General features: G+C 43.9%; 8 protein-coding genes and 1 pseudogene across 11 annotated transcripts; 4 read left to right on the forward strand and 5 right to left on the reverse strand.

Annotated features, from left to right (window-relative positions):
* The first annotated feature begins 597 nt into the window (after nucleotides 1-597).
* Nucleotides 598-24,119, forward strand: igf2bp3 (insulin-like growth factor 2 mRNA binding protein 3). Of its 3 annotated transcripts, XM_071529301.1 has the most exons (16): nucleotides 598-1,124; nucleotides 2,126-2,186; nucleotides 8,341-8,389; nucleotides 12,936-12,987; nucleotides 13,330-13,393; nucleotides 14,236-14,514; nucleotides 14,653-14,787; nucleotides 15,416-15,538; nucleotides 16,344-16,479; nucleotides 18,325-18,456; nucleotides 18,691-18,759; nucleotides 20,050-20,169; nucleotides 20,316-20,390; nucleotides 20,631-20,762; nucleotides 20,971-21,084; nucleotides 23,539-24,119. In XM_071529301.1, exons 1-16 carry the CDS (start codon nucleotides 950-952, stop codon nucleotides 23,638-23,640), a joined length of 1,818 nt encoding a protein of 605 aa, XP_071385402.1. In that variant the 5' UTR covers nucleotides 598-949; the 3' UTR covers nucleotides 23,641-24,119. The 3 variants fall into 3 exon arrangements, with proteins under 3 accessions (XP_071385402.1, XP_071385403.1, XP_071385404.1); XM_071529302.1 differs by lacking the exon at nucleotides 18,691-18,759 and having other exon boundaries at nucleotides 20,047-20,169; XM_071529303.1 differs by lacking the exon at nucleotides 18,691-18,759.
* A 3,474-nt stretch (nucleotides 24,120-27,593) lies between these two features.
* gpnmb (glycoprotein (transmembrane) nmb) lies at nucleotides 27,594-35,012 on the reverse strand. Its single transcript, XM_071529304.1, has 12 exons — nucleotides 34,943-35,012; nucleotides 33,388-33,543; nucleotides 33,163-33,306; nucleotides 32,510-32,683; nucleotides 32,256-32,417; nucleotides 31,871-32,172; nucleotides 30,799-30,874; nucleotides 30,464-30,658; nucleotides 30,027-30,132; nucleotides 29,046-29,266; nucleotides 28,781-28,871; nucleotides 27,594-28,456 (listed from the first exon to the last, which is right to left on the reverse strand). The coding sequence occupies exons 1-12, from the start codon at nucleotides 35,010-35,012 to the stop codon at nucleotides 28,303-28,305; spliced, it is 1,851 nt and encodes a 616-aa protein (XP_071385405.1). The 3' UTR covers nucleotides 27,594-28,302.
* A 5,127-nt stretch (nucleotides 35,013-40,139) lies between these two features.
* LOC139652306 (polypeptide N-acetylgalactosaminyltransferase 15-like) lies at nucleotides 40,140-46,824 on the forward strand. The gene is made up of 10 exons (XM_071529325.1): nucleotides 40,140-40,860; nucleotides 41,053-41,219; nucleotides 41,317-41,521; nucleotides 42,741-42,908; nucleotides 43,471-43,588; nucleotides 44,333-44,527; nucleotides 44,706-44,837; nucleotides 45,006-45,107; nucleotides 46,174-46,317; nucleotides 46,436-46,824. The coding sequence occupies exons 1-10, from the start codon at nucleotides 40,334-40,336 to the stop codon at nucleotides 46,634-46,636; spliced, it is 1,959 nt and encodes a 652-aa protein (XP_071385426.1). The 5' UTR covers nucleotides 40,140-40,333; the 3' UTR covers nucleotides 46,637-46,824.
* A 265-nt stretch (nucleotides 46,825-47,089) lies between these two features.
* Nucleotides 47,090-55,653, forward strand: oxnad1 (oxidoreductase NAD-binding domain containing 1). Of its 2 annotated transcripts, none has more exons than XM_071529320.1 (8): nucleotides 47,090-47,180; nucleotides 47,867-48,006; nucleotides 48,325-48,391; nucleotides 48,594-48,697; nucleotides 50,610-50,751; nucleotides 52,760-53,005; nucleotides 53,705-53,813; nucleotides 54,054-55,653. In XM_071529320.1, exons 2-8 carry the CDS (start codon nucleotides 47,900-47,902, stop codon nucleotides 54,209-54,211), a joined length of 933 nt encoding a protein of 310 aa, XP_071385421.1. In that variant the 5' UTR covers nucleotides 47,090-47,180; nucleotides 47,867-47,899; the 3' UTR covers nucleotides 54,212-55,653. The 2 variants fall into 2 exon arrangements, with proteins under 2 accessions (XP_071385421.1, XP_071385422.1); XM_071529321.1 differs by having other exon boundaries at nucleotides 48,328-48,391.
* A 701-nt stretch (nucleotides 55,654-56,354) lies between these two features.
* Nucleotides 56,355-71,905, reverse strand: rftn1a (raftlin, lipid raft linker 1a). The gene is made up of 9 exons (XM_071529334.1): nucleotides 71,758-71,905; nucleotides 64,185-64,368; nucleotides 62,143-62,251; nucleotides 59,230-60,064; nucleotides 58,921-59,124; nucleotides 58,052-58,161; nucleotides 57,689-57,792; nucleotides 57,116-57,191; nucleotides 56,355-56,801 (listed from the first exon to the last, which is right to left on the reverse strand). Exons 1-9 carry the CDS (start codon nucleotides 71,903-71,905, stop codon nucleotides 56,355-56,357), a joined length of 2,217 nt encoding a protein of 738 aa, XP_071385435.1.
* Nucleotides 71,906-81,029: 9,124 nt separating this feature from the next.
* On the reverse strand, nucleotides 81,030-85,514 carry dazl (deleted in azoospermia-like). Its single transcript, XM_071529324.1, has 9 exons — nucleotides 85,500-85,514; nucleotides 84,576-84,698; nucleotides 84,350-84,441; nucleotides 83,157-83,208; nucleotides 82,995-83,061; nucleotides 82,712-82,851; nucleotides 82,062-82,142; nucleotides 81,775-81,825; nucleotides 81,030-81,074 (listed from the first exon to the last, which is right to left on the reverse strand). Exons 1-9 carry the CDS (start codon nucleotides 85,512-85,514, stop codon nucleotides 81,030-81,032), a joined length of 666 nt encoding a protein of 221 aa, XP_071385425.1.
* A 5,750-nt stretch (nucleotides 85,515-91,264) lies between these two features.
* LOC139652308 (nuclear RNA export factor 1-like) lies at nucleotides 91,265-92,474 on the reverse strand. The gene is given in 4 exon segments (XM_071529328.1): nucleotides 91,265-91,384; nucleotides 91,387-91,803; nucleotides 91,805-92,093; nucleotides 92,095-92,474. Coding segments are annotated over 4 exon segments (1,206 nt in total).
* Nucleotides 92,475-92,771: 297 nt separating this feature from the next.
* LOC139652292 (AN1-type zinc finger protein 1-like) lies at nucleotides 92,772-95,197 on the reverse strand (annotated as a pseudogene).
* A 657-nt stretch (nucleotides 95,198-95,854) lies between these two features.
* Nucleotides 95,855-121,062, forward strand: dnah3 (dynein axonemal heavy chain 3). The gene is made up of 61 exons (XM_071529295.1): nucleotides 95,855-95,872; nucleotides 96,298-96,399; nucleotides 96,523-96,764; nucleotides 97,162-97,261; nucleotides 97,382-97,574; nucleotides 97,976-98,171; nucleotides 98,712-98,837; nucleotides 99,638-99,833; nucleotides 100,062-100,241; nucleotides 100,385-100,515; nucleotides 100,610-100,715; nucleotides 100,856-101,034; nucleotides 101,213-101,397; nucleotides 101,678-101,801; nucleotides 102,032-102,185; nucleotides 102,405-102,549; nucleotides 102,727-102,938; nucleotides 103,232-103,323; nucleotides 103,457-103,571; nucleotides 103,772-103,888; nucleotides 104,566-104,745; nucleotides 104,888-105,024; nucleotides 105,393-105,594; nucleotides 105,811-105,903; nucleotides 106,022-106,132; nucleotides 106,291-106,405; nucleotides 106,523-106,721; nucleotides 107,137-107,245; nucleotides 107,354-107,467; nucleotides 107,672-107,848; nucleotides 108,046-108,137; nucleotides 108,259-108,478; nucleotides 108,593-108,727; nucleotides 108,846-108,957; nucleotides 109,145-109,386; nucleotides 109,583-109,683; nucleotides 109,810-109,915; nucleotides 110,103-110,232; nucleotides 110,320-110,556; nucleotides 110,667-110,770; nucleotides 110,860-111,154; nucleotides 111,295-111,474; nucleotides 111,568-111,691; nucleotides 111,785-111,941; nucleotides 112,037-112,180; nucleotides 112,678-113,344; nucleotides 113,519-113,684; nucleotides 113,861-114,077; nucleotides 114,314-114,496; nucleotides 114,718-114,916; nucleotides 115,040-115,553; nucleotides 115,767-117,394; nucleotides 117,636-117,861; nucleotides 118,019-118,263; nucleotides 118,489-118,605; nucleotides 118,888-119,045; nucleotides 119,215-119,382; nucleotides 119,509-119,651; nucleotides 120,111-120,315; nucleotides 120,474-120,611; nucleotides 120,709-121,062. The coding sequence occupies exons 1-61, from the start codon at nucleotides 95,855-95,857 to the stop codon at nucleotides 121,060-121,062; spliced, it is 12,057 nt and encodes a 4,018-aa protein (XP_071385396.1).
* Nucleotides 121,063-127,816: the final 6,754 nt, after the last annotated feature.

Below are 127,816 nucleotides of genomic sequence, written 5' to 3' on the forward strand. Positions count from 1 at the left end.
ATATTGACTGAGGGCCCAAGAAGCGACGCAGGGCCCTCCCTATTCTAGAGTCCTCAAATTGAATGTGTCCATATGTATGCAATTTAACAATATAGTGCAATATCATTTATGAATGGCCCCACCCCCTTTCCTCCTACTGTGTCATCCGTACAGCGCACTTACCAGCACAGCCGTGCGCACAAGCCCCCGCAATATCAGCGTCCCCCTGCTATGGGCGTGCGTGAGCGCACTGCCGTTTTACTATTTCCCTGCCGACCAATGAGAATCGAGGGTTTGCAGAGAAAGGCACACGAATGTGATTCTAGTAAAAGATACACTGGGTTCTCACGGAATCCCTTTACGCGCACAGCTCGCCAGGTTTTTTCCCAACACCAATCCACTCTTCCCCTCCTTTTTTCTCCACTCCCCTCTGCTGTCCCCACCCCAGATTCCCGTGCAATTTTCCCCAATCCCAAAACACTTAATTGAGCAATTGGGATTCCTCACGTGTGGGGTTGATTTGTAGTTTGAACACGTGGCTCATTCAAAAAAGCCGGAATAGGCGAGGATTTTTTTCTCCCCCTTCTTCTTCTTCTTCTTCTTCTAGGTTCTACTCAGAGGCGGGCGCCAGCCTTACCGTGTGTGACATTCTCTGTCTCTTTGCCAAGGGGTTTTGGAGGAAGACACAAAGTAGTTTCTCCTCCTTTTCACCCAGCCCGCCATCGTTTGGAGACACGAGATTAATAATTGAGAATTTATTTTTTGCGCGATAGAGATAGAGGGGCAAGGGAGCGCAAACGCACTGTGAGGTTGCCAGTTTAAATCTATCTGTGGCTTGAACGACCGGGAAGCACGCCACGGCCACTCCGTAGTAGTAAAGGCGATTTAGGCTACTCCAAACACTGCACATCCGAGAGAGCAAATAACTATCTCTCCCCCAGCGTAAAGATTGTCCTTTTCGGCGCAGAACATGAATAAGCTATACATTGGCAACGTGAGCGAAGAGGCGAGCGCGGAGGACTTGGAAACTATCTTTGAGCAGTGGAAGATTCCGCACAGTGGTCCATTTCTTGTCAAAACTGGCTATGCGTTCGTGGATTGCCCGGACGAGAAGGTTGCAATGAAGGCCATTGATGTTCTTTCAGGTGAGAATTTATTTTTTGGGGGGGAAGTGTTATTTGAACGCCCGAACTGCTGCAATTGTGTGGAGATTGCTTTACTTCAGGGCCCCTATGAGAAATGCATGTAGTCTTGTAGGGTGGGGGGGTGTATCCAAGCAATTCTTTCTCTCCCACAACCTTTACTTGGCCTTTTGACACCGTGGACGCAGATACACGGCTGCCCAGGTTTCCACTGAAACCCTGCGCTCGTAATTTCATTGGGTCTAGCTTGATAAAATGGTCGAGTAAACACAATCATGGGGATGGGAATACCAAGGCTTCCCTATTGTAGGTTACGCCGTTCAGACACTGAGCAGCGGGGCGCATAGGCTGCGGGCTGTGGACGCCGTGAAGTGAACCTTATTGTGGGCTCTATCACACAGCCCACTTTGACACGATTAGGAGTGGAGGCTGTAGTGTGTTGCTGCTTTCATCAGCCTCCTTTTGAACTTGCACTCTCGCCCAGGTTTCGAAGTCCAGGCCCTCTCCAGTGGCCCTAACTTGTTACATTGTAGCACATAGTGGAGCCAGTCCGCCCATGCTGACACACCAGGTGGTTTAATTGTGTTGGTCAAATGCAGGCCAACGAAATGAGCCACACAACCATTTGCCTTTGTATATTATTTATTTTGTGTCATGGCTTGTTATTAAGCTAAAGTTACGCCTGTTAAAATAGGCCACGTAACAATTGGGTTAAACTCGTATAATTTTACGAATTGGGCTCATGTCTAGCCCATTTGCTGTGTCCTTGTGCTACTCTACTATCCCCCCACATTTTCAGTAATTTGTCCTTAAAATATCGCATTAACCTGAAAATATCCAGCTCTCTGTCATCTGTCCATATGTCTGTGTTTATATTTTACTGCACTCCATAAAATGAGTTGTAAACATTAGGACTATAGGCATTTTCTCAAAGCAAAGAGACGAGGCCTGCTGGGAGACAAAACTATTAGTGAAATTAAAAAATGTTTTATTTGCTTTCCTAGGTAAAGTTGAACTTCATGGAAAAGTTCTCGAAGTGGAGCACTCGGTCCCTAAACGTCAAAGGTACGTCCAGTTTTATTAAATAGTGCTTGGATCAACTCGTGGGGGCTCCAGGTTTTTTTTTTTCCTCCTCCAGCCATTTTCTATAACTATCGTTTTCTTTTTTAAAAAGTGAGATTTGCTGGACTTGTGTGTTTACGTCGTCGGTGGACGCTGCTGAATTAATGGGTCTAAGTATTTTTATTTTGGCAAAATGAGATGCCATTTTTCTGAATGCGTTGGGGTCAAATGAAAGGGGCGTATGGTGGTACGCTCCCTCCCCTCGCCATGGCTGTGTGCTGCTCCTAAAACCATTGTGCATATGGTTTTAACCAGCATAGGCCTGTATTTCTTCACTGCCCCATCCACTGCTAATTTTTACTGAAGCCCAGTGCGTGGTACGACGTGAGCTACTACCAACAGGGCGATCTGTGAAGGCTCAGATGTGCTGAATGAAATGTGTGTAGAGTGAGTGCAGGCTGGATTTGAGGCGTACAGGCCTGGTGGAGTCGTCCATTTGAGAAGGATCTGCCCGTCATTCTCCCTGCCTGCCCTGCGCTTCCGCCCTCCTCTCCACACATTGTGCTGTTGCATGAGATGGACTCCCAAACGCGAGTGGAATGGGAGGTTTGGGGCCCTAGTCACGGAAAACCTCAGTTTGAGAGTAGACCCCTGTAGCCACTGGCCTGTCGTGTTTCAGTGATGAATGATTTCCATAAATCTGCCACGATTATTATTTCGTGGGGCCTATCTAATCTGTGCTGGAGATGTAAAAGATTGGGGGTTATTTGGCTTTGTGTGCGTACATTTTTTAGTAGTGGCGCATTTCGGTCATAATTAATCCTTTCTTGGATTAAATTAAAATGGCTCTTGCTTGGTAATTGCTCTAATGATTTCTGAGAGGCATTACTCCTTCTATACGTCGTTGTGTATCTCAGTGTGAATTTTAATTGAATGTTCTGGTGTTAAACGCAAAGGAATAAGCCACGTTTGAAATCAGCAAACCGAGGTGGAACACGTAGGTTATGAAACTATATACTGAAATTGATAAAATGATGGATTAAATTATTTTTAGAATGCGTTCACGTGATACTGGACTGGATGGCGAATTTATTTTATTTGACAATTTGAATGTATTTTTCCAACTCTGAGCACCATACAAGCTTTCCTGGCAGCTGGTAGGCTGGTGGCCTAAAGCGTAGCAGGCTAGTGACTAGGTTTTGCTTGGATAAAAACCAGGTGAGCTAAATGTGAATTTTGGGTCAAATTTTCTGACCTTCCTGCACGAATTATTGACCATGAAAACGTATGACGTTGCTTTGTATTAGTATAGTCTGTTTTGCTGGTCATGGCAGCAATAGAGTCAAGTTTCAGCCATACTTCAAAAAAAGTAAAATGTGCCCTCCCTTTACAACAGGAACGATATCCGTAGTCAATGGGAACAGTATTCTGAGTATAGGCTAGACACACACACACACACACACACACACACACACACACACACACACACACACACACAGTCATACACTGGGGCCCCTTTTTGCATTCCAGCCTGCTGAGTATCAGCTGGGGGCTTGGCCAATCACCGTGGCTTAACCTTTGAACCCATCAGGAAGGGGAAGTGCTGTAGCAGGCAGGCAGAGCCTCAGAGCCGTTAGTAGGGAGCAGGGTGGGATGGCCGCAGCTTGGGGTACATGCAAAGACAAGGGTGCATGGGGTTGGATGCTGAGGAGCGTGCTGTTTGATGTTGGGGGGGAAAACACATATTTAATCAAGGTTTCTGATGGTACATTTCTCTGAACTTAGTCATGGCTGTGGCCAAAAAGCCCACACTGTCTCCTGCTTGGCTGCACTACATTATCATTCCTACTGCAGCGTTGGCTAGCGACTTATGAAAATGTATGCAGCAACAACATACAAAACGTAATTCATCCAAAAAAATCTTGTCCACAGCTGTATTGTATTCTCTTCTATGGCTGTTAAACTTTTCAGCCATTTTATTCTCATTATATTATAGACATTTCACTCTATTGAACTTCAAAAAAAAAAAGTATGTGTGCTGTGGAATTTGCTATGTGAAAATGGATATCTATTTTTTTTTTAAACATGGCATTTAAAGATGACGCCCACTCTCCACTGTCTGACAATGTGCCTCTAAAGTTTTTAATTCTTAAAGTGTGGCAATTGTACAATAAGAGCTTCCAGCACTGATCAGAATCTTACAGGTGTATCTATTTCCATTAAAATGGCCATTATTTTTCCACTATTGACCTAGCTTTTTATAAAAGTGTGGTGGATTGCATGTTGGTCTATGATCACAACTGTCCCACATAAAATTGTAGCTATACATGTAATTTGGCCAGCAATTATTAGTTCACTAAATGTTTGGTTTGTTTACTCACTCATAAATATTTAATTTTGACCTTAATTATAAGCCAAACTGTTGAGTTGTAGCAGTGTCCTTTTTATTTTATTTTTTTTAAATTGTATACTCTCTTGGACCTACCTTCCTTGGTCATTATGTTTCTCTTGTTGAGGAAATTTAAAAAAAATCTAAACCTAGCTAGTCCATCCACGCACACACACACCCTGTTAGTCACAAGTACAGGAAGAAAGAAAATGGCATGGTTTTAGGAGAGGTGGCCCCAAATGTGACTGTGTGTGCGAGAGAGAATGAGAGACAGATGTCATAGAGGGCATATGGTCATAGGTGTACATTTGACAAAGCAGGATTTTTTTATTTTTTAAAAACACAAATGGGCCTTAACAATTGAGTTCTCAGTAAGTGGTGTAAAGTTTCAACCCTTTTGCTAATGCACTGCTACCCCCTTTTTTTTTTTTTTCCCCCCCAACAGCCTTTTTTTTTTTCTTTTTTTTTTTTTAAACCCAGCAGTAAAAACTAAGATCTATAAATTGCGAGACAACAACAGTGTAGATCGTAGCAGGGCTATTGTGGTTGGAGAAATAGCTCCTGGCTCTTATTAGAAGAATTCTGGGTCACGGGGTCACTGTGGGGCCCCACCTGCGAAACAGGGATTTGGGACTGAGACTTGGGGTGCAAAGAATTGTGAATGTGGCCCCTTGTTTCAACCAGCCTGCAGGCAAAGGTTCCTCAACTCTCCCTCCTCCTAAGCTCATATCAAAGTGACATTGTAGCCTTGTTTTTGTCTATTTAAATTTTTTTTTTTTTTTTTTTTTTTGGGGGGGGGAGGGGGGGCAAAAGTAATGCTCTTTACAGAAGTTGAGGCATTTCTAACTGTTGATACTTAATTATTATGGTAATCACAATTTATCACATTTCTGCAATCATTCTAGCCAAATGGAAGTGTTGAATGTAGCTTATTGGGTGCAGACTGTGCATGTATGGCCTGTGAGAGGGCAGCGGAAAGGAAACCAGGCTGTGTGGAGTTCAGTCATTCAGAACCTCTGCATACTGAATAGTCAATGGCTGGGGATGGGCGTTGAGCACAGATCTTGTCCGTCTCTCACCATCCCTGTTGGTATTGACGTATAGTGCTACAGTATGGCTGGATGGCAGAGAAATGGAGACGAACACGGGTGTGGCGCAGTCTCACGGTGCTCCGCTTGGGATTCCTCCTGTGGTTTTTACAGATGCATGTGCACGCTTGCATACGTGTGTGCATACACACACATACTTGTGCGCACAAACTCCACAGTGCAGGCCCATAGATCTCAGCTGGGCTGCGGGGGAGGTGGGGGGTGAATGTGTAGAATGTTGGTTGAATTTAAAAGTAAATAAGGAGCCCGGCCTCCTCCTGGCCATCACATGACGAGCCAACCCCAGTCACTCCTGGCCCTCCCCTCCTTCCCTCCCTCCCACTTTTAACCCCGCTCGACATGTTCCTGTCAGTGGACTTGTCCGTGTCCATGGCAACGGGGCCCCACCCCCACAGGGCAGAGAGGGCCCTTGTTACCCTTCCCTGGAACAGGGCTAGTACCTCCCCCCCCCACCCCCCTTCCCAAATCAAAGGCTGGGGCTAGGGAATGTACACCCCCCCCACCCCCCCACACACACACCCTGGCTGACTTCCTCCGTGTGTGGAGCTATAGGTTAATCCGACTGGAAGTGGTTGGTGCATTTGCACATTTCGCATGGCGTTCCCACCGCAATGCAGAGCATACAGAATGGTGGGGGGTGGGAAGGGGGCCGGATCAGCCAGGAATGGCACAGTGGGCCGGAAAGGGCTGGAATTCCTCTTGGAAGCTATTTGGGAATTTTCTTTACGATTTGCCCATTTAGAATTAAGTAGTTTCCTAATGTCTCAAATTGAATATGTTGTATACACTTGAACTACAGCTAGCTTGATTGTGGTGGTGGTGACTTGCTGAGGAATCTCCATTGCGGCCTATGTTGCACACGTGTGCTCTCTCCTAGTGTGTGGATGTGCTTGAATGTGTGGTGGGTGTGTGTTGAATTGAATTTTTTTTTTTTTTCTAACCTGTGCTCGATGCTCTTCTGTCTCGTATAAACTATGTTGGCTAAATGTGAGCTGAGTGGATGGATGCTGCGTGTTTTAAGGCATTATTTTCCCAAACAGCAGATTACAATACAACCATTAGCTATTGAACAGTTTGCAGAAGTAGATGAGCTGCATTTGAATGTTACATTTAACAGTGTGGCGAAGCTTGAGAAAAGAATACGAAATGTATGTATAAAATAGCTTTTTACCATAAAAGTCTTTACCATATAAATAGTCAACACACCATATAACTTGTATTGGTTGATTATTGTATGCAGGGTATGTTCCAGGTGTGTGGGGTGTCCGTGTGTAAAAGGTTTGAGGTCAGAGTTTGTGCGTCCACATTGTGTGTGTGTGTGTTACTGTTCATGCCTCAGCTTCCAGCTGTATGTACATTGTGTTCCTTTAGGTTTGTGTGTGTCAACAGGCGGTGGACTTTGGAATGGCCTGCACTTTTCTCACATTTTTATATAACATCTACGTCCGAGCGAACACTTGTGAAACTGTGTGTGACTCATATTGATCCACAAGTTCCATTGTCTGCATGACCTCCAAACATACCCGGTACATTCACACTCTTGTACACTTTTGTCTTCAATTCCAGTGCCACACAAGCATATCTAAATTGGGAATCTCTGTGCCAAAAGGAACTAGATGAATTGGGATTTTTGTCATGCTGGACGCAGGCTGCTTGTTCCTCGTGATAGCGCGCAGCAGCACCATTGTTGTAATTGGTTGTCTCCACTTGCCTCTGCTGTATATGTGCACACTCCTGTAGCTGATATGAACAAGCACTCCATTCTGAATCTTCCCATCATCTACTGTGACGCGGCTAGCGGAGATTCCCCTCGGTTTCCGTTTGGCACCCCCCACCCCACCCCTCTTTTTCTTTTTGATGCAACTCCTGGCTAAGTGTCTGTATTGGCTGCAAAGGGTGAGAAAAGTGTGGGGTTGAGCCTTGCCATGGTATTGAAACCTCTTGGTGTAATGCTATGAGCACATGCTTGACTAAAAGTGAGCAGACAAGACATTCACGGTGTTGATCTCCCCCCCGTCTCCATCCTTTTTAATTTTCCCTCTGTTCTGTCCTTGATGCCTCTGTTGCTCCTCCCTTCCCTTCCTTCACTGTCCTGCTCTTCTTCCCCATCTTCCTCTTCTCGTTGTCAGTGCTGATGGGTGTTTTGGGGGGTGGGAGGGAAGCACATTTAGCTTGATTTTTAATTTGGAGCACAGCCCCCCCCTCCCCTCAATTTAGGCCACCCAGCAGTGATTCTAAACTCCTAAATCGCCCCTTCACCCTCTGTGCCTCTATCCCTTCGTCCCATGTCTGACCCGGGGTGTGCGGTGCACCTGCTGGGCTGGGAATGGTATTAAAGCAGGAGTCGTATCCACAGCTTCTCCACCTCGGCCTGTGTCTCTCCAGTCAGAAGAGAGAACAGGAAGGTTTTACAGAATGCCTTCGTCTTGTCATTTATCTCATTGTACCCCCGGTGCTGCTGACTACCCTATGACTAACTGCGCAATTTTTTTTTTTTTTTTCTTGTCTCCCCTCTTCCTCTGTCACTCTCCCCCATCTCTCGTCTCTCTTCCCATCCACCTTGCTCTCAATTTCTTCCTTTCTCTCCCTCCTCCTCTGTCCATCCCCCCTGCCCCACCACCACACACACACACCCTCTCCTCCCTTGTTCTCTCTCCAGGAGCTGTAAGCTGCAGATCAGGAACATCCCGCCTCACATGCAGTGGGAGGTGAGTGCTAACAGGCTGCTAACTGCTTCCAGGGCGGGGCAGCCCAAACTGGGCTCTCATTTAGCGGCCTCCGGAGCCACCGTGCCTCCCCTCGGGTTTGAGCTGAGCACCCTCTCCGTTCATTTTGAACGGGGTTGCAGCTCAGGCCAGCATAACATTCCGACCACTGGGTTAGAGCTGTACAACAGAAATGATTACTAATGCCATTTGGAACCGGATAATGTAGATGTGTCATTTTCAGAGATTGAGCAGAGTCTTCCCTTTTTTTGTTTTTTTACACTTTATGCACACAGCAACTTGGGTAGGGACAGGACAGGCTGGACAGGCGGTCAGGTTTAGTTGGACAAAGGCATTGGAAGCTTTCAAAAGGATTCACTCCTTCACGCGAGGAGGATCTGCACATGCATTGGCTGTCCCACACTCATCTTTGAGGCTTTAACTAATTACACGATCCTTGTAACATACTCTCACCCTTGCTGGCTACCTACCTACCAGGTGTGATTTTAATGCAATCCAAAATGCTCTGCGTTTTTGTGTCTGAATGTGTCCTCTGGTCATAGGATATCTGATGCGCTCAAATGAGAAATGTAATGACTGTTGAATTGTGCTGTCATGGCTTATTTCAATAGTGATCACATGAGTTGGTCTATGAGTGAAGGCTGTGCACCATGCTTTTTCTTGCGAAAAACTCACATGGAAATGAAATTAAAACGAACCCGGGTGTATTGTCTGAGTGGTTGTGAAACATTCATGCAGTGGGGGTGGTGGCGGGGGGGGGGGGCTTTGATTTGGCCTGGCACAAGTTTGTGCAAAAGTCCACAAGTTTGAATGCTACTGTATGGGGCATTTTCTAAAAAAAATTTTTTTTTTTGTCAAACATTCAACCATTTTATTTTTTATTTAGTTTTGCATTGCACATTCCATTGTGTCCTTTACATTCATTTAGCGGTTGTTTGCCCCCACCACACACACACACACACACACACACACACACACACACACACACACACACACACACACACACAGCTGGAAGATTGTCCCCACATTTAGAAAAACTTAATCTGGCTTATTGCTGAGATCGCCCCAAAAAAATAACAAATATAATTGCAAATACAGCACAGTTGTACATATATGATATAACTATCCAAACAGAGCCGTTCTTAAACTGCAACACTTACTTGACCTGATCTGGGAATAAGTCTAGTTATCAGAATCAAAAACGCCCCCAGTAATCATCTGCTAAAAAAATTCTACAGAAAACACTGTTTGAATTGAAATCATGCAAAACTGTTCTCAGTTGTATGATATTGTGCTAGTGGAACTCGGATGATTTATTTATTGGATCATCCTAGAAAGAGCAGGTGACTACAGCAAATTATTCAGATTGCGACACAAGCACTAAAACTGGGAGTCAAGATTCCTCTCAAATGCCGTCCACTTTGCTGGCTTTCTATAAAGGGTTAACAGGTCAACAGCTATCTGTCTCATCATGTAAAAATCAATTACAGCGGTATCAATAGAAATGGTGAGCAATGTGGTCAAATTCCTTGAGTTAGACACACTGCAGAGCGCGTCATACTTCGAAAGCCACGCCCACCGTGGGGAAAACAATATCGCTAACGAAGTGGCGATCAGGAGGAAATCTTAACAGATATGGACAGCCTGACAAGGTTTTTCCTGTTTTCGAGTAGACAAGTCTGTCAAAGAATTATTTCAGCACACTGCCTCCAACAGAGAGGAGAAGGTACACTGAAAAAATGAACTTAATTGGCCTCCATCAATGTCCTTTTTCAATAAAGCTGGATAAATGATCCCACACAGTGGCCTGAAGTGAAATATTTCGACATTTACCACTACTTAATTTAATGACCAGGTAAGATAATACGTTGGCTTTGAATAATTTCACGTCATATTTAAAAATTGGAAATGCAGCTATGCTTTACAGACTATATGCGCGACGCTGACGTGACATTGGTTATTTAAGTGGATTGTTGCTAAGTTAACTCTTATGTTGGCTAACAAGTCAGTGAGATTTCGCATTACTTTTGCACCCTGGACTGGCAGTCAATACAGAGCAAAATATCCTGAGACCCACACATGAATACAACTCATCTGTTTTATAGAGAAGAATTGGCTCAGTAATGTTAGCTTAGTAGCAGCCTAATGTTAGGACAGCATGCAGCTTTTAAACCCATTTTAACATTCAGGTTATCTTACAAGAATATAACTAGATAATTACTGGTAAGTTACTGACCAGTGATAAAATGCTGGCCACATTATAAGTGTACCTAGTCTCAGGGTCCCAAAGTTTCCCCCACTTCTACCATGTACCACTCAGCGCCTCTCTCCTTATGGCCTAACGTAGATCCCCATTTTCTTCTAAACGGCTCCCTTTTTTAACTCGGGAGCCCAAAAAACTGTAATTCACGGTTTTTAAATTTGTTGGCTGTGAAGCCCACCACACAACAACTTTTAGGCATGTTTAATTTGGGGAATAATGACAATGATGTACATTCAGTCACACAAGGTGAATGGAAAGCGGTGTAGCGGTTTCCCCCACGATGGGCGTGGCCTATTTTATGCACTGTCCATTAGGTTGTTTTTTTTAGGTTGTTTTTTTTTTTTTTAGAATATTGAGCAACAGTCGATTGAGCGTGTGTTCACGCATCGTATGTCTTGTTTCTTCCCTGCATGTGATGAGCAGATCTTTTTATTTAGACTCTTTTCTATTTAATATCAGCTACACATTCTGCTCCCATTAATTACACACTAATGTGCTTTGAAAATAAATTTATCAGAAATCTTTATAAATGCTTAGACAGTTTGCACTGAACCTGTTTTTCAGATAAAGCATAAACTCAAGATTCCACTGTTTATATATTTATATTTGGAATCTTACGTGCCAGTAACACAACAATACATGACATTTCTTTTTTTTCTCCTCAGTTCAAAGGTTTCCTGTGGAGGTTTTGCTGTGGTGGCACGTGCATTGTGTGTTTTGTGGTTGAATTTAATTTTCTGCTCTATATTAAGACATGGAGCATAATGGAGAATTTCACATGGAATTGTAAAATGCTACAATATGTGCTCTTTTTAAATATTAAGGTTGTAAGATGTTGGACGTATACATGGCTTTAGATTTCAGCCTCATTCACTCCCCTTGATCAAATGGCTACGGACAGGCTCTGTGCTTTGTAATGGTGGGCTTGCTTTGCCTACGCATGTCCCTCAACTGCAGCTCCAGATCCACCCATGTTCCTAGCATGTAGCGAGCGAGCTGTCTGCTTTCTCAAAAGGTGACATGGAGGGTTTTTTTCCCTCCGAGGGGGGGAAGGGACTGGGAGAATGGAGGCGCGGAATAGACTGGGATCTTTTTCATGTAAAGGCCTCGCATGCATCTTATCAGGTAGATAAGACGATGTGTCACGGTGCGTACGGCCCTACAGCCACAGAATGGTGGTGAGAGTAGTGGCGTGTTCACGAGCTGTAGTGGGTGGGTGGGCCTGCACTTTTTCCCCCTTCCCCTCCATGTGCCGCCGACTCACAGAATGTGTAGCATGAACTCGCACCCCTCCCCCAGCCACTGCTTCCTGCTGGAATGTACCCCACCCTTTCCTGAATGGCCTGGATTCCTATTGGCCGAGCCCCGCAGACGGACAGGCGCAGCAGCCAGTCGGGAGCTAGCAGCTCTTGGCTTTAGGGAACTCTCATATCAGTGCTGGAGCAGCCAATGATGGGGATTAGAGATGGCAGAGAGGCGGGAGGTTGCGTGGTTGGTGGGTTGGTGGAGTGGGGGGGCAGGGACACAGTCTGGTTGGCTAGAAAGGGGGGTTGAGCTGTTGGGGGTGTGGCCTTGGATTTGACTGAGCATGGTTGGAGGTCTTGGGCATGTAGGCTTAGCTTAGAACCCTCGCTCTCCCTCTCGCCCACATTTGATCACATCTATGAATTCAAATCCCGTGGTTGGCAGATTTGGGCTGGTGGCTGGGTTGATTTGGCCGTGCCGTTGGATTTGTTTTCTAATAAAAGGCAAATTTTCTCTGCTTGCTGCTTTATGGATGTATGAGTCAAACAGGCTAGGAAATGTGTAGTAGATTTAAATATTTTACCAGCAAATCCTTTAAGTCAATCAAGTAAATGCAAAGCAAAATACTTTCTGCCATCAAGTTTTGCTGAATTGGTCACCTATGCTGTTGTATTGCTGTTGGATGACTTACTTTAGGTTTTCAGAAATGGTTATGTCCAATGAACACCTGTGCCCTTTTGAAATTAGGTATTTGTTTAATGGTTTCATAGGGTTATGAAACTCACTCAGCACCACGTAAACTCAAGTGAGGAAAAAAGGGGAGAAAATGCCAAAATTTGAGGGACATGGTTAGCACAATACTGCAGCAAACCCAGATACTCCACGTTGAACTCCGGGGTTCAAAGTTAACGGGCTGTGTCCTTTCAGTGAGCTGGGCTGGTTCTTCTGCTCACTGACTGGATCTGGGCAAGACCTGCCGGGTCTCTGAGTGATCGGGCCTTTTCTCTCCCCTCCCCTCAGGTTTTGGACGGTATGCTAGCTCAGTACGGTGGAGTGGAGAACTGTGAACAAGGTAAATACCGACACGCTTCTTGTCTCCGCTTTGTTTCATTAGTCTGCTTTGGATGGAACTCAACCACCCCCTCCCCAAACACACCACATCAAATTGGATTTGGAATTTGTCATTTGTGCCATGTGTTTTTTTGTTGTTGTTTTTTTTCCTTTTTTTTCCATCATGCAGATCTGCCCAGTTTGAGTTCTATAGTTTCAGTTTACCTATTTAGAACAAATAAACTACATCACTGAAGAACCTTCAGAATAGTTATTTTCTATTGACACTCAGTGTGGTAAATTGGTGTCTCACTGTCATTGTATGGGTTTGTGTATTGACTCTACTCCCCGTTTTCTCACACAGTGAACACCGACACAGAGACTGCAGTAGTCAACGTTCGATACGCAGCCAAGGACCAGGCCAGGCTGTGAGTCCACACACACACACACACACACTCTGCACAACCATTAACATCCAACTTATCTGTCTTGATGCATTTGACATGGATCTGCTGACGTTTTTCCACTTTCCCCATCATTCTGTATTGGAAATTACATCCACTTCCTCTGTCTAGTTTTCCTTGTAGTGCACCTGATTTCCTCTTTTCCAACAAGCAGTCCCGTTTAATTTGACATGCAATGATGGGGGAGAAATATTAGCCATCTGGTGCCCCCTGGTGTACAGGAATCACACTGCAGCGCTGCTCTCTGCACGAGTGGGTGTAGGAGGCTCGAGGCCTAATTGGTTGCTTCATTGGCAACCTTTATCCTGCAGGGTGAGGAGGCAGGCTTGTATTAAGCGTGAATGCCATCTTGAGATTAAAGTGTGAATTCCCTCCAGCCATGAGCAGTGGTGTTTGGCCACTGCCCCTCAGTTAGCTGGGCTTGTAGTTGCGAACTCTCGGCCCTCGCGGTCTCTTGTGGCCATCACTCGAGACTTGAATCGTATCATTTAGGCCTGAAGTCTCATTTGTTTTCCTTCATCTCCCCGCTCCTTGGATTCTCCTGTTGACTAGAGACAAGGAGATGGGAGGTCAAGTAATCAAACTAAAACCTTTTTTGTTGATTGCCTGAATTGAATGTTGTGCTTTGGGCCTACACTGATGGCAGTGATTGTATTTACAAAAGTGAAGCCAGTCAGACAGCTTTTCACCCCACAACTCGCTCCTAAAAGCCTTCCTGTGTTGTTGAATCGAACCCAACCAGTGGCAGCCAAAGAGCTTTACCCTGCTTTTTTTTTTTTTGACTGACGTCTCTTCACGCTCCCCAGGGCGATGGAGAAGCTGAATGGATTCATGATGGAGAACTACGCGCTGAAGGTGTCCTATATCCCAGATGAGACGGCCGCACCAGAGGCCTCTCCGATGGGGGGCAGGAGAGGCTTCCCTCCCCGCGGCCCCCCTCGCTCCGGCTCCCCGGGTCTGGGCGCCCGACCCAAACTGCAGTCAGACGTCCCCCTGCGCATGCTGGTCCCCACACAGTTCGTAGGGGCAATTATCGGCAAGGAGGGCGCCACGATCCGCAACATCACCAAACAGACCCACTCAAAGTACGTACGTTCAGACATGTCAGAAGTTATTTTGAGCTTTGCCACAGCGACTAGAAATGTTAATCTGAAGTCCTTTCCTCTTTTGTGCCGTTTGACAACCAGTGAGGTTGACTCTCTACTTCTCTCTTCTCTCCCCAGGATTGACATCCACAGAAAAGAGAACGCGGGTGCAGCAGAGAAGCCCATCACAGTCCACTCCACACCTGAAGGCTGCTCCAACGCGTGCAGAACCATCATGGAGATCATGCAAAAAGAGGCCCTCGACACAAAGTTGTGAGTTTATGTGCGCAAAGCAAATTTCAGAAAAGGGCCACCTTGCACTAAAAGCACATATTCATCCCCAGTCGTTCGGTAAGCGCATAGGTGCTCGATAAGGAGCAGTTTTGCTCCGAGAGTCAGAATTATGACCATTGTGCTGAACACAGCCTAGTCCTAATCGGATTCTTTGTTTTTCCATGTTAAAGACTATCTCCAGTGCAGTAATTGCCCTATTAAAATTTCTAAGCGTTTCTGAAAACACCCCATCTTGTGAGTGATTTATCTCCACCAGTTGCAATCAAAATGAGTTTGAGGTATGCAGGTCGTGGATGCACAGCTGCGTCTGTTGTAATTGGCAGAAGTCAGTTGTTGGTGATGAATAATAATGATTTACTTGCCAGACTTGTTTTTTTTTTTTTTTAGATGGATGGATTGATACTTTATTGTCCAAGAGGAAATTTGTTTTCACAGCCTGTACATGGAACATTATAGAACAGTAATGCCAAGACATCAACTGTTCACAGCATGCAGATCTAGACACATTAGCGTGAGAAAAATACAAAATTTCATCTGAATTTTGTTGGTTCACTAGAGAGGAGCTTTTGACGAAACATCCTGTCATCCTGTTTTTTTTTTTTTGTAGTACGGAGGAGATCCCACTGAAGATCCTTGCACACAACAACTTTGTAGGCCGATTGATCGGGAAGGAAGGCCGCAACCTAAAGAAGATCGAACAAGACACAGAGACCAAGATCACCATCTCACCGTAAGATGATCCGACACACTGCAGACCACTCGTAGGCACGCTAGCACACATGGTCTAACCTCACTGTCACTTGAATCAAATCGAGAAATTAAACATGCCATTTCATGTGGTCTTTATAAAAATGTGATGCATGTCCTGTTGAAACGGGATGTTGGGGCGGGACATAATGCAGCGAGGGATCATTCAAAAGTCTAAACCAATGGAATATGAGTCAGGGAGAGAAAGGCGATTTTATTTGATGGGAGGGGTGGGATTGTTCAAAAATCTGGTGGGTTTTATTGGTTAGTAATTTATATTTACGCCTACTAGTGCAGCATGAGGTCACCATGAAAGATACTGTCATGGGAATGCATTTCATGGGGACTTTAATGTAATTTTTAATTATTTTATTTAAGTTTTATTTGTCCAGGTTAGCCTCCATTGAGTTTAAAAATCCCTTTGTCAAGACGGACCTGGCCAAGAAAAGCAGCACAAAGTTACAGACGCCACAACAAACATCTCATCACATTACAGCATTATACATGATAAAAATTCACCGTTTCATATAAAAGCAATTTAAACTATGGGAAAAAACGATTACAGTTTTCACCATCCTCCCTACATTTAACCATTGTTTTAAAATCATTCAATGAGACCAGCTCCTGTAATTTCAGGTCCTGCTGGAGCTCATTCCACACCACAGGGGCTGAGAAATGAAACGCCTTTTTACCAAACTCTTTTTGTCATATCATCACCTGTCATGTTGTCACAATCTGTTCCTCTAGTGTAATTATTCTCATGTTTTTCCCCCCATCTCTCTGCCCAGTCTGCAGGACCTGACCCTGTACAACCCGGAGCGGACCATCACAGTGAAAGGCTCCATCGAGGCGTGTGCGCGGGCCGAGGAGGAGGTGATGAAGAAGATCAGGGAATCGTACGAGAACGACGTGGCCGCCATGAACGTGAGTGCTCCTTCCGCTCGCTCGACGGGGGATGAAGTTAATTCTCCGGAAAAAACGATGTGTGAATTCGTTCACTTCTTAATGGTTTAATTTGTCTAAAGTGTTGGGAAGGGAGCATGGCACTACAAGTTTCCTCTGACTAATTAGGTTTCAAAATAACTGACTACACTCATTTTGAAAATTTGGTGGAGATAGAGAGCCTCAGGGAGAAAACTAAGACCACGGTCCTTTCTGTACTTACTAGTATTACCAGGGGAGCATGTGTCAAACTTTATCCGTATCTCAATTGGTGATATATTTTTTTTCTCTCTTCAGTTTTCACAGTTAAAATTATAGGTAAATATTATAATAATAATAAAAAAAAATAATAATACATTTTATTTGTATAGCGCTTTTCTAAATACTCAAAGACTCTTTACATGGTAAACGAGATACACAAATCACATAACAGACAACATCGATGAATAAGACAGAGAATAAAACATTTCAAATGGAGAGAAAGACAAGAAAGTTAAAATTAAAAGGCCAGAAGAGAATTGGAGATTAAAAGCAGTTTTAAAAAGGTGTGTTTTTAAGGGTTTTTTGGTTTTTTTATTTGGAGAGTGAGGAAGAGTCTCTGATGTCCTTTATTTATTTTTTTTATTTACCTACCGTTTCTAGTAGTGTTTTTTTCTGTCCCAATCTGGAGTGACTTCTCAGCAATTTGAGGCACATTGCAATGATGAGGCCACAAGCACTTAGAAATCTCCATTTTGTTAACTATTGTTTGCATGGTTATAGTCACACAGTATGAATTGGCACACTTCAGATTTTACCTAGATTTCTCACAGTACATGTTTCAATTTGCAAATGCTTATGTACATGTGAATTTAAATTTTGTTTTTCTCCCAGAAGGAATTTCTTTTTTTTTTTGGGGAAACTAGATAATGGGTTTACCTCGCTTTGATGGTGAATGTTTAAAATAAAGCCACATAATGCACAGCTCCTGAGAGTCATGTGCATCACCCAAGAACTAGGCTTGTGCCATATGAACATTTCATAGTACGATTGTCTTGGCCAAAATGATCTCTATATACAAAATTATCCTGATAATTATTAATGATGAAAACCATTAGCCTACAGTAATATGCTTCAATTACTTAAACTAATTTATCATATCAATCACAAGACATTTGACTTTCTTAAAACCTATTTTAATGTAAGACTGTAGAATATATGTAACATATGTATGTAAAATATTTGACTTTTTTTTCCTACAATTTACAATAATTCAATGTTTAGTTAGTTTTAAATGACACATAAAAATCCAAATAACAGCATCTAAAAGAAGTAAAAATTTGTCTCAAAGTGCCACTGACCTGCATCCACTTTACTCAGTCAGCAACATGAATATAACAATTTATTAGAGGAGGATAAAACGTCAAATGACAGACGAAAGAGTCCTGGGCTGTGCTGTGTTTTTAGTTTATTCCCAACAACTCGGCGGTTATCATAGTGGTCGCGGTAATAAAAAAATTAGAGGCGGTGTCATAACTGTTAGTTTTTTACTGTGAAATATAGTAATACTGGTTATTGTCCCATCCCCACTGAGAACCTCTGGTAAAACAAACTGTTTGGATCGACCTCTAAAACAGCAGGCTTTGAGTTACACTTGGTCTCCTCACTGTAGTCTTTTTAAAATGAGTGGAGATGAATTGGGACTAAAACCCTGCAGTAAGCATCCACTGAGCTCCTTATTCTGGATGTGAATGTCACGGTGGTAAATCCTATTTGGTTATGTGCGTCCATATAACTTGATATGTATAGTTATGGAGCGTTGAAAGATATGTTTTCCTCTATCTGCAGCTCCAGTCGAACCTGATTCCAGGCTTGAACCTGAACGCTCTGGGTTTGTTCCCCGGTGGAGCTCCAGGCATGGGTCCCTCCATGGTCAACGCCCCGCCTCCGGGAGCCCACGCTGGATACTCCTCATTCGGAGTAAGTATCTGGCTCTTCTTTCGACAAGCCCCCTGGTGATCTTGTGACATACAGTGGCTTGCCCCATACACATTATAAACCCAGGATTGGCTGTGTTTGTCCATTTTAAACTCCTCAGTATGCTGCCACTCTTGGGCCAGACCAATGAAAACTGTCTAACATTCATTTAACCATAAGAGCAGCCATTTCGGGGTCCATGGCGACTCAGTTTCATGTGATTTTCTTTTCCTATAGAGCGGCCCCTTTGGGGGTGAAGGGCCATTTTGGGCTTCTATGCTGTCGGCGAGCAGCCAGCCCCTCGCTGTAAGTCACCCGTCCCACAGAGCTTTGCACGGCTTGTGGCTGCTCGCTGCGGGATTAGAGGGCAGGGCGTGCCACATCTAAGCTCCTACTCCCACTGCCCAGTAATCTTTGACCTTTAGACAGGCCCTAACTCCTCTGTGTGTGCAGCCTTCAACCTGGTGGATGGGGAGTCAGAAGTCCTGGAGGGCAACAGTCGCTTGGCTACTGGTTTCTGTACTTGTGCTCAATTTCACCTCTTTTTTGACTTCTGTCATACATGAGGCATTCGCAGGGTTGTTGAGGAAGGTGCATGGTTTTTCAAATGGGCAAGTAAAACATCCTGGGCACTGAAAGCCCTTGCCAAAGCAAGTTGTTAGTGTGCCCTCAACTGACATATCGACTGGAACATTGGGCCTCATCCAAAACCAACAGTGCTACTTGTTGTTCCTGTTGGACGATGCAACCACCACCGCTTCGAGAGCTCAAGTCTGTCACACACCCTGCTAATACAAGCGATGTGCTGTAGCAGTTTGCAGCAAGGCATCTATAAATGCAATCATCTCTAATAGGGTTTGACTCCACTGTGGAGTGAACTGGACAAAACATAAGCTCCATGCCCATATGCCTCTGTCCACCTCTTTTTCAGGTAGCAACACCAAGCAAATGCAAGTGGGGAAGCTCAGGTTGTGGCTACTCATAATAGTATGAGACTACCGAGAACCCATTTCAAGTGACACTATTTGGCTAAAAGTTTAAATATCAAAGTGCTAACACTCTGTGCTCTTGGCAGTGAAAAATATGCTAAACCCTCAGTGCTGTTGGGGACATACAACAGTGTCTCCTCTGCATCAGAAATGAGTAAGCAGCCCGTGCTGTAAAGACGTTCCCATTGGGGGACAGATCAGGCCAAAATGGAATAGAGCGTCCATAGTTTGAGGATTGGATAGGATCTATGCACTTTCTGTTGGAATGGAGATGTCTAAAGTATGTTGTGATGGTTTGCAGAGGAAAGAGAGAGACTTCTGTAACTAGAGAATGCTTCCTTATCACAGCAAGTACTCAAAGCAGATCATCAGTTTAAGGATCGTCCAAATTCAGCCAATGACCAGTAGACCCAATACTGAAAGACGAGAGATTTTTTTCGAGCGGGTGCGAGGTCAAATGTAGCTTAAAGATTTCGGCAGCTATGCTTGTAGAACCTTTCTGCATTCGCGCATTGGTGGCTGGAGTTGAGCAAGTGGCCTGTTTTGTATGTTTTCCTTGTGGTCACAGCGGTGCCAAGCGCTAACTGTATGCGTTTGTACCCAGCAGGGACAACCAGAGTCTGAGACGGTTCACCTGTTCATCCCGGCGCTAGCAGTGGGAGCCATCATCGGCAAACAGGGTCAACACATCAAACAGCTGTCACGCTTTGCTGGAGCCTCCATCAAGGTGAGTGATGGACAGGCGGCGAAGTTCTGAATCTCAATGATCCCTCTTGATGCCGTCTGTCTTAGTGTTGTCAGTGTTGACTGATATGAATTGGAAGCATAAGTGAAGGTTGCCTTTTCTAATGCTGGCTGTCTGCCCTCTGTCAGATTGCCCCTGCAGAAGGAATGGACGCCAAACAGAGGATGGTCATCATCGCTGGACCACCAGAGGCTCAGTTTAAGGTATTGGAAAGCTGTTTTTTTTTTTTGTTTGTTTTTTTAGAGAATGGATAGAATTAAGCCGTGTGGTTCAGTTTGATTTCAAGGTTCAAGTTGGCCCATCTACTAGCCTACTGTCACTTTGCAAGCCTGTATAGAAATAATCTTAACTGCTGAGCTTTTTTGGGCTACACTCAAGGTTTTTGAATGTCATAGTTTCTAATTAATAGCACGTAATCAATACGCTTACCTTTCTGGCTGCAGGCTCAGGGTCGCATCTTTGGCAAGCTGAAGGAAGAGAACTTCTTCGGGCCCAAGGAGGAGGTGAAGCTGGAGGCGCACATCAAAGTGCCCTCCTTTGCTGCTGGACGAGTCATTGGAAAGGGCGGCAAAACGGTAAGCAGGGAGCAGACATCGGTTCACTAATCACTGCCCTAGTTTTCTGTGAAACCCGAAGCCAAGCAAATGTGGCACAAAGATCAAATTTGTACCATTGAATGTCAGTGGGACAAAGATATTGCTACAATGCTTTTGGGAAAGCAAGCCAAAGTTGTGGTGGTTACATCTAATTACTCATTCCTTTTTTTTTTTTTTGTGGCCGCAGGTGAACGAGCTGCAGAACCTGACCAGTGCAGAGGTGGTGGTGCCCAGGGAGCAGACGCCTGACGAGAATGACCAGGTCATAGTCAAAATCAGCGGACACTTCTATGCAAGCCAGGTGGGTCTCTAAAAGGGAACGGGGATCTACTTCAGGACACAAACACCCCGGGTCTGGTTTCCCATTGGCTTGGTTAAATAATGGGGTTATCTTTGTCCATCTGTGTATAATGGAACAAGGATCCTAGCAGTGCGATATGTTTGGAGAAAACCCAGAGCTGGTCACTTTCTTTACAGAAGAACCAACTGGGGTCAGTCAGGCTGAGTGCTTGTATTGCATATATAAGCCCTAACTTTTATAACCAAACCCCCACTGACTAATCTTGTCTATTGGTTGCACAATTCGGGGTAGCACAATTTGAGGGTCCAAGTCCAGGAAGCTTCTTCAAGCACCAGCTATAGAGATGTACAGAAGAGGATTAGGGCCACATGCGAAAAATTTGAGTTCTGATTTGAGTTTAAAGTCAGAATTCTAAGAATTAAGTCAGAATCGTTATTATATAATGTGTACATTGTATATATTATTTATGACTCTTCTCAGAACTCTGACTTTAATCTTGGAATTCTGACTTTATTCTCAGGCTTCTGAGATTAATCTCAGAACTCAAATACACACATTTTCACATGGCCCTAATTCTCTTCCGTAGATATTGGCCATCTGATATCTTGGCTCAATAATTTGTACTTCCTCCTCTGTACTTTCTTCTTGATTAGTAATTCAAGGTCGTCTCAGGGGTGGAGCCTCAGTTCTTATCCAGTACATGGAAGGCATAGGCTGAGGACAATAAGGAATCACTGAAGGACCTCATGGGTCCTTGATCCTCTTGATTTGGTTACTTTCTGGGTTCTGATCCGAGCTTCAAATCCTCATGAAATGAACTCCGTTACTTGTACTTCCTGGAAATCAGAGTATTTTTAATGGTGACCTCATGCTGCACTAGTAGGCGTAAATAGAAATTCCAACCAATAAAACCATCACAGATTTTTGAACAATCCCGCCCCTCCCATCAAATACAATTGCCTTTCTCTCGCTCTCCCTGACATCAAACATCGCCCCAACATCCTGTTTCAACCGGACATACATCAAACCAAGGAAGTAAAGATGCCGTTTCATGGCGTCTTTGGCTGCGGTCAAATAGTCAAAAAAATACGTCCTAACTCCTATTCCTAACCACTTTTCCTTGACCTCGTTGAAAAACGTCATGAGGTCAAGGAAAGATGTGAAGGAGAATTCATAAGGGCTTAGGAAAAGACAACCGCGGTGCTAAGAGAATTCCACTGCACTTACACTAGGCTACGTCATTATGCGACGGCGGATGTTAATGAGGTGGGTCTGCCGTGTGAAACTACAATGCTCCGAAGATGGACTACTAAAAGCGCATCTTAGATACTTCGCCCCGTGCGTTCTTACCGTGTTGTTTCATGCAGGCTATATAAACGTGGACAACCCGGTGAAAAATATTACTTCATCACCAAGGTTGGAATTGAAATAAAGGAATATAGGCTACCAGTCACAAAAGTGAAACGAAATGGTTGTCACATTGAGAATGGTTGCTCACCCTCCTGTCCACTCATATTTATCGACATGAATCCCAATTAGTATGATTGTATGAAAATAATTGTTTAATTCATGCAAGATGGGCATAACATGTCAGGCCTACAAATCTACTACTGTACATATCATAATTCTTAAGTTTCAAACATGTTGAATTAAAAACATCATCTGGCTAAAAACGTCTCATATCCCTTTTTCTTGAAAGACAGACTTCTGGTGTTATGGTTAATATGCTGATTATGATCTGATTATAAGCCTATGCATATAATAGCTTAAGAACCACCACACAACTCAGTAAACACCTTGAAATGTTGACTTGATTGTGCTTTGAAGTTGTTATGGCTGATACAGGCCTTTATTACAGTAAGGCAAGGGTTTCAGCATGTAAAATTAATTAATGATATTCCTAAAGGCTGGCAATACAACAATGCTCAGAATGAAGAAATAACTAATGCAAACTGAGCATAGGTTACTCTACAACGTTAACTTCACATTGATCATCACAACAGCAGTGTAACGTTCATAGTTCGCCTATGGGTTTAACATATTGTTGAAAGTTCAAAACATAAGTATATTAGCAAGTTATGGCATAAGATGGAAAATGCTTAATAAGCAACGGTAACTTGCATGATGATCTGCATCTCTTGTCGGTCATGATCGTTTGTTTTCATGAACGGTCGAATGGTGCGTTGCTTTAAATATTGCTGCCGCAAGGAATTGTGGGACGGCATTATCTCCTTTCCTTTCGTGAAGGATGGTCCAGTGTATCCTATGCTAAAGGAGCTAAGTAAGGAAGCATTGAAGCACCTTTCCTTAGCATTTAGGGAATTCAAACCGCTCTAATCATGGCTGCCACTTAGATACTTCCGGGTCGTTTCACTCAGTTAGGAACCTTCCTAAACAAAAAAGACAATTCGACCGCAGCCTTTAACCTCTGCCCTTTTCTCCCCATGCATCTAGCTGGCCCAGAGGAAGATTCAGGAGATCCTGTCCCAGGTGAGGAGGCAGCAGCAGCCCAAGCCCACGTCTGGGGCCCAACCTCCACTGCCCCGCAGGAAGTAAAAAAAAAAATAAAAAAAACAGCGGTCCTGGAGGAACGGTGACTGAATTTGCCCGAAGACAGACAGATGGACAGATGCAGCAGAGTCCAGGGGGGAGAAGACAAGGGGTCGCCATGCTCATCTCGGGTCAAAGGTCATTGGAACCCAACCAAACATCCACCCCTCCTTGTCCCGCTTGATGGACTTCAAGTGTGTCCGAGAGACCCTACACCCCTCCTCCTCCACCCTTCTCCCCCCACCCACCTCACCTCTCTGCATCTCTGTGAGAATGTACTTCTGAGGGCTCCCAATGTCACCTGCCCTCACACGTACACACCCCTCGCCCGCTCTCCCTCTCCCCCCACGGGTGTGTTCTGATAGATATATATTTTTTGTTTTTTTTGTTTTTTGACACTAGAAAACACAAAGAAGAAATAAGGACCCCCCTCCCATCACCTCCTTTGGTGTGGTACTCAAAACCTCACACATTGACAAGATGTTCTGTTCAACTTCAATTTTAGTTGACTTTTTTTTTGTTTTTTATTTCATTTTTTTTTCTTTTGTCCTGGAATGGAGTGTTTAATTGGTTGATGAAGCTTTCTCTCCTGAGTTTTCTGTGGAAAGGAAAAGGCATTGCTATCAGCGTCCTGGTAGGACCAAGAGAAAGGTTTATTTGGGGGGGAGGGTTGGCTCAGACCGGTTGGGCCACGTTTAGGGGTAAGATTCTTGTTTCGGGACAGGACCCCGAAAGGGTGGATTATATGGGTGTCCTGCCCCTGTATCGATAGTGGCATTTTATAAATTCGGATGCATTTTATAGATAGACCTATATACATAGATAAATATATATATATATATATATATACATATATATTTAGAGAGGTGAGGGCAGCGCCACGATCGACACTTAGGGGAACGGTGCCGAACTGCTGCTGCCCAGGAAAACCAATTTAATATGCATTTTACTGAACTACCTCAGGATCTAGTACCTCAGAAGAGAAAAGAAAATGATTATATATGTATATATATATATATATATATACATTAAATATATATGTATATATACATATATATATATATGAGAAAAAATGTTCCTTTCTTTTTTATTTTGCTTTTGTGGTATTTTGTATACTTTATAAAGCTGATAGTTCTTGAACATTTTTATTTTTTTAAGAAAATTTAAAATTTGGTCAGCTGCCAACTGACCTTGCCTTCAACTCTAGCGCTTTAGGCGGCATTGTACATGTGTATGTGTGACTAAGATGACCTTGTACATAAAGTCTATCTGTACATAGCAGCCCCGGAGCAAGAGTTGGCGCCCCCTCAGCTGGCGGCTGACAGGAGTATCGAGAGAAAATCACCTCAGTTTTTCCCCTGAGGGTCCACCATCTTCTGAAAAATGTACAAAACAACTTATAGACATACCGAATAATGCCAACCGTACATAATTGCAGCAATGCCGTTTAGTTTTGGGATTGACATTCTTATTGTTAACGGTACTTTCATTTTCAAATTTTTTTTTTCCCCCTTTTTGCCTTCCTAGAAGGGCCGAGGCCGTGCAGGACGGCCTTGCGGCGGCCCTCTCTGTAGCCGCTCTAGAGATAGATAGCAGAGCGTCTGTTTTCTTTCTGTTCTGTTTCCAGGCCGTCTGCTTAAGGCTTCTGAACCACCTCCTTGACTATAGCAGTGTCTTAGCAAGGTCCAAGCCCGACTAGGTTTGTTTTTCATAGAGCGAGCTTTGTCAGTTTGAAGTGGCCCTCGTAGCCAGGCCACCAAGTCAATGTTAGCGTCGTTCACTGCATGGTGAGGGTAGGGGGAGTCACACTGATTGATGCTTTGTTTTTGTTTTTTTTGTTGTTTTTTGCTATAGGAATACAATCTAAACAAAAGACTTTCTGTGTAAACCCGCAAATGTAACTTGAAGTGACGTTTCAATTTGTTCATACAGGGAAAAACAAGCCAGAAAGGCACAAAAAAAAATTTAACTGAATGAACCTTGATTGGGGTAAGAAAAGCGGAAGAAAAAAAAATCCAACAACTTAAATATACCAAGTTTCTTTCTCTTTTTTTTGTTTGTTTTTTCATGCCGAATGTAAATATGTTGATTGTGGTAAAAGTGCTCCAGTGTATCCATGCTTCCACAGTAGAACGCCGTCTACCTCAGCTGAGGGGGTGGGGGGGGTGTTGTGGCAGTATAGGCGCCCCGCCCTGCCCCCACCGAGCGCCAGCGCGCACTGATACCTCAGTCCCCCGGAACACTTCTTTCTGCATGGGTGCGCCATCCTAACACCGCGCTTTACCTGAGGGGCACAAGTGATACTTAAAATTATCCCCAACACCCCTCCCCCCCACCCCCACCCCTTTACCCCCCTGCTTCCCTCCTGCCCCCCCCTCCTCCGCAGTTTGTTTTGATCTACCTCTTTAGACATGTATTTGAATTAGAGGCATTCTTCTATTTGTTAGATTTTTAGGGTCCCCCCCTTCCCGCCCACTCCCTTTGCTCCTCCCCCACGCTTCCCCCAGATGATTCGAAAACGTAAAAATCATGTACTCTTTAGAAATGAAAGAATAATCGAAAGTGATCAAAAATGTTTTCTTTGCCAGCGTTTATATATACTCTTCTAGCTTAATTGATTGAAATCCTCAAACATGATGCTTATTTCTTTCTGCTTTCTATTTTTTGGTGGTGTGGCTTCCATGTATTTGAACTTTTGCTTGGGTTTTTTTGTGAAAAAGGTCAAAAATCACCTGTTTGATTTTGCATTCAATAGATGAAAGGAGAAAATACAGTTTTAAAAAAAGGGCCTGCCTTTTTTTTGTTTCTGGTTTGTAAGGCTATAAAAGAGATACAAAGTCCAGTCCTTTTTTTTTTTTTCTTTTTATGTCTTTCACGGATGCTACACTCACTCGCTGATTTGGTAGCTATTTGTTCTGTTAGCATTTCTTGGCTGTGTAACGTGGAACATCTGTTGGTATGGGACAGATATGAGGGACTGGGTCTGGGAGTTTTTGGAAAGTGATCTAACTTCAGCATGATATCCCCTCCTCCCCCTCTCTGCGACCATGCTTGTGCCCCTTCACCTCCCCCCTCACACAGCTCCACTTGTCAAATGCCTCTGAATAAAAAAAAAAAAAAAAAAAAAAAAAAAAAAAAATGAAATTGGCTCCTATGTGTTCAGCCTTTTTTGTTGTTGTGTTTTTTAAGGTCATTTTGGCATCACATGTCCATATAGGCAGTTGAGATGAGACAACCAGATGCGTTCCTGATTGCAAGTCTTTAAACGGACTACTGTGACTCAAAAGGTTATTACAGTTCAAATCATTTTCGTGGACCAAATGCCTGAACCTGACACTGGCATTGTATAATTTTAACACCAATAAATCATTGCAACATTTTTCTTTTTTTAGATTGCTTTATGGCACAATCCATGAAGAGGGCCACTGTCCTTCCAGTGCAAATGGTGTTAAAGCTTGTGTCTGGCAATGGTAGATGGTGGAATGAGTTAAAGACCAATTGGGGAAATCACTTCAACAGGTTTGTCCTCTTTAGAATAACCAGAGGAAAACGTGTGCGGCCGGGGTGGGGGGAGTAGCAGCATCCTCTTTTGAGGTGAAGGGGCAAGGTTTATGGAAAATGTTAATTTTGAGTAACATTAGCACTAACAATACAACTGGTGTAATATAGTCTACTAATTGTCTCAACCATGCCCTCATTTGCTCGCAGTAATTGTACAAATGTATCAATTAATTTGACTGATATATTGATGTTTAAAAATGTGAAATGGCACCTTAATCTGCTGAGAATTTGTGTTGGTGTTGAAGGATGGCAACATCTTGGGTTTGCAATGCTTTTCAGCACATTTAATGTATTATAGGAATGATCACATGTGCACACTTGGTGGCAGCAGGTTATCACCAAATCCTGCTTTTTGAAATGTCCCCAGATCACTTGGACTAGTTTAGAAATGTGGACTGTCAAAGGAGAAATACATAGACAACACTGCATGCCTCCAACAGACCGAGACACCAGTGGTTAGTTCACAACTTTTATTAGAATCCTCATGTAAATTTTCCAGTAACTTGTTTCAAATACATTGTCTATTTCAGTGTAGGTAGAACTTTGCCTTTCCTTTCCATTCACTCAACTGAGTTAGAGTATGCACAAGACATGTCAGAGGTTTTTAAAATATCACTTCAGCACATTTTATATAGGAATATATTGATATCAATTTCACACTTTTGTGTGGATCATGATTGCAAGGCACAGACATTTAGACATGGTACAAAAGTGATGCTTTCCATGTTAAGCGGACAAAGCAGTCATGGCCTTGACCCATTTCATTCCTTAACTACTTCAGCCAAGGATTTGAAGCAACGAGGAAATCAAACGGAGTAGGGCCTCACTCTTACACGTAGCAGCTTCTTTAATACAGCAACTTACCAATCACACACTGCCCAAGCAATAGCCATTTGCTGTAGCCTACATTTCTCTAAACCAACTGAACTACAAAACAAAAGTCATTAGTATTATTTCTCTACAGACATGAAATGTTGTTCCTGTTATCTTAACTCTTAAATGTGAAGACCTTTGCTTGATTATTTGCACAGCCATCATGTTTCTCTCTTGCATAGGCCTCAATGTTTTTGCCATGCACCTGGTTTGACTGTAGGTGCCACAGAAAGCCTACAGGGGGCGTCTCTCAGTCAGGAGGTGACGACTCTCCTCGCTGGTGGGGAAGAGTGTGTCCCTCAGCCGGCCCATGTGACCCCCGACCCCAACGTGGCTGCTGGCATCTTCCACCAGCGACCTGCGTACGGGCCGGTACACCTTGTAGCGCCTTGGAGAGAGGAGAGGTGGAAAGAAGGCCAGATGAGGGATGGGCAGATGGATGTTTGGAGGGGTAGAATAAGGTCAGATGTAAAGGAAGAGCAGAAATAGGAGATGTTGGGAATAGAGGTGGTGGGAGATGGTGATTGTCATCAAAATAGTTAAAATCATCTGTGGATGCTGGCTAACCTGTACATTACTGGAAATAATGCTTTCGTGTGTGTGTAATTTAACTTCCACATGTGAGCATAAACATCAAGACTACATAATTGTACATTATTAGGAGTGTGTGTCTGTGTGTGCACATGTGTCCCTGCATGAGAAGAGGACTCACTTGTAGACCAGGAAGGCCATGAAGGCAAAGATGGCCACCAGCACAGCGCTGGAGGAGAGGACCACCTCTGCAGTGTGAGGAGTCTGGGAGACTGCAGGGGATGGAGAGAGAGGGAGAGAGAGAGAGGACATCAATCTGTCCATCCTCTACATAGGATTATTGCACCAGCTACTAGTTATACACAGGGGGTTTATGATATGACTGCAATTAAAGTTGTGCAGTGGATGTGATATATTAATAATGTGTGTGTCTTTGTGTAACCGACCAGGTGTGTCCTGCGTCTTGCTGACGGTGACGGTGGTGCTGGCCAGGGCCAGGCTGCTGGAGTCCTCCAGGGTGATGTTGACGCAGTAGGTGCCTGGCTCCAGGAACGTCCGCCTCAGCCGCACCTCGCAGTCTGACGATGGAGGCACGTCATCGCACACAATGTTACGCACCTCCGTACAGCTGGGGTCCGACACGATGGTGCAGGCTGAGGTGGGGGTGCTGGGGGAGGGTTGGAGGGAGGGAGGGTTAAGTGAGATGAAGAAACTATGTTGTTTATTCACCCATGACGCTGCAGTGATGAGAGAACCTCTTAAATCCAATTCTACTGCTTTTCTTTTTTCCTTAAAAGGTGCAGTAAGTAAGATTTTTACTGTCCCATAGCACACAATGACCAAATTTCTGCATATTATTTGTCATATTTTCAACTGCAGGACAGTGCTACAAGCGAGCCACAAGCAGTATTATCATTACAGTATTTTGATGATCCACATGATTTACCACCTCTTCACTGGACGTTTCTGATGGATCTCTACTCTAATTAGCTACCTTACTTCTCTCTATTATGAAAATGTGACTTTATTATATATGTTAATTACAGGCTGCCGTAAGCTGTGCCAGAAACCTGCAGATGCTACAATTCCTTGGTTGCCAATAGAGGCTGATAAAGGTCATAGATTACTTAATGCCCCTTTAAATGAAAAAGTAGCATGCTCTTTGGTGTGTTGAATACGTTTCATGAGCTAAGGGCCCATTAAATCATTCAAAACCTATTCCATATATTCAAAAAGGTATTACTGTCAGAAAATGCAAGATTTTCGTCATTGCTGAAAAGTTGACTTTTTGGACATGGATGGTTTTCATCCAACAGCAGTGAGGAAAATATATAAGCCTTAAGAGAGATTAAGGGCCAAGTTGATTGAAGGCCAATGTTTAGATGGACTGATTTAACTGATGTAGGCCTAAGCTCCGCCTCGCTCACCTGCCCAGGCATTTGACTAGGAAGCTGATGTCAGTGCTGGTCACTCTGGCAGCGGAGACGTCCACAATCCGGCTGGTCGGCTGGCTGTTCAGTGAGTGTTTGGGTTCTGTGGAGGGCAGAGTAAGTATGTTGTCATTTTTAGCTGTTTATGTCACAGAAAGGATTTTCAGAGGGGGTTTTTGCTGTCATGTGGTCTAAATGTGAAAACAGAGGCTCTTCTAACACACCAAGACACATTCCTGGGGCGAACACTGGAGCATTATTAAGCATTAAGCTCTTTGGAATGGCAGAGTGGAGTAGGCCCCAGAAATACATCAAGGTCGCGTCAATGTCATCTGAATACACACTGAAACATGTAAAAATGCGCTATTAAAGACTAATGCCATCTGTTCTATTAACTCTATTCTTACTGTATTCGCAGCCCCCCTGTGACCTACCAATGATGGTGATGTCACCCATGAAGGTCCCATAGATGTAGCGGAAACACTCGCCGTTGGCGGCCCGACGCCCGCTGCGCAGCCAGGCCAGAGCAGTGGGGTCGGCCACCGTAGGGGGGAGGGGCTCAGTGGTGGGGAAGCCTGTCGTCACGGCACTGGGAGGGGTGGAGGGGATGGGCCGGGCGGTGCTGGCGGCTGGGGCTGAAAAAGGAAACAGGAAGCGGTGGCAGGATGTAAGCTCACTCAACAGGTGTGCGTGTACGTGGATGCATGCGAGTGTGTTATGGTTGAGTGATTGATTCTTCAGTAAATCACACATGCATAAACACACACACATAGTTGAGGAGCCTCACCCTGTGTGGTCTCCATCTTTCTGGTGATGGCGTGGGTACCGGTGCGAGGTGTGGGAGGCTCTGGATGAAGAGACAGAGAAATATAGATATGACCATCATAGAAACATCTCTGTGCTGTAATACTTTATTAATCCTTGTAGGAAAAATCGCTTTTTTGCATTCCCCTCGCCATTGAGGTCAAAGTGCAGGGCCAGTTATGTAAGAGCGACCCTGGAGCTGGTAGGGATTCAGTGTCTTGCACAAGGACACTTCAGCAGGATGGATGCTTGCTCAAATCTGGAGTCCTGCTGCCCCTATCTTTAAGTCTGAGCCCCAGTCAGTGGACCTATACTTAACAAACATGGGTATTACAGTGTGTGAGGGTGTATATGTGTTGTGTGTGTGTGTCAGTGTATTTGTGTGTGTTCCTGTGTGACTACATCTGACTGCGGTCAAATGAATGAATGAATTCTTTATTTTCGTGCCACACTGGCGCCTTCTCCTACATGGGATTACATGACACCACTACTACTAAAACTTATCCCCCACAAAAATAATTTGTCCCCGAAATACAGTCCATACAAGAAAGACCCCCACATTGATACTCACACATACATATACACATATAGCGTATACATACATCAACATACACATATCTACATGAAGTCATACATGTACAATACAATAGAGAACAGCAGACATTACTCCCTCATTACTTTTGTTGATACAATACTCCTTTCCTCAAGTCTCAAGCTTTCTCGAAATACTCTGCTGCCCCAAATATCTTGTGTTCAAACAACCCAAGTCCCACATACATACATACATACATGAAAAATTTACCCCTCTAGTCACCTTGCCAAAGAAGATATCCCATTGTTTACTATAATAAGGGCAAAACAACATGGACTTCATTTTCTGCACAGTGATCTTCTCCTCCTGGGCAGGTTACATCATTTTCAGCCAAATGTTTAACCTCACAAAAGGTGTGTAACTGTGGGAAGTGTGTATACATATCTACCCACATCTATATCTATGTTCATGTCTGTCCGGTACCTGTAGCAGGTGGCGGTGTGACACTCTTGGGAGTCGGGGTGGCGGAGGCAGGCGGGCACTCGGCGGGGAACGCCGCCTCGACCTTCAGCTTCACGCTGACCTTGCCCAGCGTGCTGTAGGTGTGCGCCGCCACGTTGCTGTGGGTCACCAGCTGGTTTCCGTCTCTGAAGTCCCAGATGTAGTCGACGGCGGCGGCGGTTTTGAGGTAGCCGCTGGGGTCGTGGACCTGGACTCTGAAGACCACGTCGTCGCCGCGGAAGAAGACGTTCTCCGACTGGTTGACCGCTGCCTTCTGGGAGATGTTGACCGCCACAGGGATCTTATCTGAGGGAGAAGAGGGGTATAAGTCATTTATTCATTAGGTTTCTGATCTCTAAAGGTGTATCTGTGTGTGTGTTTGTCTCCACCTGTGACGTAGAAGACGGTGTTGTCGGTGGAGAGGGGGCTGTACTTCCTGCGCTCGCGTTTCCTGTAGACCATGACCTCCATGACCTCAGCGCCCAGGGTGATGGCACTGGTGTTGAGGGTCAGGCTGGAGGAGGAGCCGTCGCACGTCTCATAGTATTGGCCTGGGACAGGGAGAGGGAGGGATTCAGTGCGGGATGTGTTTTTGCATGTGTGTGCGTAGGCCTACTCGTTGGTGTGAGCGTGCGTCCCTCACCCCTCGTGTGCCACACGTAGACGTAGCTCTTGCGTCTCCAGTCGTTGCTCTGGGGGAAGGGCTTGCCATCGGGGAACACGTTGCACCTCTTCAAGTCTGTGCACTTCCCAAAGCCGTAGTCGTCCATCCAGGACGTCCAGTTGTACACGTAGCCAGAGCGCACCTGTCCATTGGCTGGTCAGAGGAGGTAAGGGGAGGGTGACATCCAGGTAAAGGCATAAGTCATCCAATTGATACGGAAAAAAGAAAAAAAATATGAGTTCTGTGTATAATCTTCACTGTCCTAAAATAGTCCTGGCCAGAACTTTTTCAAAATGTAAGAAAATAAAGGCTCTGGGCAATTATAGACCCCCTAACAATGTGTGATGCAGATCAAGAAGAAGCCATAAGAAAGGCCTTTTGATCCACAGCTTTTGGGGCCTCCTCTAACTCCTATTTTATTTTATTTTATTTTATTCCATTTTATTGTATCCATGGGTTTATGGGATTGTCAGTGTGTTTTTTTATATATTTTTTTTATGACTATGCTCTTTTATGTTGTATGGTATGAAGTAGTGTGGATGGAAGGTGTTTTGTGACATGGCATGGTTTGGGGTAATGTGGATTGGGATGGTGTGGCCTTCGGGAAGCACCTGAGGCCTCCAGCTCCATACCGGTGTCACAGTGCTCGTCCCAGACCAGGTCCCCGTTGGCATCCTCCTTCTGGCAGGGAGGATACTCCAGCTTCGCAGTGAAGGAGACACAGGAACCATTGATGGCCGGACTGTCGCTGGTCAGACGAACCTTAACAGGTTTACCTGCAGAGAAGTGGATGTTGCAGATCAACGACTCAAAATGCAAACAGCAAGGATTCCAAAAGAAGAAATCACTAGGCTCACCTTTATGGCGCATGAGCTCCTTCGGCTTTGGGTTTAATGGCGGGTAAAGGTAATCGTCCCATGGGTTGGTGTCAGGATCCCACCCAGGGATTGGTGGGATTGGGAATGGAAACTTCCCTGGTGCTGCGTGCTTGTGGGGGAACATGTCCCTGAATGCTGGAGAGGGACAAAGAGAGAGAGAGAGAGAGAGAGAGAGAGAGGAGAGACACAAATTGGCCTGGGACTCTCACAGCGGGCTCTGAGGACCCTTGAGAGTACTTGACGAGTTTCCAGGGTTCCCAACAAAATGAAAGGTTATGTCAGTTTATTATTTAATTCACTCAGTTTGTTCATTGAGAGAATATTGGAATTGTTTCCTTCCAAAAATACTGTACACCTAAAAATTACTACCTGAAATTCATCGGTCTATATTCCAAAACCACAGATGATTCTACGCTTAACAACATATTTTGTACACAACAGTATTTTGTAAGCAGAAATCTAACAAGACTAATGACCTCAATACCCCAAAAAGAGCTTTTATCTCATGCTTACAATCATTTTGAAAGAATCGGTTTGGAATTTGTCAAATGATGGATAGCTCATTTTATTTTTTATTATAGCATTCACTCACTCCATTGTTATCTCTGTATGCAGTGTAGAAAACTGTGTAAATCTATTCAAAATCCCTTCTGAAAACAAATGTTAGTTTGGGGTTGCTGAGTGGAGATTTCCCCAATCTAATGTGTGTGCTTATAGGGGCATTTGGCGTCAAAGTTGTTTAAAACCTCTGGGTGAGGCCATGAATTAAAAGCTTGGCTCCACAGGTAAGTGAATGACATCACTGTTTCCACTAGAGGGCAGCTCTAAATCGGGTATTTCAGTAAACACTCTGAAATGCAGATGATAATTTGTTCAATTTTTTCATATATATTCCCTAGAATATATTTAAACCAAGAGATTAAAAACCCAAAAGAAAGGGGGGAAAAAACAAAGCTCACCACTAGTATGGAACACCCAGCAGCCATGACATGAAAAGTTTGATACCAAAGAGAAAACAAGCTCTTAAGATGTAGCTATTCTACGTTTTTGAATCCAAAATTAGGAACATTTTCCATTTTCAGAGAGAAAGTGTGATATTCAGTGGCATCAGTGTGACCACAGACCGTCAGCCTGTGCGCACGAGCCTTAATTAGGCTCATGGGACTCTGACTGGTATAAAACAGCAGATCTGGATCCACAAACAGCTGACGGTACGCAGCCAAATATGACAGAAATTTTAAGACAAATATTGAACGTGTTGGTTTCAAAAGTCTGTCCCATCTCATAAATGTGCCTTATCCAAACATTAGATCAGAGTGCAAGAGAATACACAAATTCTGTCACTTCAGTGGGGATTTTTAAATTTAAGCGGATACTTTATAGCTACATGATGATTATACAGTCGACGTTTATATTTTTTATATCACACACTTGCCCACACTAGCCTACAGTTAGACTCTTTGTCCAAAACATCTTGAGTAGACAGCCTCATTTCAATTAGTCCAACTTGCCAAGTTCAAAACACCCCACTTACTTTTGCGTCCATCAGCTTGATAAACGAAATATGTACATGCCAGTAGAAAAATATATAGTAGACCTCGCATTTCGACCATTCAGCAGGAAAAATAACTTGTTGATAATAAATCCTCAGAAAAAGCAGCACCTCTTCACGCAGACCCCAGCAAGAAGAGCTTGTCCCGCGCAGTGCGCCCAGCTCTCCAAGTGCTTCCCCCTGCTTGTCCTGATGCTCAGTAATTGAATCTTGGGTCCGCTGAGTGCACAAACATGTGATGGGTCTAACAAGACGCACCTCATCCCTCATTAGGGTCCTTAATGGTTTTGGTAACGCGTGGACGAGCATCATGTGGATCCCGGTCCCTTTCTAGTCTTGATCCCCTGCTGATGGATTCAAACCCCACTAGATCCTCTTCGGGGAGAAATGAGTTAGGCCTTTATTTCGAAGTAGTGTTTATGTATTCCAGTAATATTAAAGTACTAAATTATAGCCCGGATCTCCACTCATCTCCGTCCCCCAACACTGGCATCACGCATCCCCCTGTATTCCTTTATTTAAATGGACTTATTGTATGATATTTTGTTTGCTTTTATTAATTTTGAGTAGCTTATTTGTTGTGTGTTTTTTTTATATATATATATTTCATGTCTGTTTGTATGTAACTACTTGTTTCTGCTGCTACGATGTCGAAGAATAGTGTCCCTTCACGGACAATAAAGATAATCTTGTTAACCTTATCTACTATTTTATTATCTTCGCAGCCTTTTCAACACTGATTCCATGTGAACTTTTGAAACTTGCTGAACCAAGTGGAAACCGGGCTTTCATTTCTTACCTATAATAAAGATAATTTTACAGTTAAAGTCCTACTGTATGCCTCTAACTACTTCTGTCCATTTCAACTTAATTCGATTCATTTCGATCAATCTCTCTCTTTTTCGTGAATAAAGAAAGTTGCTTCATTAAAAAGCAGCGAACGGCGGATTCGTGCCTAAATCAAATAGTCGAATCAAATTAAAGCTTTTTTTTTTAATTTACTTTCCCTGAAGCAGTTTCAATAATATCTGTAATATTTGAGGCTGTCTTTCGATTGTATATACAAAGTCGTTTTAATGACGAGTTTTTAATGAATAATTCTGATTTATAAAGTTGTCTCTGCTCAGTGACTTGTGCCCACTGTTTATTGACCCGTCTGAAATTATGCGACACTAAATTCACCGTGACCAGGCTGTGATCAAGTGGGTTGCGCCACAGCTGCAAACGCCAAAGCAGAAGGAAACGCCTCTGAGTAGAATACAGCACAATCTCACATGTGATTATCGGCATCATATTAGCTGCTTCTGCTGTCACAAGGAGAGTTTGGAAACATCAACAGTGAAGGCTCACAGGCTGACATCCTCCACGAAATTAAATCACGTCTGTTTGGAGGTCAGGTTTGGAGTGTTTGTCCTCATCATGGGATTCCGTGGAAAAAAACCAACTAGAATAAGAAAATCCTCTTATCTGTAATCAAAACAACAATCCCTTATTATTGCGGATAATTATGTAGCCTATAACCAAAACAAATGATGCAGCAGTCGAGCTTGATGACAAAGAATTTCAATTTCTCTATAATGCTTTAATAATTAGCACGTAATTAAACAGTTATGTACACTGACTACAATATATTGGGATACGTACTCTTTTCATGAAGTGCACTGATGAAGTGAATACAGGTAAAAGCCATTATCCCTCACTGATTCCCCTTATTAAATCAGAAAGGAGGAGATGTAGATGAAGGAGAAGCAGACGAGTTCTAGATGGATTTTTAAGCTTCGAGACAACTGAGATGTGGATTGTGCAGCTCAGTACCGAGAAGATGTCCCTAATAGTTTGTAGATTCAGTGTATATTCAAATTCCCTGACTGATTGGTAATATTATTATTTAAAAGTTCAGACTTTGAAATAGCCTACTTCATGCTGACAATATCTGGCATTCACGTTATATAGGCTATTCAAATCCACTTATTAATAGCCAAAATATGATTAAAAAGACATGGTGATGATGATGGTGATGTCTGTACCTGCCTGATGAGATAGATGATAATCCAATTAAGTAATTTCTGAAAGCCACGCCCCCTGCCCAATCTACTAGGTTCACTCAACTGTATGGATTATCCATACAGTATGGCTGGATGAATTATCCATACAGTTACCACACAAACAGAGCAGTAATTTATAAGCATCAAATAGTGGTCCATAGGTCTAATACATCGTTGCTGGCATTTATATGACATTTGTGTTTCATTATGATCTGATAAAGCCAATTAGACAGTAACAAGAGACACAAGCTGCTAAATGATTCATGCTGCCTCGTCGCATCACATGATATCTGATGCATTTTCTCATGGACTCATCTGCTGGAAGACAGGAAGGGATGTATGAAACAAGATCTAATGGAGAGAAAGTTGGGTAGGCAGACATGTTGGTGAAAAACAATACTGCTCACCCTCCAGTAGAGGGAAGCACCACTCCGCATGTTTCTCTCTCTGTGTGCGTTTCTGTCTAAACTCACCGCTTTGGTAACATGCTCTCTCTCTCTCTCTCTCTCTCTCTCTCTCTCTCTCTCTCTCTCTCTCTCGCTCTCTCTCTCTCTCTCTCTCTCTCTCTCTCTCTCTCTCTCTCTCAGACAAAAGTCCAGACTGAAGGCTCCAGACATCACCGGCTGTAAAACAGAAATATGAATGAACAACAACCCAGAAATATACAGCCAGTTCGTCTTCCACTTTTATTGTCTCTCTGCGAGCTGGTGTGTGTGTGTGTGTGTGTGTGTGTGTGAGGGAGGGAGGGAGGCAGGATGCATGCAAGTACTTGTCCTGCCTTCTCATTTACAGCACTGGCTTCTAGGAGATGCTGAATGCAGGCACATTCCGAGGATGTGTGGGACTGGACCCTGGACCTTGTGTGTGTGAGTGTGTGTGCATATGCGTGTGTGTGTGTGTGTTAGTCTGGAAATGTGCTGGCAGTGGAAACTCCAATTCAGTGTGTTTTGGCTGGAGGATGGAACATATGGGAGTGTTCACTGTGCAGCACTGGAAATACATGTAGACCTACTTTCCTTCAAAACTAGTGGCTCATAAACATATTCCCTCAAGATCAGTAATTGGGAGCAAATTGGGAGCCGGGTCAACACTCTCCCTCTGTCTTTCTCTTTGTGTGTGTGTGTGTGTGTGTGTCTGTACACTTCTGTGAGAACCTGCCCCGAAACAATATTGTTAATGTTTTTCCATTTGTCCCCTCCTTGTAACTTGCCTAGTTCTCTGTTCTCCACCTCCCCCCCTCTCTCTCTCCCTGCTCTTTGCATGCTTCTTCCTCATTTCCACCCTCTTTGCAACACCTCCATCTTCTTGCTCATCTTGCTTAGTTTCTCACCTCTAAACTCCCCCTTCCCTCTTTCAACTCTCTCTCTCCGAATTTCAACTTCAATTTCAATTCAGTATGCTTTATTGGCATGAATGTCTCTCTCTCTCTGTCTGTCTCTCTGTCTCTCTGTCTCTCTGTCTCTCTCTCTCTCTCTCTCTCTCTCTCTCTCCCCAGGTGTCCCCTCCCCTCTGTCCTCTGTACTGTAATCATTATCATCAGAGGCCATCCTGCCCTGTCATCCTAGGCAGGGGGTGAGCGCCCCTCTATATTGGGAGCAGCTAATCCCACCCACCCACTCAGGACGGCCTAATCACAGACACAAACAACGGCCAGCAGACAGTCACCAGCACAGGCGACTGGTCTCAGCCAAACTGGCTTCAAAGCTCGGCACGTAGGCTGCTGCCAAGTTGCATGCAGTGGCCTTTCACAGCCGCAATACAGAGCAGAGTCTGTGTAGAGAGCAAGTTGATGCATTCTGTATGAAATGTCTGGTACAAACACTGATCCATTCCCAGTGATGTAGAGGTCAATAGGTCCAGTCATCATAAGGCAAACAACCACTTTGAGGTCACTTGGAATGTTTATATGTTCAGAAAATGCCTTTTCCCTTGAAATACTCTTATAACCTGAGCATGATGCAATGTATGTATAGCATACTTTGATTTTCATAAAGATTTATGTCAGCCCAAAACAACCACCAATGCAAACAAAAACTTTGACAGCCTATCTCCAGAAAACGTAGTTTGAATTTTCCCTTAAAATACCCTACATCTTTTTATAACCTATTTTTTCATGCTATACTTATTATGATGTCTGCTTTGAATTTCAGGTGATTGCAATGAGTTTAGGTGGGTTTACCTTCCACTACATCTCTGCCCATTCCTACACCTCATCCCGAAAACAAGCTACAGAATTGAGGAAAAAACAGAAACAACAGCCTAGTTTCCACTTGCTCAAAAGTCAAATCGGGACGGACAGAGCGCTCCGGCTTTGTATGTGGAGCCAAGCGCGCCACCGTCTCCATTCAGATGAAAACAGCAGTGGCGGCTGCCAAGACTCCATATGAGAACCGGGGAGATCGTGGCTGCGGCCGCCCCGTTTCCCGGCACCGACAGACGGTCATGGGACCGCGGGGCCCGCCGCCAGCTGGCCGGAGAGAGCATCTTTGATGTGTGACGCACCAGGAGACGCCTCCACCAAACCAGCTCACACATACACTGGAGCGAAAGAGAGACATAAACACGTTGACTCATCCCGCTGCAATGTGGGCTTATTCATAACTTTTTATTGTTCCTTATAGACAGATAGCGTGTCTGACTTGGTAACTATTGGCTGTCTTTTCCGTCACGAAAAATAACAAGTAATTCTGTAGCCGAATTACTTTTAGAAAGATATAGGCCTTTATTCAAATAAAGTTATAAGTCTTTAGAGGAGTATTGTAGTGACACCATAAGTACAAGGTCCATGCAACTCACTGTTGAATACCACAGACACCTAGGAAGTCCCTAGGAATATTATGTGTTTTAATAAGGTTGTTTTATTGTTTTTTGTTTTAAATATTGTTTTTAGAATTTAGCAGAATGGGCTCCATAAACAAGTTGCATATCCTTAAACAGGTGCATCCATCTTGTATCCGTTAGTTGTGGGTTAAATTATGAGCAGGCTTTAGGACCGCGGGATGAGCTGGATGAGAGGGCAAAGCCTGCACCTCCACCATTTAGAAGTTGAGGGTTTGTCTTGAACCTGCCTGGTCTGTCACTTGTGTCCCGGGTCCGACGCCCTGCAGATGCGGTCCTACTCTTCTGAAGATTGATTCATGTGTGCGATGTTTTCTCTTTAAATCTATGTTTCTTGGAGCCTTTCTGTCTAAACTCACCGCTTTGGTAACATGCAATCGGCATCAGAGTTGAGGCAAAGCCATCATCTCAATATGGGGAGGACAAGACAGCACTGGGCTAACTTCTGAAAGCCTCTACCTCCTCTCCTCTTCCCCCTCTCCGTTCCAGTATGAGGCTGTGGGGCAGAGCTAGAGCTGTCCGGCGGAGGATGCTCTGTCTCTGGCTGCTGCTCCTCGCCCTCGCCCTAGTTACGCTGGCGCTCTCGGACCGCCTTTACCGGGACCAGAACCACCAGAAAGCTCCGCGCCCTCCCCGCCGTCCCCTCCAGCGGGTCCCCAGCCCACCGGACCTGGAGGTCATCGTCGATTCCCGAGACCCGGCTCTGGAGCTCGATGTGGGTCTCTCCCCACTCACCTCTCTCCAAGAGGACCAGCTTTTATTCGTGCCATCAACACAGGGCAGCAAGAACCCGCCGCAGAGGAAGGGGAGCTACAAGGTGCTTTTGCCGGGAGCAAACAGGGACACCACGGTTCCCGCGCCCTTGACGCACGGGGAAATGGGGAAAGCGGTGAGGCTAAAACTGGAGGGTTTGGAGAGGGACATGGAACTGTCTGCGGTGCAGAAATACGGCTTCAACGAGGTGGTTAGCGAGAGGATTTCACTGCATCGCAGGTTGCCCGAGGCGCGCCATCCTGCGTAAGTGCCCGGCGCAGTGGCCAAAAGCGCACGACCAAAAACTAGTAGAAACCAAGATGTCACTCAAAATGTTTGCCTTTTGCAGTGAAAATACTTTGAGGAATATTTTAAGTCTACATTTACACCCATTTAGAGCTTATCGTTTTGATAGTGTGTATTTGTTTTCAACCCATTCTATCCATCACCGGACAGGTGTTCGGGAGAGCAATACAGTGAGTCGCTGCCGTCGGCCAGCATCGTTATCTGTTTCCATGACGAGGCTTGGTCCACGCTCCTGCGCACCGTGCACAGCGTGCTGGATACCGTACCCAGACAGCACCTGCGGGAGGTCCTGCTGGTGGACGACCTCAGCCAGCATGGTGCGTTTCTCTGCCTGTCCCCATCCATCCATCCATCCATCCATCCAGTCATCCCTATCGCTCTCTCTGTCTGTCTCTGTGTCTCTGTGCTCATCAGGTCACCTGAAGAGTGTGCTGAGTGAGTATGTGGCTCACCTGGACGGGGTGCGTTTGATTCGCAGCACCAAGCGCCTGGGTGTCGGCGGGTGCCATTCCCTAGGTGCTGCCAGGGCTGCGGGCGAGGTGCTGGTGTTCATGGACTCCCACTGTGAGTGCCACAGCGGCTGGCTGGAGCCGCTGCTGGAGAGAGTGGCCCAGGACAGGTACCATATGCACACATCACCTGACCCTCTGCACACTGAATGATAACCTCTCACTCTAATTCACTCTAATTGCTCTCTAAAAATAATGAATGAAAAATACAAACCCCCCCTATCTCTCTCTTTAGCTGATTGTTCTAAGATCAAGGGAGTATTGTACCTTTGCACTACTACTTTTTGTTTGCTTGTAATTTTGGTCATTAAGGCTGAGTTGTGGAACTGTGAGCTGCTCTGGATAATAGTGTTGACTAATTGCCAAACATGTAAAATGTAATGTAAAATGTGCAGCTGTGCAGGGTTTGTAACTGACATAAGGAGTAATTAGAGTCCAGATATCAATTTGTCCTGGGAAAACATACCCAGACCCAGCAGCTGTGCCTATGAGCCTATCTGTGAGCCTGGCTGCTTGTTGTTCACCGCGGCTCGACACACACACACACACACACCCGCCTCACACTCAACTGCACACTCAGAACCACTTGTGAGAAGTGAGAAGATGGAGGGTTCAGAGTTACCAATTGTCTTCCTTCATTAGTAAGGCAGGGGATGTGTGTGTGTTGTGTGTATTCAAGCCTCAGCTCCCATGATTTGGCTCTGGTCTTGTGTCTCAGGCTGCCTGCAGAGTGGCTCTAATTAGACTAGGTAATTAGGCTGAACTCTTAGCCTGGAATCTGCAACCACTCAACTCTCTCAGCCACATGTTTGACCCCGCTCCCATTTCTTTCTTTCTTTCTCCCTCCTTTAATCTTTGCTTTCCATCCCCTTCCGAACATCACATCACATCACACGCAGCTTTTTGGGAAAAATATATCAAGTTACATACGTGTCTGTAAACCAGAGCAGACCACAACAAAGAACAGCGTGTGTTGATGTTGAACTTGGCTGCCTTGACACAAGCTAGCCTGCTCTGGAACACACCCAGATGTACACATACTGCTTGCATGCATAAACACACACACACACACGCACGCACGCACCTGGCCCCCACTGCTGATGAAACATTTTTCCTCTTCTCAGTACTCATCTCACATAGACACGCACATACTTTGAATGATAAGAGAGAATGAAACAGGGGCTGGTTGAGAATTTTAAACTCTCCATTGGTTTAAATGTTTGACTGACAGGATCCCACTTCCCATGCACAGCACCGACCTCATTTTGAATATGAAAGCGACTGCTAGTAATGTTCAAATGAATGTTTCCCTGTGGTGTCTCTGTGCAGGACTAGAGTGGTGTCCCCCATCATGGATGTGATAGACTGGCAGACCTTCCAGTACAATGCCACCCAGTGGCCAGTCAGGGGAGTGTTCGACTGGAGGCTTGACTTCCGCTGGGAATCGAACCCTCGGCTTCTAGAGAAAGACCCAGACTCGGCCGTACAACCTGTCAGGTGAATATACAGCTGCTTCAGGACAAACTGACCTGAGCTGGGCTTCTGTGATCTGATTATATACCTGAAATAGTCAGGTTTGGGTTGAAGAATTGCTGAGTGAACCACAAAAGGAAGCATCAATCCAACATGTGTTATGTTCTTTTATGTTTCTGTGTGCAGAAGTGACCTCTAGCCTTGAAAAGTGTTGAAAAGAGTTGGAAAAATCAGATTAACAAAGATACAGATACAAGTTGGGGCTGTTATGTGAATAATTAATATAGCACATTAACATTATAACATTATTTTAGCAGACCATTAGAGGAGCTAATTTGTGCTGTTGAGATGCTTCTATTGTTCAAAGCCATTGATCCATCCGTGCTCTCCTTGATGTCTTTCTTACTGAATGTGTATCCTATGTAGAAAAATCGTCCACTTGCTGGGGTATGTCTTGCATTGTCCTTTTTTCCACGTAACATGAGGCTGTGATGCTCTGTAGGTTTGTCATGTGTGTATATATATATTTATTCTGTATATTTATTGTTCTTGGTCAATAAAATGATTGTGATTCTGACTGCAATAGGAGCCCGGCCTTAGGTGGAGGAGTCCTGGCCATCGACAGGCATTTCTTCCAGAGTGTGGGAGCCTACGACCCGGGGATGCTGCTGTGGGGGGCGGAGCAGATCGAGCTGTCAATCAGGGTAAAGCAAAAACTGATATGACATCAGCTTTCCAGCTGAATCCTCCCATCTACACACATACACAAGACAGTGAGATGACAGACTGTCCTTGCTTGCCATCTTAGTCATGTGCATTATTTTAGGAATGCTTAGCTTGAGTGATTCAGTGGCCTTCTGCGAGGCCCTCAGGAATGCTGCGCTGAGACATGATGTCTTTCGCAAATGGAAAGCTCAGGTTGAATAGCGGTCTGGGAATGTCCCGGCCGCGTGACAAAGCACAGGTGCAAGAACAAAATGTTACAACACCTCTGGTTGCCGATGAACAGTGAAACTCGTGTTGTGGAACCAAAAATAAAAATGTCTACAGTTTAAAATGCTGCAGTTTGTAGAAATGAAATCCATATGCAATTTATATAACCACAGACCATTTGTGCACCAACATACAACATACAGCACTTCTTATCCTAATACTAATCGGAATACTCTTACTATTACTACTACTATTATTATTACTACTATTACTACTACTACTGGTACTGCTATTACTACTACTATTACTACTACTACTAATAATAATATTACTAATGCTCCTACTCATACTACTACTAATAATTACACATGTACTACTAATACTGTCTAAATGTAATATAAGAATAAGAATAAAATATTCCTTTTCAAACCATTGTCACAAAGTGAAAATAAAAGGCACATAACAGTAAAAACACTGAGGTTCTAATCTTGTTTTGACCTGTGATGTAATCCCAGGTGTGGTCCTGTGGAGGCTCCATGGAGGTGGTCCCCTGCTCCCGTGTGGCCCACCTAGACCGCCACCACCTGCCCTACCGCCTTCCCGACCAGGAGCTGCTGCAGAAGAACAAGATCCGCATCGCCGACACCTGGATGGACGCCTACAGGAAGATCTTCTACAGGAGAGACACGCTGGCTCACTTCATCAGGCAGGTGTGTGTGTGTGTGATGTGGGGATTTTGGTCAAGGGATCATGTGTGTGGGCATTTGTTTCTGTGTGTATGTGTGTGTGTACAAAAAAAAACACTTCTACTAGATCTCAGAATCAAAGCATGTTCTACTGTTAAATGGCTAAAATCTAAAATGTAAAAACGTTCTTTCTTGTGTTTAGTCTGAGAGCCCGAACATCACAGAGCGTCTGAGACTGAAGAAGAATTTAGGCTGCAGGAACTTCCACTGGTTTCTGACTACGGTCTTCCCAGAACTCTACATCCCCCAGGACAGACCTGCGCTGTCAGGAGAGGTAGCAAACACACACACACACACACACACACACACACACACACACACACACACACACACACACACACACACACACACACACACACACACATTTGGTAAGAATGCACACTTACTTTTCTATAATGGACATGACAGACTGTAATGTGTCACATTTTGTGCCTGTTTGAAGCTGTACAATGTCGGCACTGGCAGCTGTGCAGACTTCCCCCGAGGGCAGGGACTGCAGGGCGGGGCCATGAACATAGCGCCATGCAGCGGCACTGGCAACCAGGTAACCATGACAACACTGTATAATAATGATGTTGACCACAGGGACGTGTCTAGGGTTGGCCAGGGGTGGCACTGGCCACCCCTGAAATCTGATTGGCCACCCCAGGTGCCACCCCAAAATCCTGAGTTATGGCTGATGGCCATGTTAGAGGCAGGACCATCAAGTCAGTTAATTTCTTTTTCCAAAACTACACTCCTTGAGTTCCAAGAAACACGTCAAGGGGAGCAAATAGAAGACCAAATTAGGGATCAGTGTGAAAAAAACACTGTCTGACCAAACGCAATGCAGCACGCACCTGAAGATAAAGACCAAGAAGTAATGTTAGTAGCATACATTTTTTTAATATGCATACAGTTGACAGTGATGCCTGATAATTCTGGTTGTTTTCAACCTGGGCCTTGTATGGAAGAGGATTAGGGCCACATGTGAAAAATGTATATAAATTCTGAGATTAATCTCAGATTTCTGAGAATAAAGTCAGAATTCTGAGTTTAAAGTCGGAATTCTGACTCGGAATTCAGAATCCTGCCTACATCCTTCCTAAACGCCGCGCTCAGTGCCACCTGTGCCCCACCCCAGTCAAAATGGCCTGGACACACCACTGGTTGACCATGATGATTATACACCCAGCTCTAAGGAAACAGAGTTGGAATTGAATTGGAATGACAGGAATCAGAACTGAATTCCATGAAATTCCATGAAATTCCACTTCTAAGAGAGAGGTTGTCTTGACTTGCTAAACATTATAAATCAAACATTATGAATCAAATAAAAACAGTTAAACAAATCAAATACATTCAATCATAATGGATTATGATTACATGTTCTGCACCAAATACCAGCTGAAAGGTACCTTTAATATTTTATGTTATTCAGTATTGATAATATATAACATTTCGTATAAACTCAGATATGTGGTAAGAAAAAAGAAAAAAACATGGAATGGAATCAGTTGAATTGGAATTGATGAGTTCATTCATGAATTGACCCCAACCCTGGTACAGATCGAAATCTGAGAATGACAAATGACAATGGGTGACAAATATTGTCTCTCTCCTCATTCCAGCACTGTGACCTGAACTCTATGGGTGAGTTGCGGTGGGGACCCATGGGTGCTCTGTGTTTTGACACCAAGGGAGAGAGGGTGGTCCTGTCCCCCTGCCCCGCCCGCCAGCCAACCAACAGCAAGCTCCAGTGGAAGTTCATAAAGGCGAGCCAGGGGTCAAGGGTCAGGGATCACGATATGACCAGGACTCATTCAGTATCACATTAAACTTCTCAGTACTCTCAGTTTGACTAACACAGTGCGTCTGTTTCCCACCCTGCAGCTGAGCGGCCAGCTAGTTCACCTACAGTCCCAGTTCTGTGTGGAGGCTGTGAAGGAGGGAGGGCTTCCACAGAGCGACGGTGGTCAGGGAGGAGAAGTTAACACCCCTACCAGCGAGAGAGGTCTCTTCCTGCGCCCCTGCACCCATCACCCCCGACAACAGTGGCACTTTGAGCAACTAGTGGCTCCCAAGGGTGCCTGACACAGAAAGCACAGAGGGACTTTTGATTGGTGGATCTGTAAGATGTGAATCCTATAGGCACATATTATCATGTATGGGCTAAACATATAGTGGCATATGCCCATGGTGAAATGTATATAACTAGAAATATATATTAAAAAAAACTATACAAAATATACACTTTTTTGCTCCAGTTAGCCACTCAGCTCTTTTTGTTCCTGTTTTAAGGATTGCAAATACAGTTTTTAGTGTGAAATATAAATAAATGATAGATTAAATAAAATAATGAAATAAGATGTGTTGAAAATGTCTTTATTTAAAATGACTTTGTCAAATATGTTAATTTGATTAAATAATAGTTCATGGAAGACTGTTATGCTGTCAAAGTTCATGAATATGCGTATTTTGTGCGCGATTGTGAAAGGCGTGAGCATAGGAATCACGCCGGTATTCACTTCCTGAGGTCAAAGATGGGATTCATGTAATCGTCATATGATGAAGAAGGTTACCGAAGGGAGCGAATTATGAAGAACATTTGACGAAAGTACAACGTTATCTTCTTTTGGTAAGAAAAACAACTCAGCAGCTCGTTGTTTGGGATAGTTATACATGTCAGTCAAATAAATGACAGACATTGCCAGTAACCGGCTTTGCTAGCGAGCTAACGCTAGCTTAAGTCTCGGTACGTGCTGTTCTCACGCCAAACCAGTAAAACATCTGCTCCAGTTTACCGGCAAAGGTACATACCGATATAACATATACTACCCACTTTTTAAGTCAGCATAGGTCCAATACACCAAGCAGCTTTTATTTCGATAAAATGTAAAATTTTATAAACGCTTCGCCCGTTATTCTTCCAACAAAATGCATCACGGTGGGCAGTAGCAAGCAGTGAAAAATAGATTTTATTGACATAAACTGTTGCTTGTCAGGTTATATGATGCACAATTGAAGAGAGGTTCCTAAGGATTCAGGAAAGGTCTTGAGTCATGTTTTATGATACATGTAACGCCTGCCTAGCAAGGCCACATTAAATAGTGTGATTTTTTTAAATGGAGTTTGGCGTGCCCTGTTCTCCCACATCTTAGCTAACATTAAGGGTAATTGGAATAGACTGTCAATGCCAACATTCATTATCGTTCATCATTAAAATGCCCATGTGTCACTCTGACTGCTAATAATGTTAAATGTAAACAACAGGAGTTAGTCTGTGACAGCTAACGCGAGATGTCATGTTCCTCTCCTGTCCAGCGCTGCAATACTCTGTCATCCACCCAGGTCACGATGAGCGTCCCCTGCATCCTGACCTCAGCCGCTCGAAGCTTCACCTCGCCGGCTCCAGCCGCCGGTCTGCTCTGCCGCCGGGTCCTGGGCCCCACCTCCATCACAAGGTGGGTTTCATCTGGAATGTGCCCGGCTTTGTTGTGGCCTGCTGTGTGGCATTGTAGAAACCAGGGGACTAACAACACAGGAGCTGTATTTTGACATTATCCAAAGACGAGGCGTGCTAGTAGTACACCCGGAACTACTTGCCAGTGTCAGATTTACATGAAGTTTGTTGGAGCTTGCTGACAGTGAGGTGAAAGTCCACTTGCTTGTTTTGTGTGTTGCTGTCACGTAAGGCTACTGTATACTGTATAGGCACTAAATCCCTAAGAGGATATTTGCCATACAAGACAAGTGACTAAAAACTACCTGCTTTATTTTAGCAGAAATATGTCATCCAAGAGAGAAATCGACCATCTTGAGAAGACGGCCAGCAACTACAGACAAAATGTAAGTTGATGTTTTTTTACTGGAATGGGACCATCTTGACAGTATCCTTCAGCGATGTTGCTTGTTTTGGGTTTCATGTAATGATAATCCATCCCTACACCTTGATATCCTATTCCTACAATCCAGCCCTGTGTGTGTGTGTGTGTGTGTGTGTGTGTGTGTGTACTCCTGCATTTTGTGCCTGACTGTCTGTCTACCTCAGGCTCTGTATCCCGCTCAAGTGTGTGGCATCATCAGTGAGTCGGAGACGGTGAAACGTTTGAGACTCACCGTCCATCCAGACTTCAACTTCAAAGCAGGACAATGGTGAGTAGAGGAAAGACTCCACATTTGTTTTAACAACACAAAATGGAGAGGAGGTTGTTGTTGTTGTTGTTCTCCTCCTAGAGGAAGGGGGTACATGACATGTGGCTGGTGTCTCTATTTTTAGTCCTCACTGGAATCAGAAAACATATTGTTTTGGTCATTTTCTAGAACATAAGGTCAAAAGGGTTAAGTCTTGTCCAGCTCATTGAACTTTTGTTATCAGGAGAAGCAACAATGTCACGTTGCATTGTAATACCCACACAATCCTTTTGTTATGTCTGTAATGCTTCTAGTCACCACAAGGGGGTGGCATTGTCTCAGATTTGTCTTGCCATTGGCCATGTGGCTTTCATCTCTTATAAAACAGCAACTGTTACTTAGTACTGTTATTGTTACTTAGTAAACATAAGTTACAATCCTACACTGCAATTGCTATGAAAGTCATCCTAAGATTATTGTTGCCGAGATAAAGAGAATGAGTTGAAAAAGAGTGTATCAAGTAAAACAAAGGTAATAATTAGCCAAATCTTACGAATGATTCACAGTTGCTGTCAAATGATATTGTTTAGAGGATTTTTAAACTGGAGTTTGTTTGAAGATCTGTGCAGGTAAGCGCTATATGAACTACAGCCGTTCGTGTGCTGGCAGCTTTAAGTTGAAAAGCACCTGTAATGCTTGAGATGCAGTGATTTTTTTTTTTCTTCATTTGACTGACAGTGACAGATCAGGATGGGAAATGTTTTAGCTGTTCAGATGATTTCATGTGACTCATATAAACATAATGCCAAGACGAGCAGGTGCTCAGGTACAGGCTCCTTTTTCACCCAAGTCTGTCAGTCAGTGTTGCCCATGTTAATTAGTGTACCATAGCTGCACATTCATCCCAGTAAATGTACATCAGCCCATACTGTGGGTGGGCGGTGGTGAGATATATAACAGTCAGCCAGTTGCCCTGCGGCGACTGATAATGAATGTAAATAGATGGAAATCCTTGAGTTTCTGTGTCTCTGAGAAAGAGGATTGTTTGGTCCTTCGTCTCCAGGTGGGAGAGGAGGAGGAGGAGGAGGAGGAGGTGGGTGGAACATATGTGCGCGTCTTCACCACAGATCCATATTTATGATGCCTCTGAGGGTTGTGGACTCTGAGTCTCTCTCCAGCACAACAGTGGGTCATTGTGCTGGTGGAACATCAGTCCAACTGTTTAGCATTGTTGTTTTCCTCCGGGTATACTTAGTTATGCTAGTTGATGGACAGTTGCAACCATGTTGGATATAAGGCTTGGACAGTAAACTTTCAATAAACGAAAGAGCGGGCAAGTCTGCATCTGGTTGTGTTTTGTTCCACATGGTCTCTAGAATAGGCTGCCCACTTCACTGAGGTCAAAGGGCACCACCCTACCCACATTCAGACTTTGACCTTCAATTTAGCTTGTTTCTACTCAGTAAATAGCCTAACCATTGTTTTGTTTTAAATCAGAATAAACTGTTATTTTTCCAGTCAGAATAACCGTAGTTGTGTTTGAATTCACAATAACCATAGTTATGAAATGGAATAACTGTAGTTATACTTCACAACATTGTAACTAAAGGTGTGTTTCTAGTCAGAATAACCATAGTTATAAAACATCATGACCATAGTCACCACATTTCTGATCAGGCTAAATATTGTCATGTTATGTTATGAAATAAGAATTGCTGTTTTATAACCATGGAATAGATAGTGATTATAACTTCAAATAGTGATGTGATGTGAATTTTTTTTATACATCAGAGTTTAGCCCAAATATGGGTAATCAAGCTCAGATAACAAATTCTGTATGTAATAAAGCAGTTGACTGATTAATTGATCGATTAGCATCTGACGATCACGTTTTGAGCCTTCTGATGATGTTTCCGCATGGTGGTGTGTGCAGGGTGGACTTCTTGATCCCCGGCCTGGAGAAGGTGGGAGGTTTCTCCATGTGTTCCAGCCCTGGCCTGCTGCAGAGGGAGGGTGTCGTTGAGCTGGCCGTCAAATACACCAAACACCCGCCAGCACACTGGATCCACACCGCAGTGAGTGTGACGGTCATAGGGAATAGGGATGCTCAGGGAGGGGTAGGTTTGGTCATCCACAGGGTTGTTTGTTGGTCCGTAAGACAGCATTTGCATGTATGTGTATCAGTGAGAGAGAGATGGAAAGAGTGATGGAGGAGGTGAGAGGGCAAGAAGGAGAAGAGATGCAGAGCAAGAGCAAGATGAGCCAGGAGATGAGGGTGTTGAGAAAAGGAGACAATTGAGAAGGAACACAGGGTCTAATGTAATGTCATGTATCATATATGCCATTTTCAAGGATGAGCACTTAGAAACTGTGGTAGAGTGTTTGTGTGTTAAAGAGATTGGAGATTGGGGGTTCTACCGCAACGTTATCAGACTACCAGTTATTCAAAAACAACCTGATACATCAGAAAGAAAAGATGGCAAACCAGATGATCTTATCAGAATCTGAACTGTTATTTTTACATACTGGATGTCAGCAGATAGACTGGTTTCCAGCTGCCAGGCAGTAGACAAGCAGGGAGTGTTCGCTTTTTGCTTTCTCTTTCTCATTTACCCATCCCTCCCCTTTATCTTTCACTCTGTCCCCCTGCTCCATTATTATTTCTATCGCTCCCGTCATTCATTCTATGGTCACTATCACAACTACTAGGGATCTAACGATTATCTGATTGGATTCGAGGGTGGGGGCAGCTCTGCAAGATATGGCTGTACCGATCCAAAGATACAGCGCCCGGTGAAAGCTGTGGAGTTGTTTACAAATGGTATCAGCTGTCTCCCTATTTGTTCCACTCTATTACGACTATCCCACCTTTGTGAATGTGGATGTAGTTTTTGCTGTGTTCTTGTGAAGTGGGAATATTAGCTGGAGTGGCTTGATGACTCAAAACATCAACTTGGAAGTGTTGTCTCAAAATGACGGTTAGGCTAGAGAGGGGAGAAGTTAATGGTTAGGCAAACAATAAAAAGAAAAAGCAAAGGTTAAAGAGGGAGAGAGAGAGAAACAGAAAGAGAGGAGAAAGTTAATGGTTAGGCAAACCATGGAGAGAGAGAGAGCATGAGAGAGTAAAGTTTGTTAAATCTTTGCCACAAATTAAGAGTTCACTTAGTAAAATGGTATCTATTTCTGGAAAAACAGCCATTGCCTGAAATTCTTCATGCAATACTTGGAAAATGTAGAGGAACCAGTATGTAAAAGTATTTTCAGTTTGTTAGGACTTGCTTTAAAAAGTACTGTACTTTGTTTTCATTTTTGTGCTATCAATCATTTAAGGGTAGGTGTACAAGTAGGTGTCTGTTTTTTCCAAATGGTGGACATCTCATATTGGAATGAAACATATAAGCCCGTCTTTGTCAGTCTCAGTTGCTTCAGAAGACCACAGTACAAATCCTTTCCAGCTTGCCTTTCCCTTTGTGTCCTCTGAAGCAGCTTTTGTGTTCCATGATCGGCCCTAATAAGTAGCTCTGAGCACTAGGCTGCGTGTCAGTAAGTAACAGAAAGCAGTGTGATGTGTTCCAGTGTTTAGAGACTTGGAGCTCTCAGCTCTGGGATTGTTTGATGAGCCTTTTGTTTGATACTGCATTCTGTCTCGTCCCTGGGAGGAGGAAGAGAGTAGGGGGACCATGATAGAGAGTGTGCAGTTACATGTGTACAAATGGAGAAGAAGGCATATTTATTGCTCCTTATGACTTCAAAATTACTCCCACCCGTCCAATAGCAGAGGTTGTGTGTGTGCGTGCTTGCTGATCTAAAAGCGTCTTCTCATTGTTGCATCTCCTGAGGCTAGTCTTAGTGTTAGATGTAGCTAAACTGATACTGCGTTGGTTGAGTTATTTTTTAATTCCCAGAGAAGACCTTTTCCTGCCACTGAGGGAAGAGAAAAGTTGGGAGTTAAACAGTCTCAGACATTTAATCCAACGCAACAGAGTCTCCTTGCCATTTCTGCCACGCCTGGCTTTCCCAATTTCTGTCTCTATTTTGAACCCTGTCTTTCTTTCTGTCCCTCTTTCCCTCCCTACCTCCCAGTGTACGGTGGGTTCCAGCGTAGCCATGCGGGTCGGCGGAAACTTCTACTTCGACCCCTCGCCCTCTGACCCCTCGGTCGATCTGCTGCTGGTGGCGGGAGGCGTGGGCATCAACCCGCTCTACTCCATCCTGCTGCACGCGGCGGACCTGCTGCATCTCAACCACGCCTCCGAGGGGCGGGACTACCACATAGGCTCCACCCACCTCTGCTACAGCGCCAAGAACACCCAGGAACTGCTCTTCAAGGTGTGTATGTGTGTGTGTATTTGTGTTATACAAGGACTGGAGTGTTGGAAGGTTGGAATGAGGACTTTTAGGGGACGTGGGGACTTTTGGGCTGGTCCTCATGCCTTGAAAAGACGCCATTTTAGGATGAGGGGTTAGATTTAGTAATGGATAATCCTTGATCCATTTTTGCTTGCCCCCCTCCAGAGGGAGGTCAGAGGTCAGGGTCAGCTACAAAGCAGTGACCCTGGAGCTGGTAGGGATTCATAGGGGCTTGAACCCTGGTCCTCCAGTTGAAGGACGGTCTTGAAATGAATATTATGAAAGGGATGTCCTAACAACAATAGTAATACAAGACTTTATGAAGAGTGTGGGAGTTTTTTTTTATCTAGGGAAAGCTGACTGAGCAGTTGCCACGCTTCACAGTTAGACACTTCCACACATTCACAGCTGGGAGCTGCCCAGTACAACCACAGTCTCCTACTGTTGCCCACTGAGCAGCTCCACTGGAGCACATCAGTGTTAAGTGCCTTAAGGGTTCTCACTCACTTTCCCTACCCAGGTTTTCCCAGTTGGTCACCCGAGTGTAAGGATATCTCAGCATAGGTGTACAAGAGTGTGTTCGCATGTGTGCCTGTAGAGTATATGAGAAATTGTGCAGCAGTAGGTTAGGAGAAACTATATTACATCTTAATTACTCCCTGCCTCCTGTGTACTCAGAATACCATCATCGAAGTGTGTCAGGAGTTTCCTGACAAGTTCTCCTGCGACTTCCACATCACTCAGCAGAGCACAGACGATGACCCACACCTCCAGCCATTTATCAACCGTAAGTAATGCCCACACACACACTCACGCACACACATAACACACATCTCTTCATTTAGTTGGAATGATTGAGTGACTGTCAGATTCTATGACAGTCTGCCTCTACTCTTGTTGATTTATCTGTGCTATCATGCAGAACAGGTGCTATCAAAGCTCCGCGCGGGAGACTCGAACACAGAAGCAAGAGGTGCCGCAACACTGAGCCTTGATGAATTGATTGGCTTCCCTTGTGTCTCCCCAGGTGGGCGAATCACAGAGGAGGAGTTGCGGGCTCATGTGGACCCCCAGAGGACTCTGTGTTACTTGTGCGGGCCCCCGCCCATGATCGAGGCCATCTCACAGACCCTCATGGACCTCGGCCTCCCCAAAGACAGAATCCTCTTTGAGAAGTGGTGGTAGAGCTCCGCCCGCTGCTTCCTACAACTCCCAGAAACAGCGGCGGGCCAGTCCAGCTCATCCTGGCACTTTACTCCATTTTGTAGTCTTCAGGGGGAGGATGCAGGTGTATGACGCGAATTGAGAGGGACTAAAATGTTGCTATGCTATGGACATTAATGTGAACACACATTATGTGTGGCCTATAGGTGTGGGAATTGAACCCAAACTCCCTGGTGTTGCGAGTCCCATGCTATAAACCCCTAATACTTACCCTCACCTGCCTTATATACACTGTGCTGTATAGTGTGAAGGACATTTAGAGGACCTGACCTGCTGTCTGCTCCTATGCCAAGGGGTCAAGGGTCAGACAAACACACTTACAGCTGGACCACCCTCTCCTCAGCTGGTACCTGACAGATTAAACTCAAAGACGAGGTTACACAATTTCACTTCTTAAAAGTCTGAGTAAGCAGTCCCTCAGCTCACTGGGCTGCTGAATATCGCAACAAGTCTGCAACTCTGGTGTCCCTTCATGTGTGTGTGATGGGAACATTTATGATACAAATGTTATATGGCTTCCAGTCTCATTTCATATGAAGTCTCAACTTGCTTGAACAAGGTGCTGCGTAAATACATGTGTCATATTCGGCTTTCCTTCAATTTTCACTCAAATGTTCATTCATTAATTCACCTATGGAACTAGCCATAGCCTGTAGTGGATCAGTGCAAACAATAGCAACCTGTATTGTTATTTTACACTGTACATAATGTATGCCTACAAATTTTTATGAGTGACTTTATTTTTTTCTATTGAAATACCTCTGCATGCTGATTTATTTGATAAAACAGATTTTTTTAAGGGTGTTTTCTGGTGGGAACAAAGAAATGTTACATTATGATATGTATGTACATTTATGTATACATAGTGAAATAACTAAGAGCTATTTATTTTATTTTCAGTAGATTTTGAAGTATGGAGATTTGTGTTTGGCTGATAAGGTTGAGTTACTGTGGAGTAATTATGTTTTTCAGATTGTCACATGCGAACATCACACCACTCAATGTATTTTTAGAGTGAGAAACTTAACTATCTCCCACATATTGGCTAGTGTCTCCATCTCTGTTCTGCTCACTTACACGCATATACACAATGCCTATCTCACACACATTTGCTTGCACACACACACACAGTTCTCCAGTCACACACATTCATACACACACCCATAAATGGGTTCTCATACCAGGGTGGAGCGAGTATCCCATGGTGCACTGTAATGGAACCTCCAGGTGGTCTCTGATTGGCTAGGATCACCAAGCATCCCTCAGAGATGGTTTGCGAGTTTCTTGTTCTCATCTCCCAGTGGGGGGTCGCGTTGTTGAAACTCATTTTTGAGTTGTTTCTGCGTTTCTTCCTCGTAAGAGGACAAACTGTCTATGCCAGTAACATAAGAATAATAAAGAAAATGGAGTCATTCTGTTTTAAAGGACTTTTATTGACCTCTGCCTCTATATAAAGACTTTCATATCACACCACTTACGCACAACACAGGTGGTCCAGGAAATAAGTAAAACAGCTGACTTCTAATTTACACATCCTTTCCTGAAGAGGAAACCAGTTTAGTCGGTAACTTTTAGGCCCAATAAATGTACCATGTAACACATCAATGCAGTGTACCGCATACTTTGAGTTAGAAATGAAAGGAAAGGAAAAAACAATTGCTATCTTAAATATTATACTTTACATATAAAAATACAGTGAGGCCAGTACTCCCTTTATAGCAGGCCCATGGCAAGAAAATAGTCGATACAACAATGGGTGTGAAAATTATACTTAAGGCTTTGACTGGAACCTGCTTTAGGCTGAACTGTACAGCCTCATTTCGTATAAGGACACATCAAATAGCAACACTGACCCAAAGCAGAGAACTGCACAACACTGATGCCCATGTACGGGGGCTACGAACTCAGACTCCTTAACACCCTAAGCAGGACCGATTGAAGCATTAGCAACAGTACTTGTTAAAGTTACAGCATATGATCGGCAAAGTCTGGATTGTCCACAGAGGAAATAAAAATCCAGCTCAACAAAACATTCCTTTAAAAGACAGTTCTCGATTGGCTAGCCAGGTTTCAGCTCCCCTCCACCCGCTCTGTGCCCAGTGTGTCAGCAGACACCGGAGAAGAGCGCTCTCTCGCTCAGCTGCTGTTTGATCCGCTCCTCCGTCTTCACCTCCTCCTTAGCCTCTCCATCCTCCCTCTGACACACATCTGTCCATCTCACCGTCTTCTCCTGCTTGGCCAGTGGGATCTTGTCAATCTCCGTCTCCTCTTCCTGGTTTTCGTCAGAAGACCCGCCCTCTGTCAGTAGCGAGAGGCCCTTTTGATGTTGCGCTTCCCCTCGCCTCTCCTGTCCGCCCCTCCGAGGGCTCGCCCCCTCGCTCTGTCCGCTGTCCCCGCTCTTCCTCTCCTCTTCCTCCTCCTCCTCCTTTGTGCTTCTCCTCAGCGTCTCCATCTCTCTCTCCATCACGGGGGACGTGTTCTCTCTCTCCCTCTCTGGCGTTCCTCCGGCAGAGTTTTTCTTCGCCTTGTTGCGACCCCTGAGGTTCAGCATCTGAAATCGGATAGATGTGTTTGAGACAGTTTCTCGCTTTGTGCTCTGTCTTCCTCTTTCCTTCTATCTCTCCAGACACCTGACAAAACACTACAAAGTCTCTCTCCTTGATGCCTCTTTTCCTGTACAGTTTGAGGCAGGCTATTTGCCTATTATTAGAATTTTTCCTGAGTGGGTTTTTATTTGCTGTACATCCCATATTTAGCAACTTGACTTTTTAATGCCACCCTCTGTGACATAGAGTCACGTAGCCTAAAGGCGCAACACAGACGAGTGACAGATTTGTCGCAAGATGGAAAAAGGGGGGAACGAACCTTGAAGTCTTTTCTCTTGCGCTGCAGAATGGGTCTCTGAAGGAAAAGGATCTGCTTGGTCGACAAACTCCCATCGCTGCGGAACAAAAGAGCAGCACTTTTACTACCGCTACCTGTCATGTTATAATGTGAGGAGCTTGCAGGCCGCTACACTTATTGAAATCCTATTTCTATCCGCTGTGCCGTTGTCATGTGAAAGTTTATGAGACAACAGCACTTCAACAACAGCGTGTTTGTTCCCGGTTCCGTCGGATTTCAAAACCGGTTTCATGGTGAGACGAGCATATGATCATGATTTGTCAGATCTCGCACCATCTGTTCTGTGTATGCAAGCTACACTGTCAGTCCTGATCCCAAAAGAACAAGATGGGCACTATCTAAGACAATAAAATAATTATTATTGAATAAAAAATAACCAAACATCACTAGGGAAACAGTCATTACTCCTTACTGGATTTAGGTGTTATTCACAGTGAATGAATCTTTATAAAAAGTGGACAGCTTGTGAGACTATTTTAGCAAAGATCTGAGTTCGGAGTTGTAGCAGTGGTGTGTTGTGGTTTAGTGCTGCACCTGTTGGTCTTGACGATGGGTGTGGGTAACACACACATCAGCCTCCACCCATAGGGAGCCAGAGACTGGAGCAACGGGATGTAGTCTGTCCTCACCACCACACCCTGGGCAGGAGAGAGAGACAACAAATTACACACAGACACATGTAGGGCCGGGCATGCATGTATGAACACACACTGATATATACACACACACAGGCAAGAGTGCAAAAACGCACATAAGCATAGCCAAAAACACACTTTCCGTTCTTATGTAATGCTTGACTGAACACGGCTTACGCTTTCATCTACAAAGGATTTTGTTTCAAAGCACATATCTGATTCCTCCAGAGAGACAAAAGGTATTAAAAACTCAAAGACCCACATCGACAACAGTCCACTGCTCGACCACGATAGCGTCATAGGAGGCATTTGTCGTCTCCTCTGCGGAGCTCTGGAAGATGAACACACTGTCTACGGATGACACCCCATTGTCTGGAGTAGGAGAGAGAGAGAGTGTCAGATAGACAGAGGAGGATATGTGTGACTTGGACAGGAGTTAAAAGCTCATCTCCACTCTCCAATCTCTCACTATTGATCCCCTATCCCGTTGGCTTAGTTCTGCTTATTCCACGGGTGACTGAACAGGGACGTAGGCTGTAAGCCATGGACTTAAGGCACATATCCCCATGCATATCATCTGTTTCTACACAGTGGACCAGAGATCTACAGCCTGAGCAGATTTTTCCTCTAGCTACCTCAGCCAATTAAAGTCTTGATGGTTAGTTTCAATGATGTGTTTATGTATTTGGCCAGATTTGGTGACTAACTATACGATTTGACAAATTAGCGAGCAAAAATGGCATGATGATGGTTTTCACTGAAATCTGTTTTGGCCTCTTTTTGAGGGTTGGAATGATGAGAAGATGGAGATGATTTGAAATTGTTTCAGTGTTATATTTTATCATTCTATCATGCTTCTATAATACTAGATGCGGGGAAGGGGCTGAACAGGTGCCTGGATAAAGTTCAGCTTGAAGCTGATTGCCTTTGCAGCAGATGAACACCTCTTCGCCTCAATTTATGCCACCTAGAGTGAAGCTGCACCCATCTCAGTCCATTAGCCTCCTTCCATTGACTTTACATTTGCACCGCCTCAATTTTTTTTTTCACATCTGAATGTATGGTAAAAGCACCTCCAAAATGATTTCAACATCATTAGCCATAGGTCATTGCTATGACAACAGACCATACCATTATCATCTCCGAGGTGGAAGAAACCGTCGATGAGGTGTGCACCGCTGGTGAAATGCTGAGTCATGTGGTCGAGCCAGTGGGCGTCGACCTCTGTAGTTAGCCCCGCCTCCTTTTGTACACGCAGTGGAACCCTGAGTGAGTAGAACCTCAGAGAATTGTTCATCTCCTCTGTGTGGTTGTACAGGGCAAAGAGCTGCATCCCTACACACACACACACAGAAAAACAAAATTAGATACCTCGAGAGAGCTTTGCATCATGAAGAATTGTGGAATGACCCCATGATCCACAGGGAACTGGCAACTTACTAGCCTGCGCCGGTGGTGAGGTGGCATTCTTCTTCTTCTCCTTGTCTGAACTCTTGACCCGGATGTGGTTGTTGTTGTGGGTCGTCGCTCTGCTTTGCCTGTCCGGACCGCTGGCGTTAGACTCTGCTCCGTGGCTGTGATCGAGTTCTGGCGAGCCGGCCCAGCTGTCTGAGCTTGAACCTTGTCTTTCCCTCTGGTTCTGAAGATTTGCGTCCTGGCTAAAATGTCTCTCTGTGGATTCTTTGAGTTCTGGTGTAGTCTCGGTGGCTTCTGCTAGACTACAGTCCTGCTGTCTGACTATACTTTCAGTCTCTGGGGGACTGGGACACAGCTGGTCCCCTTGAACGTCTACTGGGCTTTGATTCTGATGCCGCTGGATGGAGTCTGCACCAAGTTTGCTGTGATCTTGAGGTTTGTCTGTTGATTCTGTCGGTTCCTCGAGGCTGATCTCTAAAGTTTGGATCGGAGCATGGTTCGGCATTTGTTGATTCGGCTCTTCTGAGTTGAGCTCTAAATTCTGGATGGGTTTTAGAGGGCTGAAGTCCAGTTCTCTGGGCTCCAAAGGTTTGTGGTCGCATGTGTTCGGTTCTAGATGGTCATGATCTAAGTCTTGAGGTTCAAAGAGATGATGGTCAGGTTCTGCGTCATTACAGTGCGGTTCTGCAGGATCTGTTGGGCTGGCGTTGGCACTGAAGGGGTGCCGGTGTATGGGGGAAGGGCTGGAGTGCAGGGAGGACAGCTCCTCTGGGTCCCAGTGCCCCAGGTAGCACGGCCCACCGCCGGGCTGCTGAAGGAAGCCCACAAACATCACTCCCTGCTCCGCCACATCCTGGATCTATAGGGGTAACACACACACACAATATTATCCCGTATACACACCCACAAACTCAATAAGAATCAAAATTTGAATGACACACATAAATATAAAAGACGCCATCCATGCCGTTGCAGGCAAATTTGCACAGTCTCTCTGAGATAGACAAACAAAGCCTCATTTACACACAAACAAAGGCTGATGTACGCAGAGTGGATATTCTGTGAAATAACAGCCCACCTAATCATCCGCGAAGATCAAATATTCAAATGACAAAAGGACCTCATTATCTCAACACATTCGTGTGTGTGTGTGTGTGTGTGTGTGTGTGTGTATCCCTCCCTCCCTCCCGTGGAGCTCTGGTGGTTAATTGTCAGTTGATATTTGGGCTGACAGTTCTAGACAGGCTCGACAGAGAGAAATCAGATTGCAAACTACCATTGAGCAATAATGAGACACATCTTCGCCTATTACCCACTACTTTTGACACTCCACTAATCCACACACACACACACAAACACACATGCATCACATACACTCACTGAGCACTTTATTAGGAACACCATACTAATACTGGGTAGGTATCAGCTTTCATCTCTGTGTCAACCGGCTACAAAAGTGACATCCGCCTCAAGGTTCGCTGAGTTACTGAAGCCTTTCTGTCAGCTCCAACCAGTCTGGCCATTCTCCTCTGACCTCTCTCATCAACAAGGCGTTTCTGTCCGCAGAACTGCCGCTCACTGGATGTTTTTTTGTTTTTGCACCATTCTTTGTGTAAACTCTAGAGACTGTTGTGCGTGAAAATCTCAGGAGATCAGGAGTTTCAGAAATACTCAAACCAGCCCGTCTGGCACCAACAGCCATGCCACAGTCAAAGTCACTGAGATCACATTTTTTCCCCATTCTGATTCTTGATGTGAACATGAACTGAAGCTGCTGACCTTTATCTGCATGATCTTATGCATTGCACTGCTGCCACATGACTGGCTGATTAGATAATTTAATAAATAAGCAGGTGTACAGGTGTTCCTAATAAAGTGCTCGGTGAGTGTATATAAACAGTCCATACCATCCAACACACACACACACATACACACACAGTCACACAGTTTTATCTGATGTGTCTGGAAATAGATTGAGAGTGGGCTAGAAAGTATTGGAAAAATAGAAATAGAATGACGAAACTGAACACACACACACACGCGCACACACACACACACACACACACTAGCCTGTCACTCTGTCTGCCCAGTACGGCTCCTGGGTTCTTATCTCGGACTCCCTGGCAGCTACTGATCTGATTGGTTATTCATGTCACGCTGCCGGAGCCGATCACATTATACTCAGCGCTGTGCATTTCCATCCAATCAGGTTTCCCTTTGTGCTCTCTGGGTGTTCAGATGCAAATCTATTCAATAGAGCACATTTTCATTTCCCATTGTAGGACTGTTGGTGAATTCATGAGGAGAAAGACTAAAAGTGAGTTTTACAGCTGATAAATGCCAGTGATGACGCTTATGGATGGCAGGCTATCTTAGGGTTAAGTCTCACTGGTCTCCCACGGCCTCCTTTCCATGCCTTGTCTAGCTCTTGTCTTTGTTGCTCAGTCACAGGAGCGGTAGCAGAAGACCTAGCTAGTGGGAATTCGCTGGTTTCTAGTGGCACTATTATCGGAATTCAAATTTTCCTCTAGTTATATACACATAAAGATATGTAGTGTAGACATTGCTAAAATAATTGGCAAAAAATTGTGATTTTGTTTGAGTGGTAAAATTGAAAGTTATTGCATTTTCAAAAATCCATGCTTTTTTACAGCCCATTTTGGACCAACTCCAGTCAACACATCACAACTGGACTTGATCCCGATTCCCTCCCCTCACTAAAAAATTGCTAAAACCCTTCCAATCAAGTAAGTTTTCAAAAAAAAAGAAAAAAAAAAAAGCCTCCTATCAGCAAGTTTGTCTCATTTAATTTAGAGGAACTGGTATTGTCAACCAATCAGGGTGGAGCCATGCTATGAAACAAAATCATGAACACTGAATAATATGGGACCAAATCCACTTTGTTGGCATGATTCTGGTTCCCCTTGGTTAACTCACCCTCTTCACATAGTTCTGGATCACGTCCGGGTCAGGGGCCTGGTGACCCGCCACACACACATCTGTCTCCAGGCGACGCCCCGCCCACCTCAGCTGGCTCTTCTCCGAACTATGGCGTGAGAGGTGAAAGAAGAGCATGAATGAAAAAGAACGAGAATTAAAGCAAATATTCAATCTAACTCATAATTCATATATTATTCCCATGATATTCAGTTCTCTCCATATTTAGCATCATGAGCAACTCGCTCTCCAAGCTAGAAACCAGACAAAAAATGCTCTAATGTGTGATGTCATCAAGCAGAAAAAAACTGGAAGAGTTATTTATATGTAATATGGCTTAATTCCATTGTAATTCTGCAGTCAAGAACCAGAAAATGTGCTCACACCTCTATAAAATTACCCTGCACAGTGTCCTTAAGGTCAGTTTCCCATTCATTATCAATGGAGCAGCTCCAGATGTATCACCCAGTAACATTACAGTTTAGAGCCTTGGTTCTCTAGATTTGAGTTGCTCATGTTCGCAAACACTGACTGACTTGAAATGATCATAGCCGAAACATAATGTGGATTCTGGTTTAGGGTGAATTTTCCCTTTATGGGGAGTAAGCATTCATCACAATCACAATAGGCTTATTAGATAGAGAAAGGGATTGAATTTCCTCTGTTCCCACTGTAAGACTTGATCATGAAAGGAGTATTCAGATATGCCTCTTCATATTTGGATTGGGGTCAGTGAGAAGGCCACAGTAATATCTTGTGCTCTGAGACTAAGCTAGATTTGAAACGAGGGATCTGTCAGGGTTTTTTTTTTTTTTTCATTTTTAGGGTTTTTGATGAAAGGGGATGGCGGTGATGGGGAGATAAAAGGAGGAGTAGAGGGGACAGAGGGGGGATGAGGAGGACAAAAGAGAAGGGGGACGGCCATCACTGAAAAAGGCAGATGAAAGGATGGAGAGATGGTTTCTCTCTTTCAGTGTGTCGTTCCCCTCTGGCGAGCGCTGATGATGCAATCAGCCGTCTCCACGGTGACAGGTGCCAGGAAGCAGCAGGGCCACTTGGCAGGAGGGGCATCAAAGGAGCAGCCCGGTACCTGTCTGTGCACTAGTGTATGTGTGTGTGTATCTGTATGTGTGCGAGTGTGTGTGTGTGTACGACTGTACAGTATGCCATTTCTTGAGTTCACATTAAAAAGGGGAAGGATGCCCAAAGTTGTAGATTATGCAACAATCATTCTTATAATTGCAAAGAGGAGGAGACAACAAACATTTTGGCATCCAGACCATCATCAGTTTCTAGGAACTTGGGGACACTCCCACCTTTATGCATATTCTCGCATATGCATACTCTATATGAATGTTTTTCTGGTGTGTGTGTATGTGTGCACGCATGCATGAGACTGAGACAGTGCACATGTTCAACTTTATGTACGAGCAGGTGTCCACATATATGTGCATGGCTTCCACATCGAGCAGATCCTTCACCAATTTCAAGGGTGAGATGCTGAGAATGAAGCTCAGCTTGCTCACTGTAGCAGAGGTGAGAATGGAAGGCTATGAAAAAACGATTCTGGTGAAAATTAGTTTTTGTTGTGACTTCATATATGAGCTGAATACTTGCACGTGAATAACTGGGTGACAGTACAGATAGAATAGCTACACAGTATATTGTCATGTATAGTCAGAAGTGAAAGAATTGGGACAGGGAGCTAAAGTTAGCCTTCTTTGCTGCTGACTCATCTACAAGTAATTTTACATCAAAAGATAAAGGTAAGGCAAAACCGCAGAATGTTAGCTTGTGATAATGGCTCTTAATTGGCTTCCATGTCAAAGCAATGGTGTTGACAAAAACGTCTGACCTCAGATTGATGTCCCAACACAGCGTTGACGGCAAATCTCTCAAAACGAATGCTTTTCTTCAAATCACGAGTTTTGATCAATCCATTACATCAATCAACAAAACTATTTCCCTCTGTAGAAGTGGTACTGAAGACATGGGTGTGCCATGTGCATCTGTATATCATCTTCAGGGTGTGCGGCGTGTACCTGGGCGTCTCCCGGACCAGGACGGCCCGATGGAGCTGGCGCTGGATGCGGGCGTGGCGTGGGCCGCAGGGGTGAACAAAGGGGTGGACGGCAACCAGGACGAAACCCTGGGCGTAGAGCTCCCTGACCTGCACCGGTAACTCTCTGACCGAGGACAGACACAGCACCGACGACACCGGCACCTCTGGAGGGGAGGAAGGGAGGGAGGGAAAAGGAGGAAGAGAGAGTATAGGGGAGACAGAGAAGGGGGGAATGGGGAACGGGGGAGACAGGCAGGTGACAGATTGCATAAAAGACGGAGAAGTGCAGATGATATTTGGGTGTGAACGCATAACAATAACTTGTCACAAAGAGGAAGAGGGAAGGCAGAAAGAGAGGGGGGAAAAGAAAGCGAGAAAGAGAGACAAAGGGTGTGAAAGGAACGGAGAGGGAGAGCATGTTTCATTATGATAATGCCCACTGAACAACAACACATGGCATCTTCACGCTAAATCTGAAACTAATTACACCAGAACTATTAGCCTCTGTCCTCACTGTCACCACCTTTTAAGACGCAGACACACACACACACACAGAGGTAAGACATATACACACTTTAAATCTACACACACACACACACACACACACACACAGAGGTATGCACATAGTTGAATAGATGGAGTTTATCACTGACAAACACACGTGTGAGCACATTCACACACACACACATCCAAAGACAATGCTGTCACATTGCCTGTGTATGGGCATGTGGTATTAGCAGCAATCGCTAACACCGGCACCGGCTCCCTTATTACCAAACACAATAGAAAGAAAACCCAGTCACTTCGGCGGAAGCGGTTAGCGGAGCTTATCGTATGGGAGCAAACTGTCACGGCAAATCCACGGGGAACGTGCCGTGTTTGTGAGAGCCGCCCTCTTGGGCTGCGTGCATTGTGGTGCGGCTCTGCCTTCACGGGCTTTTAAGAGAGCGTGTGCATGTATGATTGTGTGTTTTTGCATTGTTGTGTGAAGTCAGGTGTGTTAAGAGAGGAGGATGGAATGAGCTGAGCGAGTGAGAGGGAGGGGGGAAATGAAAGAGGGAGGGGGGGGAGGTAGAGTGGGGGAGAGAGCGAGAGAGAGAGTGTTAGCAGAGTGTTTGAGAGGAAGAGAGAGAGCAGAGAGAGAGAGAGAGAGAGAGAGAGAGAGAGAGAGAGAGAGAGAGAGAGAGAGAGAGATGAGGCTGTCTGTTCGTGCCTGAATGCTTGTCATCCTTTCCCATTCAATCTCATTTGCATGGGTCTGGAGAAGAGAAAATAACCTGAATAAATTAACTAGACTCACACACACACACACACACACACACACACATACACACACACACATACACACACAAACACACACACACAGAAAAAGAGATGTGCTAGCCATCTCATTTTCAATTTGTTCCCCATCATCTGGCGTGTTCACACATGCACACACACACACACACAAATGTCTGAGCGCACGCACATACACATACGAGAAACTGGCCGGTAGACAAGGAGACGAGCGCACAAACACACACCAAACACTCTCCAGACTCCAGACACCTCAGTTAAACAATGGAAGAAAAACTCCCTGAGAAAATCCAACCATCACACCATCTTGGCAGAACCGCTCCGAACCGCGGGAGCCTTTCATCCACCAAACACTTAAACTGGTGTCTATGGGGACTTATCAAAAGCAGCCCCGGCGATAATAATAACAGCTGGAGACGGGGGTGGGGTGGGGTGGGGGGGGGGGTGATAACAATGATCCTGTCACAGTAAACAGTCATTAGCTGTCATTAGCTCAGCACGGCTAGCACTCATCCACCGACAAGACACAGTCAAGGCATTACAGCTAATTCGGGCAAGGCACACAGAAGTTATTAGGGTGTTATGCAGCGCTGCAGGCTGGGAAGCCACTGCATTTATACTGTCTGCCACTGTGGGATTTAAAGGCAGCTCGCAATTCCGCTCCAGCATGGGAACATGGGAATGGCTCAGGGCAGAAAAGCTGGGTGGAATTTTACAATGCCAGCTACTGAGGGCAGGGATGTGCGGTTGTGTGTGTGTGTGTGTGTGTGTGTGGGAACACGTGTGTGTTGTGTAATGTGTGTATCTGTATGTGCAAATGGTGTGTGTGCATCTGTGTGTGTGAGGGTTGTGTCTGTGCATGTGTGTGAGAGAGAATGGGAATGTGTGTTTGTGTATGTGTGCGTGTGTGTGTGTGAGTGAGTGTGTGTATCTGCATATAAAAGAGAGTGTGTGCGAAATGTGCAAGAGTGGGAGCACATGTGTGCATTGTGTTATGTGTGTATCTGTGTGAGAGAGTGGGAATGTGTAGTTGTGTGTGTTTGTGTGTGTGTGTGTCTGTACGTGGGTGTAAGAGACTTTGTCAGATGTGTGAGAGTGGAAACGTGTGTGTGTGTGTGTGTGTGTGTGTGTGCTGTGTGCATGCGTATACGTGCATTAAAGATAGAGTGTGAGATGTATGATAGAGTGGTTGCATGTGTGTGTGTAAGAAAGAGTGTGTAAATTGTTTGTGTGTGTGTGTGTGTGTGTGTTTTTGCATATAAGAGAGTGTTTGAGAGTTTAAGAGACAGTGTATGAGATGTGTGTGAGGGAGTGGGAGCATGTGTGTGTGTATATACGTGTGTGTGTGTAACAGAGATAAAGACAGTGGGGAGAGAGAGAGAGAGACAATGTACACATCCACGTGTGTGTGTGTGTGTGTGTGTGTGTGTGTGTGTGTGTGTTGTTTAACGGACAGAGAGGCAGCGGTGAGCGGCTGCTCTGCTGCTGATCCCCGCTCTGCTATTTCCGTCTCCAGCAGCAGCTTTTGGCCTCAGGACAGCCGCTGTGTGTTGTGAGCGACGCCTCACTTTTTGACCCTGGTTCTCACAAGCTGCAGTCGTGAGTGTGAGAGTCATCCCCTTCCTGTAGCCACATGAAAGGGCTTATTAATTCCTTGTACAAATCCCTGAAATTGTGCGCGCGTGTGACTGTAATACATATGCAACCGGGCATGTGTATGTGTCTCAGGACCGTCTCTCTGCGTCTGTGTGTGTGTGTGTGAGAGTGTGAGAGTGTGTGCATGAGAGAGAAAGAGTTTGCGCTAAGCCTGCTAGGTGATGCATGGGGATTACTACTCACAGCCACCCTCAAGGCTTATCCCTCTGCTTGCTGGAGGTTCACGTTTATTTAAATAGCCTTCTAATGACTTGCAGAGGTTTTAGGCGAGGATATGTGCCAAAACAGTGACTATAAAATAATCAACTTCCTGGAGCCCGGAGCTCCCCGCTGTTCGGGGAATGCAGCCGGCGGCGATGACAGCCGTTGGTCAGCGTCTGAGCTTTGTCAAACGAGGTCTGATCTCCCTAACTCGCACTACAGGAAATGTCTGAGTAGAGAGAGCGCGCCGGGTTCACAACAAACTGCCTGAAATGTATGAGGAGGAGAAGGTTTCTTAGCATCCCGAAGATTTGCTGTGGCGAGGGCGCAGCAAGAAAGCACATACCATGTACTTGTGAGGCTGTGAATTCAAGTCTGACTCACTTCTGTCACACAGCGTCTCTCCACCGTCGTTCCAGTCCTTCTCCCGTTGTATACTGCCCAATAAGGCTGAAATCTCATAAATAATGATCCAGAAAAATTGCTATAGCAAAGGAAAAAGGTTGGCCGCACCATGTTGGTTTATCATTCTCAACAGTCTCCTACTGAAACTGTTGATGCGTTTACGTGGAAAAGAGTGTGAGGCAGCGCAGATCTCACAAACTGATGGATTTGTGGTTCGCCCGCTCTCTGAGCCAAATACATCACACACAGATTCTGATGGCAAAGATACATCATATGAGGCTGGAGGCATTCATCATGTTTTGTCCGCAGAAGATATATGTATCATGGCATTTCTGTGGAGCTCACACACACACACACACACACAAATAAACTGCATAGACACACACAGGCACACAAACATACTCCCAACCACAATGACTTCTAAACTCACACACACACACACACAGGTATACAGCACTACAGAGATCCACACACACTCCCAAGAGAAAGACACCCACACACACACGTGCACACACACACAGCCGAGCATTAGACACATGTTGTAAGTTTTAATGAGCCGAGTGGGTCTCTGTCTCCGCAGGACGGCAGAAAGTCATCAGCAGAGTTCAGCTCCTCGCTGTCGGCTCCAGAGACCCGCTTTAGTCACACGGCATCACACCTAGCTCACTTCCTCACACCTCTTCCACATCTTCAAATTCCTGACTCCCGCTCCCTCGTTCTCACACCTCCGACGCTCTCTCTCGCTCTCTCTCTCTCATACGCTCTTTCCCTCCCCTCTTTAGACCCGACTAAGGCTCCCAGTATCTTCGCGTTTTATGCTCCTGTTCACATTCTCTCACCCACTGTTTCTCGTTACACCTCCCCTCATCTCCTCCACTTTTTGCTCTCTCCTCTCTTTTTTTTTTAAATCTCAGCTCTGTACTCTCTCTATCCATGTTCCCCATTCTCTCTGTTCCTCTGCTCATTACCTGAGTACAGATTTGACTCAAAGGGGGTTAAAATGTCCCACCTGGCTGTTACATATTAGAGTGTATATTCATGCTGACATGTGAAGGTATCCAATCAGTGTTGCAAGGGGGGGGGGTTAATGAAGATCATGGCACTTTCATGAAAAAGGGAGATGTGTTAAGGTAAAGCAGACTGGGTGATTAGAGACTAATAATGCTCAACTTAGACAGGCAGATCTTGATTTTAGGCCATATGATGAGATGGAAATAGCCTTGAAACAAAATGAACGTCTGAAAGATTGAACACATTTCCCCTCGTCCTCCCTGCGTTCACAGCAGGGTCGCCGTGACCCAGAGTGAGCGAGCCAGGCTTAGTCACAAAGAAATAATTTTCAGCTCAAGCAAAGTTAAGGGCTAGAGCAGACTGCATAAAACAAAGGCTGACTATATATTATGAGGCAGTGTGCGTCTGGAGAGTTTCATCTCTCGCAGGTCAAAGGTCAAGCCGGGAACCACGCTGGCGTTCCTCTTCATCCCCAACGCTGAGCTCATCTTCCCATGAGCATGACTTAGTTTAATAAACAGCCATCTAGCAGTAGATATCTGCTAGGGGCACCAGCAGAGATGTTTATTTTTCATTACTGTGTTGGAGTCGTCAAGTCACGCAGGCAGGGAAATAATATTATTAATGGAAGCCAAATTGAATTAAAGCATGGATTTGACCGTGGGTTTCCTCAATGTCATGGGCTGACATACAGATTCCTCTATCTGCCTCCTACTTACACACACACACACACGCACACACACACACACAGAAACACACACATACACATACACAGACACACAAACACAAATAAATCCCTTTGCTGGGAATGAGGTCTCTCAATCTCCACAAACAATCAGATAATCCTTCAGGAATCCTTCACTTCTCTTGGTCTCTCTATCACAAATGGAGAGAGGGAGGGAGAGAGAGAGAGAGACAGAAAGAGGCAGGCACACACACATACATACACATACACACAAACAAACAATTCATAGTAGCTGTGTTTATCCTAAAATAGAGTATACCCATCTTAAGGAGCTCAGGTGGCATCAGTGAGTTTACCATATAAATGACCTGCCTGTCTGTCGAAAGATAACACTAACTCTATAAAGTGTTTTGTGTGTGCGTGAATGAGCATTCATGGCTGCTTGTATGAGCAACACTTTCCCGTGTGTGTGAGGAGTGTGTGTCCCTGTATCTATGTGTGTGTGCATGCAGTCCATGTGCATTAGGCAATCTATCTGCTATTGCCTTTAGCAGTGAGAGAGGAAGAGCAAACCTCATGTCCATTGTCTGCTTTGGTCACTTATACCATTTCAGGTTGCCAGATCTCTCTCTGTTCCAGCCAACGCTGTAGTCTAACCCCTGCCAAACATAACAGGGCTGGCTGAAACTGAAGCCGACTGGCAACCGGACCACTGCCATTTGGCTGTGGCGTTGTGCCTGCTGTCTGTTACAGTGTTGCATTGGAAACTCATCTGAAAAGACTTCAGCGGGCCACTTGCACCTGCTTCAGCCTGTGGGGCGATGGAGTGCACAGAGCGGCCATGTAGAAATACTGAGCCGTGCCGTAAAGAGAGGACCTCAAGATCTGCTTTATCTGTTTCTATCTGTCTCTCCTGCTCCTCTGTTTTTACTCCCTCCCTCCGTCCCTCCCTCCTATTGCTTCACAATCCACACCAACACAATGGCAGAATTAGTATTTTTAGAAACCAGATGCCTCAAGAGGATTCTCATCAAACAATCTCAAGACGCTGTGAGTGCACATGCACACGTGCACACACACACACACATACGAGCGCACATGCACACACATACGCACCCACACATAGACACATACTTTCTTTCATATTCACAAACACATACACACAATTACACACAGAAAAAACACACACATGCACATACACTCTTGCACACACACACTCTCTCTCTCTCTCTCTCTCACACACACAGTTCCCAAAACACTGAAAAAAATCAGCTTTAGTATATTGTCATTGTGTGAGGGAGAGGCAGGGGGAAGTTAGAGGGCATGGCTACAGCATACAATATAGCTGAATCTGAGAATTAGAAAACTCTTTGAACTCCCTGCAACAGGGGCTGCACACTGACACAACTTCAGCTTATAAGCCACTTTCCCCCTCCAGATACTTACAGGGAATAAAAAAAACACAGTTCCTCAGAGTTGCTGACCTAAACACTTCATTTAACTGGTTAAACTTGGAATAGCAACTGTGACTGTATTTTACCAGTGACGCACACACACACACACAAACACGACACACTACGTAAAGAGAATTTCCAATGGATTCTAACCAAATCTGGAGACACTTTTCTTCCCACCTCCAGACAGGAACTGGGACAAGTTTGAATCAGACAGTCTGAATGAGGGCTTGATTGATCAAGCCTGCCTGCAGCATCTGATGGTTTCAGTTGCTCTTTTCAGTTGGTTCCACTCTACCAAGCAGGCTAAAATCAATCCATCCCAGAGATGAATGGAATAGGATAATAGGATTTAACATAGGATTTGAAAATGGAAACACCGCCATATCGTTATCGGGGGAAACCCTGCAACTCCAATTTTAAGTTTTAACTTAAAATTGCAGGATTACATGGGTTGAGAAAGTTCTACAACCCTTGGGCTTATGAAAACCTTTCAAAAAGTCATTGGACAAATGATAAGAAGAAAAATGCATGATCATCAAGCTAAAACCAAGGCTATTTTTTTAGTTCCTGAACAGCTGACATTTTGGAGGTACAAGATTTTCACCCGACAACAGCAGTATGTATGTTTACATCGACGCAGCTGACACTCTCATCCTGGGCAACTTTGAATAGCAATAACAAAGCCCAAATTCCTGGATCATCAAGATGGATCATTTCAGAGCAAGTAGTGGAGGAGGCTATGGGAGAGCGGGAGATATATACAATATGAAGCACCCAGAGGTGTGTTCATGTAGCGCATGTCTTAGAGATGACTGACACTATGCGGGCGCTGTTGTCCGTACCTTCCTTCCCTAGCAGGAAATCCAGGAAGTGGTAGGTGTAGGCCACGCCCACCTTGGTCTCCACCTGAGGCCGCCGGAGGGTGGAGTAGATCTTCCCCGGGCTTCGCCTCTCCTCTGCTCTCCGCAACTTCGGGAGCCTACACCCCATATCCCTCTGAAGGGGAGAGAGAGAGAGAAAGTGAGAGAGAAAGAGAGAGAGGAGAAGGGTTAGGCAAAACATAGATGAAAGAGACGTGAGAGGAAAAGACAGTGGAGAGAAAGCGATTGAAAGACTGGAAGCGAGAGAGACAATAAAAGAGAAGGGCACCAACAAAGATTGGAGTGAGAGACGTGGGGTTGACAGAGTTTCTAAATATACAGAACACATTAGCACTTCCAATAGAGTGTGTGATAGTCACACACAAGCCTAAACCCCATCGCTGATGTGTGAGCCAGAGCTATGGGGAATAATGTGTGCGTGTCTCTTTCTTGCTCTCTCTCTCTCTCTCTCTTTGTCACACACACTCGCACGCACACACTCTAATAATACAGAAATATGAAAGTGTCAGCCATTACCTGCTCGGTGGGCTGCGATACGGGCATCTCCTAATCAGATCGGGCTGATTGGGAGCGACATGTTTGATCAGAACGAATTAAAGCAGAAATGAGACTGATTTCCTGCCCTGTCAAGCAGAACGACATAAGACTAGACAGGGAGGAGGAGAGGAGAGGAGAGGAGAGGAGAGGAGAGGGAACAGAGTATCTGCAGGTTTCAGAAAGCCAAATTGTTTGGCATGTTGTACCTATTGTAGCCAGGTGGCACAAAGAAACCTGTCATCGGTGAAAACATTTAGTGAAGACATTTAAATACCTTTTTAGACCTTAAATTTAGATGATTTATTTTAAGACTTTTTCAGACTGTTGCAGAAGAGGTGAGGAGAGGAGAGAACAGTATAGAAGGAACTGTATAGCCATGAAGAGAAACAAAACTGGGCGAAAGCTTGAAATTCCTCCTCTCTTCAACCAGCAATGACTGAAAGTAGAGGAATGGCGAATGGATGGAAGGTCAGACAGGAAAGGAGAAGAGGAGGAAAGGACGGGAGGAGAAAGAGCAGCTCTCGTCTAGCTGGGCGGGGCCGAAGATTGTCAGGCTAATCCGATGTGACAGCGTCGCTACCCTCAAACCATCACCACAGTTACGCTTAATATCCCCGTCAGCCACGGCTTGTAAGAGCCACACGGTGAGGGTGTGCGTCTGCGTGTGTGTGTGTGTGCGTGTGTGTGTGCATATGTCTGCCCCAACGGCAGGTCTATATCTGTATCTCTGTATCTGTTTAGGGAGCATGGAGAATGACACAGTAACTCCCATTGGGCCGAGTGCACGGACATTAACTCGGCTAACGATCCTAACAGACTACATTAAGCCTGTTTTGTGTGTGTGTGTGTGTGTGTGTGTGTCTGTGTGCGCGCGTGCACGAGTGTCTGCGTGTACGTGTGGTGACTTACGGCCTTGATTGCATGGCACATGCTTTTGGAAAGGTTAGAAACTTGCAAAAGACAGCATCTTCAATACATTTTCATAGCTCATCTGTCTCAAGACAGTACACTCTGTCATTTTAGATTTTGCAAAGAACAAGCAATTAAGAGTCATTACTCCTTCAATAGTACGTGCTCTTCCGTAATGAGGACAAACGAGGAGAAAGAGAGAGAGAGAGAGAGAGAGAGGGAGAGGGAGAGAGAGAGAGAGAGAGGGAGAGGGCATCATCCAACACACCGCACAATGTTACAGTATAGCTAGGGGAATCTGTTCCTTGAGCAAACCGAGCCTTTCTGATCCTCTTCCCTCTCCTCCGTTCACCTCGCTTCAACTTCCTCCCACCATCTCTCCTTCCCTCTTGACCCCTCCATCCCCCTCTCCATCTGCTCTTCAGCGTGTCTCTCATCTCTTTCGCGCTCCCTGCGATACACTCTCTCCCCTCCTTTGACCCGCGCCTTCTTTTTCCTCTCACTATCCCTTCCCTCTCTCTGTCTCTCGACCTACCTCCCTAAATCCCTTTCCCCAACCCTACTCTTACTTTTTCCCTCCCTGCGTCCTTCGCACCCATATCCCCACCCTCTCCCTCCTCCGTCCATCCCTCCCTCCCTTCCTCTCTCCCTCCCTCTGTCCGTTCACTCCTTCTGTCTGGTGGCTCAATGAGCTTTCGCAGCAGAAGTGCTCCCCTGCTGAGCCTGTTATTCCCATAAACTATTACCACATCTCCAGCCAGCCAGCCAGCCAGCCAGCCAGCCAGCCAAGTGGCTCCTGGGTTATGACTGGGTTGGAGCGTGCAGATTCACTCCCAGTCATTCTCCCTCCAGGCCTGGGCTTTAATGCGCTCTGTCTGCCACTGGGACGAAGGCAGGCTAATATGGGACGTTTAGAAGGCTTCTGCTCTAGCTGCTTAGGGGAAAAAGGGCTTTGGGGATGGGGGAAGGTGGAGGGAGTGGGAGGAGGAGGTCAAGGTCACCATGATGGCGACGATGAGGATGATGATAATGGCAACGGCGATAACAACTTTCTGATCACACAGGGAAACACAGAAATGTTCATTTAGACTTTTCCCCCCCATCATTCCATCCTTGAGTCTCGGATTGGATCCACACCTAATTTGTCTCACCCCTTCATCTCATCTCTGGTATTTTTGTGTGAGATCTTGCCGTCTCCCAATGCAAATGATCTCAATTCTCATCCTTCTTTATGCATAATGCATTACGCTGTGCTGAAAAATCATATCATCGTAACAATTTTGAACAATTCGCTTACTATTTTGCTGGTGGCAGTTGGTATTATTACTCTCAAATAAAACTTGAATTGTTCTAGTCTTGGTCTTGGCTAGCCTACAGCTCTACACCACCACCGTTTGATCCACCATCTTATCATGCTTTTTATCAGACGCTTACTGTTCAGATTCAAAACAGAGGCCTCTCTCTTACAGATGAACTTTATCTATGAGGCTTAGGAATAGAGCTAACTTCATAATTGGACAGAAGGCACAAGAAAAAACACAAGGTTGTAGTAATAGAGAAACTCCAGTGAGTTCAAGACTCCAGGCCTTTTTGCTGTATGTGAGGCCTTTTTGTTTAAATATAAAACCCTTATGTAGACTTCAAACAGAATCTCTCACTCGATCTCACACGAACACACACGCGCGCAGAAAAGGCCTTGACAGCACAAAACATCCATTAAACAGGGAGAGAGGGGAGAGAGAGACAGATAAAAGGAGTGGAAAAGAGAGGGAGCGGAGGGAAGAGGGAGACCGACAGGGAGTAGGAGGGCTTCTCATTAGAGAATCTCTTGTAACGGAGAGTTTTGAAATGACAGCAGATTTACACGCGAGGATAATCCGTCTGCGCTCCGCCACCGCTCGGCTCCGTCTCCGCGCTCTTCAGGGGGAACGCCTGCTTACCGAGGAGCGCTATTCATCCGCCGCTGAGGGAGAGCTGGAGATGGGCACCGGGTTGGGAATATTCACACTAAATATAGATAGAAGCACAGGGAACCGGAATGAAGCGGGAAAAGGGAGACGCTGCATAAGGAGACTCCCCAGTAACGCCAATGTTAAAATTCACGTTTTCTGTCTCCTCCTACTGAAGCTGTCATACTTTTACTGTATTGCGACAATAAACAAAACATATTTATCTTGTCCTCCGTCACATATTTTGTCATATATTGTTTTTGAAAAACAAATGCGTAACCATTAAAATCCACCTGTCTTATTTCGCTAAAATGCTAACTGGCTAACAGCTAGCGAAAGCTGGTCGTATAATGTGACATAAATATATATAGACTGAATTACATATTTCCTCCATACTATTTTAGAGAATTTTGTGTATTTATAGTTCAGGACACAAAAACTCACAGACTGTTACAGGGAGCTGGGAGCTAGCTATAATGCTAGCTTGTTAGCTATCGTTTACGTCTTTTTAGCATCACAACTATGCAACGTAATTCCTGGCCTGTTAGCATTTTGTCACTGATTCAAGTCACTTTTTATGGTGGTGCAGCTGTCTGACAAACAGAAAGTTATGACAATGAAAACACTTTGTTATATGTTTCACTTAATCTCAACATAAGTGGCGACAGAAAGTGGTCTTCTTTGGTGAGAATCCCTTCCCTTCCCCTCACTTCTGGGTTGACGCTCCACTCCCTTTCTATGTGTGGAGGGGGGTGACGACGAGGGAAGAGAAGAAAACCGAGAGAAAGATGAGGAGGGAGAGAGAGAGAGAGAGAGAGAGAGAGAGAGAGAGAGAGAGAGAGAGAGAGAGCGCACGCTGGGAGCATGTCAAGTTGCTTGAGGGGAGGTGTGATTCCCCCAAGCAACAAAGTCGTCACCTCAAACTGTGTTTTAATGAGGCTGCGTGGAGAGGATGAAAACAAATTATGACATTGATGTATTGGTCTGTCGCACAGCTCCTTGCGTAGCCTACTTTGCTCTAAAAAGAACAGTTAAATTATGAGCAGAGGAAGACTCCATTTGGACAGGGGCGTCAATTTACTAAACCCTGAGCTACGGCGAGGTTCCTTCATCCAATATCATTTGTCATCAAAACTTCCAAACCCGCTTATATAGACTAAATTTCAAAGACCGGTGACATATTAGGCCTACTCTTTGGTCAGTGTGATAAATTACTGGACGACGCTCAGCAAAAGCGCGCAGTTTAGAGGGAACATTGGTCCTGAACGCTTCCCTCATGTGTGCTTTTTTTTTTTTTTACATAAGGCTTCCAAATAGATTTCTGGCCATTTTTGCTCATATTTAGACCCACTCACTCAGGTTAGGGTATGGTGGGCACACATACATTGCCATAACTAATTGATGCCCCTGTATTTGGAGAGTTCAGGGCTTTTATTGCTTACTCTAGTCTTGCCTGAAATTACATGTTTCTGGTGATGAATTACCATTTTGCCTTTTTCTCTTCTTGTGCGTTCAACCGCGCCACACACACACGCACGCACGCACACACACACACACACACCCCTCTCTCTCTCTCTCCTGCACGCTCACTACACGTGGCTGGCTGGTGGTGCCCGTTAACGGCGGCAGTTTAGTGAACGGGAAATGATACATGACAGGTCGCTTACGCACCAAATCACCCCCCTCCACCTCTCTCTCTCTCTCTCTCTCTCACACACACACGCACACATCTTCCCCTCTCCATCCGTCCCTCTCTTCCCATCTGCGCTTGGCACATTTACTCCGTCACGCATATCTTGAGTTCACTTCAACCTGTGACAGTGAGCAGTGGGCGCATACATTTCGTTTTGCCATGAATACAAATGGCACTGAACATCACACAAATCAAAGGACGATATATCTGAACCAAGAGGTTTTTTTTTTCCGGTCACAACAAATGCTCCAGAGACTTCTCCTGACTCCTGATCTTAAATTATTTGCTGAGTATCTCTTTCTCCCATATCATGACAATGAGGTTTTGTTCAACTGTCCCTAAAGTTTTGTTTATTTTTGTTTTTGTTATGGAGCTGTGGTAATCACCTTACTATCACATCTCCCTTACTGAAAAAAAAATCCTAAAAATTCTTCAGAATATGATAATTTCAAAATACAGAAATTGACCAAAAACGTATTTCTAGCCTACATGAAAGTGACATTGATTGGAAATATTTTTTCTTCCTATGCGCTGTTAACATCTGCTGCAAGTAGGCTATCTATCCAAAATTAAAAACATATTTTCGCTTCTGACTATAGCCTACAAATCTCTATGCATATTCTGAAGTAGATGAGAAATGTATTTTTTTTTTTTTTTGCAGTAATCCACGATATTCCATCTTTATAAATAGCCTAAAGATCTTAACTTACCAAACAAGTCGCTCGGAGTGTGTGTGGGGGGTGTGCTGGACGGAGACGCACACACACTTGAGTCAGTAGTTGATGTGTGAAGTGTCCCTCCTCTCTACCTCTCTAATGTCTGTCCCCGTCGAGCCCGCTGTCCTCTGGATGCTCGCGCCTGCTGGGGTGAAACACAGAGCGGCTCATACTGCGATCTTGTACAAAGAAAACCTCAGTCCTCCATTCAGAAACTGCAACTGCTGCTGCCGCTGTATCTCACTGGCAGCTGCGAAACACGCGCTCCCTCTACCTCTCTCTCCCGTGTGTGTGTGTGTGTGTGTGTGAGGCGACAGGGCGGTCTTCACTCATCCTCTCTCCTCCTTCGCTTCCCTCCACACAGGCTGCCTCGAAACACAACAAAACTATAGTAGCCTAATCCTATAATAAACTTTAGGATACTATAGAAATATGACTAACACAGCAAAACTATAATATTCCCTATAGAAAAGTCCCTATAGAAATGTTATAGGAATAGTGATACCAAAGGCGATTATATTATAGTCCCATAAAGTACAAGGTCACTATAAGCTCACTATTGGGCAGCACAGACACACAATAAGTCCCTATAGAAATAGTACAGTGATTTTTCCTTAATGAAAGGGATGGATGGAGGTAAAAAACCCCAAAAACATTCATTTCAAGCAAGAGAAAATTAATTTCAGGCCAGTGATGTTTCCAATTATTTATGTTGTCCACATGGTCAAAGTGGCAAAGGTAGTTTTGGTTCAGTGTGTCAGTGTGTCACACGTGGGCGTGGGGCTCCTGTCTCGTGGCGGGGTTGCCGAGGTTGTCTGGCTACTTGTTTGTGTGTTATGGAGGTCGCCTTTGGAAATTCATATTTCATAAGGAGCTATCCAGACTTATCCATAATTCAGGAACGTCTGACTGGGGGTGGTGGGGGGTGTGCAGGGGCTGGACAGGGCACCCTGGGGAGCCCAGTCACACCACCAGACTGTGACAAAAACAAAACGCTCTGTGACCAAGAGATGATGGGCTTGTTGCCAAGGCAGACAGTCAACCCAACCCTGACTGAAAACCAGCCACCGACTGACAGGCTGAAGCAGGCTTGGAGGTGGAGGTGGGGACGCTGCAGTCTGCCACTCCATGGAGACGAACATCACCTGCTAATTGAGAGAATGAAATAATGAGAAAGATCCACTGAATCTCTACAACTTGATCAAGTGTCTCCAAATACAGATATTTTAACACAAAACACCACCTTCACAGACTGTACAAGAGCTTGAATGATAACTTAATTCAACCTTTATTTTTCCTAACAAAAAAAATCCAAACCCCACAAACACTTCAAGCGTAACAGATTAACCAAACAGTGAGATGCCGAGGCTCTCTGAAGAACATTTCTATCAATACAATCAGACGTCTTAACTGCAGTACACAGGCAGGTACCAAGGACCCTGAGATCAATGCCCAAATAAAACTATGTAGAACTGGGTCAAGGGAAAGAAATCCAAACCAATGCTGTATCCCGAATGCCAAATGTTGTGCATCTTCAATCACACAAGGTTGTCCTTCACAAGAAAGTGTCTAAAGTTAAACTCAAAATGAATATAGTGCACACTTAAAAAAAAAAAAAAAGTAATAATTTATCACTTTTATAAAGTCACAAAAATGCGTAGTGTAAAATCACCTGCCAAAAAGTGCAAAGGGGAGAAACAAAACCAGTATAAAGTGAACTATATACAGTGAACAATAAAAAAAAAAAGAAACAACACAGATGTGATGGAACACGCTACTTTGGATCATGTCCTTCATTTCAAAGTGGATTAAAACAGTTTTCCACTCTTCCATATATATATATAAATTGATTGATGACTATGGGAAAATTGATGCCGTGATTCTCCTCGAGCGTGAATGCTTGGAATGGTTTGAGAAACATCGGTCACAGGATGGGTCATTTCAGAGATGCCACGTGCTGACGGATCATCAGCGTGCCACAACATACACTAAACACCCGTTCTGTGGAACCCAAACTGAAACTCAGGCATTTGACGAGGACAGGAATTCAGTGACGCTGAAAAAGGTGGCAAAATCGGCATGAAGGCTGAATCGACACCCAGTGAAATAAAATAAAGAGCACAAAATAAACAAGAGTGCTTGAAACTAATGTTACGGTCAAATGTGCCCTTACACCACAGTAGATTAGTTAATAAGGTTTCTTAATCAGAGGAGCATTGGACCTGAACTGGAGTTAAAGAATATCAACACACACTACTCCAATGCTGAAACAACCAAATTTCTGTCAAAACATTGTTACAGTATATATTTATATATATTCTATGTACAGAGTCCTGCAGAGGCCAGTAACCCCCCACCAAACTAATATTTAAAATAATTCCAACATAAATAATAAAACATAAAATATAAATAGGCACAAAGGGTGAGCTTAAAAGTCTCTTCCATCTTTTGTTTGGGATAATTAACAACAAAAAAGCAAACAAATGAAGAATGGTGAGCCCATCTATCTAGTACAGTGAAGGTGCTCTGCTCTTCCAGTGTGACTGTGGCTGTGATCCATGGGGGTTAAAAGCAGTTCGACCACAGGACCGTGGTCCCGGCCAATCACGGCTCGCGGTCAGCGTGACCGTGAGCAATCAAGTACAGGTGATGGTGGCGAGCTGCCGCAGTCTGTGTGTTAAAATAGGTCTCAAAAAGCCAGGGGAGGGAAGGTAAGAGAGAGGAGGGCATTCTGGAAACACTCCAAGAAGTCTTGTGTTGCTTCCAGTTGTCCCGAACGTCCGGACGTCATCCTGTCTCCATTTTGACTCACTGGAGCCACGCCTGTGTCCGAGGGAGCACAAGAAGAAGAAAAATCACACCACAAGCAGAGAGAATGGTTCCCCCATTTCAGTCACACACCCCTTATGATTCAAGTCTAAATGGTGCAATCAATACAGCGAGGACTAGAAAACAGTGCTGACCATTTTAAAGCCTATCACCCAGATTGTTGGCATTTAGTCCAGAACCCCGTGTGAGGAGTTGCAGTGAGGACAGAAAAAGAGCGGACCACAGCTGACAACAACTTGGACAAGGCTGAAGAGAGGGAACAGAGTACACCAAAGATGAAGAAGGAGAAATGACAGGAGGAGCAGAGAGGACGAGAGACAGATGAGGGAGGTGAAAGCCAGGGATGGGAAACCACGTGCCATGAGGTTTCTGAGAGTCTGCAGGTTCTCATTCCGATTTCACTGATTAGTTCCCCCTCTCTGGTTGAAGGTGACCTAATCAGTGAAATCAGCTGCTGTAGTCTTTGGTTGGAATGAAAACCTGTAGACGCTCGGCCCCCCATGGCACTTGGTTGCCCATCCCCGGTCCAGGGGGTGGGGATGACAGAGCACTACGTTTGGAGTAGTGTTCTACCTGGCGGGCGGCTCAATGGCCTGTGGACTACAGCACAGTCAGCAAGGTCTGGACTCCACAGTCCACCAAGCTCTGGAAACGGGGTATCACATCACAAAATGAGCCGGCTGAAAACTATCAGAGTGATGCTTAAAAGACGTGACTGGCTGCCATAAACACACTCCCAAGAGACATCACTGCAACTTCCACAAATGTAGTCAGTCCATCTTTCCAACTACACCAAATATACTTTCTACAGTGGAGGTACAGAAGAATGCAACATCGATTCAAATTGCTCATTCCTCAGCATTGTGCGACCAGACAACGCCATCTAGTGGCACTCGCATAAACAATGCAGACTGTAGACAAGGAACACTGAATGAACACATGGAAAATGTGCATGCACAAGTTTCTCACCCCATAGAGCAGCGTTTCCCAACCCAGTCCTCAAGGACCCCTTTTCCTGCAAGTATTGGTTCCAGCTCTACTCTTGCGCACCTGATCCAGTTATGGTCTTAATGCTGATTGGTAGAGACAGATCTACCTGAACAGAGCAGCATGAAAGTGTGTAGGCCCCATTGGGATCAGGTGTGCAAGAGTAAAGATGGAATAAAAACTTGCAGGACAGGGGGTCCTTGAGGACTGGGTTGGGAACCACTGCCATAGAGGACCATGTCATCACCCATATTGGAGTTATGAGGTTTTCACATAACAGAGATGTGTTACTTCAAAATTTGGCTGTACATCACTGATATCCACTCATTGTCATGTCCCCACTGTGATATGCAGTCACCTGATTGACAGGCCGTGTCCTCTGGTCCATGGTCCAGTGAGGTGGAGTGTACTGCGTGGGAGGGAGAGGGGTCAAAGGTCAGACAGAAGGCAACAGACCAACACAGACTCATCTCCACCAGGGGGAAGCGGAGTGGGGGGGACTGGGGGTGGGCAGAGGAACAGGTGGACCTTAACCAGGCTGAGGCCTTCATCTCATATGCAGGACCATATGTGCTCTGCCTGGGAGACCCTGCACCACATGCTGTTTGCTGGTGTGTGTGTGTGTATGTGTGTGTGAGTGTGTACCTGGTAGGCGTAGGCGTTCTGTGCGTAGTTCATGGGCATCTGTGGGATCATGACCCCTGCAAAGCTGGAGTAGGAGTAAGGCTGCAAAGAGAGCCAGGGAGAAACATCAAAACCATAGCGCGGGGAGGTGTGTTTGTGTGGCGAGTTGCGTTTGCTGAGCAGATGTTAAAATCCATACTGACTATGCCGTCTCTTGGAGAGGACTGGAGGTCAACACTACAGCAATGAGCAACTACGTTTCTCTCATGTTAGTGAGTCTGCCAAGGCTGCATCTGCACCTGCTAATGTTTGTAGCAGTTGGTATTCTCTGAATAATTCACCAACTCTGATACCATTTGGCTATGATTGAATTCCTTCACAGGGAGGATGTGATAAGGTCCAATTAGCTCACTTCATTTTAATGTCTTCAGTGGCAAATTGATAGCACATTGATAGACTGTTCTCCAACTTCAATAAACTTCACTTTATCTTATTGAATATGATAGAAAGAACTGGAAGGCGTGTATGTTAGCATAATTATATACCACACAATATATCTGTTTACTTGGTCTGATGAGCCAAGGTCACAGCTCACTTTTTGCTAATGCAATCTGCCTGCCTTGTGTAATGAGATTCTGGAAAGCTTGTGTGTGTGTATGTATGTGTGTCACCTGATTGTAGGGGTTGCCTCCATTGAGCACAGGCGAGGGTTGTGCCATGCCCCCTCCCACAGGCGAGCAGCAGGCACAGTAGATGTACTGGGTGGGGCCCATCCAGGGAGCTGGGCCAACTAGGCGGGACGGAAAGGACCCTGGATGGTGCACAACATCAAAGGGCAACAAGAAACGTATGTTTAGTGTTAAAATCTCCTATTTGCACTAGCCCCCTCTAATTCTTCTGGGAACCATCCAATAAACTGACTAACGTCCAAATGGAGTTCACTGGAATACATACGAGAGCTCCTTTCTTTCATGATGGCAGGGCCCAGCTTGAGTTTCCGCCCCTTAAAACTGATCTGTTGCTATGGCAAAAAGTGTAAACAGAGGAAATGTTACTCCTAGCTGTACAAGATAAACAACAGGACAACAGTTCCAAAGACCTACTACTTGCTCTTACCTCAATGATCGTCTGGATGTTGACATCATCACTGAAGTACACAAATCCATACCTTGGAAAGAAAAGAGACTTAACATTTAGTATTGTCAGAACACAAAACATTTTAACTTCAGTACCAATACAAATATCCAGTAAAATAAGAAATTAAAACTGGAACAAAGTAATGAAATTAACTCATAAATAATATCATGCATAAAGTTATGAAATACAGTAGTCAAACAATCACCCCATTAACTGTAATATGCATTTTTATCCACCATCTGACATACTCATGGGGAATTGGGAACTTAAAACATGTGTTGCACTGGAGAACACATGTTACTTAACAGAGCTGCTGCCCAAAACAACACTCTCATCACAACAGTCAGCATGGACCACCCAAGTCATTTGGACCAGGGAACAAACAAAACAAATTTATGCATAAATAAATAAAAAAAAGTTGAAATTTTTACGCAACTGTCCATTTGGCTATGACATTGTTATATAGTTTGGAGACAGAAAATGCATCAAGCTGTATTTTGACTGAGATGGTAGTTCTGACACTCATAGAACAGACAGATGTCTTGACACGACTTACAGTGGTGCAACAATACGAGTACCAATAACAGGCTCAAGCTAAAGCACTTGTAATTTGTCTCAGTGAAGGTCACATAGGGCTGGGCGATAATTCAATATTATCGTTTATCGTCTTTCAGTGGAATCATATCATGATGATATGAAGATATTTTGATATCGTGACACACATTTCTGCTGTCTAAACTGATGATGACAAGCAAATTTTACTTAAAAACTCGACTCAACTCAACTTGACATCACACCTAACATTACCATTCGGTTCAATGAGATGAACATTAATTTTATAATTTAACGTGATTTTGCATACATGAACCATATCATGATATATATTGATATCAAGAAAAATCCTTATGATTATCATGATATTGATTTCAGCCATATCGCCCAGCCCTAAGGTCACAGATAAGTGTAGTGACAATTTAAGTGAGTCTTTTTCCCTCCACAGAGAGAACAATGCCATTTGATAAGATACACACTCACATTATATTTAAAATGTAATGGTCTGTAAAAAGATCTTGTTGTAGCCAAAATTGTCAATATTAATAAAACTGGTACACGCTGACAATTATTCAAAATGATGTACTGATACTTGGGCGTCTCTGGACAGTGAGACTCACCCTTTGCAGATCCCTCCTCGGTAAGTGATAATTTTCACTTCCTTGACAGCACCAAACCTTGCAAAGAAGTCCCGGATTTCGTTTTCATCCACCTAAAAAGTGTCATGAATTACAGGTTTAAAACAAAATGGGGTGGAGTGGACATACCTGACCATGTTAACTCCAGTATGTAGCACACATTTGCATTGTGCAGATCAAGTACACTGCATAATCTGATTTTACTCACCTTCATGTCAATCCCACCAACAAAAAGTGTGTTGGGAGTCAGTTTTCCCTCAGGTAGAATGTAGCCATTTGACAGCTTCAGGGAAGGTGAAGCCTGATAGCTGCTCCTTTGTTTGTGGATATCCTATCAAACAGTGCACGTATGTTTTTGTATGAACTTGAGCAATAACATTATTTAACTTATATTTTTCCAGAAACCAAAGACTTGAGCATGTGATAGAGTTGTATTATCTGGAACGGCTTCACAGACAATATAGTAATGGTGATATGTAAGAGCAATTCTGGGGATAAATGTACATTTTCTGGCTAAGAATTTTAAACAGTAGTATAAAATAGGTAATCTGGAAACAGAAACAACCGAGGACTTAAAAATCAACCATTATTACCAAAAATTAATTGTATATTTAAGTGCTCCAAATTTTGAATATTCATAACAGATATGAGTGGTGTTTTCCTCTAAAGCTAACATTAACCCCGGCTTGGCATGTGCAAAGAGAAAGTCTTCTTTTAGCTAACACGGCCAATAAAAACGACCATAATAGTGGCTAATTTACTGCTAATATTAACACGGTCTATTTTGACATCGACTTGCAAGCCAGTGATCTTTGTCCACCTGGTAGCAGGTTATTGCGACTAACGAAATTGTTTCGGTCTAAAGTCAATAATTCAATAAAGTCAAGAAGTTAGTTGTGAATAAATAAATCCCACACTAAACGCTGTTAACCCCCGCTAGCTACCAGCAGCTAGCTAGTGCGCCTTTTTAGGGTTCATCGGACATCGTTGGCTAACTTGGCGAATTTAGCTAACACGAGAAAGTTAAGTTATCAATCAATCAATCAATCAACAAATATAATCAATTTATCATGGTCTTTATAGGGCTGCTAATGGTATACCGCAATATCACGTAAAAGTGTCAATCACTTACCATATCTAAAACCATTAAAACGAATAAATTAGCTACACACTCTGAGGCGCAAACAAGGTTGCCGCTTGTTCTGCCTGACGACAAGTCTCTGAAAGCTGCTGAAGGAGCCAATTGAAGGACACGCCCAACTCATGCACATGACCAATCTAACATCCTGTAATAGCTACTAAATTAACAGTATCAGTTTAGCCTACTTTATAATTCAACATGACCATGCGATAATGTAAACCCACCAGGAAAAGTAGCCAGTAAGTAGTAAGTAAGTAGATTCAAATCAGTATTTACGTGGAAGAAAACTGTCTCGCTCCTTGAACAAAAACAAAATGGGGCTAGGTTTCATTGGGTGTATAGTCCCTTTGCTTTTTTTTTTTTTTTTTTTTTTTTTTATCATTTAAACAAAGCTTGTGGGAGGCAAAGCCCAGAATAGCGGCGCTCTATTAAAAATTACATTGAACTGTACTCTCTATTTTTCTAAAATAGAACTTAGTCAAGTGTAGGGGTAAAATGTACCCATGTAGAAGTGAAAGAACACAGCAGATTGAGATGCTGTAGTGAGTCACTGTCAAAATGTAAGTGCGGAGACCATTAAAAAAAAGGAAATAGTTACCATGAGGGGGGCAGAACGAACATGTCTATGGGTGCATCAACTCATATCCTCATATGGGTGAGAAATTAATCCATCCTGGATTGAAGGTGTAGAGGTGAGAGGTTGAGATTTGGCCCAGTGGTTTGAGTTAAGCTGTATTGAGGTTGGCTGATTCCTGCCTTGTGCAATCCTCTGATTACTATAATCCTACATTTGCATATAGGCCTAGTGCACTGTACTGAACAGAAAGGTGTTGTTCTATGGGCCTACCGTTTACGCAATACTATGGCACAGTGCATCCAAAATCATTATATCCAACATACAGTATGATATTATATACTGCATTTGGGATGCAATATTTGTAATAAGTTGAATCAGTTGAATATACTGGTTTGTTGATTGATGAATAGCATTAACCTATATACCACTAAAATTAATTATACAAATATCACCTTAATTAATCACTATTAGATTACACTCCCAGAGCTGTAGGGAATGTGAATTTGACTGTCATCTCTCACATGAACTTCTGAAGGACTCATTTTCTTAAGATATGAGATCAGCACAGTACAGTGATACCTGATGAACTAATGGCATGAAAACAACTTGACAGTGATACCTGATGAACTTCTGAATTATTTTAATTGCTTTTAATTAGGCTACTTTTGTCTGTTGATGGATGATTCTTCTGAATTTCAATACCAAGTCAAGCTCTTGGCTGACAACAGTCAGAGGGTGTCGACCCTGCGTATTGAGTCTGATGAGGAAGATGAATCAGATGAAATGGTCCAAGCCATTCTGGCAAATGATGGTGAAGCTAAACAGCATCTGACAGAAGCTCTGAGTAATCCTGTGACGAATGCTCCTGGTTTCAGCAATGACGACCAGCCTGCTGCGAGTCAGATTGTGTCTCCTGATAGCAGCTGTAGTGACACAGCAGCCCATAGCTGTAGCCTGTCTTTGCCGGTCCATGAACACCTCCGGCTTGGACCAGAACCAGCAGCCAACTGGGACTGACCAGTGGCCTGCCTATCCCCAGTACTCCATCATCCCACCAACCTCCAAAATATCTCCTTTCGCTGTGGAAACCCTCCAAACCTGCTTTGTCACCCTCAACCTCTACTTTGAGACTCAGCCACACTCCAGCTGCAGCTCTGTCCTGAGTGGACAAAAGCCTTCAAAAAAAAGGAAAGGGGAGACTTCAGAGGAACAGCTGGTGGTACCGTCAAAGAGGAAAAAGACCTTGGATTCAAGCTTTGTGTCAACCTCTATACCCTGACTTCAGGATGCCTCCAGCCATTCTACTATCCAAAAGCCCTCCACAAAGAGGCGCTTGGAAGAATGTGGGCCCAACGGAGAGCTGGAGGATGAATCATGTCCAGAAAGGAAGAGGGCCCGACTGAACGGCCCATATCAGCAGTAGGACTGACTGAGGAGAACAGCACCACAAAGCATCTCTTTTCAACACCTGAGAATGTATTTTATGTTCTTAAATAAACATGCACAACAAGGACAACTGTGTATACAGCATTTATTGTAGTCAGTACATTATGTAAATGTAGAGTTGATAATGAAATGGAGGAAGCCCCTGTCTCTTGACTGGCTGTAGATGTACTGCATGTGATGTTGTTTTTTTGTTAAAAGCAATTATATCTAAAGTGGAGGGAACATTCACAACACACACCACATATCAAGACACTCTATCTAGGGGGGATTGCATTGTGAATTAGCCTTTAATGCGTCACACTGGACGTTGCCCGGAAGCTATGACCAGATAGGCCTGGTCTTCGATTAATTTAGCGATCCTAGTTTGAAAATGAGCAAATCACCAAAAAGACTCAAAGACATGAAATCCATGATATTCAGTGTTAAATCATGGGTTCTCTAATGTAGTTTTGTGGATGAGGCCTTGAGCTGCTGCAGCCATCGCTTTGCTGAATAACTTCAGCCTACAAATAAACTTCATGATATGGTGGGAGGATCCCAGGTGCCTTTGTTTGTGAATGCTCAGGACTGGGTGTCACTCTCACCTATATGACATTACCAGAGGAATGGTGTAAAACTGGCACAAACAATAACACACAACTACCTTCTCCTATGGCTCTTTTTATCTGACCTCCTGCTGTATCAGCTTCCCTGCAGGCCTTGAAGAAGAAGCGCTTGGAGCAGCAGCTCACCCAGATTGATGGCATGCTCTCCACCATTGAGTTCCAGAGAGAAGCGTTAGAAAATGGCCACACCAACACGAGGTCCTGAAGAACATAGGCTTCGCTGCCAAGGCCATCAAGGGCGTCTACCAGAACATGTAAGAGACATGCAATATAGGATTGATCATATTTTTGTGAAACCTGCATTCTCTTACTATACCTTAAATCAGTGGTTCTCAACCTTTTTGGCTTGTGACCCCTTAAAATGAAGCGATGGCTTCTTGCAACCCCCTGTCAAAGACAGTCCAACCAGAGAATGATTTTCCCATTTCAGTTTGTTTCATTTGATATCACAGAAGGCCTGAAAACCTTCCAGTATTTCACAAGACAAAAGCAAAAATTAGACAAAAAACAAAAAATAGACATGATGATGAATTTGTATGATAGAACCATGTTTTTTTTTTTTATCCCATGAATCATCTCACAAACCCCCAAACTTATCTCGCGATCCCCTGGGGGGTCCTGACCCACAGGTTGAGTGCCACTGCGTTAAATAACTTAAATAGTCTAGACTTGGAGTATAGCACTAGCTGTGGCAGTACCCCTTTCACTCAAATGCTGGGTCTGTTCATGTTTATTTAATTGTATTGAAGACATTTTTGTTTACCTTGCAGATTGATTGACTTATTATACAATGACTATAACAGTATGTGACAGCTGTGAATTTAAAAGACATTTTTGAGTTACAGCGGTAGATGATAGCTGCAAAGATATTATTTTCCATTAACAAATCTTTCCCTCCAGGAATCTATGAATGTTTATGCATAATTGATATAATAAAATAAAATATTGCATTGGGACTAAAAATTATAAGGGGGTTTGTAGCAAGTGAACTCCTTGAAGTGAGTGAAAAGCTGAGACTGAGTTTATTATGAAGTTGGACCTAAAATCTCACCTTTTATCTCTCTCTCACTTATGTGTGCCATTTGCCACTAATCTATTGACTGCTTTACTACTATTCTACAAAATGCATCTTAAAGATATAATGCTGTTTATGTGTTTTCTTAGGATGAACTGTTGGCAGAGCTGGTAGAGTTGGAGAACAGCATGAAGAGCATGCTGAGCGTGCCCACCTCCAAACACACTTCAACACACCCCAGTCACCGCTCATGTAAGTACAACACTGCAAGGACATGATGCATTTCAGGGCCGAAAACTTTTTCTTTCACCAGCCACTTTCACAGTTTTATCAGAAAAATGTGACTTTCAGATATGAACCTTGCAAAGCAGCTGCAAGCAGGCAACTTACCTGTCACTGTCAGAATTAGCAGTATTTGGCTGATGGCTTGTTTTCATTTCCAACCTTAATAAGTGTACCCAAACATTTCGATAACATGTAATGTTAATGGTCCCTCCTCTTTTTACAGCATCCAAGAAAAAGGTTGAAGATGATGACGACATGTATATGTTGGCAGCATGGGTAACTTGATGCAGGGGAACACTCAAATGATATAAAGGTTGTTTTTTTTTTTAGCTTTTTCTATTTTTGATAGGGAAAATGAAGTGCCTTACATTGTTATGTAAATTATCTTTTCTTCATGAACTTATACTGCCACTTGCGTGGTCTTATTTATCAAAAATATTTGAAATTTTTTAAGTGAAGGATTCATGAAGATGCAATAGATCTATGCTTAAATCCATTTATGTTCTCCCAATTGTCATTCTCACCTAGCCTTCAAAGAATATAGAGGTTAGATGTTTAACGTTACCCCCTAACCGGAATGTGACACATTTCACTTGCCAGTTTCACTTTTGAATGTAGGCTACTACCTTTCAGGGTTGGTATGCAGAGACAGCAAATGTTAGAATACGCGGGCACAAGTTCAGCTCACCTCACACTGCCTTTGACATTGGGTTATACAGATGTAACCTGGGGTTACCTGACTGCTAAAGTTAACTTCCCAACTTGCAGAAAGCTACATCAACACAGTGTGCTAAGCGTGGTTAATTTGCTTTGTGGTGGATGGACAAAACCCTTGATTTATTTGATAAGCTGAAAGTTGAGAAAGGTAGAATACTAAACACTAGTGATGTATTGGTAAATAAAAAGGTAAAGTATGACCTCCAGTCATGATCATTATATAGCAAACAACAACAATGTAAAAGATCTAATTGTATTTTCAGAAAATAATAACGTTAGGCTATTTTTTGTTTTTCCTCTAAAGACTTGCATCAGTTTGAAGATTATTTTTAATTTTTTTACATAGTTGAAAGTAGAGATAGAGACAGGAAAGAGATGAGGGGAAGACATGCAAAGGTCCTGGGCCAGATTTGAACCCAGGACGTTGCGTTTACATGATACACGACCACTAACCACTAGTTTTACCCTCCACTGCATCCCTGCTTAACACTGAACGCTTTATCAATCCAAGGACCACAGCAGACGATGTTCCTGACCCAGAAGAGGAGGAGAAGCAGCAGCTGCAACCCGGGTGGCCGACCATCTGTCCGAACTTCGTCTGGTGCCGCTGGGCTAGAGGTGGCCAGGAAAGAGCCTGACGGCAACACCATCCGGGGCAGAGAGGAGTTTCGCCTGGAGAGAGCCGCCGAGTTCTGCGTGAAGAGGCAGACGGAGGTGGAGGTGACTGTGGTGGACACTTTGTTACCCTATTATTTCTTACAAAAATGATAATGAGCGAACCTTTGTGATGCCACAAAGTTACAGAAATCCAAACGGCTCGTTTAGAGGCTCGGTTTTCTAATATGGATTGTGTGGATTTAGTTGGCTACCGTGCGTTTTGACACTTTCGCCATGTTTTGATAGAACATCCAACTCCTTTATAATAAAACGATATGGTTACCTTTAAAGGGCTATTTGTAGGGGCAACGACAATGCTTCATAAGGTTTGTTTTTTGTTTTTTTTTGGTCTACATCAGCTTTAGCAAAGAAAGAAAAAGGATCAAACAAAAAATCCATATAAATAAAATTACAGTTCACTGAAACCATTTCACAGAAGGTATCATTTATTTATTCATTTTGTGAATGCAGCGTCAGGGATCTGGCTCTTCAACTGGGTGAACATTTGTGCAGCTCTGTTGAAATCCCACTCATTGTCCTGTAGACACTTTTGGGACCACTCCAGGTTCATGCCGGGATGCTCTCAGCCTTCAGGGAGAAGGCTGAGAGCATCTCCTGCTGCGGTGCGGTGAGGGTGGGCACCGGGCTGGAAGACGGGGGCGGGGCGGGAGCCGCAAAGGCTCTGCGGGTCTCCTCTGTTGTGGCAATCCGGATGGAAAGCTGGTCATTCACTATATGCAAACCAGAATCCCCGGCAGGCACCGTGATGAAGACTCGAGAGAACGCCTTAGTGGAGTCCCCTGATTTACCGTCCAGTTCTTTGAAAATCCCGCTCACTGTGAATGACAGTAGTGTATTTGTGCAGGTGTTTCCGTCAACAGTGAAGGAGGCAGGGTCATGCTGAGTTTTGGGGAACTCGTTGAGGAAAGCCACCACATTTACTCGCGTGTGTTTTAGTAGGCGAGACCGCATCGTGGAGTCTTTGATTTGATTGGTTCAGATTTCGACTGTCTTTGTGGTACTCTCCCAGACCGCTCCTTGAGGGGTTCTGTGTCACGAGGGAGAAGGACGCTCCATCATGGTAGGCATCCAGAAGAGGCTGTCTGTCCCCTGAGTCATAGATGCTGTAATATTTTTCCAAGAAGTGAAGGATGAAAGCCTTGATTTTATCGGAGCCAAAGCAGCTGCCCTTGAAGGGGGGGAAGGCGGTGGGCGTTGCCATGTCAAAGCCTATGGGTGGGGGGAGGTCATAGCCATCCAGTTTGAGAAGCTGGGGAAACCTGTCGCACAGCACTGATGTAGGAGGCCTGGTCCTTGAACAGGTCACACAGAGGGTTCCCGACCAGCCACAGCTCCACCAGCTTCAGGCCTTTCACCTTGTCCAGCTCCCGGTCCGACCTCAGCTTATTGTGGGACAGGTTGAGGGTCTTCAGTTTGGGTGCCTTGGTGACCAATTCAGCCAGTTTGTCCAATTTGTGAATACAGTTGTTGCTCAGGTTCAAGCACACCAGCTCTGGAATATTTTCCTCAATGATCTTGATCACAGCCTCCATGGTTGTCTTCCTATTCAGGATGACTTCAGTGTTCTGGGGCACCAGGTCCGAGTCTGTTTGGATGTTGTTCAAGTCAAGTGCTTGCTGGGAGCCGTCGAAGCGCTTTGCCATGCATTGCTTCAGGTGCAGGTACAGGAAGCAGGTAGAAAACATAATTTTCCCATTTCATAACCTTTGTCGTATTCTTGCAACCATGACATCTTATTCAATACACGAATTACCCTGTTGATGAAGGAGACATTATGTTACCCATTTAACTAATTTAACGCATTTGCACAAAACTAGACATTTCCAGTATTTTTTGTAAAATTAAGACCAGGTCAAATGTTTTGCATTTTATTAACAGAAATAGAAATGGCACACCATATGTCTATAGCAAACACCCATGCAGTGGTTGCTCTAGGTTAGTCAGGTCTGTGGGATGTAGTCAGAAACATCCTCCAGGCCTGTGCTGGCCAGGTACTCCAGGATCACATTACCCCCGTTGAACTGGGGAGTTTCTGGGTGAGCCAGCAGTGAGCAGGGTGTCATCCATACGCAGAGCCTCACCTGTCTGAGGATGGCAGGGCAGCATGGAGAGGACAGAGGCATGTTGTAAAGACATATTTAGGAGACATGAAACAGTGTTTTTCCAGTCTCATTTAAATTCCAAGAGTTTAGTATTTATATTTGGACAGATACTAAATAAACCCAGTAAATTTAGTAAAATATGCGATCCTTTTCTGCAATTTCCTGGGAAATGATCAGTCACTTAGAGGTATAAATTTTGAAAGGAAATGATGTGTAATTCATAGGAGATGTACAGTAAGAGAATATTTGGACCAATAACCATTTCATTATTGGATACGTATAAGAGGCCAAACAAGAAATATTGACTGATCGATTGAAAAAAACAACTGTGATTATCTTTGACTCTACTGATGCTATCTCACTGTTACCTTAGCTGTCAGTACATTGTTGTTCTTGACGCTAGCTAGAGAAGCAGCGTAATCCACCACTCTGCCCACACTCCATTTGGAACAGAAGAACAAGGGTTGACTGGAGTCTTTAGACTCCTTGGGTAGATACACCTGAAAATAGGTCCTCTCTGTCTGGAATGCCAAATGGGACAGAAAATACAGTTGCACAAAAAATATAATCACAGAATAATGCATATTGGTGCATTGCATGTACTGTGTAAGATGCAATAATAATGACGATACATAAGTTATGACATTCCAGCTGAAATCCATGCTGTATAGGATTGTACCTGTGGCAGTCCCTTGTCTCTTGCTGCATGCAGTTTCAATTTCATTAATGCTACCTTGGCTGAAGTTGCACTGTTCTTTGAACTTTCTCTGTTCTCTTCTCCTCTGCGTCCTTTAGCTGGGAGTCCTGCCTTTGACTGAGTATTTTGTTGAATGCTGCTCCCATGTGGACAAAAGAGGAATGGTAGGATAAATTTTCACTTGAGCCACCTTGTCAAGCTACCAATTACAAGGTAACAAGTAAGTGAACAAAGTTGGAACTGACCCACAATCTTTTGCACCAGCTCTTTAGTGGCTGCCATTTGAGGCTTTATTTACATGTTCCTTTGATAAAATAGTAATATACACCCCCTCCCTTTGAGTCATTCTGTATGAAAGTCCACATGAGAATGGGGAGCACAGTCAAGGTCAACACACATTATGTTACTATACACGAAGGTTAATCAAATAGAGAGAAAACGGGAAACCTATGCCAAGCAGAAATGTTTTTCACACTGTGGGCATATGACTGGTAACAATAAGTCCTTTGCAGTCTTGAAATGAGCGTGGATGGAGGTCTGGAACTCCCACTGGCACCTGAAAAAAAGTAAAAGGAAATAAAGTATAAACACAGCACAGCCTGCATATAATTAACAGCATGGAGGACAAATGTAGTTGTTCTGATCATATAAAAGGAAGGCATGAAGCACATTTTATTGTGCTCAACAACCAGACCTACCTCTGGACATGAATGGGATTCTGTGCTTCTGTGCTCAAGGCTGTAAGAGACAAGATGTATGTGTATGTATGTTTCACATTTAAAGTAGCTACATTGTAGCCTATTTAAAGAGCCAATATCCTAGGCACCAGGTGATGCACAAATCTTACCAGAAAACACCACTGCAGAAATCACAAACAAATGGAAGGAAATCTAATAGAGGAATGGGAAGAATAGGTTTAACCAATGGCTCTGGGTTCAACCAGGTCAGTGTATAAGAAACAGGATTCAACAACCAACTGCAAAAAACTGAAAAACAGACACTTATCCTAACATTGTCCTACCCTGTCAACACTATGGGATCAAGTAGCCTATAGCCCATTGGATTTAATTCTAGGTTGTAGTTAGTTAGCTAGTTATTAGCCTGCCTACTGCTATACAATGGTGCTGATTCATATGGATCTGATCTGATGTAGGTCCACAACATCAACAATGACAGATGAATTACACTTTAGGCACGGACTCTTATCATGTAAGAAACGAGGGGATGGGGAGAATGACGAGTGACAACATACAGCAAGGTCAGTGCATTTGTAAAGCTCCTTCACTTAGTCTGTTGTGACCCCTGGTGGTTGTAGCTATAAAGAGGTAATGTATTGTCTGTCTACTCTGCACAGCAATATGAGATGTTACAATTCAATGCAGCCCACTACACAAACCAAGAGTTTACAGTAGGCCTATACTTTATCTCTTCATTGCATTCTATACTTGCGACATTGAGGCCACACAAACTTTATTTTTCAAAATTGCTAAGTCTCAGTCCAATAAGGTAAACTTAAACATCAGTTAGGATACATCGATTGACAGTTATACTATTGTAACATACACATGTTCTATCATGTTAGCCTGTAGCCTATAACAGGTGATGAAAAATCTATTTTAATCTATTTCTGAAGGAGCTCATTTGCATCATGTTGCTTAGTAACAAGGTGGTTGTTGCCGTGGAGTAGTTCCCGGATGGGTACAACACTGTAGCAGTTTACCGCAACCTGCAGCAGCGCTTTTCCTTGTAGTAACTAGCTGAAGTTCGGGGTAGTCACAGGGAAAACAAAAACCTCACCAACAACACTGTAGCTTAGCAGAAAGTACAATGGTTTGGCAAATTATTGATTGCAAACTCTGTGGGCAACATTGCTCCTGACGGTGGAAAGACACTTTTAAATAAAATATTCTGATGGCACTCAGCAATGAACAAAATGTCTCAATGGAAGCACTGTCGGCATCATACAACGAACGACTCAAGGTAACTCGCATAACGTTAGCAACAACGAACGACAGAACGTAACTCTCATAGCAACAGTTCCGAGTTTTCCAGTTTGTTTTCTCTACGGAAACGGTCGCACGGCACTTTGCTTGATAAAAAAAAAAGATAATCATTCCGTTCGCTTGTTTTTACTCATTCAAGTGCCTTTAGTGTTTTTTTCTACCTTTTGCTTTGCCTAAAAGCATCAGAGTTCCTTGTTACACTGGCTAAAACCTGAACAAAGATGGAACGGCTAAAGCAGGTAACGTTAACCTTAACCTTAAAGACGCTCTGCCTTTAATAACAATAATGTAACGTTACATGATGGGACTTTGGGCCATAGATCTGATGTTTCCCAACCAGCTGGAATTGTCCATTTGGTCCTCAGTTATCACCTGAGATTTCGGGACAGTTATAAACCTTCAACTTACTAAATGGCATCGTTGGCTTCTAACTCATTTGAGTCTGATGTTGTTACCCTACTCCCATTCTCAGCCAACCGTTTTGATCTTTGTGGGTCTAGCTAACTGTAGTAATGCCACAGAATATTAATATACATATTTTTCCTCCTCTTTCAGACTTGTTCGTGCTCCGGCAGCAAAGGATTCTAAAATAAACAATTTGTTATCTATTTAATGTATAATGGAAACTGTGTTGCAACACTCAGTGTTTGTATCTGACCTACAGATGGAAGATGACTCTATCCATAACATGAGTCAGTCCAGAGGATGTCCTGGTCTCCCACCTCTGCCCAAGACCTCCAATGCGCAGCCCTCAGAGCTTTATCAAGTAAGACATAGACTATTATTATTTAACTTAGTTGTAAAGACAGGTCAGTTTCGCTCAATTTTAGTCTGGTGTCATAGATAGTTAAAGTATGCCTATTAAAATTTTACATTCCTGTTACCCCAGATAGTCTTGAGGCACAGTCATCACCCACCCATCCTCCAGAGCACCTCCTGGACTCTAGCAGTTCCCTTTAAAGAGCAATGTCACCATCGTACCCCCAGTGAGTCCATTGGGAACAACTACAGCCCCCGGGCCCGGGACCTGAAGATTGGTAACCTACAGCGCAGACGTCGAACTGCCCATGACTCCTTGGTAGATTCAGCGGGGCCTTGTATCCTTTCAAAGCTCTCTCATGTCTGCTCCTGGTCTGTCTGACTAAGGGAAGTCTCCCTGAGATTGCCACTTTCTTTACTTTGTTATCTGAAGACAATTTAGATATGGATTGAATGTGAACACGTAAGACTGCTCTGGAAAGTTCTCAAAAAGATATTTGATCTTAATGAATCTTTTAGCATCTACCCCATCTGGAAGGAGACAAAAACCTACACTCAGAGGACGGTAAATATGCACTAAGAACAACACATTTTGGCCAGTATATTAAATAAAATAGTGAATAGCTTCGATATATATCCTATCTGATTTGATATTCTTTTCAGTGAAGCACCTTAATCCGATTGTTTTGTGCTTTCTCAGGGATTCATCCTCTTGCTCTTCAGCCTCACCTCGGCCAGAGCCAAGCCCTAGAGACTTCCTGACCCCCAGCAGCCGGCCTATGTCCCCCCAACATCAGCTGGACATCATGCACAGCCAAGAGGAGAAGATGAGGGCAGCTGAGATGGAACCTGGCGAGAGAGACCTGGAAGCAAGTATCATTGAATTCATTAGCCAGTCAATCATTGGTTGGTATCAAGCAGTCAGCCTGCTATGAAAAACAAGAGTCCTTTCTTTTGACACATTATTGTTGTTGACTTTACTCACACAGAGGTATCAGTACTACATCACCACTGGTGTCCAGACATCTATGCTCGCCCCCCAGCCGCCCCAGCAGATGGAGAACATCACACGTCTGCTGCCTCCTCTCACTGAGGATAGTAGCAGGCACACCCAGAACCTGAGGGAGAGCCTGCAGGAGGAGGTCAAAAGAGATTACGACTTCAGTCTTAAGAAGAGCATAGGTACAAAACAACAAAGCATTCATCTCATCAATGAAATAAATTATTTTTAATGTCTGTATTGTATTATTTAGACAAGCAAAGAGAAGTCAATATCAGCTTCACATTCATTTTACAGACAAATAGTTTGATCAAAGCAAATGCAGGACTCAGGTTACAATGACTATCAAGATATGGATTTCAGCTTCTCCTTTTAGTTTACATTGGAAAGGACATCTTTTTTCATCATTGAACACAGAGATCTGTGTATTTCTTTCATGTATACCACAGCAGCCATAAATAGCTAGTTCCCACACTTGGAATACAGTAACACTCACTTTTTCCGCTGTGAAAAAAATGCCTCCCTTGCCATGAAAATTAAATTTCTTCCTCCACGTTTTGCCATCCATCTTTTTCCCCATCAGTGGATTACGTCCTGATGGACCCATCGGAACAGCAGCGTCTGTTCATATCCAGCACCCCGAGGCCCTTCCCCAGGAGGGTGATCCGTGCGCCGGTGCCCTGGGCCAGCAGCTACCAGGAGGCCTACATGTGGCAGAGTCAGCACCTGTTCACTGTCAATTATATCATGTTTCTACTGCAGGATGTCTGGCTAAACAGGTAACACAGAACTAATGCTGTTCTGATGGAAATCTGTTGTACATTCAGTGAACGTCAGATTGTCTTAAGTCATGTATATACATTTTCACTGCTAATGTGAAAATTAAATTGTCTGAAATTGAAATGTCTGGATCACAGATTGTAGAAATAAAGCCTATATCCAGTTAAATGGGGCATATTTGGAAAATAAACTGATATTGTAATCAGTAAACATGAAAAGCATGCTCCCTGTAATACTACTCAGATCCCTGACAGCTACATCAGTTGACCTTATGTCTGGTCACTGACACAGGAGATAGGGTGTCAGGTACAGCCACTAAACAGGCAATCGGGACAATATGTGCATGGTGGTACATAGCTAAACTTCAGTACTGGCCTGCATTAACTATTTGGCAAACAGAAAAGAATGTGCAGATAAAAAATATGAGTATGTCTGATAGGTAACAGAATGCAGGAAGCTGTTTTGTTTAATTGCTGACTTTTTACAGTTAAACAGAAAAATGTGTGAATAGTAACTTCTCATCTTTTATCTTTTTTCAGCTTCTCTTCCCTAAGGTTTGTCCGACTGGAGGACCTCTCCTCCTCCGACCTCCCCCTCCTTCCGTCTGAGTTTGAAGAGCTGGTCCAGAGACAGTGCCAAGCCACCAGAGACGAACTGGTCCACAAGTGAGTCTGTTCTGTCAGTAATGCTTGTCTGTCAGTGAGACCATAAGCTGATGTCCAGACTTAATCATGGTAGTGTCTTCAGATTGGCTTGTATGTCTATGCAGACAACCAAGAGAGCTAATCCTGTTGTACTGTAGGTGCAGGCTCATGTTTCCACCTTGTCCACTTTGTTAGACCCGTGTCACGCTGCCTTTCAGCGGATTACTTTACTCAATATCTCACTTGAGGATTCCATTGCAACCTTTTCTGTGTGCCTATTGTGTAGCCTAGTGGGCTCTGTAGTAGCCCAGTAGGCTATTTGACTGCATGACTGAAATATGAGCCATTGTAATTTGTAGAAATTGGCCACTATTTGTTTATTTTCATGTTCACAATTTGCACCTGCTAGGATACCATTATTCTGTGGTAGCCCAGTTTCTCTTGCTAACCAAACTCAAGCCAGAGGACATTCTGTGTCCGTATAGCTTTAGGCCAAGTAGAACTGGGAAAAAATAAAGGAAATAATTGCATCAGTAGCCAGTACAGTCAGTTGAACTCCATTAAGTAGAGTACTTACTTCTATAGGATTTCTCCAGCACACCTTCAGTAAAATGCCCTATAAACCCAAAGAGCAGTAAATGCGTAAACTGAGAGAAATTATAAGGAAAGTTTATCTCTTGTCACATCAAAAGTAATGTTGGTAGAGAAGCGGACTATATATCATTTAATAGTGTTTATGGGCATATTGACATATTGAACAGTTATTGCTGTTTGCCTTTGTAGGGAAACTACAGTGTGTCACTGCCATCTTATTGTTTCAGGTGGCTGCCGCACTGTGCATCACTATTTGTCACCTTCAAGGACCTGTGGCTGAACCTGGTGCCCACGAGTGAGAGGGTGGTTCCAGTTATTGTCCAGGAGTTCTTCTCCTGTGTGGCTGCTCTCATGTCACTGCAGCTCCGAAGCCTCGTCATTGGCTCCTTACAGGACCTGCTACTCTTTTTCACCATACACCAGGTTTGGACTCAACTGTCAGGTGTTTCTTACCATGTTTTCTTACCATGTTAAAAGGGCAGCAGTGTGTCTCTAAGCAGCACCCAGACATACAGTTTCAACTTTTATTAATTCAGTTAGCAATGATATACTTTGGCTATGAAAGCTGATTGCATAATAATTAGCCATATTTTCCACTGATTTAATTGTGGTTCATCATCAGCTGTCTGCTCTGTGCTCTGTGTCCTCCAGGAGGGTAATGACTTTGGCGAGGTGTTTAATGAGATGAAGTATGTTCAGCCTCAGGTGCTGCTGGTCAAGCTGGAAGTGGAGGAACCGCGCATTGTCTTTAACCCCAGCTTCCAGGAATGTTGGGAGCTCATCCACAGAGCCTTCATGGAAATCATCAAGAGTGCTGAGAAGCTCCCGAGGGTACAATACGCCCTCAGCACAGCAGCAAACTTTCAAGACCTCATTTCTATTTTATATCACACAATGATGTCTCAGCTATTTTACTATTTTATACACCAAACACACAGATAATCTGTGATTTACATGTGTTTTTTTGTGGGCAGGTGGAGTGTAACCTCTTTCCAGAGATCAATAACTTGTACCTACGCACTGTCAGTCCTGATGAGTTGCTGGTCACAGACCTAATCAACAAAGCTAAGGACATTTTCAACAAGAACACCGTGGGACCTAAAAAGTAATGACACATCAACTGTAATTACCTGTCTTGCAATTATTTGGATGTACCGCAGTGACTGTTAGTAACTGTAATATTAAATTTTGATGTTCAGGTATTTGAATGTATATACAAAATACAGCAATCTGCTGGACAATAAGGCAAAGCAGGATGTAACAGCGTTCCTCAATGAGAAGCACTCCCTTGAAGGATTTGCCAAGGTAGATATAGCTTTCCCTTCAAAATATACACACTGAAAACATCTTCTACTTTCAACCATTGTTGTCTAGATGCTTTGCTGTTAATTGTTTGTTAAATGATAATTCAGTGGTAATTGAAACCCCCTCTCTCCACCCCTCAGAAAATTGAAGGTATTAATCACTTGTGGAAGGAGATTGCCTCGCTGCACGTCACGGTGCCCCTCTCCATGTTTTGTCTGTATGCTGGCAAGCTGAATGACGATCTGTGTGACTGTGCTGAGAAACTGAAAGACACGATAATCACATTTGAGGTGGAGGAGAACCGAGAGCTCAACAAGAGGTGAGAGGAAAAAAACCTCCTTAAACCTGCGCGACCTGAAATCCTTCACAGGAGAAAAAGTCTAGTAAATTCCTAGAGTTAGTTCCATTCTTTGTGCGGTTTAACCAGCAAATGAATTATGTGTTTACATAAATTGTAAGAGAGAGAATGTCAACTACAAGCTACTGTTCTTTCCCAGCATCTGTCAACGTTATGAAGAGATTGCTGAGACTGTCTCAGGGAACCCAGGCACCACAGAGGAGCTGGTGTCTCTCAACCAGTACATGAAACATACCAGCGAGGTGACCCTTCACAAGCTGAAAGATGAGATCGACGAGGCAGCCAACCGCCTCTGCTTCCTCCTGGACTACGCCACTCTGCCCGGTATGTGACACCTCTAATGGTAATCACAATTAGAGTCCAATTCCATAGTAATGACATATAACATATACTGTATGTTGCCCTAGTAGATGACGTATATCTCTGCATGACGTGATATATCTCTATTGTGGTGGGTCCTTGTGATAAAATGGTGGCCTACTGCCAGTAAATCTACATATGGGAAGCATTGATTATGAAGTGTTCCACCTCAGTGTTGGAAGAAAGCAGTGGTTGATACTCTATATCAATATGTTTTTTGGCTGTCTTTTCCTTCTCCCTCTAGCTAATGACCTGAGGCTGAACTCCAGTGTATTCCATTGGCCCAATCAGATCCTCACCGTGCTTGAACTCAGCAAGGCCCGTCTGGCCACCAGTAGAGAACAAGCTGAGGACCAGCTCCAAATGAGGTTACAGGATAAAGACATTGCACACGCTTTCCTCTTACAGTACACTGAAAATAATTGGCATGTAATGTGGCAATAGTTTTGCTTGGGAATTCCAACACCTTCCCTTAACTGTTCTGTTCAGTAAATCTTGCTATGCCCAGCGTTCTGTATACACCAAACTGACTATTGTGTCTCCAATTAAAGCTAACAGCTGAGGTGATAACTGATAAATCGTCACTCTCCCACCTCAGGATATTAGAATTTGATCAGATGCTGGGGGATGTGGACAGGGAGATAGAGGCCTTTAAGAAGAAGGAACTGATAAGCATGGAAGAGATGAAGAACAATGTGGAGAAACTCAATGAGCTCAGTGCCACCCTGGATGCTGCTGTCACTGAACTGGAGGTGAGATACACAGCAGTTTCACAGTGAAGACTGACATGCATGTTTTGCATACCACTTATACATGGTGGTTATACCTTTAATTTTAAAGTGCATTAACACTAGAAAGCTTTGATTCTCCAATGAAAGACAGAATACATCATCTTTCTTTTTTCTTTATCTGGAAAGTCACGTTTCAGATGGTAGCTGGAAAATGTGTATACCACTGTGTCATTTCCACAGGACATCAACAAAGAGCAGACTCTGCTAGAGAAGGAACAGAGCCAGTTCCCCATGCTGCAAACTCTGATAGCCAACAAGCAGCCCTATGACCAGCTCTGGACCACGGCACTCAACTTCCAGAACACGTCAGAGGTCTGGATGAATGGTTGGTATCACACACTGTGCATCCATTTGTATTTTTTCACACTTGCTGTCATTTTAAATACTCTAAATGGCAGGACTTATGCCTAATGGCGCACCTAGCAAGCATTATGCACTTCCAGTAAAAGCAAGGACGCACAGTTTTTACATTGGTGTACTCCCTTGTTGATTTTACTCCCAGGCCCTTTCTTGCACCTGAATGCCGAGAAAATCTCTGATGATCTGGGGACCATGTGGAGGAACATGTACAAACTGACCAAGTCTTTCTCTAATCTTCCCGGGCCTTGCCGTGTGGCCAAAAGCTTCAAGAGCAAGATAGACCAGTTCAAGCGACACCTGCCCATCCTCACAACAATCTGTAACCCCGGCATCAAAGACCGCCACTGGGAGAGGGTCAGTGTTCAATTGTTCAGTTTTACTGGTTGTTTTACTTCATGCCTGCAAGAGCACTGTATTTTAGCCACAAAATGAGAGTAGTAAAAAAAAACGTGTTTGTTTGAAATTTTTCAATGGAAACGATATGGAGGGAATTTTATGGTTTATCATCACATCTATGTGGAAAACCAGTTGATATAGAAATCCAGTGGCAGTTTGCCTCTGGTGCAATAACCAGATGTCTTGCTACTCCTGTGACCCATGAAGCTGATGTGAATAATTGATGACACTCTACTCTTGTGTGTCCACAGATCAGCAGCACTGTGGGCTTCGATGTCAAACCAGATGTGGACAGTTCACTGCTGAACATGTTGGACCTGGGACTCTCCAAGTTCTCTGACAAGTAAGACCTTTTACGTACAGTTCACCATGCTGGACTATAGATACAGATTAACATTGATTTTGTGTTAATGACACAGATTTACTGAATGACTGTGGTATCAGAATGTGATTCATTTATTTTCCCTGGTCCCTAGGTTGGAAGAGATCGGAGCCTCGGCCAGTAAGGAGTACTCTCTGGAAAAGGCCATGGAGAAGATGAAAAATGAATGGGCTGAGCTCTGCTTCGCTTTCACTGCATACAGAGATACAGTATGACCACACTGACACACACACCATATACATATGCATGTGGTACTTTCATAATAGACAGACCACGAGCCAAGGCGCACAAACGTTGTCATTGTTTCATTGTTTTGTTTCACCCTTCTTAACCCACTCTGGCCCTGACTGTCATACAAAATATTGACATCAACTCATATTATTTGTAAACACTTTATATTTTATCCTAGGGTACCAGTATTGTGTCAGCAGTGGATGACATCCAAGTGCTTCTGGATGATCACGTCATTAAGACGCAGACCATGCGAGGGTCACCTTTCATCCAGCCAATAGAGACTGAATGCAAGGTAAGACACAACAACACAAATCATCCTTGGTCCACTTGAGAGGGTGACATCTCAGTATAGGGATGAAAGCCTTTGCCGTGTAAGTCGATAGGCATGAATACTGTACATAGACATACTCAACTGTGCTGTCAATCAAAGCAGCTTTAAGAGGTAGCCTTGATGTCTCCTTCCTTTCTTCTCCTCTTTAACACATTTTTTTTACTATCCTCCTTTTCATTCCTTCTTCCCTTGACACCTGTTGATTTTAAGATTTTACTGATCACTTAAGCGCAGTAAAGTCTGGCCTGAAGCGATATCGCAGATCTCAGGCAGGACGCTTCTGGTTGACCTAGGCTTAAGACTAAATGTGACCAGTTTCTATCAGGGTCCCTAGGCTGTGGAACGACCTGCCTGAGGAGCTAAGGCTAGCAGAATCAATATCAACTTCTAAATATAAACACTTCTTAAAACGTATTTTCATAGACTTGCTTTTATGTGATTTTTTGTTTTTACCTTATTCTCTTCTTTTGTGTTATTGTGCCCTCTGGTTTTTATTTATTTTAATTTATTTGATGAGTACATGAGTATGATGTTTGCTTTTTATTGGATTGCACTGTAAACTACTATATAGCGCTATACAAACAAAGTATGTTTCATGTATCATTTTCTTATTCTCACACTTTTATCTCTTCCCTTAGCAATGGGAGGACAAACTGTTGACTATGCAGGACATCCTAGATTCCATGTTGAAGTGTCAGGCCACTTGGCTTTACCTCGAACCCATCTTTAGCTCTGAGGACATCATTGCCCAGATGCCTGAGGAGGGACGCAAGTTTGCCATTGTGGACAGCTACTGGAAGGATATCATCGCCGAGGCGGTGAGATCCTTGTAACACTTACACAGCTTTCTGTGCTCTGTGTTAATCTGTGTGTGCGTGGACTGTGATTTGTGTTCAACGAGTCTCATGCACTTGACTTTGCTGTGTGTGCTTGATTCTCTGTGTGAATGTGTGGGTCCAGGTTAAGGACACGCGTGTGTTGGTGGCTACAGCCCAACACAACATGCTGGGGCGGCTACAGGAGTCCAATGCATTCCTGGAGGACATCCAGAAAGGCCTCAACACCTACCTGGAGAAGAAAAGGCTCTATTTCCCAAGGTGGCTCAATATACATGATGAACTCAAACTGATTTACTCATGTATAGTTACGTCTACACTATGAGTGCTAGTGTGTCAGTTGTAATGCCCAATCATATATCAGCAGGGAAAACTGAGTGAAGTGAATTTCACTTCACTCAAACCTTAACAATTGCTCATTGTAGCAACTCAGCTTTCTATGGAAAAGGACACTGGAGACAGCCTTCTGGACTGACATTTATTTCAGCACCAACAAATACAACTACATCACACAATATACAAAAAGCAGTGGCTCTCTCTGCCTCCTGACCAATGCTTGACCACGCCCCTGCTTGCCATCTTCAAAACTTCAGTTTCCTCTTGCGTCTTTACCTTAATCATTTCCCCAGGTTCTTCTTCCTGTCCAATGACGAGCTGCTGGAGATCCTGTCAGAGACCAAGGACCCCCTACGTGTCCAGCCCCACCTGAAGAAGTGCTTCGAGGGCATCGCCAAACTGGAGTTCACAGAGGACCTGGAGATCACCGGCATGATCAGCTCTGAGAAGGAGACTGTGCCCTTCACAGAAAAGATCTACCCAGCCCAAGCCAAGGTATGGACCATTCAATGTATAGCCTATATAAATAGAGCTGTGTCACTATTGTTTATGTATGATGCACTTCCCACTTTTAATCACTGCTGTTTCTATGTTTTATGTATGTATGTATCATTCTTCTCTCATTTCACATGACAGTGGTTACAGACTGAAATTAGTTAAATTAGAATTTGTTTTATTTACGGTGTGTGGTGTGTTGCCATTTGATTTCAGGGTATGGTAGAGAAGTGGCTGCTACAGGTGGAGAATGTGATGCTCAGGAGTGTCCGGGATGTCATCCATCAAGGATTGATTCAGTATGCTGAGGTATATGGATGTCAAACGTTTTTATTGGAATCTGGGGTAAACCTGAGTTTTTAACTCACTACCATTTTGAATAAGGAATCTCCACTCTTTGATGTTTTGAATCCATTATCGTCTATAGATGCCGAGGAAGAAGTGGGTGTTGCAGTGGCCTGGCCAAGTTGTCATCTGTGCTTCTTCCATCTTTTGGACTAGTGAAGTGTCTGAAGCCATCCAGACCAACTCGCTACCTGTCAGTCTTCTTCACCATTCACCATCTAATTCACCATTACCACCACTACAAATTTCCACATAGCAAGTCTTCTAAGCTTCCCAAACTGTGTAAATAATCATTTAGAAATAATCACACTGTATTCTAACATGTGCATTGTTTATCCATTCCACTCCAAGGCCTATGTGGAGAAGTGTAATGCCCAGATTGCTGACATAGTGGAGCTGGTGCGTGGGAAACTTCCAGGAGGGGCAAGGATGACGCTTGGCGCTCTTACTGTGATAGATGTGCATGGTAATATCCCAAAACGAAATACTCTGTTGATGATAATTGGATATTTCAAATGGAGGAAGTGTGTACTCTTGATTAAATCCATCTTATAGTATATCTCATGCATTTTTTCTGTTCTAGCTCGAGATGTTGTGGCAAAACTGGCGGAGGACCGCATCTCCTCGCTGAATGACTTTGCATGGATTTCTCAGCTGCGATACTTCTGGGAGGGCGGAGACGTGATGCTGCGTATGATCACCACCTGTTTGAAGTATGGCTATGAATATCTGGGCAACTCTCCCCGTCTGGTCATCACACCACTTACTGACCGCTGCTACAGGTCAGTTATGATTTGGTTGATCCCTTATCCTTATTGCTATGTCCTTATCTTATGGAGAGAGGGCTGTGAACTACAACCTGATAATAGTAACAATTATGTATAGATACTACCATATTGTCTTGGCGATATCCAAAATGTCATGTCACGATATTGTCCCGCCAAAATATATATCTATATATATATTTTTTTTTACTGTTTTCTTTTTTTTTTTTAGTTTAGGGGGGGGGGGGGTTATTTTATTTCTTCCAAATTACATCCAATTTCTATGCTGTTAATAGTAATAATTAGAAAGTTCGATATACTCGATAATATCGAATATCGGCCCAAGCCTACTACCATAACTTGAAAAGTTTCTTGAGAAGACATGAAGCTTTTTCATAGTACCAATTAGTACAATCAACATGTGGCACACCAGAACACTGATGGGGGCTCTGAAGTTGAACTTGGGAGGAGCTCCTGAGGGTCCTGCAGGAACTGGCAAGACTGAGACCACAAAGGATTTGGCTAAAGCCTTGGCTAAACAGGTAACATAATGTGACTCCCAAACTGTTATCAGTAAGACACATCCTACATTTCATCAGCTTTTCTTAATTTCACTTAATATTGCCTTTAAAGCTGTGATTTGTTCCTAGTGTGTCGTGTTCAACTGCTCTGATGGTCTGGACTACAAGGCCATGAGTAAATTCTTCAAAGGACTGGCTCAATCCGGAGCTTGGGCCTGCTTTGATGAGTTCAATCGTATTGAGGTGAGCACCGCTGCTCAGTCACATTGCAGATAGTGGTGTCTCTGCTCAAGGCAGTGGCTTTATTCCTTCTAATAATCATTGAGTACATGATAATACCTATACCCATACTTAGGCAATACATGTTAATCTAGTAGAGATTCATTGAATAGCTTTCTGATGTTATGTGTGCCTGTGTGTGTGTGTGTGTGTGTGTGTGTGTCCCAGGTGGAGGTGCTTTCTGTGGTGGCTCAGCAGGTCCTCTGCATACAGCAGGCCATTGCCAAGGATTTGAAGACCTTCATGTTTGAGGGGACAGAGCTGTCACTCAACCCCACCTGTTCCGTCTTCATCACCATGAACCCTGGCTACGCTGGCAGGGCCGAGCTCCCTGACAACCTAAAGGTACATTGCTGTAGTATTGTAGTACGGTCATACACCAGAGACCAGAGCAGAATCTGATATCTGATTGAATAGAATAGAATATAGTGGACATATCTACTCCCTATTTTACCCAGATAAACTGAAAAAGGCTTAGAGCAACATACTGTAGAATATAAAGTGCTGGAATTTGAAGCATAGCTGTCAATCTTGTCTTGTAGGCTCTTTTCCGTACAGTGGCTATGATGGTGCCAGACTATGGTCTCATTGGAGAGATCTCACTGTACTCTATGGGCTTCATTGAATCTCGCAGGTATGTGCAACTGATGTCCTGCACAAAATATTGTTGATCAATATATTGTTTCCTAAGGTAGACTCAGCTCTTGGTTTGCTCACATACCAAGTCAAATTTCTCATTGCACTTTCACTGGTAGTCTGGCCCAGAAGATCGTGGCCACCTATCGTTTGTGCTCGGAGCAGCTGTCGTCCCAGCACCACTATGACTACGGTATGCGGGCTGTGAAGTCTGTGCTGACCGCTGCAGGGAACCTGAAGCTGAAGTACCCCGAGGAGAACGAGAGCGTTCTGCTGCTTAGGGCGCTGATGGATGTCAACATGGCCAAGTTTTTGGCACAGGATGTACCACTGTTTCAGGTGACACATTATGCGTCCCTTGTTCCCCACCTACTGTTTGTTTATTTTTGTGTATGTATCAGTGTGCTTGTGTTTCATTCTTATTCAGTTCAAGTCTCCTGCTGTTGCCCATAGGGTATCATCTCTGATCTATTCCCTGGAGTGGTCCTTCCCAAACCAGACTATGATCTCCTCCTCAAGGCTCTCAATGATAACATTGCCAAGTTCAAGCTCCAGCCTGTCCCATGGTTCATTGGCAAAATCATCCAGGTATCAAGGAAGAGTATCACTCTGTAATTCTTAAGCCTCGTAAACCTTTTATTTGGTTAGTTGAAATACTACAGCAACGTAAATGCTGTAAGAATTTCATTTGTGTCATGGTGTGTAGGTGTATGAGATGATTTTGGTCCGTCACGGCTTTATGATAGTAGGAGATCCTCTTGGGGGAAAGACTTCTGCCTATAAAGTTCTTGCTGCTGCCCTTCGAGACCTCTATGAAGGTAAGCCTTTCAATTTACTTACCATTTACTTGCCACCACATTTTCATTACCCATGGTAAAATAGACACAAGCAAGTCATCAACAATGACTGACTCATTGTAGTTGAGTAGTTTCGGTGATATGTCTGTTCAGTTTTGCATTCTTTGCTCTCATATGGGTTTATTCACTGACTCATCCCCCCATCCAGCCAACCTAATGGAGGAGTTTGCAGTAGACTACTGCATCATCAACCCCAAGGCCATCACCATGGGCCAGCTGTATGGCTGCTTTGATCCGGTCAGCCATGAGTGGTCTGACGGTGTCCTGGCCACCACCTACAGGGAGCAGGCTGTCTCCACCTCAGACGATCGCCAGTGGATCATTTTTGATGGGCCCATCGATGCTGTGTGGATTGAGAACATGAATACTGTGCTGGATGACAACAAGAAGGTATCAGCCATTTTGATGCCTGCCTTGCTATCTCATTTTTGAATGCTGCAAAAATAGTCTTTTCCCTGATTTATTTCACGGTGTCACCAGTAATACCAGACTTTTCAGTGTCAGTCGACTGTACTGTATTGGTGAGGCTTACAGTATAGTGTGTGACAATAAGCTGATTAGTGTTTTTTATTCTGTTCTCTACTAGCTCTGTCTGATGAGTGGTGAGATCATCCAGATGAGTTCCAAGATGAGTCTGATCTTTGAACCTGCCGACCTGGAGCAAGCCTCACCGGCTACCGTCAGTAGGTGAGCAGCTAGGACAAGAGCTGCACCTGTAACTGTGGCACACAAATTGAAAGCATTGATTTTGAGAGAAAGTTTATGATGAAATTAGTTGTCGCTGGTTTGTTGAGTGTTACCTTTTGTCTGAAGGTGTGGTATGATCTACATGGAACCTCAGCAGCTGGGCTGGGCTCCTCTCAGAGACTCTTACATGGACACACTGCCTGAGAGCCTGAGCACTGAACATAGAGAGCTGGTGAGATTACACACACACACACACACACACACACGTTTTGAAGCAGACACTGTGTTATCTGCTAATGCTACCGTTTCTTCTGCAAACAGGGCTCACTGACAGCCTTTCAATGTTTGTGTTGCTTTAATGTCCCGAAGATATGATGTGATGTGTCCTGTATCTGTTTGTTTGGTCTTCTTTCCCATAGATATTGGATCTGTTTGATTGGCTAGTTCAGCCCTGTCTGGACTTTGTAGCCAGCGAGTGTCGCTTCGTGGTGCAGACATCCCCCATCCACCTGGCTTACAGTCTGATGAGGCTGTACACCTGCCTGCTAGGTCAGTAAGACTGACATTTTATTCATAATCAGTCAATCAGTACATCTTTTTGTCAGTGTGAGTGTTAATGTCCCTGTCTGGATCCAGATGAAATTTCTGCGTCAGGAACCAACGGTGAAGAGAACATGTCTAGCCAGCAGATAATCATGTGGCTGCAGGGCCTGTTCCTATTCGCTGTAGTATGGACTCTGGGTGGGACCATCAACGGGGACAGTCGTAAGAAGTTTGACGCCTTCTACCGCAACCTGCTCATGGGCATGGATGATGAGCACCCCCGCCCCAAGAATGTCAAACTCACCAAGAGCAACATCTTCCCCGAGCGAGGTCACCTATTCTACAGAATTATTGTGTATTCAGTTGTCATACCAGTTAAAGAATGTCCACCTCTTACTTTTTCACATTAGTGATGCACATTGTTTCCTTATTGTTTGTAGGCACTGTCTATGACTACTACTTCCACAAGGATGGACGTGGACAGTGGAATGTATGGACTGATTCAATCACAAAGGAGGAGAGCATCATCCCAGCTGGAGCCAATGTAAGTGTGCTGATGTCACAGCAGTTATGGCTGCTGAAGATGCCTCCGTGGATGGCTATGTTCTCTGAAACCCCTCCTCTTCCCACCAGGTGTCAGATCTCATCATCCCCACCATGGAGACGGCACGTCAGCTTTTTTTCCTGCATACCTACCTGGCACATGAAATACCCATGCTGTTTGTGGGGCCCACTGGAACTGGCAAGTCTATCATCAACAACAGCTTCTTAGTAAAGCTGCCTAAGGAGCGTTACACGCCCAACTGTATCAACTTCTCAGCCCGTACATCAGCAAATCAAACCCAAGACATCATCATGGCCAAGCTGGACCGAAGGAGGAAGGGGGTGTTTGGGCCTCCTATGGGAAAGAAGTGTGTTGTCTATGTTGGTAAGGATGAAGGCACATTTAATCCCATAATATTGAGTTAGAACTAAATTAATGAATGAATAATGAATGAATTTTAGACTAAACTTAATTTCAGTTCACTGACTTTTCATGGACGAATTAATATGATCCCTCCCACATAGACGACCTGAACATGCCGGCTAAGGAAATCTATGGCGCCCAGCCCCCAATTGAGCTGCTAAGACAGTGGATTGACCACTACCACTGGTACGACAAGAAGGACACCTCCAGACTGGACATAGTGGATGTGCTGTTTGTATCTGCTATGGGGCCTCCTGGGGGTGGGAGGAATGACATTACAGGTACTGTTGAAAGGATTATGATATTGGCGATTTCATTAAAGAAAGCTGTGCTAAGGATGTTTACTGTTATTAACAAAATATTTTAAATGCTAGGCCGCTTCACCCGTCACTTGAACATCATCTCTATTGATTCCTTTGATGATGAAACACTGAGCAAGATATTCAGCTCCATTACTGACTGGCACTTCAGCAAGGGGTTTGATGCTTCGTTCTACAGGTAACTCGTCAAATACGTATTTGAATGTCATACAGTTTGAGAATGATATAAATCATCTTTGTCAGGGACCATTATTTTGTCTTTATTTCCTAGGCTTGGTAAGATCATGGTACAGGCCACCATGGCCATCTATAAGGATACCATGGACAGCTTCCTCCCCACCCCATCCAAGTCCCACTACATCTTCAACCTGCGGGACTTTGCTCGAGTGATCCGAGGTGTACTTCTGGCTCCACACACACACATGCAGGTAAGACTGGAAACAACAGTGAAATGTTTGATTGAAGACATCAATCAGGAATACTCTAAAATCTATTCTTTGTGTATGTTGATCATTTATGTCAGGAGGGAAACAAACTGATCCGCCTGTGGATCCATGAGGTCTACCGTGTTTTCTATGACCGGCTCATCGACACTGAGGACAGAGAGACATTCTTTAACATTGTCAAAGACAGAACCTCTGACTTCTTTAAGCAGACCATGGATAAGGTATCACCCTGCACCATTTGATTAAACCGCACACACACACTCACACTCACACTCAAATGACATTGTTATACAGCTGTGGCTGCCAACACCATGGATTGTTCTCCATGGTGTTGGCAGGAGTTCAGGTTTTCACCCCTGTCTGTCTGTCTGTCTGTCTGTCTATAAATTAGCAAGATATCTCAAAAAGTTTGAATGGCTGAACCTTGGTGGACAGATAGCCCTTGGTCCAAGGATCAGTTGATTAGATTTTGGTGGTGATCTGGATCTGGCATTTCTGTCATTAGACACATTTTTTTTCTCGCAATGACTATTATGCTGCGTTTATACACAGTTCATACAACAGAAATGATAAACATAAACCATTATGGAGGCTGCAGCTTTGTAAGTTGGAGAATTGTTCAGTATTGATGGAGGTTTGCACTCTACCGAGTGCCCTCTAGTTTTAAAACTGATGTTGCTGTGTTTAATTCTAAACCTCTCCTATCATGTTTGTCCAGCTCCTGAGCCACCTCAGCTCAAATGGCAAGGTAGTGGACGAGACCATCCGCAGCTTGTTCTTTGGTGACTATGCCAAGCCTGATACTGACAACAAGGCCTATGATGAGATCACAGACTTGCGTGCCTTGCAGGAGGTGATGGAGTTTTACCTGGATGAGTTCAACAACTGCAGCAAGGCACCCATGTCTCTCGTCATGTTCAAGTTCGCCATTGAGCACATTTCCCGCATCTGCCGTGTGCTGAAACAAGACAATGGCCACCTTCTGCTGGTGGGCATTGGTGGCTCAGGGCGCCAGAGCGCGACTAAGCTGGGCACCTTCATCAATGACTATGTCCTGTTCCAAATCGAGCTGACCAAGAACTACAGCATGTCAGAGTGGCGTGATGACCTGAAGCGGGTGATGCTTAAAGCAGGCATTGAGGGCAAGAGCCTTGTGTTCCTGTTCAATGACAGCCAGATCAAGGACGAGGCCATGGTAGAAGACATCAACATGCTGCTGAACACTGGTGACGTGCCTAACATCTTCCCTGCAGATGAGCGTGCTGACATCATTGAGAAGGTGCAGGGCATTGCCCGGATGGAGGGCAAGAAGATTGATGCCACTCCACTCTCCATGTACAACTTCTTCATTGACCGCGTCAAGGCCAACCTTCACGTTGTACTTGGTGGGCACCTTTACCCTTTCCATTAATGTTTATCTTTTTTGTAGTAGAGAAAATGTACTTTAATCCACAAGATAGTTGGGGTTTCTATTGAGACCTAGTCCAATGACCTCATCGTCTTTGATTGAAGTATTACTAAGGAAGTACTAATTGGGAATGATGATTGTCATTCAACAGCCATGAGTCCCATCGGTGATGCATTTAGGAACCGTCTTAGGATGTTCCCCTCCCTCATCAACTGCTGCACTATTGACTGGTTCCATGCCTGGCCAAATGATGCTCTGGAGATGGTGGCCCACAAGTTTTTGGAGGATGTGGAGCTGGAGAGTGACATCAGACTGGAGTAAGGATGCAAATAACATCTGAGTTGTTCTAACTGCTTTACAGTGCCATAGACTTAATTTGCACTCATATTATTTATAAATTGATGGATCAGAAAGTGCCTCAACATAGTATAGAATGTCTAGCTTTGTGAAATATACATTTAGTACATGTTGCTTCTTTTTGATGTGATCTCAGGGTGGTGGAAATGTGCAAGACCTTCCAGACAAGTGTCAGGGAAATGTCTCAAAGGTACTTCTCCAGACTGAGGAGACACAACTACATCACGCCCACCTCCTATCTGGAACTCATCCTCACCTTCAAGACCCTGCTCAATGCCAAGAGGAATGAGGTGGACACTGTGAGGAACCGTTACATTGTTGGTCTGCAGAAACTGGAGTTTGCCGCATCTCAGGTGATGCTCCTTGACAAGCCTTTTTTATTTACTAAAGAATTTGAAATTTGTTTATTACTTAATAATTGATGGGCAAATGTTATAAACATTGGAAATTGTATTAGCTTCAGGCCAAACTTCTCCTAACTGTCAGTTATAACATCTATAACACCTTGCTCCTATGATCAAATCACTGACGGTAATGCAGTGACACACAACTAACTCCATACTGTCCACATGTCCATACATGTCCACAGGTGTCAGTGATGCAGCAGGAGCTGACAGCCTTGCAGCCAGAGCTCATCCAGACCTCAGCTGAGACAGATAAGATGATGGTAAAGATAGAGAAGGAAACAGTGGAGGTGGACGCTAAGAAAGCACTAGTGTCTGCTGATGAGAAAGTGGCCAATGAAGCAGCAGCTGCAGCTAAAGCCATAAAGGTATCGTACATTAACACGTTTCAGGAGCAATGACACTGTCTGGGCTACACTGCAAAAAAATCCATCTTAACAAGTCATTTAGTGTAGTATTGAGTCTAAAAAAGTTTAAGATTTAAAGTACTAGAATAAGTAACTTGTTAAAATAGATGTTTTTTGCAGAGTATGGGTTTGTAGACCCCTGCATGTTTAGAAACTGAGGATTGTGCACTGTTGGTCTTCAGGATGAGTGTGAGGGAGACCTGGCAGAGGCTATGCCTGCCCTGGAAGCTGCCCTGTCAGCCCTGGACACCCTCAAACCTTCAGACATCACAGTAGTTAAGTCCATGCAGAATCCCCCAGGTCTAGTTAAACTAGTCATGGAGTCCATCTGTGTCATGAAGGGTATCAAACCTGAGAGGAAACCTGATCCTGGCGGCTCAGGTAAGATCATGGCTTTGAAAGAATGATCTTGATATGGCATTGTCCTCATTGACAAACTCAATACAAAATATCTATCATTACATTTTTAATATTACTCTAAAAGAAATCTGACTTGTGTCCCAGGCAAGATGATTGAGGACTACTGGGCCCCCTCTAAGAAACTCTTGGGAGACATGAAATTTTTGGAAAACCTCAAAGCCTATGACAAAGACAACATCCCTGCCCCCTACATCAAGAAAATCAGAGACAAGTTTATCGACAACCCTGAGTTTCAGCCCTCTATCATTAAAAACGTCTCCTCCGCTTGTGAGGGTCTCTGTAAATGGGTGCGAGCAATGGAGGTGTATGAACGTGTAGCCAAAGTCGTGGCCCCCAAGAAGGAAAGACTGAAGCTGGCTGAGGATGAGCTAGCTGTCCAGATGGACATGTTGGCTGTGAAGAGAGCCGAGCTGAAAGAAGTTGAGGACAGACTGCAGAGCCTGAATGACACTTTCGAGGCCATGAACAACAAGAAAAAAGAGCTGGAGGATAACATTGAACTGTGCTCTCAAAAGCTGATCAGGGCAGAGAAGCTGATAGGAGGACTGGGAGGAGAGAAGGACAGGTGGACAGAGGCTGCCAGGCTACTAGGAATAAGGTATATCAGAAATACACCTTCACAATTATTCAGGATTCAGGCCGTTTCAAGTATTTAATTTCAGTGATGATGATTATAACAATATTGGTGATGATCATTTACATATCACCTTTTAACTCATGAGGAATGTCTGTTGCCATTCCATATGTAAGTATGCATGCAGTGTACGTGAGGTTAAATATTAACTAGACTAACTAAACCTTCCTTCTCTAGATACACCAACCTGACAGGTGACATACTCCTCTCCTCTGGAACTGTATCATACCTAGGGGCATTTACAGTAGACTACCGTATTGAGTGCCAGCAACAGTGGCACATCCTGTGCCAAGAGAGGAAAATACCATGCTCTGAGGACTTCACCCTCAGCAACACCCTGGGCAACCAAGTGGCCATCAGGGCATGGCAGATTGCTGGGCTTCCTGTAGACTCCTTCTCCACAGACAATGGCATCATTGTATCTAACTCCCGTCGCTGGCCCCTCATGATTGACCCTCAGGGTCAAGCCAACAAGTGGATCAAGAACATGGAGAAGGCTAACAAGCTTGCTGTCATCAAGCTCTCAGATGGAAACTACTTGAGAACCTTGGAGAACTCCATCCAGTTTGGAACCCCAGTTCTCTTGGAGAATGTTGGAGAAGAACTGGATGCAGTGCTTGAGCCCGTGTTGCTGAAGCAGACCTTCAAACAGCAAGGTGTGGAGTACATGAAACTAGGAGAGAACATTGTGGAGTATTCCAAAGACTTTTTGTTCTACATGACCACTGGGCTGAGGAACCCTCACTACCTCCCAGAAGTGGCCATCAAAGTGTGCCTGCTGAACTTCATGATCACCCCTCAAGGCTTAGAGGACCAGCTCTTAGGGATTGTAGCTGCCAAGGAGAAACCTGAACTGGAAGAGAAGAAGAACCAGCTCATTCTGGAGAGTGCCGCCAACAACAAACAGCTAAAGGAGATTGAGGATAAGATCCTGCAGGTGCTCTCCTCTTCTGAGGGGAACATCCTGGAAGATGAGACAGCCATTAAGATCCTGTCATCCTCCAAGGTCCTCTCTGAGGAAATCTCTGAGAAGCAAAAAATCGCCAGTGTCACCGAAAAGGAGATTGATGACACTCGCATGGGCTACCGTCCTGTGGCTGAGCACTCGTCCATCTTGTTTTTCTGCATCTCAGAACTGGCCAACATCGAGCCTATGTACCAGTACTCCCTGACCTGGTTCATCAACCTCTATCTACATTCCATTGCCCAGAGCTTGAAGAGTGATGACCTGGCCGAAAGGATCAAGAATATTGTTGAGCACTTTACCATCAGCATCTACAATAATGTGTGCCGCTCGCTTTTTGAGAAGGACAAGCTGCTGTTCTCCCTGCTGCTCACTGTAGGCATTATGCAGGGCAAAGGCCAGGTTGATGACGAAGTCTGGCGCTTCCTCCTCACCGGTGGTATTGCTTTAGATAACCCTTTCCCCAACCCTGCCCCTGAGTGGCTTTCTGAAAAATCTTGGTCTGAGATTGTTAGGGCCTCCAAGCTTGCAAACCTGGATGGGTTCTTTGAGCATGTCCAAGACAACATCTCCAAATGGAAGAAGATCTATGATTCGGGAAAGCCCCATGAGGAGCAGTTGCCTGACCAGTGGAGGGTGTTGGTGGGGATGGACCGAATGGTAGTGGTCAGGTGCTTCAGGCCAGATAAGCTGGTGCCAGCAGTGCAGGAGTTCATAGTGGACAACATGGGAAGTACTTACATTGAACCGCCCACCTTTGACCTGGCAGGGAGTTATAGTGACTCCAACTGCTGCTCTCCTCTCATCTTTGTGCTGTCACCGGGATCTGATCCAACTGCAGGTGATTTATCAAAGACGTATACCCCTCCGACATTTTAACTAATAGGCTTTTGTGCATTTTCCTTCTATTAATTGATCATGCTCTTTTCCACTTGATATAACAAGAATACACTAACAAACAAGATCTCAACTAACTTTCTAGTCATGCTAATAAAATAGTGTGAAATCTTTGTTCAAAAGTCACGGCTGTTTTTGCTCTCAAACACCAAAGCCTTCATGACAACATTGCATTGGTCCTTCAGGTCTGCTGAAGTTTGCTGATGACCTGGAGATGGGGGGCAGTAAGACCCAAACCATTTCCCTTGGGCAGGGACAGGGACCCATAGCAGCCCAGATGATCGACAGAGCCATCAAAGAAGGCACCTGGGTGGTGCTGCAGAACTGCCACCTGGCCACCAGCTGGATGCCCACACTGGAGAGGATCTGTGAGGAGGCCATCACCCCAGAGAACACACACCCCAGCTTTAGGTTAGCAGAAACTACAAAAGAATATATGAATAATGAATGAATAAATGCATGGAGCAGATTTTACTGTGTGAACTGAACTGAAACATGCCACGATTCTAATACTAACACAAGCATCTTGCATGAAAAACATGTTAAAGAAGTCAAATCTTCTCCACAGGTTGTGGTTAACCAGTTATCCATCGGACAAGTTCCCAGTCAGTATCCTGCAGAATGGGGTGAAGATGACCAACGAGCCTCCTAAAGGAATAAGGGCCAACCTGCTACGCTCCTACCTGAGCGACCCCATCTCTGACCCGGCCTTCTTTGGCAGCTCCAAGAAACAGGCCGTTTGGCAGAAGCTCCTGTTTGGTCTCACCTTCTTCCATGCTCTGGTGCAGGAGAGGAGGAACTTTGGACCTCTCGGTGAGACGTATAATAAACTGTAGGTCTTATGTGCTATTTTGCCCCTGTGTAAGATGAAACCTTGTTTTTACACTGGGGCATTTGAATCTGGTATAAAGTTTATTCAATTTTGACATTATCTTAAACATTCTTCTATTCTTTTTTTTTAGTGTCAGATATCTTTAGTTTATTATTGTTTGTTAAAATTAAGCTACAGTGTTGCTCTGTTCTCTATTCTCTCCTCAGGTTGGAATATCCCCTATGAATTTAATGAGTCTGACCTGAGGATTAGTATGAGGCAGATCCAGATGTTCCTGGAGGAGTATGATGAGGTTCCACTGGAGGCCCTCACATATCTGACAGGTGAGACTTCCATGGTTATTAATGCGACAGGGCACTCATTTACATCAGTGAAATGGGCAGCAGTGTGATGTAGTGAATAGGAAGATCGCCCTTCAACCTCAGGATTTGGGTTCAAACCCCAGCAAGCAGCAAGAATCTCTCCTGCTGAAGCGTATCACATTTTTATTATTTATTTATCATAGTACAAAGCCTTAGCAAAACCTTTCAATACATCTCACCACAATGTCCTGGAATGTCCCAGAATCGTTTTTGTTCATATGATCTTTCTCCTTCTCATCTCAGGTGAGTGCAACTATGGCGGCAGGGTGACAGATGACAAAGACAGGCGTCTACTGCTGTCTCTCCTGTCTATCTTCTACAGCTGGGAGTTGATAGAGCAGGAGCGCTACCACCTGTGTGAGGGGGATCTGTATTATGTCCCACCTCATGGCCCCTATCAGGTACTGTCAAAGCACCACATTCCTAAATGACGCTATATCAAAGACTGCCATATCCAACTTTATCATGTATGATATTACATAAGGCAGTGGTATCTTGCCTGATGTTGTCACAAGTGTACTGTAAAGCACATCAATTGCACAGTTATCATTTCTATTGTTTTTATTCCAGACTTATGTTAATTACATTCGGAATCTACCAATTAGTGCCGATCCTAGTGTGTTTGGACTTCATAGCAACGCTGACATCACTAAAGACAATCAAGAGACCAATCAGCTGCTGGATGGAGTGCTGCTGACTCTGCCCAGACAGTCAGGAGGCGGGGCTAAATCTCCTCAGGTTAGCTGTACCTATAGTCTGAGGGCATGCAAAATGACATTTTGACACTTTGAGTTCACACTTATCTCTCTGGAGAAACAGCATATACAGGCCTGTAATTCATATTGTCTTCTAATTGTGTCTTAGGAAGTGGTAGATGAGCTGGCAGAGGACATCCTGTCCAAGCTGCCAGCAGACTTTGATGTGCAAATGGTGATAGAAAAATACCCGGTCATGTATGAGGAGTCCATGAACACTGTTTTGAGACAGGAAATTATCCGCTTCAACAGGTAATAACAACTCATGTTCTGTTCAGCAAGTCGATCCTCAAGGTTTCTCTTGAAATTGCACACCTATTAACCACATTAAATTATAAATACTGTAATAATAATAATAATAATGATGATAATAATACATTTTCTTTGTATAGCGCTTTTCAAGATACTCAAAGATACTTAACATGAAATAGCATAGTATATAAAGTATAAAAAAAACTATACTATATAAAACTGTGTAAAACTGTACAAAAAACTAAACTAAAATATGGGATAAGTCAGTAGAACCAGGCACTAAAATTACATGGCACAACCAGTAGCAGTCAAACAGTGGCAGTAGCAGTCAATAAGAAAAGTAGCAACAATTCATAATAACTTTCAAATAACTCATGTTCATTTATCTGTCTATGCGAGGTACAGTCATGAAATCCTTCACAATGAATATTTTATCACATCTGTTGCCCCTCCTGTCAGACTCACTCATGTGGTGCGTGTCAGCTTGGTGAACATCTGCAAGGCTCTGAAGGGCCAGGTTGTTATGTCTGCTGAGCTGGAGAACGTCTTCAACAGCATGCTGGTGGGCAAGGTGCCCGCTATGTGGGCAGCCAAGTCCTACCCCTCCCTCAAGCCAATGGGAAGCTATGTGGCTGATCTCCTGGCCAGGCTGCACTTCCTACAGGTTAGAAATAACATTGTTTAGGGTGACACAGACCTTGGCAAAATGGGTCGCTGAACCGCCTTCATATTCAAATCTTAGTAAAGCAACATTGAATGGGTGACATTGCACGTTTGACTATGCTAATAGCTATGTATGTGCTTGGATGTCTGTTTTAACAGGAGTGGATAGACAACGGCCCACCTACAGTCTTCTGGCTCTCTGGCTTCTTCTTCACCCAGTCATTCCTCACTGGAGTGTCTCAGAATTTTGCCAGGAAGTACACCATCCCCATAGACTACATCGGCTTTGAATTTGAGGCATGCAATGAAATACAATTGTTTCTCAACTTCCTCTGAGTTTTTGCCAAGCTATCTATTTTTGGAGTGGAGTTTCATACTTTCAATTCTGTTTCAGGTGACCAAAGAGGAGACCCATATGGATGAGAAGCCAGAGGATGGGGCCTATGTTAGGGGCCTTTTCCTTGAGGGGGCACGCTGGGACAGGGAGAAGATGGTCATTGGAGAGTCCCTCCCCAAGATCCTCTTTGACCCTCTGCCCATCATCTGGCTCAAGCCTGGAGAGATGGCCAAGTTCAAACATGAAAACCTCTATGTGTGTCCCGTTTACAAAACCAGTGCCCGTCGAGGAACCCTGTCCACCACAGGCCATTCTACCAACTACGTCCTGCCCATCGAGCTGCCCTCTGACCAGCCGCAGAAGCACTGGATTAACCGAGGGGTGGCCTGCCTCTGCCAGCTGGATGACTAAGAACTAGCTGGAAGTTAGATCTCTGAGAGCTAATTCAGTGTTTGAGGTAACTATTAAAATATACACCAAACAAATGCATTTGTGTTTGTATGCAAAAATGACACAGGTATACATCAGTGTAGTTTATTGACTGGTCCAAGATGTTGACAATGTTGTTTGAGCTTGAGGTTTGTTGAATGCCTCATGTTTGCAACCAGGAATCAATCTTGAAATCATAGAATCACATGTTTCCTCTCTCTAGAGAATGAGAATGAAGTCTTACGGTCTAAACTGCAACCTTGTGTCTTGGATAAGACAAGATTGTTTTGCTGTATTGCTGTATACTACAGGGGGGTATCGCTGAATTTCAGCATTCAAATAGGTCATCACTATGACCCGGGACATTCTTGTTTATATAGCTGAACATGTCCTGTCCCGTATTGTGTGCTGTCACACTGATGTGCAGCTCCATAGAGACTGGAATCATGAAAGATGGAAAAGTGATGGGGCATATCCAGCAGGATTTACTTGGGATGAAGGTAGATTTTCTGGCTGAGAAGAGAACAGAAACCTGCATTATCATGTTAAAAACAAATTTGAGCATGCTCAGACCGGTCTTGGTAGCAATGATATACTGTATGTGAATTCTTAAAGCAGAATATCACTCAATTTAACTGTTTACTTTTTTTCTAATGTCTTAGGACTTTGGTATCACTACTTGTGAACATGAGTAAGTCTCTCCAAAGTTCCAAACCAGACAACCAAGATTCAAATCTATACCAATGTATGGCTAGGAGCTGCTCCATTAACAATAAATGAAAGATTCACTCAGGAAATTCAGGGGCATATTGCTTTGAGTGATATTGATTTGCCCAGTAAAACTATTTAATTATTTTACTGGGTAACTACATACTGTATAGTATATTAAATACTTAATATCAAATTACACCCTTCTTACTCAGGTACAAAAGCAACTTGATGTTACAGTGCAACCTCTTACTGACTGAATGAATTTGTAATCAAGGAACAATTTATAGGTGGCATGAAACAATGAAAACCTATGATGTTTTTGCACTCAGATGCACTTTGCTCAACAAATCTATTTTTCTAGATATATATATATGATTCTATTTTTATTCAGAATAAATTTAGAGGAGCATTGTTTATTATAACAATTCAATACACAGGATAATAAATAAATTCAACATAATGTAATACAACTTGCTGGTGTCAACACTGACATTGTTCCACAAAAACAGTACAAAGAGAAATGTAAGTATTGAAAAGACTTGTTTTCTGTAGTTTACATACAAATATTGTTTACAGTGTCCCTGAAGTTCTGAACAATCAAAATAAATGACTTTTTCCTGTACAGTGGATTCTCTCACATGTTGAACTGAGCGATCATATCAACCCAACCGTGGAGATCAGCCTGTGATTGCACACAAATCTCCTGGCTATGGTAACATGAACTCTTGGCAAGGACACAGTATATTGAGCATCAGGTTTCGTCATGTGATTGTAAGCAAACCAGCTTGGCCTGGTTCCCCAGGCGCTGCTGTGCTCCCAGTGTGCTGCCTTGCTGGGCTGCCAGTCCCAAGTATGTCTGTGTTAACGATTAAGAGAACACAATGGAATTTAACTTCTCAGTAACACTGTAGCCTACTAGCCTGGTCCTGGTCCTAGCCATACTCTGACTCTTGCAGCTGTAGCTGGATGGGAGGTCTAGCTCTACCATTGAACCCCACTTGATAAGACTGTGTCCCATAGAATCCCATCTGAGAAGATTTTTGTTGTTAGATATGACTTCGTACAGAATTATGTAAGTGTCAATACTGTAAATGGGGTGATACAAGTGCGGAGAGGGAAACCAATATCATAAAAACAAAATAGCCTTGCTTCTACAGTACAAATTCTTATTGGTCTAACTTAAAAAGAGTGAAATAATAATGAAATTAACCCCCTGGAACCCTCTGAAGGACCCCTGGTAGTCCCCGGAGTCCACTCTGGGAACCACTGATCCATGCAGACAGCGAAAAAGACAATCTATTTTATGGTTATCACTCACAGCCTTCAGATATGGGTCCCATTAATGCAGACCTGTCAAATTAAAGTATAGAAGTGTGACTGGGAAACTTTTCAGAATTTTGGCATAAATATGTGCTGACATAAATTTCGAAATTGGTGTCTTATGGACATTGCAAGTTTTTTCTTGTGAAGCACAAAAGTTGGCATCTCAACCAACATTACAAAATCAGTGAGAGGCATGTGAGAACAACTTGACATTAGTTCTGAATCCGTGTGACAGCCTAATTGGAGATAATTAAAAACTTGACTTAAGATGAAGTCTTCAAACTCAAACTGTAAAAAACTCTATTGACTAGCTGCCAGTGTTAGTAAGCAAAACAAGGAACACAAGGAAATGGATCATAGTCTATCTCAGGATGGAATGCTTTATAAACTCAAACCAGTAGCATTCTTATTCTAGTTATTTTAGTTAGGGTTAACTATGATGTTCAAGTTAAGTATTTTATGTTTAAAATCATTCAAAGTAATAAATTACCTAGACACACTGCTGTGCAAACAAATGTGCCTCTTGCCTGCCTGATGATAGTCACTCCAGATAATGAAGAATGAGCTAATTGGCAGCCACACCCGACTCATGCACTTGACTATGAGACAGTAAAGCACCTTTAGAAAAGCAACATAAAAAGCTACAAAGTTAACAGAAATAATCTGCTGCTAGGCATTTTATAATGCCATATGATCATGTAAATCTGTTTGCCCATTTTTGTGGTTTTAAAATCAGTGTTGAGGTGGAAGAAAACCAACGCAGTCTTGCTAGTTCAAAACAAAATATGTTCATTTTGGTGGCACAGTCATTTCATGTTTCAGTATGAAACTCCATCACATAGGAGTATGGACTATTGTGGACACAGGAGCAGAGTATAAACTGACTGGCCTACCTGGGAGTGTGCAGACAGTTGGTTCAGAAGACAAACACTAGATGGCAGCAAAGGCAAACCAGTATTCCACAGCAGTCTCTCTTCTTGACAGAGGAGATGAGCAAGCTGGCACGGGAACTACAGATGGTTGTTGAAGGTTTGCTATGACTGCTGCTGTATAACATAAATGAGAAAAGCAAAGTAGCTGTGCTCATTATATCTCCATACAGTTTGAAAATTAACAGACTTCAGAGGTCTACAGATTGACTTTATGAATTAGAGTTCAGAATGAGGATCACTTAAGTGGCCAAGTGCAAAACATTTGCATAAATTTGTATTGATGACCTTGTTGTGAGGGCATATTGAGAACTTACCGGGTTTCATAGTACATACTGACAAACACAGGACAAAGACAACAAGACCTCACATACAGTGCAAAGGGATAATGAAATCATACTATGGACAGTAGACTATTCATATCTCTCTGTTATGTATATCTGTGTGCATTTGATCAGTGTGCCATCATTCTGTATGGTTACAGCTATAGAGGGACCTGTGGTGAGCAGTCAATAGTTGGTCAGTAGTTGGTCCAGTAAAGAATGAATCACCACTAAATCATGCTTTTTGTAAGCATGGTCATATGGCGTCTGCACAGTGAACAGCAGTTATCCTGTACTTTATTTCAACATTTTTCAAATTAAGTCCTACATCCACTTCTAAGTGCAGAAAATCATTGTTGCACTGCTCTCTATGGGCTGAAACATTCAACCGTTTTGCAATTCTAGCCACACCTTAATCAGTGATATGACAGAAGGTATTTCGCCTTTAGCAGTGTCAAATGCTTTGTCATAATTAAATTGTTATTGCCCCCAATTAAGGATGGGTGAGCCATTATTACAGACACACCCCTATTTGCTCTCATTCCCCATCTTTCAAAATTGTGTAGTAGGTGGAGACTTTCTGAAAACATTGTGTTTAGGCATTCTGTAAACTGACTAGGACCTTGTGTAACAAACTTCAATGTATCATTGTCAAATCAATTGTGATACCTTGATATAATGATTGAATGAGACCATGGCCGAGATGATTGATAGCCTCAATCTCACACCAGTGGTATTGTTAGTGCTAGTGTTTTTCAAAATTAAGACCACATTTCCCATAAACCCTGTTGCTTGAAATCAACTCACTGGCACCTTTTACTGCACACAAATGTGAGAAATTAACTCATGACTGACATAACCAACTGACAAGGAAACACCAGGGCACACCAGAAAGGGATTTTATCACTAAACAGAGCACAGAAGCTAAAAAAGAAAACATAAAAAAGAACTGGACCATCATGGAGTGTGATCCACATTTAAAGGATGTGCTCCCTAATACACCAATAGTGGTCTAACGATTGGGATGTGCCCACCTGTCAGGTTTCTTATATAGAGTGTACACATGAGCCTATACATAGTTTTTACTATTATGTCTAGTATACCCTAAATATGTAACCGGTTCCAATTTAAGGATGTCATTCAAATGCATTCTTGTGATTGTTGTTGGTTCTCTGACGCCTACATGTGCAGCTGATTGCTTGTTACCTGTATGTAGAAGCCTATTGGCTCATCAGTGATTGCCCCACTTGAGATGTCATGGGCCTAATCCAGCCAAACATCATTCTTTCCACATCTGAATCAGGTTTCTGTATGAATGCTCACTGTGGATTAGTGCAAAGTATTGCAACATCAATTCCTGTGTATTGGTAAATGTATCTGATGGAGGCTCTGAGTAATCCTGGGATGAATGCTCCTGGTCTCAGCAATGACAACCAGCCTGCTGTTAGTCAGATTGTGTCTCCTGATAGCAGCTGTAGTGACACAGCAGCCCATAGCTGCAGCCTGTCTTTGCCGGTCTAGAACACCTCCTCTGACTTGGACCAAGAGCCAGCAGCCAACTGGGACTGACCAGTGGCCCGCCTAATGACCGAGCCACCAGCAACAATATTGTCTCTATCAACACCCAGAGCACCGGTAGATGCTTCACTCTGAATCCTGGAATGGGAGCCATACAGTACTTCTACTACTCTACCAGTAACTTCAATCATTCTAATATCTCCTTCCACTGGAGGAAACTTTGAAACCTTTTCAGACCTCAGACAGACTCCAGCTGCAGCTCTGTCCTGAGCGGACAGAAGCCCCCGAGAAAGAGGAAACTGGAGACTTCGGTGGAGGAGTGAGAGGTAGGCCTACCTTCAAAGAGAAGAATGACTATGCCTTCAAGCTTTGTGTTAACTTCTATCCTAACCTACCTATCCTAACCTAACTCCTCCAGCTATTCTACTGTCCAAAAAGCCCTGCAGAAAGAAGCGCTTGGAAGAGGTGGAGGATGAGTCATTTCCAGAGCTGAAGAGGAACAGGGCCAAACTGATCGGTCCATGTCAACAACAGGACTGATAGAGGAGAACAGCACCACAAAGCATCTCTTTTCAACACATAAGTATGTGACACCTCTGTTTACTCAGTACTGTGTTATTTACTTCAGTGTTTCTGTTCTTAAATAAACATACTGAACAAGGACAACAGTGTATACAGCATTTAGTCATTACATTATGTAAATGTAGAGTTGATAATGACAAGGAGGAAGCTCCTGTCACTTCAGATAAGGTTTTCCTCAGTGATAGGCTGTAGGCTTACTGTATGTGATACTGTATTTTATTAGGAGCAAGTACTAATTCCTAACATGAATTGTGTAACAAAACACTATCCCATTAAGTCACATAATGATGTATCTTTAACTCACATGGTTTTGCGCTTTGCTTGCAGGTTAATTATTGGTTATACTGTATATCAACATATGCAAAATCATAATTAGGCTGTTATTTTAACGACATGCTGCCTGTCTCACCTAAACCATTTTCCTGCTGTCTAATTTCCAATGTTTGTAAGCAAAACACAGCCCAGGGAAAATGGATAATAGCCTGATGGTATCCTCTATAGACTCAAACTGGTAAAAGACATAATCTTTTCTATTTTCTGTGCTGCATCCACAATGCCCTTGTGTTCAAAAATGGGTACTGGCTAGATTGTTTTTTGGTATAAAGTAATTGCTGTTCAGAAAAAAGCGGACTCCTTCATTTTATTTGGCATTTACCCTTGAAGAAGGTATCTTGGCATTTATCCTTGAGCAACGGCACCATAATAATTTGCCCCTGAAGCCCAGGCAAAAGCAATCCATGACTTTGATTTCTATTGATTGTGCCATTTTACTGTATGTAGTTAATCATGTAGGGGACTGTCTTAAAGGCACACATACCTCTAGACTAATTAAACTTGAGTATCCAGGTAACCTATAATGCAAAAAAAAAAAAACAGTTCACATATCATAAAGGCTACCTCAGAATATGTTTTGAGGTATATTTCAAAACATAGCCTACAAAAATTGCCACAAAAATGCATTTGTAGGCTACATGTAGATTGTATATATCTGACGTATATTATGGACACTGGAAAGATAATTTCTTTCCAAAATATATTTGGCTAGTCAAAATGTAGGCTATTTTGAATGAAAGTCATGTCATCTAGCACAAATACATTCTGACTAAATTTTTGCATATTTTGAAACCCACATCTATGTGAAATGTCTTTTTGTTAATGTTTTTTTTCCTGATGTGAAAACCCTGAAGTTGGTGATGCAAAAAATACACTGTGGGTGTGCACTTTGGTCTTGGAGGGGTGGAGAAGCAAAACCACCCGCCCGTAAAATAGACCTTGGGTTTGACAGATGATGACTTTATTAGCCTTCCGCGCTCAAACCAGGAGCGCGAGAAAAAGCCCAGTTTGCTCAGG

Source organism: Centroberyx affinis, unplaced genomic scaffold (assembly GCF_046629955.1).
Source record: "Centroberyx affinis isolate AG114_WGS23_722 - 3 ecotype Tasmania unplaced genomic scaffold, CSIRO-AGI_Caff_v1 ptg001778l_1, whole genome shotgun sequence".
Lineage (NCBI taxonomy): Eukaryota > Metazoa > Chordata > Actinopteri > Beryciformes > Berycidae > Centroberyx > Centroberyx affinis.

Bases quoted from the DNA above. Each gene is read 5' to 3' on its own strand.
- igf2bp3 (XM_071529301.1), top strand. From the start codon at position 950: ATGAATAAGCTATACATTGGCAACGTGAGCGAAGAGGCGAGCGCGGAG. The intron at 2,187-8,340 runs GTACGTCCAGTT...TTCTCTCTCCAG, and splicing joins TCGGTCCCTAAACGTCAAAG to GAGCTGTAAGCTGCAGATCA. The intron at 14,788-15,415 runs GTGAGTTTATGT...TTTTTTTTGTAG, and splicing joins GAGGCCCTCGACACAAAGTT to TACGGAGGAGATCCCACTGA.
- gpnmb (XM_071529304.1), bottom strand. From the start codon at position 35,012: ATGCGAGGTCTACTATATATTTTTCTACTGGCATGTACATATTTCGTT. The intron at 33,307-33,387 runs GTGAGCCTAGTG...ACTTCTCTGCAG, and splicing joins GGAGCTCATGCGCCATAAAG to GTAAACCTGTTAAGGTTCGT. The intron at 30,875-31,870 runs GTCACACCGCCA...CTTCATCCAGAG, and splicing joins CCACCCCGACTCCCAAGAGT to CCTCCCACACCTCGCACCGG.
- LOC139652306 (XM_071529325.1), top strand. From the start codon at position 40,334: ATGAGGCTGTGGGGCAGAGCTAGAGCTGTCCGGCGGAGGATGCTCTGT. The intron at 41,522-42,740 runs GTACCATATGCA...GTCTCTGTGCAG, and splicing joins GAGAGAGTGGCCCAGGACAG to GACTAGAGTGGTGTCCCCCA. The intron at 45,108-46,173 runs GTAACCATGACA...TCCTCATTCCAG, and splicing joins GCAGCGGCACTGGCAACCAG to CACTGTGACCTGAACTCTAT.
- oxnad1 (XM_071529320.1), top strand. From the start codon at position 47,900: ATGAGCGTCCCCTGCATCCTGACCTCAGCCGCTCGAAGCTTCACCTCG. The intron at 53,006-53,704 runs GTGTGTATGTGT...CTGTGTACTCAG, and splicing joins CCCAGGAACTGCTCTTCAAG to AATACCATCATCGAAGTGTG. The intron at 53,814-54,053 runs GTAAGTAATGCC...GTGTCTCCCCAG, and splicing joins CCTCCAGCCATTTATCAACC to GTGGGCGAATCACAGAGGAG.
- rftn1a (XM_071529334.1), bottom strand. From the start codon at position 71,905: ATGGGGTGTAGGCTCCCGAAGTTGCGGAGAGCAGAGGAGAGGCGAAGC. The intron at 64,369-71,757 runs GTACGGACAACA...CCTCCCCTCCAG, and splicing joins TTTCCTGCTAGGGAAGGAAG to AGGTGCCGGTGTCGTCGGTG. The intron at 56,802-57,115 runs GTTCGTTCCCCC...ATCCGATTTCAG, and splicing joins GCAAGAGAAAAGACTTCAAG to ATGCTGAACCTCAGGGGTCG.
- dazl (XM_071529324.1), bottom strand. The intron at 82,852-82,994 runs GTATGTATTCCA...TGCACCATCCAG, and splicing joins CATGAAAGAAAGGAGCTCTC to GGTCCTTTCCGTCCCGCCTA. The intron at 82,143-82,711 runs GTGACACACATA...CTCTCTTTGCAG, and splicing joins GAGGCAACCCCTACAATCAG to CCTTACTCCTACTCCAGCTT.
- dnah3 (XM_071529295.1), top strand. The intron at 111,942-112,036 runs GTAAGACTGGAA...CATTTATGTCAG, and splicing joins CTCCACACACACACATGCAG to GAGGGAAACAAACTGATCCG. The intron at 115,554-115,766 runs GTATATCAGAAA...TTCCTTCTCTAG, and splicing joins GCCAGGCTACTAGGAATAAG to ATACACCAACCTGACAGGTG.